General features: G+C 42.2%; 1 protein-coding gene across 3 annotated transcripts; it reads right to left on the bottom strand.

Moving 5' to 3' along the window:
* Nucleotides 1-57782: 57782 nt before the first annotated feature.
* Nucleotides 57783-122489, bottom strand: LOC148019639 (hexosyltransferase GAUT11-like). 3 transcript variants are annotated; one of them, XM_087699746.1, is made up of 2 exons: nt 121837-121970; nt 57783-59816 (listed from the first exon to the last, which is right to left on the bottom strand). In XM_087699746.1, exon 2 carries the CDS (start codon nt 59785-59787, stop codon nt 58435-58437), a length of 1353 nt encoding a protein of 450 aa, XP_087555872.1. In that variant the 5' UTR covers nt 59788-59816; nt 121837-121970; the 3' UTR covers nt 57783-58434. The 3 variants fall into 3 exon arrangements, with proteins under 3 accessions (XP_087555872.1, XP_087555870.1, XP_087555871.1); XM_087699744.1 differs by having other exon boundaries at nt 57784-59904; nt 121837-122489; XM_087699745.1 differs by having other exon boundaries at nt 57784-59889; nt 121837-122489.
* Between the last annotated feature and the right edge of the window lie 21690 nt (nt 122490-144179).

Below are 144179 nucleotides of genomic sequence, written 5' to 3'. Positions count from 1 at the left end.
TTTGAAGAACTCATTCATCTTCTGAATTTTGTATGCAGGTGGGATGTATTTTCCCTGCACTGCTTCCTTTAAGTTATCTTCAGAGATTGCTTGGTCCTTACATCATTGCTTTCACTAGAGCCTAGCTTCTTTGGTAAGTTTGATCTTGGCAATCATGAATCATGGCCTGGTTCATAGGTGTTGTTTTTTATGCACTAAAGTAATCTTCCATGGATTCAATCCATACTTTGGCATCAACTTCAACAATCTTCCCCTTTCCAATGAATTCTAGTGGTTTAATCTATTTGAGAAGAAACTTCTTCTCTTATGCCTCCGCTAGGCTTAGTGTGGACACAAGACTCTGGTTCTGCACTTGAGGTTGTATATGATTTTACATTAAAACCTTCTTGTTAAGATAACATTTACATTTCTCTACACCTCTTGAATCAATGTGCAAAATTATTTTTCATCGATACTATACAACAATTCAAATGAACATAAAATTCTTATTTATTCATAAAGAAGCATAAGCCTCAAGTACAATTATTCGGGAATAGATAGACATTGGCTGGGATGATTTTGTTTTCAATAAATACGTCAATGCAAAGTTAATAGTTCCCTATTGGATTTAGCTATAGGGATAGAATAGTAATGTGGATTGGGAGAATGGATTCTCAAGAAGCGATAAGTCATGGGAAGTATAGAAAGTCCCTGTTTTTGATAGCCATGATGATCGTTTTGCCTCATTACTTTAAATATGCTAGCTAGCAAGACTTTGACAATTTCATCATAGATATAGTGATTTTGTTCTACTTGCCAACATTCGATGTGTAGAATCAAATTTACACGAGCCTCATGGAAGGTGAACAGCTTGATGACCTTCAATTCCTCCAACCATTTTAGCCTCTTCAAATTGTTTTGAAGATAAGCGAGTTGGTTGGCATCTATATAGCAGTATCCCGTGCTCCAAGTCCAATGCCTTTCCAGATACAATGGTGAAGGGTTATAGAGCCGATCAGGGATCCCCATTATGTCGGATCATCGGTGATAACTTTAAGAGTTCATAGCCATCTTGAACATGATGTGAAATATGAGAAACCTACTCCATGCCTCGTAAGCCTTGAAGCGGCAACAAACCATGAATAAGTAACATAAAAATGATTTTCCTAGTGAAAAACATCACTTCTTCCTTCCCAATTTATTGTGTCTTGGTTGTTTTATTCATTGGTTGGCTCTGATACCAATTGTAATGTGCCCACCTAACGACTATCCAAGTACGTTTTTAGCGGTCCAACGAGGAACGAATCTAAGTGTCGCTGCACGGTGCTCCCTTGGAATATTTTGGGTTTTGTTGCCTAGGTTTCCTCGGGTCCGCTTCGCAAATTTGGGTTCCTAGAGACCAAGGTCTCCTAACAGCATTCTAGCGTTGGATCCTGGACATCCTACTTTATGCAAAGATACCCAAACTGAAGCAGTCCCAAGTCGTACTTGGTTCAAAGAGAATGGAAAATGAGAAGGATGCACCGCTCAACCTCTTTGCCCATAAGGCATAGTCCCATTCTGGTCCAAAAGTCGTACTTGGTTCAAAGAGAATGGAAAATGAGAAGGATGCACCGCTCAACCTCTTTGCCCATAAGGCATAGTCCCATTCTGGTCCCCTGAAATGGCATGAATCAGGTTCTAATCTAATATTACCTAAAAGTCATACGTCTATAGAACCTTGTGAGAAGCCTCTCAGTCCTTTGGGACCACCCTACCGTAGGACGGATCTATCAGGGGTTCTGCCCACCTGCTTCCCTCAATGGCATTCTTTAATTATTTAATTAGGTCCTATCACATTTATATATGACATTTAAAAATAGCTTCCTTAATTAAGCCTTTTACGAAAGAGGGTTTGTTTGCGTAACTTATAGCACTGACACAAAAATAGTTCAGACAAGTTCTTTAGAAGTGAGCTTTATATTATCCTTTTAACTGAAATACAAGTCTTGTCCAAAAAGAAAGAATTCCATCATCCGTGAGGTTGCATCTTATTTCCTCCAAGATTCCACCCTTGTACTAGTAACAGGGCCTCGAGAATCTATCCCGAGTCACGTAGATTATTTGAGTAGGACTCGAAGGCAGGGAATTTATAGCCAAAGCCCCCCTAGCATCCAAGCATCCTCCTACATTCAAACTAACCCACGGAGAGAGCTCTCATGGTGGGTTCGGTCCACGTTCCCGTCACGGTTATTTGGAACCCCCTTGGCTAGGGTTGGTGGCCAACCGGGGGTAGCTTGGCACGCCCTCCTTGAATTCAACCTAATTCATTATTCAAATTTTTGTTGTGATCTTGGGTCATACATTCCTTTCACAAACATTGAATCTAGATTTACATGCACAAACAACAATGAAGGTGAGTGCTCGGGACATCTGCTAAGGTAGAGTCCTCATCATTGACACTGGCATCACTTTTTTTGGTATTTCCTGCCTTGGCATCATTTTCCATTATCTTCCAAGGGATGGAGAATACCCTCCTTCTCACCTCTTTTCCATGTAATATAGGTGAGCAATTACTCTTTGGCTACAGATGATAGCTTCCTTAGGTTCTTACCTTAAGATCTCGGTCTAGGATCTTACTTGGTCAGTGGGAAACCATTTTTCCCATCTTTAGAATTTAATCGAGGTTCTAAATTTTCCCTAGTGTTCACTCCTCTCATAAGTCAAGTGTAAACTAAGCCTATTTACAATTCTGAAATAGTTGCGAATATCGAATGTAATGTGGTAGATAGTCGCTCTTCTTATGGATACGATATTCAAGTTTCTTGTGTTAGCTTGAGATATATCATATTTTGGAATTGATATTTTCAAGAGTGTTTTGGGATCCTTCGCAGCTAGTTATTGGGGTCGAGACCAAAGAGCATGTTGACTCTAATTAAAAATATGGATGTATGGGCAACTTATCCTATTTGCAGTTAGAACCCTAGTTAAGTAGAATTAAATCTTAGCCTCACTCTTCATATAACGTTTCATTCACTAGACTGACCCTTGCAATTAAGTTTAACACTTGACATGCGCATCTTAAATCTACCTTTTTAGGTGCATTTCCTATTTTATGGTGCAATTGAGGCTATTCATGATGCCATGCAAATCTAGATGCGGGTCTTCCATGAGTTGTCAATGCGTTGCGAGATCCCCATTCATAAAAATCCCTTCTAGTGCATTTATGCAACTCATACGGCATGACTTAATTATTCAAATGCAAGTGAACATGCATTTATTGTAAATGTGATTTAGTTCACTTTGATGGTCTACTAGATGCAATTGACCTATACAGAATATTTATGTACCCCAAAAATCTATGATGCATTTGCAAAAGTTTGATCCTAACACTTGACTTAATTTCCGCAATAACCCGTAGATGCTTAGTCTATTCTTGAAAATTCATGGGTATTAAATCCTTATCAACTACCTTTCAAAATATGCAAGTTACTCGATGCGAGGTATGACTTCTTCCTAATGATGCCCTTGCCTAAGTATTCGATTTCAATTACTTAGCAGTACCTAATTTGGAGTGTCGAGTTAGCGTTCACGCCTAATAGCCCATTTGTATTGATGGTGGCATCTTTGCCCGATCCTTCTCCCATAGTCGCGGCTTTTCCAGTTACTTGGGAGAGTTCATGCTTTGGGGCCATCTTGGAACTAGAATGCGACCTTCACTTCTTCTAAAGGACTCTTTAGTGCTGGAGTTCCCCACTCCTTGTCTTGACTTTTTCGGTATCCTTGTCAATTAGAGGCAGTCGATGGAGTAGCTATGGGACTTGTGGTGGAAAGAGGCAGTACTCGAACCTTTGCCCAATAAGGGAATTTTTCTTGAACCACTTCTCTCCCTCTCTTACTCTTCTTTACTCTAGATTTCCTTTCCATGTCCCTCTATTTCTCGTTCTCTCCCTTACTACCTCTCCTTCTCATTCTCTTTCTCACAATTTTGGCAACAAAGGGGGTAGAAGAGTAGCAATACTGCTCAAATGAAAGGGGGGGGGGGGGGGGGGGGGGGGGGCGGTTAGAAGGGTGGGGTGGTAAAAAATGGGGAGAATGCTATGATAGAGGGTCCTTAACTACACAGGACCCCCAGATCTCCTACCGTCATGCAGTCTGTCAAGGGGGGGAGGTTGGAGGTGGCACACATGTGCCCCTCCCCCATCAAAGTTATCGTTGGCCTCGTGTTCTTCAGTGGTTCTTTTGCCCACCACTCCAACTCCTGTTCTTGGCTCTGATCTCCTCCTACCCCATCGAGTGCCAGGTGTCACTTGCCTTCACCTCCGTTTTCTCCTAGTTTAACTCCCCCTCCCTCTGCCATCCAACGACGTTGACAGGGGGGAGAGGAGAGGCATAATTAACAAAAAGATAATTCATTTTTATTTCAAAAATAGAAGGGGGAGGAAATTGGTGACGACAGCAGGATAAAAAGGGGGGGTCTTTATAATGGTGGTGGCAATGACGGGATGTTACACTATGGCTGAAAAATCACAAATTTTTCAAACCAATATTTAGAAGGATAGCTATGGGAGGATGTCGTGTCCTCTATTGCCTGTGGTGACCCTCAAAGACAAGACTCCATGGAGAAGAACAGTGCTCATAATGATGTAGCCAATGACATAGTTAACGAGCAACATCCCATCCTCTCTATAGTGCTTTCAATAGTCCCTTTACTGTTCTTGACCTTGACCTCTCTTCAAGATGGACGGTATTTGTACAATTCTTGTCTCTTTCTTTCTTGATAACTTGATAAGGTAGTTGCTTTGTCCAGTTGCTCAACATTTCTTCATTGAGATTCCTATTGCAATATTTTTTGAATGATGCTACAGCTTATGGATTCACTAGCAATGCCATGGGCGCAAACACAACTATCAACATGAAACATTAGTGCTAACACACCTAGAGATATCTCCCCACATCACATGCAATTTAGCTTCAATCAAAAGAAACCTTCCTCTCCATACCATTGATACCTATCCACGAGTTTGCCCTTTTTCTATCATCTAAGTATCAAGAGTATCTCTTATCTTGACTCCATGACTTACCTTGACTCCATGATAGCTTCTTTGATGACAATGGTTCCATGTGCTTGCTAAAAAAACTATTGCAAGTTTTATGTTGCAATGCTTCTTCACTTGATGTTACTGGCCTCTCCATAGTCCTCACAAGATTTCAACTCCCTCAAAATGCAACCATAATGATAATAAGTGAGCAAGATTTTTTTAAAGCAAGGATGACTAAGGCATAATAAGCATGAATCTAACAAAAGAACATAAAAACACCATAATCACAAGCCCTAACCATGGCTCTAATACCATGTTGACAATTTCAATATAGGGTTAATCATGGCATGTACAAAATGATTTTGCACATAATTATGGTGGATTATAATAGACTAAGAAAGACATGGTTACAAAACAAATTGCACACTCAATAATGAGAATTGATACTTCACACAATGCAACAATACAAAGCTTCTTTTATAGCTCGTGTTGGTGATCATTGGCTTGAGCATGAAGAATAACATTTCCCAAGAGTGTCAACTTATGTTGATGGTATATTGGTAGTCCATGTGGAGCCCCGAGAGGAACACCAAGGAAAAGGGAATTCTCTTGCAAGAAAATCTATCTTGTAACATCAACAAGCTTGTTTATCATATTTCATATTATCACAATGAAGAAAAGAACACCAGGCACAACAAATCTTCATGCAGCATCATGTAAATCTCCCACGGTTTTTAATAGAATCAACCATATTCTTCAACATCTTCACAAAATCCATCAATAGAACAAAGAAATCAAATAAATACACCATCCTTGAATGGAAATACATCACATAGTATTCATCTTCAATATCTTCATAGTCTTCTCTCTCAATCTCTCATATACAATCACTCTGTTTCAGTAGAATTGGCTATCTCTGACTCTCTCTCTCTCTCTCCATCAATAATACATCATATCCTCACTACAATCTCCCAAAATTACTCTCAATAATCACTCTTAGGTCGTGGATACCCCTCCCAAGAGGTATGTCTGATATGAAGAGTCACCAGAGCCACTACAGTGTCTCTTCACAGCTCACTACTGTCACTTCACTCTAGTCTTCTCTTGAGTCTTCAACAGCTACTTCTTCCACTTCCTTCAGCTCTTTTGCACTTGTATTCACCTCTTTCCAAGGCTAGAAAACTTTCCCAAAGTCACACATACATTCCACAGAACACTTACATAAGCATACAGAACAGTCTACAGAACAGTACCAGAACAGTTACAGTACAGAACAGAACAGAAGCTCTACAGAAGACCTACAGAAGGTTACAGAAGGTCATCAAAACCACATAACTCACTCTCAAACCATTTCAAACTCTCACAAACCATTCAATAAACTTTCACAATATCTCATTCTTCATCAATCAATACTCCATCCCTCCTTACAGAAGATAATCAGAACAAAACAAACCAAAACAGAGCAAAACAGAAGGTATACAGAACCATTCAGAACCTATCAGAACATCACAGAACCACCAACAAACATCATGATCTTCCAAAACACAATCAATATCATCCAAAACACTCTCAAACCACTTCCAAATCAACCAATCATCCCATAAAATCAACCATTCAGCTCTCAAAAACAACAAAAATCATCCAAAAAACAAGTCATTTCAACACTCAACATATCCCCACACTTAATAAGGAAGCGTCCTCGCGACCTAGGAAAAAGGGAATACAAGTTCATAGAAAAGCTCAACTTTGATCTTCATTATCTTTTCAAAAAGAATCCATCCAACACGACCCCATCTTATAACCTGTTTCTGATATAAAAATACAAAGAAAGGAAAACTCTATTGAAATTAACACCTCTTATCAAACTAAAAATCACAACAAATTTGTAAAGGATATAAGAGTTTCTTCTTCATCAGCATCAGCTTCAACTCTCCAACCACGACCCCATCTCTACAAATCTCCAAAATATGGCTCGTACACAAGATCCAATAGGAAACCACCACGTTCGTTTGACATAAATGAACTCACAACACAAACACTAATACACAACACAACCATCTGAATGACTTCCTCAAAAAGAAGAGTTTGGCATTAAAAAGCTTGCACCATACATTGGAAAGGTATCAATGAAGATGATCCCTCTTAAAAGATTGATGTTGTCGGAATCGATCCATAGATAAGGATTCATCTACAAAGTTTTTAGGAGGATTTTGAAAAAATTGGAGACAGCACATCCTTTCCAACAGGACCAAGTATCTGCTAGGCAAACAGAGGGCATGAAAATACAGTATCTCCAGCTGTTGAGAATCAATGCTAACATTGACATTCATGCACAACTTTGGGATAGGCTTTGAATCAATATGAGAGTGCCTATGCATATACGCCAGGTACCAAGCAAAGTGAGCAGTTAATCTCACTGAGGGATCTGCAGACTGTGAATATTGTTGGGCAAAATGAACATAGTTTTGATAAGCTTGACTTGAAGCTGTCCATTCCCCTGGAATTACTGGCCAATTAATCTGCGGTCCTGTAAGGCAATCATCCGAACTCCATCCCCTTCTTCTAGAAATCTGAGTATCAAAACCGTCACAGTCACTAACCAACTGAGGTGGTTGAGATATGGAAGTGTTAGGAGAGGGTAATGGAATAAGAGAAAGTGGATGTAGGGAAGGATAGGAAAAATCATAAAAGGAAGAAAAGGTTAAAGAAGGAGTGGCAGAAATTTGTAAGGAATCACTAAGGAACGGTGTTAACTGATAAATAGGAAATGTGGATGGTACATTAATGAGGGGTGAAGGACAGGGTGGAGAAGGGGAAAATACCCTATCCTCAATAAAGGAACAGTAAGTGAAAATGGGAATTTGAGGGAAAGATGAAGGTTGGAAAAGAAGGGGTAAAATTACTGTGGAATTTGTTTGACAAAGGGAAAAATATATAGCATAGCGGTGAGCCAATTGTTGATAATAGAGGAGGGTAGGAACAGAAGGTCCTAAGAGAGATCGTCTATGATAGGCATCAAAGAAAGTAGCATCAAATGGATTATGTTTGGAAAGATAGGTTAAGAGATCCATCCTCAGTTGGTTAGTACTCTGTACAAAGGTAGGAGCTGTGTTTTGTCTTTGATTGAGGACCACTGAATCAATCATGGGATGCCACGAATTATCCTGACAATCAGCCACTTTGGAGGAATAACTCTGAAACATATCAGCTATGCGCAACTCCAAATGATTGACATATAGAACAGCCTGTAAAACCACATCCCCCACATACCATGCCATATCTACCTCATCTGGAATTAACGAATCTCCTCGGAGATACATGTATGACATCAACATGGTGTCTGGCATGACAGAATCTTCAAAGACCATTCTAACTACCTCTGTCAACAACTCAGCAGACCAAGCCCCACTCCAGCCATCCTCTGGAAAAGGTAAATCCATCGTGGAAAGCTTCATATAGAAGACCAACTTCTGTAAGTGGTAGTGGACAAAGAAAGAATGGTCTGGTAAGACACATTCCTGAAATTGTTCAAAGGTAGACCATAACAAGTCCATTCTGGACTGCAATCTTTCCACTTTATCTTGGAATAGAGGGCACAAAGTAGCCTGTCTCTGTAGTGCAGCCAAATCCTGCTGTGAAAGAGAGGGAATTAATGGAACAGGAGGGCTTGGAGAAACAGAACGGGACTTTGCAAGCTGATCTTGCAACTGCTGGATTTGGGAAGCTTGGTTGGCCACTGTGTCATTAGCAGTTTGTAAAGCTGAAAGCTTGTCATCTAAAAGAACTTGGAATTCTTTCGCTTCACTGGACATCCTCTCCTTCTCCGCTGAAAGGCTAGTAACCTGTGACTGAGCCTCGAATAACTGGGTCTTCAATGAAGAAATCTCATCGCTTTGAATGGCAACCAGTTGGGTTTGCTGTTCCATTTGCTTAAATAGATCTGCTAGGGTATCCTTAGCAGAAGCTAACTCAGATGTTGCCTTATGCAACTGGTCTTTGGACTGCATGAGCTCCTCATAGAAAGATGCGTACAGCTGTTGAACACAGGCTGTCACTGACAACTCAATGGAACTTTGAATATCCTTGCAGAGGAAAGGAATGGCATCTCCTAAGACGAGACTGTTCAGGGAGGGAACTGAGATCTCCAAGGATCCGTCTCTATGTGCTCGGAACAGATTATTGCAAGTGAGATACCCAGGGAGTTCACTGCCAGAAGTAGCAGGGATAGGCACTGAGGGAAGTACAGCAGGGGCTTTGTCCGCTACCCTCTTCAAGCGTTTGCGCTGTATGACCAAGGGAGGCGGAGAATCATCATCCTCTATGTCAATAGGTGCTGACTCTTCTGAAGGTGGAGGCAGAGGTACTGGATCTGATGGAGGAGGTGGAGGCACAGTCTTCTGTAAACCCGAATAGGTCAAGAAGGCAGACAAATATGATCCATAGGTAACATTGGTAACATTACCCCTGGTGACTTTAACAAAATGCGGATCCATTTTAGTAAGGAGGTATGTGCTCCAATCAATAGCAACTCCTTTTAGCACCATCCTGGAAGCTGTGAAAAGCTCTTTGGACAAATAGTGGGATGGCGTTTTGGCAGGCATGAACCTGTCCTGAAGGAACTGACACATCGTCTTCCATACGGGATCAGTGATCATAGAAAACGAAACTCCTGAAGAGTTTATCACCTTCTTAACATCAAGGACTTCCCTTGTCTGCTTTTGCAACAGCTTCAGAATGTCTTCATTAGAGAAGAGCTGACGAGTGGTCACAAAAGGTTCTCCTTTGGAAGGTAAAGATAGAGCCTTCCCTAAGCCTCGAGACGTCAATGTCATAGACGTTCCTTGGACTACGCCTGTCTTCTTGCTGTAAGAGGCCAGGAACTCATCACATAAGGACGGATCCTCTGGAAGTAATGGAAAAGGAGTGGCCACAAAAGCAGCAAGTCCTGCCTTCGTGAGGGGCTCAAAAGTAAGTAGGGACGAGTAATCCCTACTAACTAGTGGGACGTACTGGATAGGGGGAGGAGCATGAGAAGGCGCCATTCAGATGGTTACACACACACCACAAACACAGACAATCAAAGAGAATGCCTGCAAAGCAACATACAAAAAGCCAAGGATAAGAGAATTACCAATAAAACATGACTCGACCTACTAACCCCAAGCAAACCACATCCTAGAAAAATTTTGACATGACCATGAGACAAATGCGACCGAAAGCTTCATGCGATGCATCAGACAAACACCCTGAACCCCGTATCAGGCAAAAAAAACTGCATACCGTACCCGTAATCGTAACTAAGACAGGAAACCAAAACCTTACCATATCCAACACATATCAATATGACATCTGTGATAGACCAAGACTGGACCATGGAAAATAACACTAATGACTGCGTATACCCATCCCACGAAACGGTTCATTAAAAAGGGGATTAAGTGCAGTGAGGGGGGAATTAATTTAATGAAGGGTTGATTTTAATCAATTATTAAAAATGGGTGAAGTTTTATTAGGTGATAAACCTTAATAAGAAAACGGCGGTTCCTTATTATAAATTTAATTACCAATTATTAGGTTAAACGGTGCAGTTATTCGATTCCCGGACTTTGATTCCCGACTGGGTCTCTAAATGCAATTCATTGATTATAAATTAAGGTGATGTGGAGCGCTTTTTTGCCAGCGCGTGCTCATGTGACGGCTGGTTCATTTTAATTAAAAAATTTAAAGTGCCTCTTTAGCACACGTAGCGCGTGCTAAGTGAACGGCTGGTTGATTTTAATTTAAAAAAGATGTGTGTGTTTAGCGCAAATGCGCGTGGAAACTGTGGGTGAATGAAAGGGTTTATTTTAATAATTAATTGTGATTAAGGGGGAAAATAAATAAAGCACATAAAATAAATACCTGGAAGGGGTGTGTATGTAATGCAGGAATGCGCACGGAAGAATTCCAGTAAAGGAAAAGTAAAGAGCACTGGGGAAACAACAATGACAACACCTTAGCAGATGTGTTAATTTGGTTTACGTGGGTTTGTTATTTTAATTTTATTTTTTTTTATTTTTAGTTGTAATTTTTTATGGTGGAATAAATGGAAAATGAGCAAGGGAGGTGAGGGAAATTTTTTAGAAGGTTTTTAGAATTTTTTAGAATTTTTTACAAATTTTAAAATGAATTTTCTATATTTATTGGCAATTTAGGGGTAAATTTAGGAAATATGGAATTTTCAGAAATTATAGGGTAGGCAATTTCCAGCAGACAAATTTCCAAAAATTGGCAAATGGCAAAAGGAATTTCTAGAAATTTTTCTGAAATTTTTTTATGGAAAAATTAATGTAGTGATTAATTAAGTCACCTAAATCACATTAATCACATAAGTCAATTAGGCATAAGTCAATTAAGTCAGGTTAGTGGGGGTAAGTCAGGTTAGTCTACCTAAGTCTAGTCAGGTAAGTCTACCTAAGTCTAGTCAGGTAAGTCTACCTAAGTCTAGTTAAGTTAGTCAAGGTTGATTAGGTTAGTGTTTAATCTAACTGAGTGTAGTGATTAATTAAACTAAGGTTAGAGGTTAATTAAACTAAGGTTAGAATCTAACCTTAGGATGGGTTAGGCAGAGCAGGAGGAGGAGGAGGTGGGGGTGGTGGAGGAGAAGGACCGGCGGCGACCAGGCGGGGCGGCGGCGTGTCGGCGGCGACGAGCGGCGAGGAGGCGGCGTGTCGGCAATGACGACCAGGCCGCCAGCGACGGTGGCGACGAGCGGCGAGGAGGCGGAGCGGGCAGACGGACGGGGAGGAAGAAGAGGAGGGAGAGCGGACTGGGGAGGGAGAAAGGAGGAGGAAGGGCGACTGGAGGAAGAGAGGGAGAAGGGAGGAGGGAGGGCGTCCTGGGGGAAGGGAGGGAGAAGGGAGGACGGGGGGAAAGGAGGAGGTCGCTGCGGAAGGTGGTAGAGGGGGAGGAAGCGCGCGGGCGGGGCGCTGTGGAGGCGAAGGTGGAGGAGGGAGCCCGCTGGGAGGGAGGGTGGAGGCGTCGCGGGGAGGGAGGAAAGGGCGCTGTGGAGGCGAGGGTGGAGGAGGGAGGAGACGGCAGACTGGGGGGAGGAGGAGGAGTAAGGGGAGGAGAAGGAGTAGGGGAGGGGAGAAGGAGTAGGGGAGGGGAAGGAGGAGAAGGCGTGGAGGGAAGGAGAAGGCGTGGAGGGAAGGAGGCGGCTGTGGGGGGCGCAGGGAGGAGAAGGCGTGGGGGGAAGGCAAGAAGAGAGAGAGAGAGAGAGAGCGCACAAAGAGAGAGAGAGAGAGAACAGAACGGGAGAAGAGAGAGAAGAGGACGGTTGGGGGGAAGGGGTGGGCAGTTAGGGGGGGAGAGGTGGGGGGGGGGAAGAGGTGGGGGGGGGCCCATTGGGGGGGCCATGGGATGGGGACAAAGGCGCGTACCCCCGTCCCGCGCTCGTGCGCGGGGCGGGGTAAAAAAATTTGCCGTGACGGGATTGAAATGGCGCGGGGAAGATGGTACGGGTTTCGCGGACACGACTGGGGCGCGTGGAGACGCGTTAAATCGAAAAAGGGCGCGTTCACGCGCAAAACGAGCGCAAGAAAAAACGAAAAAATAAAGAAAAATTAATAACTCCCAATCCGGATGTCAAAACGAAATAACGTAAAAACGAAAAGTGGGCAGGACGACAGGGGGGAAACAGGAAAAATACGGGACGGGGGTTCCGGGAGGGGTAAAGGGCGGTCACGTGCAAAAAACACAAAAAACGAACCAAAAACGCAATTTAAAAATTAATATCGAAAAAATCCGTGCATCGGAATAAAGTGTGGAAAAAAGGAAAACTGTGCAGAAAGATGTGCCCGACAATCCTATTACGTCAAAACATAATTCCGACTGAGATAAGATGCGTTCACATGGGAAAAACCCAAAAAACAAACCCGAAAATGGAATCGGAAATTAATATCGGACGAACCGTTTACCGGAATGACATGCAGTAAGAAGGAAAAATGTCTGCAGGAAGGAGTGTCACAAGGTTATCACGTTAAAACGCAATTCCGGCGGAAATAGGAGGGGTTCACATGTGAAAAACTCCAAAAAAAACTCCCGAAAACTCATTTAAAAATTTAATAAGTAAAAATCCAGAAGTCGAAAAAGGGTGGAGGAAAAAGGAAAAAGGTAGGGGAAGGCATGGGGGACACGGCTGTCAAATCAAATTGGAATTCCGATGCAAATAGGGCAAGTTCACATGGAAAAATGTCAAAAATACGCACGAAAATGGCGCGAAAAACCCAGAAAATTAATAACGGACAAACCGTGTATCGGAATGATGTGGAATAAAAAGGAAAAATGTCAGGGGAAAAGCGTTGGTCAGGGCTATGACATCAGATCATGGTTCCGAAGCAAGAAAAGCGCGTTCTCATGGAAAACCAGCTAAATTGTGTAAAATGCTTCAAAAATTAATAACTCGAAAACCGTGCACCGGAACAGGGGTAGGTAAAAAGGAAAAATGGTCAATTCAAAGGGAGGAACAAGGCTATAAGGTTGGATTGGGACGTTGGTGAACGTAGGAGGCATTCACATGGCAGGACCTCAAAATCAGGGAATGAAGGAAAACTGCAAGGAAATAGCCCCAAGGGTGGGTGGAACATAACCGGGTGAATGGGAAGGGACCCCATTAGGGTAAAAGCAAGTCATGGTATACATGCATGAGCAAGATAAGGCATATGCAAAGGGGTAAGCAATATAGACGCGCAGGGACGCGTCCCCACACTTAAGACCTTAACGGATAGGGTTAACCGAACAACAGGGACCTAGGACCATGCCACAGACCATCCACTAACTTCCCCACACTTAAAACATGACCGGCACGAAGAAACCAAAGTGTAGGGTTAGAAAAACTTGGCCCGTTTCGTCCAGAATCAAGGTTGAGTGTCGATGGCACGTCCAATGTTGTTGTCGATGCTGGAGGGACCAAGGCATCTTCTCGGCACACGACCGTCATGGCAGGGACCATGCGGCAGCACCCAGGGAGGTAGCTGATGGAAGGAATCGCAGGAAATTCGTCGATGATGAGGGATACTACACTCAACTCACAATCACTCAATTGGAATGAAAGATCAGTCATTCACCCCATGACTAATATCACTCGAGGAAAAAGGATTGAAACCCGTATCTCATACCCGGTTGAGGAATCAACAAGGGGGAATGGTGCAGAAGGAGTATGCCAGGGTGCACGGTTGATGGTGCATTAGTGCGTCCAACCCGTCTGGCATAGGTGCAAGGAGGAAGGCAAGGGAGCCTTACAGTGCCGTGGACAGAACAGGGTGATGTGTCTTGTGTTGACGGTAAAGACCCATCCCGTGGGTGCATAGGGAAACGGGAACATACCTGACTCCAAGTGTCGTAACGTCCCTCAATCTCACCTCTCGGTAAGTGATTGAAGAAACTCCTGTCACACTCAACCCACCCTCTGTCTCACGCTCGGTGGATAGATACAGGAGGGCAGCCTTTTCTTGAAACCCATTGATGTAATCCTCACAGTCGCTTGTGCAAAGGGTGTATGCCTTGTGCGCATTTGATGGTGCAACAGTGCATCCCGCCCTGTGTCGGCATACGGTGCGAGAAGGAAGGCCAGGGAGCCTTATGGTGCAGTGCACAGGGACAAATTGTGCTTTGTGCTTTGAGAGGCCCATCCCGTGCGTGCAACACTTCATTCACACTTCTTACCTCTCATTCAATTTGAAGGAAAAAGACTGGTCTCTCGCCCCACCCCCTGTCTCACTCGTTGTTGATAGATACAGAGGGCAACCGTACTCACTTCCCCATCAGGTTAGGATGAAAGCTCACATCACTCGATTGTTTGTCGATGAAGATCGCGTCATCAGTTGTTGAAGAGGCATACCCAGGGAGGTAGCCATCAAATCGAATATTGTGTTGAATAGGACATGTTATCTGCTAGAGGACAGTTAGTCACTTTGCAAAGAGACCCAGGACACAGCGTACCAAGGGAGGCAGCGTCGGAATTAGATCCTAGGGATATCAATTAATGAATCCACTTTCTGGACTGCTGGGTGTTACCACCTTTTCCACAGCCAGCTTCTCGCCCAAGGGTGTTTACCACCTTTTCTTGGAACGAGGCCTGCTATGACAGGGAATTGCTTCCTTTTCTCTCATAACAGATTTGTTTTGTTTTTTTTCTTTCTTTCTTTCTTCTGTTTTTTTTTCTTTTTTTTCCCTATTCCCGAGGGTGTTTCCACCTTTTCTCAAAGGATAGGTCGGCATGACAGGGACCTAAGTCCTTTTCTCCCATAACCGATATATTTTGTTTTTTTTTTCTCTCTCTTATCTTTCTTTTTTTTTTCCTTCATATTGAACAAGGAAATGGTAGAAAAACCATGTGTCAAGACCCACCTCGCCACTGTCGCTAGTGGAAAATAGAGGATAAGAAATCAAGGTTGGAAGGGGGTTTTGAGGGGACAGAGGATTGCGTCCACTTCATCAGGAGTGACTGAAGAACGGCTATCAGAAGTAGCATCATAAGAAGTACAGTGCCGCGCCAATGAGGGAAAGGATCAAGTGGCCGTAATTGTCAAGATCCCCAAGGAGGGAAGTACTTCTTCAGGCGATATCCATTAATCAGAAAGGGATCATCAGAGGCATCCAGGGTCTGTACTTGAACAGAACCATTAGGGTTGACTGCAAGTACCTTATAGGGGCCCATCCACCGCTGTTGGAGCTTGCCAGGAAACTTGCCAAAGCGTGAATCATAGGCTAGGACCAAATCACCTTCTTTGAACTCCTTGTGCTTGATGAAGCTATCATGGTAAGCCTTGCATCGAGCTTGCGTGGCTTCCATGCACTGTAGAGCCATCCGACGAATTTCATCCAAACATTCCAAGTGCAGAAGACGGTGTTGCAGTGAATCATCATCCCCCAAACGCTCTTTGACAGCCACTCTCAAAGAGGGTAGTTCCAGTTCAACAGGAAAAACTGCTTCTGTACCATACACCAACTGGAAAGGTGTCTGTCCCGTTGCTGCTTTATGGGAGGTTCTGTACGCCAAGAGGGCCTCTGTAAGTCGATCGTCCCAATCACGACGATGTGCAGCAATTGTTCTTGTCAGAATCGAGCAGAGGATGTGATTCGTGACTTCGACTTGGCCGTTGGCTCTGGGGTAATAAGGAGTGGACTTGCGATGGCGGATCTTATACAACTCTGTCAACTCTTCCATGACTTTGTTAAGGAAATGAGTGCCTCTGTCACTTACCAGCTCTAAGGGACTGCCAAAACGGGTGATGATATTCTCGTACATGAACAGGGCCACGCTGTTACCATCGTCCCGCTTTAGGGCTTTAGCTTCACACCACTTTGTAACATAATCCGTACATACGAGGATGTATCTGTTCTGTTTACTTCTGGTAGGAGGATCGATTGGACCTACGAAGTCAATGCCCCACTTCTCGAACGGCTTCAACGGAAGGATAGGTTGCAATGGCATGGCACTTGTCTTGGTGGGTTTCCCCATTCTTTGACAAGCATCACATCTTTTACAGTAATCATAGGAATCTTTATGAATGGTAGGCCACCAATATCCTGCTAGCAGAGCCTTCCTGGCTGTAGCTTCTCCTGCAAAATGACCTCCACATGGCTCGTCGTGGCAAGCCTTCAAAACAATCCCAATCTCTTTTCCTGCAACACATCTTCTGAGTACTTCATCTTTGCCCTTCTTGTACAGTGCACCGCCGAGCAGGGTGTAGGGGGCTGATTCTAGCATGAGCTTCTTCCTTTCCCGACTAGAAATACCAGGAGGGTACTGTTGGGTTGCCAGCAGATTGGCAATGTCTGCATACCAGGGAGTTACAGTCTCTACCAAGAATAGGGAAGCATCAGGGAGGTCTGGATCATCCTGCTCCTCGTCTGCAGTTTGTGGGATACGCGACAGATGATCAGCCAGAACATGGGAACGACCAGGCTTAGTAATCACCTCAAAATCGAACTCCTGGAATAAAAGGAGCCATCTCATCATTCGTCCTTTCACATCTGCTTTGTTCATCAAGAAGGACAGGGCCTCATGATCCACATAAAATTTAAAGTGGGTAGATAGGAGGTAATGGCGAAACTTCTCCAAGGCAAACCCCATTGCCAAGCACTCCAGCTCGGTCACTGTATAGTTCCGTTCCCTATCAGTGACTTTTCGGCTTGCATAATAGATCGGTTGATCCAGCTTCGAGGAGCCCTTCTGGCAGAGGACTGCGCCTAAGCCTTCAATTGATGCATCAGTGTGTACGTGGAACTCTTTCGTCCAATCAGGAGGTTGCAGAATGGGTGCCTCAATCAGACACTGCTTCAGAGTGTGGAAGGCTTTGTCACATTCTTCTGTCCAGGTAAACTCTGCATCTTTCCTCAGGAGCTTGTGCAAGGAGGTTGCCTTTGTCGCAAAATGGGCTATGAACCTTCTGTAGTAACCCACATGGCCTAGGAATCCCCTCAACTGTTTGAGGTTGGTGGGTGCTGCCAGAGCTGCAATCTTTTCAATCTTTGCAAGGTCTGTTGATATCCCTTGTGCAGAGACAATGTGGCCCAACAGAACTCCAGAAGAGACCCCAAAGATGCATTTGTCGGGGTTGAGGGAAATCCCATACTCCCGGCATCGGTCAAAGCATTGTTCCAGGTGGTCCCAGTGTTCACTGATCAAACTGTAGACACAGAAGTCATCCAAATATACCTCAATAAAGTCATGTAGATGATTTTGAAATGCGGCCATCATGACTCGTTGGAAAGTAGCAGGGGCATTGCAGAGCCCAAATGGCATCACTCGGTAAGCGTAGGTCCCCCATTCTGTGGGGAAGGTTGTTTTGGATTGGTCTTCTTCCGCAATTTGGACTTGGTTGTATCCGCTGAATCCATCCAGAAGAGAATAAAGTTCATGTCCTGCCACTGTGTCCAACAGTTGGTCTGTGAAAGGAATTGGAAAGTGATCCTTCTTTGTTTTGGAATTAAGTTTTCGGAAATCCACACATATTCGCAATTTGCCATTCTTCTTGGGTACAACCACGATGGGTGAAACCCATTCACTATTTGCCACTGGATAAATGAACTCGGCTTCCAAAAGCTTCAGCAGCTCCGCTTTCACCAATGTGGAATAATTCGGGTTCATTCGCCTCTGTCGTTGCCGTACTGGCTTGGCATCAGGCTCCAAGTCAATATGATGTTGACATATTGTGGGATCAATCCCCTTTAGGTCTTTGTAAGACCATGCAAACACATCCAAATTTTCTTTCAACAAGTTGTACAAGGTTGACAACTCCTCTTCTGGGAGACTGCTACCCACCTTCAAGTGGCGTTCAGTGCCTTCTGAATCCACAAAGGTTAACTGCCTTTCACCTTCTACTTCACGAATGAAGGTCCCGCGGACTGCTTCTGGATACAGATCCGACTCCTTCAAGGGAATAGTATCCTCTTCTGATGTCCCACTAGAACCAACTTCTTCTTTTGGTGGAGACTTAGGTTGCTCCTTAAGACGTTGGAATGGGATAAGAGCTGTTTCGGGTTTGGTTTCAAGATTAATTACCTCTTGGCTTGAGGACTCATCTTCTGATAATGACACATCCAGGAACGTCACATAACAGGGACCCTCTGATGCTTGTTGGGTTGGTGGGACTGGTGCTTGTTGGCACGGTGCATCATCATCATCTTTCTTTGGCAAGGATAGGTTAGGACGGCAGGAGCCACACTTAAAAGACGGCTTGCTCTTCTTAATCCATTTCTTATAAAGGTTTTGCATATAAGAAGATCCATTTGCCAGACCAAATGGTATCATCACCATTCTGTCCCATAGCATGAGCTCATCGGCTTCTGATGCTTCTGGAACTTCGTCCCCAATTGTATCCTCTTCAGGTGGGATAGACTCTTCTGGCTCACTTTCATCACCTTCTTCGTCCATATCATATTCATCCTCTTCTGTCTCTGTCTCTGCTTCTGCGTCTGCTTCTGTCTCTGCTTCTGCTTCTGCTTCTGCTTCTGTAGGAGCTCTGTAACAGAAGAACAGATTCTCTGTTTCCTCTCCTGCCTCTGTCTCTGCTTCTGCTTCTGCTTCTGCTTCTGCTTCTGCTTCTGTAGGAGCTCTGTAACAGAAGAACAGATTCTCTGTTTCCTCTCCTGCCTCTGTCTCTGGCTCTGCTGTGGCCATATAACAGGGAGAGCAGTACATCCATGCTTCTATCTCACTGTCAGAAGTGATTTCCGAAGTCATTTCTGGTTCAGGCAGGAAGTATTCGCCCATTGATAATGGCTTTGCATCTTTTGGAAGTCGGCTTACAGTATCCACTGTTAAAGAATGTGCCACTGTTTTCTTGGGAAGGATCTGTTTGACAGCATCTTCGTCTGCTGATGTTCCATCTGTAGCCTCATTAGGGGAGTCAGAAAATAATTCCAAGGAGGTGGATCCATGTCCTTTTTGAGAACCATACAGTTTCAGCACCACTTTGTTGGGTCCTCTACCCAAGGTCAAAGTTCCGTTAAACCAATCCGTCCTTGCTCGGGCTTCAAAAAGCCATGGTCTACCCAGTAACAGAGGATAGGATGTACCATAAGAGTTTGGCTTCACCACCAGATAGGTTAGCCAATAATCTTTTCCAGCCACTGTAGTCTTCACATATGGGAGAATGCCCAAAGGCTTGATTCTACTCTGATCCGCCAGTCTGATGAGCCATTGGGTGGGTTGCACACCTTGTAAGCCTAGATCCTTCATTGTGACATCCGTCATAATGTTCACTGATGAACCTCCATCAATCAGTGCATTTGCAATGAAGCAGCCTTCTATCCACACACCAGTCTCTGGAGTACCCGGATCTAGAAAAGCATTAGCCACGTCCACTTCTTTTACAGGCTCTGGAGCCTTGTTGGACTTTGTTGCTGTTGGGGGAGCAATCCTTAAACCACGTCTTTTTGTCAGTATACTTTTGAACCTTTTCCGGCAACTGGGGGACAACATCAATAATTGTCGGAATGTGAGGTTTGGTTTAAAGGTATCTAGATCTCTAACTAGATCGTATTCCTTAATAGGATCCACTGGCTTTTCTAATCGGTTAGGGAATGGGGCAACACCCATTTTCATTTTTCCTCTTTCTTCCAACAGAGGCATCATGGGAACGTCTTCTGCTTCTTGTGGCACTTCCTCCTCTTCTGTCTCCTGGACCTCTGGTCTTGTCTCTGTAACTGTCTCTGTAACTCTCTATGGCACTGTAGGGCTCTGTACGGCACTGTTAGGCTCTGTTCTGTTATGTTCTTCTGGTGGAAGATTGAACTTCACTGTTCTGGCAGGAGGGTTATTTTCTTTCTGGATAGGTGGTTCCTTCTGCTTTGCACGCGTGATGGCAGCAACTTCCAATTCCACCAAATTGGAGGTAGGCTCTTGGGCCTTGGACGAACTATCAGTAGCATTGTTTTTCACTGGGGCTGGGCTTGGACAGTCTTTTGCAGTGTGGCCTTCTCCTTTGCATCGACTGCATAAGGGCTTGTAATCCACTGACCTTCGAGGATTTGGACAATTTGGTGAGATGTGCCCCTTTTCTCCACATCTGTAACGTTCCACTTCTGATCTCTGACCACCGCCAAACTGTCTTCCTCTGTAACTTTGAGAAGGAAATCTTCTGGGTCCGAAATTAGGACCAAACTCTCTAGGCTTGGGTCCAATATCTTGTGTTGTCATTTTGGATTCTAGCAAGTTAAATCTTGCGTCTTCTTCCTTTCTTCTCCTATCATGCATCTCCTTCAGAGAGCAAATGTCCTCTGTATGATTCTTCCGCAAACAGTAGGAACAGAAGGCTCCAGGGATGGTTGGTTTCCGTGTACATTCAGTGGCTAAATGGCCTGCTTGATGACACTTACCACACCAAGTATTTGACCGCATCACATCTCTTCCTGCTCCCGCAACATTGGATATGCTTGCGGTATTCACTTTCAACGTCTGTAGTTGTTCTGTAATCACATCCATCAACTCCTTTTTAATGTTTGCAACTGAGTTGGATAAATAATCCTTCAAGCTTTCTCCTCCTGACGTACTGGCAGGAGGGTTTTGAGGAGTCTCTGTAATCACTGCATAAACGGGTTGAGCTGGTACAGAGGGGTCTCTGTTCTGGTTCTGATTCAGAGCTCCTGTTTGAACTGTTGGCTGTTGGCTCCAGTTGGTAGGATTCCACTGTTGCTGCTGATTTGGCATTGAGGAAATTGGTTGGGACCATTGTTGTTGTGGTTGGGCCATCATTTGAGGCATGGATTGTGGCCACTGTGGATTTGGTGCACTGTACTATGATACCGGGGGCATCTGTTGGTAGGAGTAGGGAACAGTCCCTGGGACTGCATTTGGTGGGTACATCATTCCTGGCACCAGAGGAGGTAGGACTCCTCTTCCTGTATTCATTGCTAATCTAGCTTCCACTTCATCGTACAGTCTTGCACCTTCTGTTGCAGCTTGCAGGGTAGCTGGTCTTTGTAGCTCCACAAACTTACGGACTTCTGGTTGTAATCCTCTGAGAAATACCCCCTTTTGAATGCCATCATCTAGATTATGGTTAGTCCATCTCTTCAGGATGGATTCCATTCTTGAGACATAAGCTTCTACTCTTTCTCCAGAGGACTGACTTAGGTTCATAAATTCCTCTCTCATCCGCTCTTCAAAACCTTCACGCCTGAATTTAGTGAGGAAGGCCAACTTTAGGTCGTCCCATGTGCCAAAAGTTCCTGCTGCTTGTCTCTCATACCACTGAAACGCCGCGCCCTTGAAAGTGGCGGGGAATATTGCTAACCAATGCTCAGGGGTTCTGGCATTGTTAGCCACACACGCTACCATAAACTCTGCTACATAAAGATCGGGGTCTTCATTGTACTCTCCCTTAAAAACTGGCAATGGGACTACATTCGCTGGTCTGTCATCAATATTTCCAGGACGGATCTGGCTTGGAAGTGGACCTCCAGCAGGAGGAGGAAGGGCTTGATGTGCCATTGGGACTTCTGTAAAGAGTTCCGCAAGGGCGTCAAAGGCGGCTTCTGCTGCGAGCTCGCTCTCGGCTCGGATTCTTGCTTTCTCTCTTTTCACGTACCTCTGGACTCGTTCTAATGCTTGCCTTTTTATTGCGTCATTCATCAGGGGGTTGACTCCACTATGTTGTTAGTGCTCCACAGAGGGTTAACAGAAGGCCTCAGTCTCTGTAGGACTCTCTTGCCAACATTTCTTCTACTTCTTTCTTTTCAACGTCCCTGAATTCTGCTTTCATGCCACTGCACAGAGGAAGGTATTCGGTTCTGAAGGTGTCAAAATGCATACCTCTGAGCATTGTGGTGGTGCCATCATCATAGTAATGCCAACTTCTGATGGTTTCAATAGTGTATGTTGTGAAAAACACTCTGTCTACCAACTTCCAGTGGGTTGCTAATTGAACAAACAGAAGATTATCAGTACACCAAGCATCCCATGTATCTTGCTGTTGAGCATCCACGAACAAATTCCAACTCTTTTCCTTCTTGTCTTTGTGAACCTCTACAGACCAAGACTCCTGAAGCTTCTTCACAATCTCCCACTTGATGTTGTCTGGAAACTTTTCAATGAATGCCAAATCTTCCATGGATGGTCATTCTCTCTGTTTCTGCCCTTCAGTTCGTTCCCAAACAGTTTGCCACCCAGATGCAAGTTTCTGCTGCTTCAATAGGAAGAGGAAACTGTCCACCACATAGAGCATGCATCATGATGGTGATGTGTTTCCGCCATTGTGGGATGAACTTCTTGTGGAAAGTGGCTTTGATTATGAGAAATTCCAACTCTTCATTGGAAGAAGGAACTTTACAAACATCCATTGAATTCTTCTCTTCTTGGCAATGCCATTTCCTTCATTTTCAGCCTCTTTTGGTGCTTGTTGATGGCAAGTTTCCCCGGCTGCGCACCAAAAACATGGAGCCCCGAGAGGAACACCAAGGAAAAGGGAATTCTCTTGCAAGAAAATCTATCTTGTAACATCAACAAGCTTGTTTATCATATTTCATATTATCACAATGAAGAAAAGAACACCAGGCACAACAAATCTTCATGCAGCATCATGTAAATCTCCCACGGTTTTTAATAGAATCAACCATATTCTTCAACATCTTCACAAAATCCATCAATAGAACAAAGAAATCAAAGAAATACACCATCCTTGAATGGAAATACATCACATAGTATTCATCTTCAATATCTTCATAGTCTTCTCTCTCAATCTCTCATATACAATCACTCTGTTTCAGTAGAATTGGCTATCTCTGACTCTCTCTCTCTCTCTCCATCAATAATACATCATATCCTCACTACAATCTCCCAAAATTACTCTCAATAATCACTCTTAGGTCGTGGATACCCCTCCCAAGAGGTATGTTTGATATGAAGAGTCACCAGAGCCACTATTGTGTCTCTTCACAGCTCACTACTGTCACTTCACTCTAGTCTTCTCTTGAGTCTTCAACAGCTACTTCTTCCACTTCCTTCAGCTCTTTTGCACTTGTATTCACCTCTTTCCAAGGCTAGAAAAATTTCCCAAAGTCACACATACATTCCACAGAACACTTACATAAGCATACAGAACAGTCTACAGAACAGTACCAGAACAGTTACAGTACAGAACAGAACAGAAGCTCTACAGAAGACCTACAGAAGGTTACAGAAGGTCATCAAAACCACATAACTCACTCTCAAACCATTTCAAACTCTCACAAACCATTCAATAAACTTTCACAATATCTCATTCTTCATCAATCAATACTCCATCCCTCCTTACAGAAGATAATCAGAACAAAACAAACCAAAACAGAGCAAAACAGAAGGTATACAGAACCATTCAGAACCTATCAGAACATCACAGAACCACCAACAAACATCATGATCTTCCAAAACACAATCAATATCATCCAAAACACTTCAAACCACTTCCAAATCAACCAATCATCCCATAAAATCAACCATTCAGCTCTCAAAAACAACAAAAATCATCCAAAAAACAAGTCATTTCAACACTCAACACCATGCCATTGTGGATATAGGATATTCCATTAAGATTATGAGCTTGGAATTGATGGAGATGCTAGGATTAGAGATCCAAAAATGTGCCTCCACAATTCTAAGGATGGATGATGATAGTTTGATACAACTAGAAGGTTGTATGACCAAAGTCCATATAACCATTGCTAACATTAAATGTGTCCTAGAATTTAGGGTCATTAGGTTTGCAAAGCAGCCAAGCTACCAAGTGCTATTAGGAAGACCATGGAACTTGCAATCCAACTATCAATTCAACATACTGGCTCGTCCTTTGATCTTTGGTAGAGGTACAAGATTAGTTATAATTGATGCTTATCTAAAATCACCTCAAAGCAAGAGAGCACCCATATGAACAAAATTGGATGCGTTAGAGAGGGGCATTCTAGTAGTGAGACTTCATCAAGTGATGAAAGAATAGAGGAGTCTACTATGGAATATATTTAGCTGGTAATTCTAAACAAGCCTATAGAACCTCGGGATAGAATCAGATATCATAGATGTGATAGAGATAGACATTCGTTCATTGAATGATTCGCAATCAATCAAATTAGGGTCTATGCTCAATATCAAAGAAAGGGAGGACTATGTGTCCTTAATCCAAGAATTTCACGGTATGTTAGCTTAGAGTTATGATGAGTTAAGGAGTGTGTTCCCCCTAGTTTAGATGTGCATACTATTCCTTTGAAAAGAGGGAAGTTGACATGACCGCCAGAAAGTGAGATGCATATCTTTTGAGTTAAGGGATGGGTTATTCGAAGAGTTATAGAAATTACATAAGGTTGGCATAATATTTCCCATGCAACACATAGAGTGGTGTTTGCCGATGGCTCTCAAGAAGAATAAAATCAATCAAATCTAGCTTTGTGTTGATTTTAGAGAGCTCAATAAACAAATAGGTAAAGACTATTATTTATTGCCATTTATTGATCGAATTTTAGATCGGTTAGCAAGTAGGGATATATATTTATTTATGTACTATTTGTTATTAACTCCTTCATGTGTGATATGAATGCACCAAGCAAGGTTCCTTTTTCATAGTCAAGACCAAAAATCCTATCTTTAAGTATATTTTGGTGTTCTATTCTTCCGCACCATACAATCTAGTGAGTTCTTCCCACTTATCTTTGGTAGTTGAGAGTTCATCGATATGATGAATCAATGTTTTATCCAAGTGCAATGTAAATATTGATTGGGCTCATTAGTCATCTTTAAAATCCTTACAATTGGATAAATTAATGATACGTGTACTAGTGATGACAGGCCAAAGACCTCTTAACATCATTTTATACTTTACTAGGACTTGCCAAGTATGAAAGCCTTCACCAATAAATTTTTCAATTTTCATATTCTCCTTAGAAATTTCCATAGAGAGGCCTTACCAACATTTATAGACATGCCTACCAATGTCTACCTCTTTACAAATTGGCAAGTAATATAAAAGTTATATTGTATTTTCATGAGGCCATTGGTTGGTTGAAAGATCAAATATTCTCTTTTCCTTTTTGGGATAGAAAAAAATAATAACCTTCCCTTTATAAGGCTTTTCTAATATTTTTTATTTAAAAAATAAAAAACTAGTAGATAAGATGTATACTTATCTGATAGTCAACTGGCAAGAGCATATGGTGGAGATGCCACTTCTCATTCTTCTCCTATTTGGTCAAGATAGCTTCTAGCCTTTAGTCTCCAACTCCCTTATTATCACCTTCCTCTCAAGTGAGTCCACTCAGGCCATGATGTATATACCATCCCTACATACACTTTCTTGGAAGCAAGTGCTTTCCCAATTTCTCAGAGTGCAAACATGACCAACTGCACCTTCACGATAGGGATAGAGGTGTGTGATAGTCATCTTAATTTGGAGTTTTTTCTACTACTAGCTCCTAGCTAGCCAACCTAAACAACTGCTTCATGGCTTAGTATAGTGAATTGAACCAGCACTACATTCTATTGTTGCTATTGTAGCCACTATTGAGCCTACTGGGGTTGATGGTACATCGAGCCACCACTACAAAATGTTGTTGTAGCATCTGCTCTCAAGCTTGATGGGGCTGATATTGCTAGCACTAACGGCCCAACTAGAAGGGTGGGCAAGATGCACCAAGTAGCCCAGAAAAATGGGGATGGTGACAACCAAAGGTAGGTATTGATGATGTAGTTCATAGTTAGTGTATAGCTATGGATGAGGAATTGTGGAAGTCAACTGCTATACAAAGCACTTGAACAATGAAGGCAACCCATTGGAAAAAATGAGAGCCCATTAATATAGTAATGGCTATCCAATAATCATACAACCAAAAACTTCTCTCTCTCTCTCTCTCTCTCTCTCTCTCTCTCTCTCTCTCTCTCTCTCTCTCTCTCTCTCTCTCTCTCTCTCTCTCTCTCTCTCTCTCTCTCTCTCTCTCATAACTGCAGCATACATCAACTTATACACATATTCACAGTATGATAGAAAATGAGAGCAGCAAGGAGAGGAATGCATAGAAAACCTTATATGTACTCACAATATGATAGAGAACAAGAGTAGCAAGGAGAGATATGCATATAAAATACAAACCTTCTATCCACTTAACCTTGTAAGAAAAGCCTCATACATTCAATTGGAATGCTCATGGTGAGTAAACTTGCTAATGCACCTTGTCACATTATACACTCAACAAAATGCTATGATGATTAATGGGAAATCACATATAGGATAATCACTCTGATACCATGTAGCAATTTGATGAGTGTCCTTAAGGATACAAGAAAGCAAACCAATTTGACAAGCTTAAGAATAACTAATCATGCTAGAGACCAATGAAGAACATACACTCCCAATAAAGACTCAAAGAGAGGCTATATAGAAGGAATATGCTCCTTGCTTTGACCTATTAAGTTGTTCAAATACAACCAAGCCATCTCCACATATCTCTATCTGTGAGAGTGACTCTTGGGTCCTTTATAAAGGAAAGGAGGAAGGCTTAGATTGCCTTCACACATGACCTTAAGAATAGGATTGCACCTACATATCCTCTCTCATCCACAAGCCTAGATAAAGGTGGTTTCTATGGCCATTTTCAACAATCCTTTCCATCCCCCTTCTCTCCCAACTTTCCTTGTCTAGATATCTATTTCTCATTGCATTCTCATGGCACCCTTTATTAAGGTGCTTGTCAAAATATCTATTCCTTGTTGCATTCTCATGGCACCCTTTATCAATGCTCTTGTCCTAGCTAACCTTCCTCAAGACCCTTGCACCTGCTCTAAAGTCAAACTTTTCACATGTCTCATATTTCCATATCAAAAAGTAAGCCTATCTTCCTAGAGAAATCATCAATGAAAGATCATGTACTTCCCTTTGAGTACAAAAGAACGTAACAAGATGCTTCAACAAGAGGAAGGCATAGTAAAAGGCATACTTGAGGAGGATCCTAATACCTTTGTGCACTTAAAATATTCAAAAAGTTTTGAATGTTGAAAAGTTTACTAATTAGAGCTCATGCTTTTTTTACATAAAGCATTCAATACTCTTTTTAAATAATTTTATTTAAATCATCAATATATTTTATTCCTTTTCTTTTTGGGCCCTCCACATGCACTAGGTGGGATACAGAGTGTTAAAAACATGTTATCACTAATTTCCTCCCGTTTTTTTGCCGTGCCCTAAAACTAGGTGGAAAGGGGCTCTAAGCATAGTTGCAAAGTGCTGAGGTGGCAAGAGACTATAATTTTACTAAAATAAGAATGCTACAAAGAAGTGCAAGACTTTTGACAATGGGAAATAGTCATATTGTCCACATGAAAAAGATATGTTTGCGCACATGTGTAGGATAATGTGAGTGGTAAAATCACCATAGAGTAACTTTATGTTAGTATGAGAGAATTTAGATGGAAATATGAGCTGTGATTTAGTATGGAAGTTTCATTTTGTGTTTGTATCTAAAGAAGGTGTAATGTGAATTTCATTAGATCCATAGACTAAGTAGTGTCTATGTGGTGTTGAAGGCATGAAATGCAGTGAATGAGTGCATGAAAGAGGATCAAGGACCAATAGAGAGAGAGAGAGTGTGTGTGTGTGTGTGTGTGTGCGTGCGTGCGTGCGTGCGTGCGTGCGTGCGTGCGTGCGTGCGTGTGTGTGTGTGTGTGTGTGTGTGTGTGTGTGTGTGTGTGTGTGACCTCAAGAGTGTGAGTAGACTGCTAGATAGTCCTATTGTCCACATGAAAAAGATGTGTTTGTGCACATGTGTAGGATAATGTGAGTGGTAAAATTACCATAGAGTAACTTTATGTTAGTATGAGAGAATTTAGATGGAAATATGAGTTGTGATTTAGTATGGAAGTTTCATTTTGTGTTTGTATCTAAAGAAGGTGTAATGTGAATGTCATTAGATCCATAGACTAAGTAGTGTCTATGTGGTGTTGAAGGCATGAAATGCACTGAATGAGTGCATGAAAGAGGATCAAGGACCAGGAGAGAGAGAGAGAGAGAGAGAGAGAGAGAGAAAGAAAGAGAGAGAGAGAGAGAGAGAGAGATTGTGCGTGCGTGCATGCGTGCGTGCGTGCGTGTGTGTGTGTGTGTGTCTGTGTGTCTGTGTGTGTGTGACCTCAAGAGTGTGAGTAGACTGCTAGAATATGTGCAAAGAGTATCATGCTATGAGAGGGCTTGATTGTGCTAGTTCCAATGCTAAAGTAATGACTAAATACTAAACAAAGATATGAAATGAGAGAGTGAGTGAGTGAGTGAATCATAGAGATGTACAAAGACATTGAATAATATTCGAGCTCATACAAAACTGATATTAAATAGAAGGTAAAAGATGTTACAACTCAATTATAGCAAAAGTTAGCAAGACCTTAAGCATCGAAAGCTTTACAATGCTACCGTGATGCTCACTTTATACACACTAAGATATGTCACTACACATTCTTATCTACTAAGAGGGACTAGTCAAGTGGGTCAATGCTCTATTGCTCCAAATATCCACCTAGGAGTAACCACTTCTATGGTATAGCCCTCCCATGAGTGTAATTGATGTTGCTACACTCCATTGGAGTTACATTCAGTTAGGGTTGATCCATGTGACTTCTGAGCTAGACATGTAAGTAATATTATAGTATCGCATGACTTGCAATTGTGCACTTACACATACATCAAGAATCAATAAAATGGGTAAAGAGGGTGGATATTCTCAATGTCTATCCTAGCTATAGGAATATTATATAGCAGTACAAGGATGGGTGAGGTGTGATACATGAGGAGGGGAATTAGAGCCTGAGGGAAGCTCATGATCTAGTCAAATGGAGAGGTTATTGCTAAGACTATTACCACACATATAGTTTCTACTTGCATTTCAAAGTAAAGATGACTATAAATTAAGTAAGAAATAAAAAATTCATCTCACACCACACAACCTTGACTTATTTCACATCTAAAAGGTATAGTGGTTCTGCACATGACCTACTCTAAAAACAAGAAGAAGTTGAAGATGTGAGAATCTCAGTATTCCCTATTTATTGATTGGATAGAGGCAGAGAAGTAAAAAGTGAGGAAGAGGTGGGGAAACAAGGAAAAAGTAGAAAAGAGAGGTAGAGATTGAGATGGAGCTACACCTTTGCAAGGGTGGCTTTGGGCGGAGGGATAAAGATAGATGAAACTTGGGGAAGATGGGAAGAGAGAGGAAGAAGAGCTAGTTTGTGCACATTTATGTGAATGTTGCTAAAGAATGTGCCTCATGAAGAGACATGCATGATTGTGGTTGTTAGTGAGGAGGGTCCAGAAAGTGTAGAGGGGGGGTAAGGTTGACTCAATTAGGGTTGAGATCCAATGGGATAAGGTTGAGTAAATAACTAAACTTAAGTGGCCATGAGATGAGGACATGGAAAAATGTTGAAGGGAAGGAAATCTTTAAAAAGAATATATTGAACAGTGAATATAAACTATTTTTGCACATGAAATAAATCCAAAATAAATTGAAAGACTCATTACATAGAAGAGCTAGAGTGCTCTAACATGATAGATGATACACTATAGACCTCAAACGTTGGTACCCAGTACAATATTTCTTTATCATTATTCAAAGCTTACACAAATTACAAGTGACCTACTATCACAAATGAGCACTCTCATGCCAATGATTCCCATGTGTCTTGCTCTGGAATCATCTCCAATTGGTCTTCAATATGGTATCCTTATTTGTTGTCACCAACTTTGACCAAATGTGCAAATATTTGTCCATTCACACTCTAACAAGTTTAGTGCATATGAATACATATCATCTTAAACCTATTTATCCTTCAACTGTGACATCATCAGTAAAAACTTGGCCCCACATGGTTATGTTCTAAACTAAACAAAATACACGTGGATATAACATAGATGACCCAAAGCAACATGTCCACTATTGCTTCCATAAACAAGTCCTTAAATCTAACCACAGTTGTCTAAAAGTACAATACTCAATGCTTAAGAAAGCATCCATATCCAACTGTATCAAAACATAGTGAATAATGCATGGATCATAGTAGGTCCCAAAGTAGATATATTTTCAATGAACAATACCTTAGATAAACATAAATACATCAAACAACCACTTGATATATTGTAAAGAAGCTAATTCCCACAAGAAGCCATTTAACTAAAAATATAAGAAATAGACTATTTAACCAAGAAACCATAGCCAAGGTGGCTAGGCATGAAATGATATTACCATTGTTGGTTGAGAATCAAATGATGAGAGGGTGCAACATGGCATACACCCCAAGCTATGGTGGCCAAGAGTATTCACCCTCTTAGATGTTGGGAGGTTGAGACCTCAAACATGTAATGTTGTAAAATGGAAAAAAGAGGCTAGTCTAGTGACAAATTAACCTTTTATACTTAACCCTAGTAGCCTAAATATTGGCTAAGGCATTTAGGCACTTTTACTCTATTACAAGCCATCCTGGCCTAGAAGAGCTTTGTCCTCAAATCTGAATTTGGGAACAAGATACTAGGATGAGTACATTAATAGCTTTGCTTGCTTGCAACAAACCTTGATTCATATGTATTAAGCCTTCATTCAAAGTCTTCAAACCCTTAGAAATGTCTTCATTGACATGTCCCAACTCTTTTGGTGATAAAAGGTAATCATTCACTACATGCACTTCCTGTATGTCATCTCATCTCCTTGGGGTGTGCTATAAGCAATCCAAATGCTTAAATCTTTATCCATTTGTTCAACATTGTGGATACATTAATTTTTATCCTTTTGAAAGTCCCTGACAGCATCATTCAATGCTTCAGTAATGAGGTCTTTCTTTTTATTCCTGGCCATTTTGAGATAGTGTTGTAGTAGTAGACAATTTGTCAATTAATCCCCTATTTCTCTCATAATATAGCACCAATCCCAATTCTTAATAGATCTATGGGAATCTTATTATATTTTGATATAGCATATTTCAAAAGATATGGACTTGGGTTGGATACTTTGGGTGAAACAATGTCAAACAATGTCCCCCCACATGCTGTCTAGATATTGTCTCACTATGCCTAGTATCAAAAAATCAGCAATAACTTAAGCTTCCAATATTGCATTGCAAAAATTTTAATTCAAATCAAAGCTTAGGATCCCCTGTTCAAATCTAGCTATCAAGTTCTCAATCTGAATCAGGATAAAGTTTTCTATAATTGAATCTTCAGGTCTAAATAGAAGTTTCCTACACCCTGTCCACCACCTGTAAATACCCTATTTGACCCTGTGGGAGTACCCTGAGTGGAGAAATCTCTTGTAAACTAGTGTAGCAACTAGAAGAGGGTTATGGGGCACTTTTAGGGCTCAAGAATAACCTATAGATTGGTAGGTATCTATTGTAAGACCTATAAAAACTCTGTCCACCACCTGTAAGTATCCTAAAAATAGGAGATGCCCTGTATCTCTTTCAATCTTGTTCCAATGGAACCTTCAACCACCTACGGTACCCTAAATAAGGCTCATCACTGCTATACTACTGCCAAATTCTAACAATGGAAAATGTACCTGCACCTAAATTTGAAAATTGCATGGGATCCAAGAGACAAGAGGGGTGTGCAAAGGTCCTCCTCAAGCCGGGGGTTGTGCACCCCTTCAAGGTCATTGGATTCTCTTGAACTTTGAAGAGTATAGATTCTTGTCAAAATCTAGGATTTTAAGAATTTTCAGACATTGCCATGTTCAAGAGGCTGAAAATGCCTTCAATCCTGAAGAAATTCTTCAATGCAAGCCTAATCTTTATAGATTACCTTCAATTAAACCTTCTCGAGGTTGTAGACAAAAAAAGCCCCATGAATTGAAGCCTCATGGAAGAATTTTTTTATGAAGAGTGATGGCTACCCTATTTTTCCCCTATCTAAGATGAGGAAAATGCTTCAATCTTTCTTGGAAGCTCCAATCTTTGCCCAATGTCGATTGTAGATGCTTGCTTTCCACTTATTGAAGCTAAAAGACACTAGGATTGACTCAAAACTTGAAGAAATTATTGAAATCTTCATGGTTCCCATTTTCAGCCATAGCTAGGGTTATGAAGGAAGCTTCAAGGCTAAAGGAGAGTGAAAGATCAGGCAATAGAGTGTAGGTACTTCATGTCAAGGCTACCAATGATCCAACAAATGAAGGAGAAGCTCAATGATGAAGAAGATTGCTAAATAACCAAGTAGGGATGAGCACAAAAAATTGGCGCAAACTATCCAAGCCCTTCTACTGCTCCACATGATGATAAACTTGATGAAGATCTATCAAATAGATAGTAAATAGGTTTCCTAGGGTATCATGAATCATCTCTAGTAGGTGGCTCGAAGAGAAATGATCATGGCAGAGAGAAATGAGAAGAGATCTCCATGGTAGTTTTTAGCAAGAAACTTGGAAATAGGAAAGATAAGCTTGCTTCAAAAGTAACCATGATTTAACTCTTCTAAACCTTGTTTAAGCTTCAGTTAAGTCCATGATCCTTCAAAATGGTCCCAAATTGACCATGAACCACCAAAATGACCATGAATCCACCATTATTTCTTCAGATATTCTTCAAGACTATCAAATTTAGTCACGACTTACTGCAGAGACCTTAACTAGTCAAGGTTTTAATCGAGTCAAATCCTTTAATTAATTATTGTCCTCCAGTTACTCTATGCCTAAAATTGTAACCAGATTCGCCATGAAAATGACCTTCCCATTGGATCAAAGATATGCTCTGAAACCAATGTAAATAAGTTGATTCCTACAAGAAGCCATTAAACTGAAAATACAAGAAATAGACTATTTAACCAAGAAACCACAGCCAAGGTAGCTAGGCACGAAATGATATTACCATTGTTAACTGAGAATCAAATGATGAAAGGCTACAGCATGGTATGCACCCCAAGCTATGGTGGCTAAGAGTATTCACCCTCTAAGCTAAGGCATTTAGGTAGTTTTACTCTATTACATATCTAATATACTACAAGAGCAATAGTGCTACCCCCTCCCCTTCCCCACCTTGAACCATTAAGAAATGTTTCATATCTATGCTCTAATGATCCTGATTGAGCCAAAACCAAGGTTGACTCTAAATCTTTCCAGTTGCAAATGTATGAAAAGGATCTTCACTTGGCACCTTTCATACAACAATAGTTCCCAGCTCATTATAAGGACATCTTATGATGTTTTTTAATATGATTTTGAAAGGAAGACCTATGGTGTGGTATCATGGCTTGGAAGTGGAAACAGTAACTATGATAGATATATTTTATGTAGCATTTTGATGAAGAGATTTTTCCCCTAAGAGCCGGGGTCAATATTGGCTGCATATTTGAAATGTAACACATCAATATTCTCATCAGAATGCTCTAGCTTATGCTAAGAAATTGAAAGAGGGTTTCTATAAATTGCAAGCCTCTATTCTCATTCCATCTACCACCCAATTGCAATACTTTCTACATGGGCTGGATTTTAACATTCAAGTGCAATTGAGCATTGTTCCTCTCAGTAATATAGATAATGCCATTACATGAGCAAAGGAGATAGAGTCACAATTACAAGTAGCCTATGCATCTAATTCAAATCTCCATTCAAGTCTAGGTCCTAGCAATAATTTGGCATTACCTATACCTAGTGGAGGCTAAGATGCAATAAGTACACCCATGATCAACCCTAATGTAAGAGGAGGTGTGTTGCAAAATCTAACTATGTTGCTAGCTCCTCCTAATGTTGCTATGCAAATGCCTGGCCAAATAGCTTCATTAAATAGTGTAAGCCAAATGAAGAATCCCAATGTAATGCCAACTAATCAGCCAGTGATAGCTAACCAGGTGGTTAGGCTATTAGAATGCCAAACGGATGATTATGGTTACGTATCCAGTGCATTGAATGTTCATGGTGGCAAAGTTAAGAACATGATGAAGCATTACACTAATGTGATATATGGACAATACATACAAATATTTGTAGACATAAACTTCATGAAGAGGCAACAAAACTTGATAGGAAGTTGTGTTGAGATATGCGAGCTTAATCTACCTACCACCCTGCCGACTCTATCTAGCAATAGATTAACTGGATTACATGTATGTGAAATAGAGTTAGTGAGACTTAGTTGGTACAGTTACACTAAGTCTCTTTACACTACTTGACTTAGGTTGTAGTACATTGTACTTTGTGCTACTTAGTTAGAGAAAGTGTGATGAATAATGAAGAAGAAGAACATTGAGAACTATCTGCTCTCTATTGCTCCTATCTCTCTCTCATCTTTCTAACATGGTATCAGAGCCATGAACCCCCATGAATCCATGAAGCCTGAGAAACATGGGAGATCGGCATTGGTATTGTGGGAGCTAGATTCTGAAGTCAAGAGTTAGAATGAAGAGATCTAAAGTGGTCTATAGGGAAAAAGAGAGCTGTCCTGAAATGTCATGCAACAATGGTAGCCATAGCTTCGTTCATTGGTACATATCTTGTGCTTGAGATGCCTACAACTTGTTGACGCTTTTCAAGAGGGTTCTTTTGCCACTTGAATGAGCTCTATTCCATGAGCATTCAATGGAAGAATAGCAACAAACCCAAAAACGTGGACAGATCTACATCTGCTCCAAAATGGGTAAATGGGCAGCTTGAAGGGTTGCGACAATGAAGGTTATGTAGCTCAGTAAGGAGCTAATCAAAGCAAGCATTATTGGCAGCGCTAGTCACAATAGGAGTAGCCCCCATTTCAACTTGAAAACCATTGTAAAGAGGCTGAAACTGTGCTTATACATGCCTAGAATTGTGAGAAGTATTCAACCTTGAAATGCTTATGTTGGGCACAGACAAGCCCATGATATGTTTGGCAATGTATATGCCTTGGACTTTGTGCATTTGGTATGATTAAAAGGGGCTGAGAAATCACTTTTAAAATGCTTTACAAATCTGAAATTGCAAGCTGAAATCATTGAATATGTGAGAGCTTACACTTGACGTTTTGGAGCATCCTGGCACCTATTTGGTAGTCGTAAATGCTTGGATCTTGGTCCATGAATGTAAGATGTTTTGTGGATGTAAATGAGCATTAAATGCTCTTATTTGGATTGAAATATTTCTGGTTATAATAGTGGACTGGCTATAAATAGCCTCTGGGAAGAATATTTGGCATTGTTACTTGCATATGGTGCAAGCATTGATGCTTGCATGATCATGTATTGAATCCCTTATGTAAAGGGACATTTCTATGATGTCTTGAGGATGTGTTGGGCTGAGAATACCTTAGTTTGCATACGAAATCGACTATTGGCCATTACAGACTACTTGTCTATCTACTGTTACATAGCTTGGTTGCATACAAGATATGAAGGAGATGAATTCTATGTGAATATGATATCATGTCTAGATATTTTACCAATGCCATAGAATGTTTTGAGCTTATTTGATATTGATCTATGCTCATTTGACTGCATTTTTTGTTGCTACTTACTCACAACTTGTTCCTAAAATAGCACAAAAACTGTCTTGGAACTGCAAGAAAACTATTCGTGAAAGTGCATGAAAATTGCCATGAAACTGCAAGGAGTTTGATCCTAAAATTGCAAGGAGTCTGATCCTAAAACTACAAGGAGTCTAATCTTGAGCTACAAGGAGTTAAGCTTTTAGAGATTGTATATTGCATTGAATACATAGAGTTGCAATGATGGCAAAACATAACTCAAATAGTGGGTGACAAATTAAACAACAACAACTATGCTATCTGAAAGTTCAGGATGGAGAACTTTCTCATTGGTAAGGGCTACTGGGACTTGGTTATAGGTGCAGAGGCTAAGCCCAAACTCCTCAATAGGAATGCAACTTCTGATCATCCTAGGGCACATTGAGCATGGACTAAGAGAGCTTGTAGGGTACCATTCAAGACTATGTGACAGAGCGAAAGACTATTGCGGATTAGCATTAATTGGGACTGGGGTAGATGATGAGGATTTGGTGGTTGTGACCTTGAATGGTCTAGGGCCTAAATACAAGTCCTTTGATACGTCAATTTTAGCCAATGCTAAAATTCCTAACTTTAATGAACCTGTACCCTTGCTTATCCATGAAATTGGGTTTGGCTATGAGCTCGAGTAGCTCTAAAAGAAAAGATGCAGCTTTTTACTCTAACCAGAGAGGTGGTGGTTATCATGGCAAAGGTTCTAGCCACAGCACAGGGGAACTCAGAAGCATGCATCTCAGCATGGACAAAGTCAGCAAGGATTTGCTGGTAGAGATAGTGGATACTCCTGTGCAAGGGGGAGATCTCAGTCTAGGGGTAGAGGATCTTGGTATATTTAGTCTACTCATGAAAATCCTAATAAGGATAAAGATTTCCATTACTCTGGCAAGCATGGCCACATTGCAAAGGAGTGTTGGAAGAAGCAGACTGATCATAAGGATAGATAGCAAGGTCACTATGCATCTTCTAGTCATGTAGACCATGAGACTGGTGAAAGACTCTTTGCTATGACTCATGTATGCAACAAGGGCCAATAGTAAGGAGTGCCTCAAACCACATGACACCACATGGCAAGTGGTTTGTTGAGCTGAAATCAGGTGCTAATGGCTATGTATGTATTGGAGATGATTCTCAACATGGCATAGCACACACAGGGATTGTTCCTTTGGTTATGCTTGATGGTAGGAAAAAGCACTTGCATGATGTATTGTTTGTACCGTCAATTACCAAGAATATGTTATCTGTAGGTCAAATGGTTGAGCAAAACTTGCAAGTACAATTTAATAGAGATCGTTGCTTCATAGAGGAGTATGTCCAAGGATATAGATTGGTTGCTAAAGGCCAAAGCCATGGCAGGATGTTTGCACTAGATGCAAACATACATGAGTTGAATGCTGCTATGTTTGCGCATGATAAGACAAGTATGCGAGACATTGATATATGGCATAAATATATTGGACATATAAATGTTCAAAAACTAAAATATATATAACATAAGGAGCTTGTTACAGGGCTATCAAACTTTAAGTATGTTGATTTAGGACATGTATGCTCATCATTTTAGTTTGGGAAACAAACCAGGTTTCCATTTTCCAAGAATATATGGAATAGCAACAGGTATTTGCATCTTGTGCACTCACATGTTTAGAAACATGCACATAATCCATCACTTGGTGGGTCTCAATACTATGTGACTTTTATGGATGACTATAGCAGGTACACCTGAATATACAACTTAAAGTATAAATATGAGGTGTTGGACAGCTTTATGGATTTTAAAGCTTATGCTAACCATTATGTCTCGTGCTTACGATCTGACGGTGGTGGAGAGTATGTCTCAAAGAAGTTTGACAAATACTTAGCAAAGCATGGGATTAGGAGGCAATTGACTTGTAGCTATACTCCACAACAAAATAGAGTTGTTGAAATAAAGAACAGGGTGCTTATGGAGGCAACCATGGCAATGTTAAATCAGAAGGATATGCCTTTGTCTTATTGGGCTAAAACAACGACTGTCTGTTATGAATAGAACACCTACTACAGGAATACATGAAAAGACACCTTATGAGCAATTATATGGCTACAAGCCTGACATGAAACATTTAAAAGTATTTGGTAGTATTGCCTATGTTCATGTTCCCAATGAAAAATGGAAGAAACTTGACCCTCAAGTAGTGAAGTGTATTTTCATTGGATACTCACAGGAAAGAAAGGCATATAAGTGCATTGTTCCAACTACACAAGAGATATTCCTCATCCATGATGTTGTATTTGATGAGTTATCATCTTGATATGGTGCTAAGCAAGTTGTAGTATATGATGACACTTTCACAGGGCACGTATTCTAAAAATGGACCTCAAGGCACTTCTTCTATGAATGGACTATTCAGGATGCATCTGGCAGTGTAAGTCCTTGGATAGGCAAGCTACGTAGCCATGGGTCTCCAACCACTGACATAGATATCTTAGTGAGGGGAGAGATACCAAAAAATAGAAGGTTTCTAATGTTGTTATAGGTCCATTGACTTTAGGATATGACTCTAGTGAGAGTCTTGATAATGAGTTTGGCATACTTATAGTGGTTACACTTGGAGTTAAGTAGAGATATGTACCGCCTCCTCATGAGAGATTGGAATCTAATTCACCTCTATTGCAAAGATTGTAGAGAGAAAAGAAGCATGTGAATAGACTTATCTACAGTGGATACTCAATGAGACATTATGCATACATGATAGAAGTGCTGAAATACAAAGAGTCTACATCTTTTGTAGAAGCAGTTAAGGATGAGAACTGGTGCAAGTCTATGGACAATGAATATGAGGCTTTGCTAAAAAATAGAACATGGGATTTGGTTGAGTTGCTTGAGGGAAAATTTCCTATTGGATGCAAGTGGGTCTATAAAGTAAAATGTAAGTCTCATGGCTCACTAGAGAGATACAAAGCCAAATTGGTAGTGGCAGAATATGCCTACAGTATGGGCTAGATTATGAGGAAACCTTTAGTCTGGTTGCTAAGATGACAATTATACATATTGTTATAGAATTGGCTACATCCAAAGGCTAGAATCTTTATCAGATGAACGTTAAGAATGCTTTCTCAAATGGTGATTTGGAAGAAGAAGTTTATATGGATCACAGCCAAAGGGCTATGTGCATCTCAACTATCCGTCGCATGTATGCAGATTGAAGAAAGCATTGTATGGCTTAAAGCAAGTTCCGTGAGCCTGGAATGCTAGGATTACTTCCTACTTGTAGAACTTGCATTTTAGCTAGGCAAAGCTAATCACATCCTATTTACTAGGAAAATAGAGACAGGATATGTGATTTTGATGCTCTATATAGATGATTTGGTGATCACGAGTGATGACATATAGGGCATTGATGACATAAAAGTCATGTTTCAAAAAGAATTTCAAATTATAGACCTCGAAAAATTGAAATTTTTCATAGGCATTGAAGTTATGTGTACACGTCATGGGATATGGATGATACAAAAACAATATGCATAGAATATATTGGAGAAGTATGGCATGCTCGAATGCAAACCCATGGACACACCACCAGAGAAAAATGTAAAGTTGATTGTTGATACAGGAAATGTGATAGAGAACGTGACTATGTATAGATAGACAATTGGTAGTCGGATCTATCTCACTATCACTAGACCGGACTTGAGTTATGCAGTTGGTTTGATAAGACAATTTATGCAGCAACAAAGGAAACCTCACCTAGATGCTATGAGGAAGATTTTGAGATATGTGAAGGGTACATTGTCTTATGGACTATTCTATGAGAATGGTAAGCTTGTTGAGCTTACAAGTTATTGTGATGTAGATTGAGCTCATTGTATGCATAACAGGAGATCTCAACCAGTGGATATGCATTTGGTCTTGGAAGCAGCATAGTTAGTTGGAGTAGTAAAAACAACCTTCTCTAGCTCTCTCAAGTATAGAAGTGGAATACAAGGGTGCAACATTGGCTACGTGTGAGGCTACTTGGCTAGTTAATTTGATGGATGACTTGGGGATTTGTGTAGATGAACCAATCAAGCTATATTGTGACAACATGAGCAACGTGCTTCTTCTTGCAAGGAATCTAGTTTATCATGCCAAGTCAAAGTACATAGAGGTACATTACCATTTCATAAGAGAAATGGTGCTTAGAGGCAGGATAGACCTCATACATGTGAAGACCGAAGACCAAGCAGCAGATATCTTTACTAAATATCTTGGTAAAGATAATTTCACTCATTTTAGATCATTTATTGGGATATTTGAAATGACTTGAGCTTGAGGGGAAGGGCTTGAGATATGCAAGCTTAGTCTACCTACCACTTGCCAACTCAACCCAGCAGTAGATTAACTAAATGACATGTGTGTGTAATAAAGTTGATTCGACTTAGCTGGTATAGTTAGACTAAGTCTCTTTACACTGCTTGACTTAGGTTGTAGTACATGGTACTTTGTGTTACTCAAATAGAGAATGTGTGATGAATAATGAAGAAGAAGAATATTGAGAGATGTAAGGCTCTATTGCCCCTATCTCTATCTCATATTTCTAACAAGTCGATGCCTTCGTAAATGGTGTGGTGGTCAATACTTCCCTTTAAATTTTCCCAATATTAAATGTGATACGTAGATTAGCTCCCTTCAACAAGGAAGTAGACTGCTAGGTTCTATGAATCATCGAGGACAAGGAAACAATATTTAGCATGATGAGGGACTAAAGCAAATTTTGCAAAGAGAAAAGACTGTTGTGGAAGAACTACCTAGTGCCAATGGTAGAAGTCTGATACAAGTAGTGCGTGTTAATGGCACTGATGCTTCTAATTTATGAATAATTACGAGAGGTTAGAAGGCCAAAGATAGAGATGAAGATAAGGTAAAACCTATAGAGGAAACCCCTAAAAATGATAATAAGGGCAAGCAAATACGTAGCCCTAATGTATAAGGTGGTCCTTTGAAGGCTACTAATGATAGAGCAAATCTAAATAAGGAGCAGACGAAGAAGAAAGTGAAGGCTAAGAAAGAGGTATCTAAGCCTATAAAGCAACCAAGAGAGTAGATTATTTGGCGAGAGAAAATGACTATTTCTAACTTTTAGAAATTTGATCTAGCAAGTTTTCTTTGTGAAATCAAACCTAATTTTAACCTCTTCCATCTAATTAAACTATCCCTGGGAGTGTGTAAGGAGTTTAAGAAGATCCTTTGCATCAGATATATTGTTAAACCCTTGGGTATAGCTAATATTTTGGTGACAACTAGCTTGAGCATGCCAAAAAACATTGCCCAAGGGTGTCAACTTATGTTGACAGTATATTGGTAGACCATGCCATTATGGATACAAGATCTCTTATTAACATTATGAGCTTGGAATTGATGGAAAGGCTAGGATTAGAGATCTAGAAAGATGCCTCCATAGTTCTAAGGATAGTTCATAATAATTTGAGACAACCGGAAGGTTGTATGACAAAAGTCCATGTAACCATTACTAACGTTGTCGCAACACGTAGGGTTGAAGGTTACCACAGGGGTTTGGCAAGAAAATTGGACAAGATAGACGGAGATGTGTCTTAAAGAGATAAGTAGATTACAATGAATGTTCAAAGGTTCAAGAGGTACTTCACAATCAATCAAAGGGGTTTGAGAGAGAAGAATGTATGGGGGTTCAAGAGCTTAAACTCCGAATATGGTAGAGATAAGAGAAGGGTTGAAGGTTTCAAGCCAAGTTCTTTTTGAAGATGTTGATAGAGCTTCCAACTGCATGTTCTTAGCAAAGATCACAAGAATATTATCTCATAAGTTCTAACTCAAATCAAGCTTGTTTTCTTGACTATAATTGCAATCAAAAAATCAAGTACAATATGCTATCATGTATCATAAACAACTCTACATCCCATCATTCATACATGATGCCATAGCATGAATCAACTTTGCATGATTACATTCAATGTAGATTGTTGGGGACAAAAGCTTATGATTCAATTACAAGGCTTGTAGGGCAAAGAGACTTGCTTCAGGAGAGCTTCAAATTGAGTTCCTGATAAGGAGAAGTTACCATAGCCAAGAAATAGGAGAAAAAACTTCTCTTAATTCAACTCAAAGCATCTATGAATGATCTACAAACATTGCCCTGCCATAGAGGCACATAATACTTGCATATTTTGACAAGATGTCTTCTATAGAGTAAGAAATAAATTAAAAGAATAATGATGTAGCGAATTATCTGAATATGGCTGAAGACATCAGTCCCAAATCAACCCAAATATCTTTCGGAATTCACCTTTGATGATAGCATAAACTTTCCCTAACACAGTGTCGATGCGCTTGGTGTTGAGAGTTCACCACGAGGGTAAGAGACAACAAGGTGAAGGTAGATTCACGGAGAGGAGTAGGCAAAAGAGAAGGGGCTTGAAGAAATAGAAGACGTAGAAAAATACTCCCAGAAAGAAATAGAAAATGAAGAAGAATACTAACAGAGATGAAGCTTATTAGTTTATTTCAGCATTATGAGAAGATAAAACTCTAATTGACAAAAACGTGTATAAAATAATACCTTCCTCTATGCTGCTTAGATCGCCAATCTGATGCTTCCATTGGCTTTGAAAGGGGGGTAAAATACCAACACACCTGGCCAGAATTCTACTAGATCACTCATTCTTCATCTCCCCCTTCGGAGTGCTATTCACTACCTGAAAACAGTGATCGTGGGTCGCGCAATTTCATTAGTCTCTCTTTTTACATAAAATACTCTCAAATTGGCTGAAAGCTACATGATTTCTTTTACATGTCATCCTAATCTAGAATTTTTCTACAATTTTATAGATTTTTACAAGAGATAATATCTAAAATATCAAAAATAGGATAAAACTTGTCCAAAAATCTAATATTTTTGAACCATGGACACTAACACTAATGTCTAAAATGGCATTGGCTCTCTAAATCTATAAGAAAGTCGCACTCTAGAGTTTTTCACATGATGTGCACGTAGCAGCACGACATCCACCCCCTCCTAACCTGCACATCCTCTGGCACGTCCCAAAGTCTTACAGATCTGCAATGTTAGAAGAAGTATCTTCTGCCATGTCAATGTCTTCATCTTCTGCCTCTTCTTCTTTCTCTATGTCTTCATGCCCTTGAATTATATCCAAGTCTTCTAACTCATATGTTGAAATTTCTCTTTGTTTGAAGAGCTTGATTCTTTTTCTGGCTATGGGTATCTTCATGCTTGTTCCATCCAATTTAGCCAATGAATATGTGGCATTGTCATGAACGACCTTTACCACATACGGGCCAAACTAACACTTTAGCATCTTCCTAGAAGCACTGTATTGATTATCTAGGTTGCTGCCATAGACAAGCACCCAATCATTTTCTTGAATTGCTCTTGGCCGAAGTCGATGTCTCTTATCAAATCTTCTTTTGTTCTTTAGTCTTGTTGTCTTTAGCTTCTCAATAGCTGCTTGAATATTCTCGAGCCTTTTTTCTAGCTGCCATATGCGCAAAGTCAGCAACTCTTCTCTATTGATGCCTTCCTCCCAAGGTTGAAGACTCCATGTGAGAATAGATTCTTCAATTGGGATAATTGGTTATTGTCCATGCATAAGTTCAGCTGGCATATAGCCAATCACTGTACTCTGAGTAGTCCGGTCAGCCCATAATGCAAAAGGTAGCATTTTAGGCCATTCTGTGATCTTTTCTCTACAAGACTTTGCTAGAGCTTTGAGAATAGGCTAGTGCCCTCTCTCACTTTTCCCATTGCCTTCAGGGTTTTAGGCTGATGTTAAAGCCAACTTAATACCCAATTGAGCAAAGAAGTTGTGTGCCTCATCAGCATCCAACTCTCCTCTATCTAGAGTTACTTTATCCACACAACCATATCTACAAAACACTTCTCAAGCAAAAAGCGACAAATAGCTTGAGTGGTCTTAGTTGTTAAAGCTTTACCTTCAACTTGATTGGTTAGATCTTCTCTTGCAAGCACTAAATACCGCATATTCCATATCCCAGTAGGCATGGTTACAAGATCAATAACCCATCTATAATGTATAGACAAGGGATAAGTCAGTTGTAACCCATCTCAATGCTTGACCATAGAATACATTTGGCACACATAACAGGTTTCAACAAAATGTGCTATGTCTCAATACATGTTTTTCCACCAATATTTTTCTTTGACTTTACTAAAAGTTTCCCATATGCCTCTAGGGCTAGCCCACCGGCTTTCATGAAATTCCTTCATTACCTATTGTTGCAATCTTTTGTTACCTAAAACTCAGACATGTACTCATTTCTTCTTCTTTGCGTGCTTCCATAGATGTCCTTTGTTAAGAAAAAAGCCATAATCTTTCCTCTTAATATGCTTTAACTCTTCATCAGTCCAAGACTCCTCCTTCTTCATTGTGCTCAAATATTGGCCGATCTTTCTTCATAATCTTCTTCAAGGAAATGAACTAGAACTTGAGCAATGCAATGAGCATGCTGGCTTATAGTTGGCCACCCTTCTTCCATAGATAAATCTTTGATCTTTGTTGCTATATACTGATTTACAATAGTATCTTTTCATGTTCTTACTATACTTAATACTATACCATTAAAAAGATGAGCTTCACCTGCAAGATTCAGCTTTGGGTTTGTATATGCAGCAACTGAAAATGTACTTTCAGTAGCCATGGAATAAAATTCAGCAGGTATAGATTATTTAGCTTCATCTTCTTCCATAAGCTCTTCTTCATTGTCATATCTTGCACGTAATAGCATGTCAACAACTAGATTCACCTTTCTTGCAATATGCTTTAATTCGGGGTTGAGAGATTTAATATATGCAATTCATCTTAGCATAGCAATGTTGGGTGTAGAGCAATTGGTAATCATACCCAAGAGTGGAAGACAATCAGTTTCTGCCACTACGATCACACTTTAATGCTATTACAACTCCCCACAATTCCCTTTTTACTTGTGCATATCTTCTTTGACGTTCATTGAGAATCTTTTCTCCAAAATGAATTGCATACATGTTACCTTCAAGGTCTTCTTGGCCAACATCCCATCCTATCCCAATGGGACTTGTATCCACAGTAAGGATGATGGGTTGACCATTTGAATAATCAGCCCTTTTGAGAGTGGGGGTTGAAATTAACAACTTCTTTAGTTTGCGTACAGTGAGAGTATGCTCTTTCCCCCAAGAAAATATTTGGTCTTTTCTTAATAATTGATAAATATTTTCAACAACATGAGCAAAATGTGGTATCCATATGAGATAGAATACACATGTGCCAAGAAATCTTCTCACCTTTGAGATATTTTTGCGTTTTTCTTGCATTCTGCTGATGGCATCTATCTTGATTGGTGAAGGTTTACATTTGTAGGGGCCACACAGATGTCCAACCACTAGGACTTCTTCTACTTCAAAAAATCGACTTAGCTCCAGAAAGAGTAAGATATACCTCTTCTAACCTTATCAAAATCATGTCACAATCATAAATATGGTTAACTACAAATGTCATGCAGCCATCTTCATCAAGCTCCTCATTCTTTTCATTGACTTCACATCCCTTGATAGGTACATCATCAAGAAATGGAAGAGTAAGTTGTGGAATAAAGTCCCTTAAGACTTTGTGCATGGCATTCATCATATGGGCTACGGAGTTTGTTGCACCTTGTGGTAGAGTGCACATGCGGACCAATCCAAGAGGTATCTTCATTGTGGTAATGTCTCGGCTTTCTAATGAAAGCTGAAATTGGTCATATCCTAAATATAGGTCACCCATAGAATAAATTGCTATACCTACAAAAGCTTCAGCAAACTCGTCAACAATTGGACCCGAACCAACATTTCGGATTGTGACACGATTAACAGGCTGTAGATCTTGGATGAGTCGTAAAGATCCATTTTTCTTGGGTACGGTAAACCATCGATTTGAGTAAGGTGCTAAAGAAGGTTCTAAAATCTCCATTCTGTTCTTTTCATTTAGAAGTTCCAGTAATTTGGGAAAATGTGCCCTTGGAACAAGAATAGGCTTGAGGTTCCCAGGCACATGTGGGATCGTAAAATGACCATAGGAGCAATAATATTTGGATCCACATAGCCTGTTTCACTTGGCTGAAATACAAAATCTTTTCCATATTTCATTAGTATTTGCATAAAAGAGTGTTTTTCAACCGATGAAAGGAAATAATTTTCACCTATTTTAAGCTCTTTTATACTTTCAGATGTGAACTTGTGACAATGTTAGAAGGATCACGAAGACTTGGCTAATTTGCTGCCCTATCAGCCAGCCCTTCACTTTCAGGAAGCAACAGGCTTGACTTTCTTATCCACCGTATTGTATTTTGTCTCCACTTGCGCTTCAGCCTTATTGAGTAAAACCAATGTCTTCTTGCTCAACAAATTCTTGAATTGTTTGATAAAAATCCAATGTACATACTTCTATGGACTGATTTTCAACTTGATTTTTTGTATAAGCAGCTGCATATATTTCAACCAATGTGTCAATAGTAATCAGTCTTAAAAAAATACCCGAAATATCTTCATTTTCAGCCATCATGCCATAAGTTTTCAGCACCCTTTTTACATGACATAAATATTTTCTTTCAGCTTTAGTCATGGCTGGAAGAGACTTATAGCAGCCCATATTATTAGCTCTATATACATACAGATTTTCTAGAGACACAATTTGTCTAGCATAACGAGGTTCAATCTTTTTATATGACACACTGCCATAGCCTCCTTTTATAGCAATGCAGTCCGAAAACCCTTGAATTCTCGGGCATTAGGAGGCACAGGATAATCATGTAGTCGATCTATGTTTCGATGATGGTTAACACACACAGTAAGAAATTGGACAGCTCATTCATTATCCTTGCTTCGGATTCGAGCATAGGAAGAACCATCATCAAGAGCTTTTGTTTCCAAGTGGGCTTCAGAAATGTAAGGTCGCCCAAGAATGATAGGGTAACTACAAGAGTCTTAAACAAAAAAGTGAAAATTGTCTTTTTTGTCTCCAATAGTTACTTGCACATTAGGACATGCAGCATATAACTCTCCAAAAGAGTTATTTGCAGCTCTCATTTGCCAACCTGGATCAACATCTATGGGCCATTCGCCGCTTTCATAGAGAATCCTTGCCATGACGTTTATCTCCAAGCCATGGTCTAAGAGTGCAATATATGGTGTTTCTTTTTCTCCAATTTTGACAACTGTCTCCGCTGTTGCTCTTGCCCAATGCATACAAGAGTAGTGACTACTTGGAATGAACCGAGTCTCTTCCTCCTCATGCATGTGCTATAGATGGCCTTATTTTTGAGAGGTGGGCTGCCCAACTAGTTTGGACCAGTCGACCATTACATTTTTAGCTTTCACTTCTTTAATTTTTACATTCGTGCTTTCTTTATCTTCAGCTTCAATTGTTGCAATTAATTCTTTAACTGCTTCAAGATTAATTCCTTATGAAGTCATCTTCTCTTCATCTTGCACAAAAACTTGAAGAACTTACAAAAAAGCATGCACTGTTTCTTCAGCTTCATCACCAACATATTGTCTTTTCCTTTTGATTACATTAATAATTACATCATGGAATTCATATTTGTCAATTCCAAGAATTTTTCCTAAGGTGAATTCAATTTTTCTTCCAAGATTTCGTTCTTCTAGGACCCGTTTGAGATTGGTTGCAGATTATATGTCAGATTGCAATTTGTAGCATGGCTGCTTACCTTTCTTCTTTCCTTCGGTCTTCTTTGTTTGTGGTGCATCTTCCATCTCTTGATCCGGGGTTATATTTTCAACAAGGTGTGGTTGTTCAGGCGTTCTTCTAGTTACCCGTTTTGGAGGGCTAGAAGAGGAAGGCCCCGGTTCATCTTCTGTTTTCTTCAATCAAGACTTCTTTATGATTGACGTCAGCCAAATGTGAAAAGACGAAAAAAGAATTTACCGATTATTTCCAACCAGTTATTCCTCGAATGCATTGACTGGCGTTAGCCAAATCTTCTTTTCCTGCTTTACCACGTTCCATTTGATCTAGTGCCAGCATCCATACTTTAGATTGCACATTAGCTTTACATGCTTTCAAACTTGATTTAGTTGGCTCAATTTGCAGCCCATAGGTAGCTACATCAATTGCTGCATAGGTATTCTTTACAGTTAAATCTTCTAATCTTTTCTTCATTCCACCATTGCCAAAATTTGGCTCCAGTGGAAAACCAATTTCAGCTGCATGAATTTTTCTGTATTTCCAAAAGACGAGCTTCTGTGTTTCAGCCTCATGGAAGGCAGAACACTCACTCTTGTCATGTTGTTGGCTGTCACACCAAATACAGCGCCTCTTAAAGCCTTCTCTTATGGGTCTTTAAGTTGATGAATGTCCTCGTTCTTCAACTTTGACATCCAGCTTCTCCACCTTGAAACTAATTTCTGTAAGATTCACATGAAGGTCACATATGCTTGTAATGAGTTCATCCATTACATCATTTTTAGAAGTAACAGAAGAAGAAAGAGTTGGTTGTTTAGTCAAAGGAATAGGGGATTTTGAAGGTGGAACAAGCTCCATCAATGGATTTGTTGAAGTTGAAGTAGAATCCAATCTTAGTCGCATCCGCTCTCTTCGAGCAATCATGTTAACTACATTAGTAACATCTGTCCATGCAGTCTTGACTCCTGATTCAGAGGTAGCATCTTGTAGGCGATCAACAAGCTTCTCTTGCAAAATGGGATCTGTAGTCTTAAGGAGTAATTCAATCTTCTAACCTTCCATACTTTGTTGGTTTTCAACATCAAGTTGCCCAAATTTACTTTCAAACTCATGGTATAAAGTTGTTGTAGCTAAACCTTTGTTGGGTTTCTCAACCCAATCAGTGAAACTTTTCTTCATCATTAGACCAGAGTCTTCTAAGAAGAATTCTTCATGTAGGGCTTTTTTGAATGCAACCCAATCCGCATCTCACTGAAGAAGACCATGGATTCTTTCTTGAAGACCATGCTTGGCTAGTCTGGCAAAATAGCGACTCCATGCATGTTGCGGTATACCAAAGAAGAGCGTTTTCTCGACATACAAGTGAATAAAAACAGAGACATTTTGACCATTAAATTGTTTTAATTCCCACCCAACTTCCTCTACAGCCTTGATAATTATGGAATCAATCTTCTCTTCGTCTTGCCTTTGTTGTTGTAACATTTGGATTTGTTGTTGTTGAGTCTGTTGTAGTATGCGCACCAATTGTTGTAGAGTATCTCCTAAAGAATCCCCATCTTGGAGTCCTCTTACACCGATCTTCACGTCGGGTTCACCAATGTCGTAACGTGTAGGGATGAAGGTCACCACAGGGGTTTGGCAAGAAAACTAGACAAGATAGATGAAGATGTCTCTTCAAGAGATAAGTAGATTACAGTGAATGTTTAAAGATTCGAGAGGTACTTCACGGTCAATCATAGGGATTTGAGAGAAAAGAATGTACGGGGGGTTCAAGAGCTTAAACTCTGAAGATGGTAGAGATAAGAGAAGGGTTGAAGGTTTCAAGCCAAGTTCTTGAAGATGTTGATAGAGCTTCCAAGTGCATGTTCTTAGCAAAGATCATAAGAGTATTATCTCATAAGTTCTAACTCAAATCAAGCTTTTTTTCTTGACTATAAGAGCAATCAAAAAATCAAGTACAATATGATGTCATGTATCATAAACAACTCTACATCCCATCATTCATACATGATGCCATAGCATGAATCAACTTTGCATGATTACATTCAATGTAGACTGTTAGGAACAAAAGCTTATGAGTCAATTACAAGGCTTGTGGGGCAAAGAGACTTGCTTCAAGAGAGCTTCAAATTGATTTCTTGATAAAGAGAAGTTACCATAGCCAAGAAATAAGAGAAAAAACTCCTCTTAATTCAACTCAAAGCATCTATGAATGATCTACAAACATTGTCTTACCATAGGGGCACATAATACTTGCATATTTTGATAAGATGTCTTCTGTAGAGTAAGAAATGAATTAAAAGAACAATGTTGTAGCTAATTCTCTGAATATGGCTAAAGATATCAGCCCAAATATCTTTTGAAATTTACCTCTGATGATAGCACAAACTTCCCCTAACACGGTGTCGATGCGTTTGGTGTTGAGAGTCCACCACGAGGGTAAGAGACAACAGGGTGAAGGTGGATTCACAGAGACGAGTAGATGGAAGAGAAGGGACTTTAAGAAATAGAAGACGTAGAAGAATACTCCCTGAAAGAAATAGAATGGTGTCGAGAGTCCACGAGGGTAAGAGACATCAGGGTGAAGGTAGATTCACAGAGAGGAGTAGAGGGAAGAGAAGGGGCTTGAAGAAATAGAAGGCGTAGAAAAATACTCCCAGAAAGAAATAGAAAATGAAGAAGAATACTAACAGAGATGAAGCCTATCTGTTTATTTCAGCATCATGAGAAGATAAAACTCTAATTGACAAAAATGTGTATAAAATAATACCTTCATCTATGCTTCTCAAATTGCCAATGTGATGCTTCCATTGGCTCCGAAAGGGGGTAGAATACCAACACACCTGGCCAGAATTCTACCAAATCACTTTTTCATCTCCCCCTTCGGAGTGCTATTCACTGCCTGAAAACAGCGATCGCATGCCGTGCGATTTCATCAATCTCTCTTTTTACATAAAATCCTCTCAAATTGGTTGAAAGCTATATGCTTTCTTTTACATGTCATCCTAATCTAGAAGTTATCTACATTTTTATGGATTTTTACAAGAGATAATATCTAAAATATCAAAAATGGGCTAAAACTTGTCCAAAAATCTAATATTTTTGAACCTTGGATACTAACAGTAATTTCTAAAATGGCATTGGCTCTCTAAATCTATAAGGAAGCCGCACTCTAGAGTTTTTCACACGATGTGTGCGTAGCGGCACAACAACGTGGAATATATCCTAGACTTTAGGGTCATTACGTTTGTTGGGTGGCCAAGCTACCAAGTGCTATTAGGAAGTACGTGGATCTTGTAATCCAACTATCAAGTTGACATATTGGCTAGTCAAATTTTGATCTTTGGCAGCGGTTGGATGTGCTAGAGGGGCATTCTAGTAGTGATACTTCATCAAAAAGTGATGAATCAAGAGAGGAGTCTACTATGAAAGATGTTTACCAGGTAACTCTAAACGAACCTATAGAAGCTCAAGATAAAATCAAAGATGTAAATGTGATAGAGATAGACCTTGGCTCATTGAATGATTTGTGATCGATCAAATTATAGTTTATGCTTAGCATCAAAGAAAAGGAGGATTATGTGTCCTTAATCTAGGAATTGAATGGTATATTTGCTTGGAGTTATGATGAATTGAGGATTATTCCCCCCTAATTTAGCTTTGCATACTATTACCTTGGTTCATTGAATGATTCGCGATCGATTAAGCTAGGGTCTACACTTAGCATTGAAGAAAGGGAAGACTGTGTGTCCTTAATCTAGGAATTTCTAGTATATTTGCTTGGAGTTATGATGAATTGAGGAGTATTCCCCCTAGTTTGGTTATGCATACTATTACCTTGAAAGAGGGAAGTTGAATTGACCGACAAAAAGTGAGATGCATACCTTTTGAGTTAAGAGACGTGCTATTCAAAGATTTACAGAAATTACATAAGGTCGGCATAATATTTCATGTGTTTGTAACACATGGAGTGGTGTTCACCATTAGTTCTTAGACAGAAGAAGAACAATCGAATCTAGCTCTGTGTTGATTTTAGAGAGCTCAATAAATAGATAGTTAACAACTATTATCCATTGTCATTTATTGATCAAATTTTAGATCAATTAGCATGTAGGCATATATATTTCTTTATGGACTATTTTTCCTGCTATGATCAAATGGCCATTGCAAAGGAAGACAAGCTAAAGATGACATTCATAATTGTGTTTGGAATCTTTGTGTATCATGTCATAGCCTTCAAATTATGTAATGCACCAAGTTCTTGGTAGCACACAGCCAATAAAACCTTCAATGACATTTTCCTAGAAGAGATAAAACTTATTATCGATGATCTGGGGACAACTACCACTAAGGAGAGACTATTATTAATTTTAAGAAAGTGTTTTGAGCGCTACGAGTAGTTTTGTATTGCTCTAAATCCAAGGAAATGTGTCTTTGTGATGCCCTATACGGATTACTATTGGGCCATGTGGTTAGTTTACTTGGAATTGCAACTCATCCGAAAAAGATTAGTCATTGACACCATCCGCCTATCAAGAAACCCCAAGGAAGTACCTAGTTTCCTATCATCAATCGAATATTACCAAACAACGATTCATCAATGCACTAGCTAAAAGGACGTTGCGATTAATAAATTTATTATCCTTCAACCATTTGTTTAGTTCGAGTGATATGTGCAAAATATCCTTTGAGGATGTGAAGCAAGAATTGGCTAAAGTGCCAATCTTGAAAGTACCTAAAAGAGGTGAGACGTATTATTTGTCTTCGTTTTTTTACGATGTATAGTATCAACTAATGTCGAAGCTCAAATATGGGATGAGAAATGGTGCCACTTGATTACGTTTGCTACTCACCACAAATTGGATATGTGTGAAATTAATTATATGTATGTGAAAATTTATACCTTGGAAAGGCCTTTGCCATGAAGATATTGAGACACTATATCCTATACATGAAGGTGGTATTTTGTACAGAGGCAAAGACTGAAGGACTAAGGTTATTATTGAACAGTGGCTTGATCGCTTAGCAAAGTAGTTAATCACTTTGAAAGAATTAGATTACAAGATTAAGAGTAATCCATCGAGATTGCAAGGTATCGTAGAACGTCTTGTAGATTTTAGGGTGCCGAAAGAGGTATTGGCTAAAGTGAACGACCTTGAAGGTCTCTTGAAAAAGGCATGGCCTCCATTCCATCCTAATATGTTGCAGTAATACATTATCTATCCATAGGAGAGACTAGAGCCTCTTTGTCTAAGGCTAGGAAAAAGAAAATGAACTCCTTCCCAATTATGGGGATGGAGGGGATATTAGCAAGAGATGGATTTAATGGACATTGAAATTTCTTCTTGGCCCTTTTCCACAAGATTACCAACCTTCAAAGTAACTATGTCAAGCTCACTTGACATTTTTTCCTCTTGCTCAATAGACAAGACCTAAACGTTCTTCACAATCACTTTGTCTACTTATTGAAGTGTTGTCACATGCTTCCAAAACTTCACATGGTTCAACTATGTTTTGAACATCCTTGCTTAGCTTCTTCTAACATATCTCCACATAGAGATTGAAGTTAAATTCTATAGGAAATTGATAATTGCTCTCTATTTTTGCGTGCTAATTGTCTCATGAAATAAAAATTCTTGAAGTAAATATATGTTTTTTTTAATTCTTCGCTTGAAACCCTCGTCTTTTGGTGCTTAATTATCAATGATTTTGAAATATCTTTGCCTAAACCTAAAACTAGTTGATATTAGTGAGGCTTTCAATTTTTCCAGTTAATCCTTTTGTAATTTATTTTTCTATTTTAGCTTCTCCATTTCCTCCTCCATTATTTTTAACTTTCTATCTACCTCAACCAATTTATTCACTTGCTGTCTATACTTTGCCTCCCACAAACACTAGTTATGATAATGTAATTGCCTCAAATTGTGAACCTCACTTACAAGTTGAGACTCCAAACGATTATAATACCACCCAAATAAACCATCCTTTCCATCTCAAATAAACCAGATTATATCATGAAGGGTTTGAAATCTACTTGGTTGACCTATTAATGGATTTGTTATATATGAGCCTCCATTTATCTATAGATCAATGTACTTCTTGCCTTTATCTCTCAATCTTTTGACCTCAACTTCATCGCAAAGCACTTTATGGTTCTTTTTTCTCCATGTGAAATATTCTTCTTCCACACTAATATGACTATGACTCCTCTTTTTCATTAGAGATTTATCCATGTTTCTCAAAAGCAAAAGAGAGGGAAACACATGCAACATTGAAAGGCATGGTTACAAGTGACTTCTTAAACTAATGTAAGTGCAACCACAAATAGAAAATACTTTAACATTCCAATTACCTCAACAAATTCCTTGTTTTTATCCATTAACACACTAAGCCTTTTTCCAATAGAGCATAAAAATACATGAAAAGTAAAAGAGCAATATAGAAAATATGCAGGGTAATAGTAAGTAAGAATGAAGGTAAGGAGAAAGGTCCATCACATGAAAATGACTTTTAAAAACCATTAAAATCTTTACATTCCAATTACCTTTGTCAACCTTTTTTCTTAATCCAATAGGACATACAAAATGATATCTCAAGCTTTTTCCAATGGCATGGGCAAACACAGAGAAAAAGAATTCCAATGAGAGGAGGAAGAAAAGGAAATAGTAAACAAAGCAACAAAACAATATGTACAATCCAAAAAGAGCTTGGAAAAGTGAAAGAATTAGAAAATTTTTAGTCAACAAACAAAATGTAATTGAAACTCAAAAAATGGGTATCTAGAGGTCGTTATCAAATGTCTTGGGAGATGTGGCATGACTATCAAGGTCTTAGCCAAAATCTTTGGGAATAAGGTTATTAAACACAAAAACACAAGAAAAATGAAAAAAAAAGTTTCCACATTTATCTAATGCTAATTTATCCCTAAAATTAGAGAAAACAAGCAATTAATACATTTTCCTTCTTCCCCTATTTTTATATAGTTGGAATGTGATTAAGAATTAGTCCAATTCCTTACAAGGCCCTTTTGGCCCTAAAATTGGCCCTAATGAAGAGTGTCAAATATTACAAATACATTTCTTTCTTCAAAGGTTTCTTCTACAATAAATGGCTTCAAAAGTCATTATCATCAACACATTTGTGTATAAGAGTGCCATGATAAAACTAGAATGACTTGTCATATGCGTTGCCATTGATGTGTCTTTTTTCTTTGATTGTTTGGTAGCAATATGGAATTGGCTTGAATGGCAATGGTTCTATTCCAATTGGTCACAATTGTGACATAGTCTATGATCCACAGGTTATGAACTCTCATCAGAAGCTCAAATTGTTGTAGCTAGACAAGAATAACGAAGGATTCATTTATAAATCACCATATATTGGAACAAATCAATGCATGTTGATATTGCTTGCATTTATGAGCAAGCATTCACATCTTCAACCTCCCACTTGCTACTTTTCCACTTGGTTTCTTTCTTACTCCTCCAAGATTGGCTCATGCTGACAATTAGGTTCATTAGCTATAAGTATGATGTTTTTCTTTTGCAATCTTGAGTAAACTAGCATATCAACCTAATGCGACTATGTCTAAAGGACAAGTACATGAAGGCCAATATGATGTACACACACATCATGATTACACCTATATATCACTTGAGCTTCAAGCTAATCCCTATTTCTACCTATTCTTACACCTATTAAGACAACATATTTATTAGCTTTTGTGACTATTTGAAACAATGTTTGTGTCATTTTCTTATCAATATTTTCTTTAGATGACAAAGACAAGTGTATAACTAGCATAACAATAACATTTGATGCTTCATATGAATAAAAAAGCATTGCCATTAGTCCATGGTCCTATGAGATTTTGTCAAGTACAATCTAATAACCATAATATATATCCTCACTTCTAACTTTTTATATCCTTACAAACAAAAATTGTCAATTAAGCAAACCCTTGAGATTAAGTCACATTGTTTTTCCATTAACCAATTTTTATTATACTTCAACAAATTTAGAAAGAAGAGCAACATTTTTAATTTATGTACTTATCAATGAATGCTAATCATTTGAGCAAAAGTTATTGTAAAATAGTCCAACTATTTTAAAATTATCTATATAAAGGCATGCCTTTTGATAAGATTTAGCTTATCACTTATTTTTTGTTGGCATGTAGAACAAGTCTCTTGGTTGTCATGTTCAAAGTATTAGAGCTTTTATCAATATAGAACTAGCCACAACATACTAGCAATAAAATATTTGTAGGAATAACTAATGCCATAAAGTTGTAAATCACATTTAATGTAAAACTTCTAGGCCATTTAAGCTCATGTACACCTATGTAATCACATCTTTTGAGTCATTAAAAGTTTTTGTTATAAAGGGCTCATGCTAGAAGAGTAAACTAGAGCCAAGTTTGGATTTGAATATATAGTCATTCCTCACTGAAATCCAAATCATAACATTATAAGTGTCAAAATTCCTACCATCACTTTCAAAAAGGATCAACTTGAGCCAATACTAAAAGAGTTTATTGAATCACAATGTATGACTAACATATTAAGCCACCGTCACAAGTGGCAACTCAAATGGGCTTTTATAATGATATTTGTTACATGCTTAACATTATGACCCAAGTAGAGCACTCCAATATAAGAGGCAAAAGACTATGTTACCTTATGGCAAGGAAGAACCTTTGGGCTCCACTAGTCCATCCACACCTAGAACTAGAACCAAGGTAAAATCATTAATATATATATGGTAACCAAAACTTTAATTCCTAAGAGTATATATGAGCAAAACCATCAATATATGGGTAAATCCATCAATATATAGGTACCCAAAGCTTTAATTCTTCATTGAAAAATTACCCCTTAGTGACTCATTTTTACACTTGCTAAGAGCTGATTTAGTTTACTTTAAGTTCACTTTTGTTTTGGGAAGTGATGCATGTACATAGAGGCTTCGCTGAACAGAGCACAGCCTTGGGGATGCCATTCCAAAGCAACAGTGCTATTGATCCTAGGGCATAGTATAATGTTATTGATCCTAGAAAACAGTTTGCATTCCGCTATCTATAGATCCCAAGGGTATCATTGTTTTACTTCTTCAGACAACTTCAATGCGATCATGGTTTTGGAACTTAATCGGAATCTGATTGCTCCTCAATCGGTCAGTAGATTCTATTGCAAACAGATAGTTTGACTGCTCTAGAAACTATCTGCACATCATCGTTTTTTATCTTTATTAGAGCCTGCAATCAATAGTTGCCATCCATGCCATAGCCTCGAGCAACAGTTGCAACTTTGAGGACAGAAAGAGCCCTTCGGTCAGCAGTCAATATCAGTCTGTTGAGCTCCATCGTGAGATGGTCTGTTTGCAGTAGCAGACTCCATAATCCTAAGGATTGAGAAGTACCCATTGCAAGCATTCTATACTTGAGCTTGATTTGCACCACAAGGATTTAGGGATCCTTCATGCAAACCCAAATCCATACTTCGTAGATCCTGCGACAAGACATACCCTTTTCATTGATAGAAACTAAGAGCTTGTGGGTCTCCTCGACAGCTACAGGAGCCATCAGAACCTTTCTAACTTTGCCCTCGTTTCGATTCTAGTAATGGTATATTCAATTCTTTGATGACCCTCCATTCCCTCTGTCCAAGTAATATCACGGTTGCCAACGGGGTAGAAAAACAGTGAAAGGCTGAATTGACCCAATTATTGACACCATTTAAGACCCATGCATTCTGGGCGAACATGTCTCTAAAAGCAGACTGCACTGATGATGCAAAACTAGTTTCCTACAATGCATCCCATAAGCAAATGAAGGTTTTTTGTTGCATCGATGGTGTATTTAAGGAAATGCAGATGTGAGTGCCAGTGGGTACTGCTTAAACATTTAAGCAATCAGTTGCCAGTGCTTCAAGTGGATTCCCCAGTAACATGAATCGTTGAAAAGCAAACAAATTGTTTTTTCACCTGTGTTCCTTTCACCCTCCCCACAATACAGAAATAAACTCATATTAAGAAAATGCCTCAAACACAAACATTTCGCTTGACCCCTTGAAGAAAATGATCAAATCCAACATTTTGGTTCTTCAAATCATGCAAATCCAATCTCAGATAATAAATCTTGCTCGAGTTACACAGGTACTTGTTTTGTTGAATCTTATGGTTTTCCAAATAAGAAGCAGATTTGGAGACAAATATTACAAGCAGCAATGAATAATCCAGTGATGCACCGACTTTAATTGGACTGTCCAAGTTAATATCAATTTCACCCCAAGAACACAGTTGATTTTGGTTTTAAAAAATATACTAGTGTTCAATGGCAGTTCAATGTGTGAACTGATGGCCACTGCATTATTGCTATATCGTGTAATTAAAAAAATCTAGTCAAAGTCTAGCAAGGGCCAGTATACATCTCTCTCTGTGAGACTCATCAAAGACCCAATGTTTGAATACCATATGGGTCTCCATGACAAACTGCATGCATGTAGTAAACAGAATGAAAATGTTGAGGCTTCAAAGTATGCATGACTGCAATGGCTGTGAAGTTCTGAATGTTGCCATCGCACATGATGAGCTCAGTAAATCATGAAGTTTGCGCAGTCAACCTCCTCTAATGCCTAAAATAGTTCTTTTTGAGGTCATCTTTGCAACATAAAATACAATGGCAGCCACTGCAGGAAAAATAGCAGCACTTCTCTGCCGGTGCTAGCTCCAGAAAGCCCTAGTATGTGCTTACAGGTCCCTTGCAACCTCCAAAGAGCAGCCAGTGGTCTAATGAACATTGCATTGTTGAATCAGAGGATGAGAATAATTTACATACTTCTCCCAGATGGGCTTGTACCTACTCATAGCCAGTTTTAGCCATGGCTTCATATTTCCATTGTAGTGCACAACTGCCCCTCCTTCAATCACAAGTGGATCAACATTGGCATCATAACCTAAACCTAGCACATGCCATCCACGGTCCAAAGGTTCAGTCAAGCCATAGAACGTCAGAAGACCTGGGGGCAATGTCCCAAGCTTCCATAGGGTTCGGTCCACATTTTGTTCTTGCCAGTAATGATATCGATTGGTCACATTTGCTTTCCTCCAAGCTACAAGATCAAATACATTCATCCCAAAGGCCCAGCCACATGCATCTGGATCAAAATTTTCACGGATTTTTGGGTGAGAAAAGTTGAGGTATTTATGGTATCTATGGAAAGTCTCCAGGCAAGTCTCAACAGCACCATTCACATTCCCATTTAGATTGATAGAAAACAGCTCGGTTATGTCTCTTTGGACCACCACATCATCATCAAGGAAGACCACCTTTTTCAACTCAGGATAGACTTCAGGAATGTAAAAACGCAAGTGATTGAGCATAGACAAGTACTTGGGGTTACGGAACTTTAGTGCACTTTTATCTTGTGCCCCTTTGAAATAGTAGCTTTGAGTGTCTGCATCCTGCAGCTGCTTGAGAACAGGCACATAAGAGGCATTTAGCCATGTAAAGCTATCAATATTTTGCACCTCCACACTTGCACCCTTGAAATCAGTCATTCCAAACCAGGCTTGCATTGCTCCAAAATTCACTTGGTCAGTGACAAGATGAAATACCAGCTGATCTGGATGGTCTGCATTACAAACGGTGGAATTTACCACCACAGATGTTGCGAGCACATTATCAGAGAAAATACAGAAATGATACAAATTGTTGTCTGTAAGCTTGGCAGAGTGTCTTTGCCTTGAGACCCGATTCCGAAGGTCTGGATCTGTTGCCCATTCCATTGTCAGTCTATTTCCTAGGCAGTACAAACCTTTTGGAAGAGCCTCAGCAGCAAGCTGACCAAATGTGGTGCTCTGCAATGTAGCTGCATTGACCTTCTCTTCTAAAGCCTGAATCTGAGCTTTGAGCTTCATAATCATCGTTGCACTGTCATAGTGGAGTTCTTTAGCCTGGTATATAAGCAGTGAAAGCTTCCGCATTATGGGTTCAGCTTCCTCCAACGTCAAAGGGAAACCTCGAGTCGCCGACTTGGAGAGAAGTTCTTGACAAGCTCGAATTTGTGCACTCAACTCCCATGCAAATTCTAGGTTATTATTCTCCTTTGCCATCACCACATATGCCTTTGCTAAAGTCATTTGATCCCCAAGTTGCCTAGTTACAGAACCTGCACTAAGCATCTCTTCTGTTAAATTCAAAGTTTCAGCACTGCCTTGGCCACCAGATTTCGCAGTAAGAATCTGCATGGACAATGCCTGGAAATATTTATTAATCTGATATTGGCAAACCAAATAACTTTTCAGAAGCATCCCTCTATGAAAGCTGTCCAAGCAGGCACACGTACATGCCGAATATTTGACTAGCAGTTCTACCAAACCTTCCCTTATATGAAGTGAAATAGATCCTGTTCTAAGACATATGACGAGCCTGGTGTAAAGCTGAAAATATCCACCCAAAAGCAAACAGGTAAGCAAACTAGTGACAGCATTAACAACTGAAGGAACGAACTTCTCAGTACCTTTAACGGGATAGACATGGCAATCAAAATATGATAGCAAGTCTGTGATGCTAAGAGTCAATTGTAAGGCTTCATGTAGCTCGTGCTTTTGTAAGCATGGGCAAATAATCAAAGACATGGTGGTTCTCTTTGGATCACCTCAGCATGTCCAAAACTGTTAATTTTCCTCATATATGGAGCTTCAAGTAGAAAGTTGGTACACTAAGCTTCCCCAAACATGCTGCTTCTTGCTCTTAGTCAGACACCAAGGATTTAGCAAACCGCTAAACCTACACATTGACTGTAGGAAAACATGCTTACTGTTTGCAGCTTTTCACGAGTACTTACCTCTTTCTATGCATTGCATGAACTTTTCTTGCCTAGGGGGAAGGTTAGGGATCATTACAAAGCCAGGCAATGTTAGTACTGTACATATCAGGTAGAGATTGTGAGATAGATATAGAGCAACAGAAGCAAAACAGAGAAGCTGTTGTGTACACAATGGATTGAACAGAAAGACAAGAACAGATATAGAGCAACAGAAGCAAAACTATTATATACGCAATGAATTGAACAGAAAGACAAGGAGAGATGAACTTGGAGACAATCCGGAAAAAGAATTGGAAAGATGATTTCACAATATGATTTACCTGGAACCGGGCCTATTACAAAAGCATCCAACTCAATGTACTAAGCTTGTCCAAACAAATTCTCATCACACCCATCATATGTACAGCATTAACACCCTCTCTCATATCATGAGAGACAAGTAAAATCGCATATACAATGATGAAAAGACCCACCATAATACAACAATGACAATCAAAGAGGACAATGGATACCCCAAGCATTGGGTGACAAGCCTAATCAGAAAGAGTAAAAATAGATGAATCTCAACGCCTGTCAGGAACCAGCTGTGTGGAAAGCATATCATGACCATGGATTCCTCCCCTTTGGCCAAACCACCTGTAAAAATCAATCATAATTGCACGACTTAACACAAGATGAGAGAACCTAAAAAGGCAAAGTGACAGTTCATGGGAATTTACACAAGTATCTGCTTCAAGAGCCCAAGCATGTACCAGCATCATCACTTCAATTCCTCGAAGCTACCTCACAATCTGAACCAGGACAGCTTTTCACTAGACACTCATCCTTGATCATTGTTAAGCTGCAGCCTGCCACAAACACTCTGCATCACCAATCTCACAAACACTCCCATTCATCGGCTAGACTTCTCTTCACTGCTCCTCGTAGTAGGCACAAACAGGAGGAGAAGAAGATTGTGTTCGCTGATCACGATGGTCTAATCCGTGATGATGATTTCAGGCACCAAAAGTCTGTTCCTATTCCAACTTCAAAAACATGCAGCTGACTAGGTTTTTTCTTGTCGCAATTGAGCTCAACACTTTGTTTCATCACTTTTAATAAATAAAACTGTCTGACTTGATAAATGCCACAATCATAAAATGTTTTCTGTAAAAATGTAATGTTTTTGTGTCATTTCAACACGAATTACTGCCCGATCCTGCATGGCATCACCACTAGCCGTCTCGCCATGTTTCACTGGTGCTACACACACAACCCACCTCTCATGCAATCCTTTTCCCACATGGCTCTCTTGCCACATCATCCACCCCCACCCGTCCCATCGCCTACCTGACTTATGAGCATGTCATTTCTCTTTATGAGCTGCCACGATTCAGTCCTTGTACATGTTCAAAGAATCTTTATGAGCACATTGTTTCTCCTTATGAGCTGCCATGATTCAGTCCTTATGCATGTCCTTGTACATGATTCAGCCCTATTTTCTGGAATTTTTTTACGTCCAAGGCATTTTCCAGTTTTTGTGAATGGAAGGTGTTTGGGAAGAAATAGACTACCTTTAAGCAGTCAAGGGATTGGAGCCGACTTTGGAGGCAAGTTCCATTCCAAAGAGTTGGATAGACTTCGCAGGCAACATGGGATAAAGATGGAGCTCTCTCATACAAGCATATCATCTGAGAATGGTGGACTAAAGCAACAAATTTGAACCATGTTGAGATGGCATGTTCGATTTTGAAGCATCAAGGACTTTCTCATACCTTTGGGCTAAGGCAATTATTGGAATTGGCTATAGAGGAGAGAGAAATGAGAAACAATGAGTAGCGATAGTGAGAGCAGGTGTATTCACTACAGTGAAACAATTGAATGAAAGTACAACTAATGTCTAAGGTTGACCTAACCAACCTTCCACACACTAACCAAAGTTATTTTAACTAACTCTAGGACCTAGTGTCACCACATTAAAGTCCCAAGAGACAAGGTGTCCACACCACACTTTGCCGCTTAAATAAGTGTCCCCACACCACACGAATTACGTCGAGCAATACCCAAAATTGGCAATTTCTAATACCCCCCTACAATGCCAATGTGACGAAGTACAAGGATCATCAATCACCAAAGGGTAACAAGTTCAAGGACTTTTAGAAAGCCTCAAACTTCTCACATGGCAAAGCCTTGGTGAAAATGTTTGCAATATTTTCCAGTGTGGAACATACATCAAGCTAATCTCTCCTACATAAGATCTCTTTCTGATGTAATGGTAATGAATCTCAATGTGTTTCATGCGAGCATGAAACATAGGATTTCGTGCCTACAATAGTACTATTACACTCCGAGAGAATGGGTGTAGGACCCTCTAATAACATCTGTAGATCAGCTAACAATTTGTGCAACCATATACATTCTATTGTTGCTATGAAGGTTGCACTATACTCAACCTCACAAGACGAGGTAGCCTCTATAGGTTGTTTCTTGTTAAGCCATGAAATGCATGAACAGCCCAAAAAGAAACAATATCTGGCATGGCCAAAATTTGGGCCTAGACATGTATTTTCCAATTTTAACTCATTAATCTTGGCTAGAAATTAAGTCTAGATGTTTGCATAGGCAAGTTTGATGCTTGGCAATTGGCTAGCTTTGGGTGCCATGCAAGTCTATGTGAGACTTACTTTGGGATAGATCAAAGGGTGGGGATTGTAGTTATGGGTAGAGAGAGAGCTGTTGTAGCACCATGACAGCAAGGCAACCTCTCTTGAGGGTGATTTTAGAGCCTAAGGCAACTAAGTAACCCGATTTTCAACATCAAGAGAGGTTGGTACAGCAAGCAACAAGTACAAAGGATCAATTTGGAGTAGACGACAACTGGCATGTTGGTAGGTGAATGGGGTGGTCGACCTCTATCAACTCCCAAGACAACACCACAAGACAAGCCAAGAATCTCTCTTAACAAAAGTTTTGGAATCAGCACTGCAGAAGGCAAAACAAGGTTCCCTACATCACTTTCTTTCCATCCAAAGCTCACTCCAACCTTATAACAACTCAAATATTTTAATTTACAAGTCTCCTTATTTTTAGGAGTGGCCTACTACAAGTACTCCCGTTGCAAGAACCGCTTCTTCAACTAGTGCAGACTACTATAGGGACTACAAAGCTGCAAGCGACAAATTGCCTCTTTTAGTTCTACACATGTATTCCAATGTTAAAAACATATATTCCAGCATATTTTCCCCTGATAGAATACTACAAAGTTTCAAGATCCACTACAAGCACTACCATTGCAAGGACTATAGGTACCAAATTGCTTTTTATTCGAGGTTTGTATACCACCGTGAAAAAGCATGTATTTCAATATGCTCTTCTCTCATAAAGCACTACAAAGCTCTCAAGACCCATAGAACTTCAAGAGCTGCAAAATTCAGATTATCCGAGCATGAGACATAGCCACATGAAAACATCTTTCCTTTCCTAAAGAGACCTACAATTTTATTACTTCTGCTGCTGTAAATCCTTCGAACTTTCCACTAACTCAAGTCATATATTCAACCTTCGACAGTATTACACTATTCTCAACATACCAACCCTTCAATCACCAAAACTCTCATTCCCCTTCTCTAACTCGTGATAAACCTCTGATGCATGACATACACCAACAACACAGAGCGAAACAATCCTCTTACTGTCTCTCTCGCCGATAACACCACCTCCAACAAAGGACTGCACTCACCGTGCTTCCTACAACAGGAGAAAGGGAAAGAGATGCTAAGAGTGAACCCTTGATGTCATAGTCAGAGAATAGAGGAATTGCAATAGCAAACTTCATCCCACAATTCCATTCTTTAGCACATATCCATCAGCTCTCAAAACCACGCAAGCTTCAATCACCTATTTTAGGTCTCTTCTCTCACGTTGTACTTATTTTTTCACTTTTTAAACATCTCCCGCATTTTCCCTCTTTTCTAAGGTTCCTCCCCAATGCAAGGTGGCAAATATTCCGTGACACAGAAAAATTTCACTCAAGATCCAATTACCGCATCGGAACTATAAATCCTGTCAACAGGACTTCATTTCCTGCGGCAAGAACATCTTTCAAAACTAAGTGACCGAAATATGTGGCAAACATGCGAGTTACCACTTGAGACTCCCATTTGTTTTTGTTTTTGTTTTCTGAGCCAAGTTACCACTTGAGACTCGCATGTTTACCAGCTCCCATACTAACAACTTTTCTTCCATCCAAGCCTTTTCTATTGCTCCAATTGATCTGCTTATGTAAAACACAAGTCGCATCTAAGACATTCCCTTCTATTTTTGCATTAAAATAGCTCCAATAGCATTCTTTCTAATGCTGATGCTAATGAAAAAAGGTTCATCCCAATTTGGGGACATAAGAACCGGCAAAGTACTCAACTTCTCCTTTATCTGTAGAAATATATCTTCTTTAGTTCATATCCAAACTAAAGGATCTTTTTGAATTGCTTTCTATAAAGATGATATATAATCAGCTAGCATATGAAAAGACCTTGATAGATACCTTAGTTTTTGAACAAAGCTCGTTAATTCCTTTACATTGTTTTGTGAATCCATAAGAAGTAAACCCTCAACTTTATTAGGTTCAAGTGAAATGCCATTAGGAGATATTTCATGACCCAAGAGTATCACTTTACCCGTTGCTATCTTGCATTTGTAAAGATTTAATTGTCCTCCATCTTGATCCAGTTTGTAAACAACCTCATCAAGATTTTCAGCATGCAAAGAGTTTAGAGCTATATATGCAAAAGTCATCCATAAACACTCGCAAGGATTTACCATGAAAGGAGCAAGCACCAATTAACCCATCTTTGAAAGCTGCATATAAATTCATCAAACCAAAATGCATTACCCTATAGCAAAAACATCTCCGGGGAGTAGTGAATGCTCTCTTTTTCTTATCCCCTCTGCTATTTTGATTTGGAAGTATCCAAAATACCCATCACATATACTATAAAGCTCATGACCTGCTACTTGATCCAAAATCAAATCTTGCAATAGAAAAGGATAGTAATCCCTTTTGGTCGCAACATTAAGAGGCTTAAAATCAATGCATACTCTCCATTTTTCATTCTTCTTTTGTCTAATTACAACAAGAGATACCCATTCTGCATCGTCAATATGGTAAATAAACCCTGCATGCAATAATTTTTAAACTTCAGCCCTAAGTACACTTTCTAGAATGGTACCAAGTCTTCTTAGCTTCTCAGCTCTTGGTTTATTTCATTCTTTCAATTTGATGTGATACACAATGCTACTAGTACCTCTCAACTGAAAATATTCAGCAACAAATAGCTTTGGGTATTTTTAACAGACGGTCGAATATTTAGCTATTACACCATCAGTCAAATCATTTCCCAACATGTTTATCAACTTAGATAACCCAGCCATCATTTCCTACTACTAGTTACACATTTCCTTCTATGGGTCATTCATTTCCTACTGCACATTATGCACGTCCTACGCAAGATTTACTATTTTCTTCTTTTTTTTTGGACTCTAAATTGACAGCCCAAAAAGGTCAACATTGTTTAAAAAATGACAAAAGAGACCAAAGAGACAATAGGTTGCGAGGAGAAATACAAAGTGTGTACGGCAAACATTGAGAGAGAAGAGAAACTCAAAAAAACAAGAAGAACACAGTGATGATGCACTAAATCATGCTATGGGAGATAAGCTCATACAAGAGAGCCAAAGCTCAAAAAGATAACTGCATTATCCTGTCTGAATCAGATGGCAACACCCATGGGGAATCTACACAGTGAAGGGAGCGAAACGCAATCCTCCAAGCAGTGGCCTATTGAAGTAATCATTAAAAGGTAAAGGAAGGCTATTGAGGGAGCAAACCACTATCCTATGATGCCATTGGAGATGAAGAGGATGACCATCAGCTATCAAGGGAGTGAACCGCAATCCTCAAATGCCAAGGAGTAGCCTCAATAGCAAAACGCAATTCCTAGAGTGTGTTCAAGCTGTCAAACACAGGGAGAGCAGCCCAATCTAAAAACTCATGGATGACGGACTCCGAATCATCTAATGACGAAGGAAGTGCCGCCGATCATGCCAAAGAAGGTATCCGGGGTGTCGAAGATGGCGAAGAACTCCTACAGGTGGCCTCTCAAACTTAAGTAGTTGAGAACAGGGAAAGGTAAGGCTCAAGCTAAGCCAAGGGTGGGCAACAATCATTGTCTCTTAATGGACCAAACTGCAAAGTCTAATAATGGAAAGTGTCGAACAGCTACTATCCCGAGAAAGCGCAAATTGCCGAGGGAATGGTATCCAATAATCATTGTCTCTCAGTTCAGCAAGGAGTGGGGGGGGGTAGGCCAATGTAGAAACACTGTCTCGCAATGGATCAAACTATGAAGTCAAAGTAATGGAAGGTGTCAAACATCCACTATCTTGCAAAGAAGCGAACTATCGAGGGGACGATATCCAACAATCACTGTCTCTTAGTGGAGCGAGGACTGTAGAACCACGGGTTATCAAGGTGGCATTCCAATGATGCTGAAAGAGGAGCACTCAATGGTCTATCCATCTATCTATGGAAAAGTCATAGCATCAGAGTGTCAACATGTAAAAGGAAGGCTGGGTGGGAGAGGAAAAGAAGGGTATCTCTATCTCCTAGTGATGAAGCGAAAATGAAGGGGAAAATCAATACAAGATGCCAAATTTGCAACCTGTCTTTGCCATCTCTAATGTAGAGGATCTTCGTGGCTCACTAAGCCCTCTAGCTCTGATATCATGTCAAAAAAAATGACAAAGAGACCAAAGAGACATTAGGGTTTGCGAGAGGAGAAACATAGTGTGTGTATGGCAAACAGTGAGAGAAAAAAGAAACTCAAAAACGCAAGAACACAATGATGATACACTAAATCATGCTATGAGAAGAAAAGCTAATATGACAAAGCAGAAGCTTTGAAGATAACTACATTGTCCTATTTGAATCACGCGGCAGCACCATGAGTGCCTGGCAGTAGATGCATATACTTCGGCAGTGTAGGGAGTAAAGATCCATGTCACCAAACATCCGTGGGGGCTCCAATGATGCCAGAAGAGGAGCACCCAATGGTTTTTCCATTTGCCTATGGAGAAGTCATAGCATCGGAGTGTCAACCTATAAAAGGAAGGGTGGATAGGAGAGGAAGAGAAGGGTATCTTTGTCTCCTAGTGATGCAGCAGAAATGAGGGGGGAAATCAATACATAATGCCAAATCTGCAACCTGTCTTTGCCTTCTCTAATGCAAATGATATTCGTGGCTCATTAAGCTCCTCTAGCTCTAATATCATGTCAAAAAAATGACGAAGAGACCAGAGAGGCAGTAGGGTTTGTGGGGAGAAACACAAAGTGTATATGACAAACACTAAGAGAGAAAAGAGACTCAGAAACCCAAGAAGAACACAGTGATGATGTGTTGAATCATGCTATGAGAAGAAAAGCTAATACAACGAAGCCATAACTACAATGTCTTGTCTAAATCAGGTAGCAACACTTGTGGGAAATCTACACAATGAAGGGAGCAAAACACAATCCTTCGAGTAGTGGGCTATCGAAGCAATTACTAGAAGGGTTATGAGTAGGTTCGTCCAAATAGAGTTCCAATTGGCCTCTATATCAATCTTGTCTTGATCTCATACCAATCAACCATGGTTGTCCCAAAATGAGAGGATATGCCTCTAACTTCACAAGCATATCATGAGAGTCCAAGCATACCCTCTAACCTCCAATATTAATCTCCAAGTTTTCAATAACTCCCAAATACTTTACCTTTGAGCTATTAGCCATTTTAATCTTAAACATTGACTTCCCTGTCATTTTAAGCTGCATTTGTAGCATTGTCTCTTCAATGATTATATAGACTTGTGTGCCACCATCTACATAAACTTGATCAACTTTCCTTTCATATATCCATGCATTCATAACATATATACTACCTTTCACATTTGACAAGCATACAATCCCCACATGCTCAGCTCTGGTCCTCCCTTTTCTTATACTAACTAGCCCATGCCATTGTCTCCTTAAATAAACTCATTTGCAACAATTAACTATATGTAACATCAACCTTTTTACTTTTTAAATCCTCAAGTAGGTTAAGAAACCTGATTGACTCCCAAAGCAAAATCCCCTTTGAATTTTCCTTCTTTGTCTAGTCTTCTTGCTAGTCTCTAACTCATCTCCAACTTGTTTGTTTTCCTTTCTTAATTCTTGTTGTCCATTGAGCTTCAATTTCAGTATCTCTCTCTCTAGCTCTCTTGTTACTAGAATATCCGCATTTTTCCCATCATCAAACATGCTACTTTCAGTTAGATTCATGCCAGATGAACCTTCATCAAGTCTTCTTTCCAACTCTTGCTTAGCAAGTTTAGGTTGTCGTTGTTCCTATTGTGGTCTAACACCTTGCTTAACATTCTGTTATGGCATGGGATACATCTCCCCTCCTATTCATCTTGGATATGGACAATCAAGGGCAATATATCCTCTTTCCCTGCAATTGAAGCATTCAAAGTTCCCCCACCTGTTCCTTGGAGGTTCTCTAAATCCTAGTCATAGTGAAAGTTGCCTTGCTTGCAACATATTCGTGTTTAAATTCAAATTTGCCAATTGCTCCTGCAATTTCTGAATTACATAATCATCAAGCTTCCTATAACCTTGTATACCATTTTTAGGTCTTTCAAATACCCTAGGAAGATTTATGGCTTTCTGTCATGCATTTTCTACAGCACTATCAACCATGTTGAGCGTTTAAATTGCACTTGCAAGAATACTTCTCGATTGTTTCAACCTTATCTACAACTTCCTCGGCTTGTCCTTAGCTATTTTAGTTGCACCTTCAAATGAGTAAAGGTCTTTTATTAAGATCTTTTCTCTAATTTTAAGTTTGAGCAAAGAAACAAATTTATCATTTTTTAGGAACATGACTAGAGTATGCTCCATACCCCCTGTAGCCTCTATCCATCTCTCTTCAAACCTAGCAACAAATTTAGATACTTCCTCATTCTCATCTTGAAACATTCTTTCCAAATATTTTCATAGACTTTTAAGAGATTTCCTTGCTGCAAACTTGGTAATAAACCCAATTCTAACTTCATTCCAATTTGCCTTTGTTTTCTCATTCAATGAATCCCACCACAATCTTGCAAAACCTTCAACATGTCAAAGCTTATCGATATTAGTGTCTCTACGATCCTTGTAGGCCATCCATCCCAATTTCCTAATAAATTTATTTGCATACTCATTTTCAGTGCTTGAGTTTGTGTACAAGTTAGTTTCCAAACATTACACTTCCCAACTGATATGATCAACAAGAGATCCTCAATGGGGGCACCAATCTATGGTAGGTTAATTGGGTTGTCAACCTCTATCGACTCCCAGACAACACCACGAGACAAAAGCCAAGAATCTCTCTTAACAAAAAATTTTGAATCAATACCGTAGAAGGCAAAACAAGGTTCCCTACATCACTTTCTTTCCATACAAAGCTCAATCCAACCTTATAACAACATAAATATTACAAAGCCACAGCCAACAAATTGTCTCTTTAGTTCTACACTTGTATTTTAGCATAGAAAACATATATTTCAACATACTTCCCCTGATAAAACACTACAAAGTTTCAAGATCCAATGCAGGTACTGGCGTTGCAAGGACTACGGGTACTAAATTGCTTTTTATTCCACATCTGTATACCACCGTGAAAAAGCATGCATTTCAATATACTCTTCTCTAATAGAGCACAACAAAGCTCGCAAGATCCATAGAACTTCAAAAGCTACAAAATTCAAAGTATGCGAGCATGAGCCATAGCTATCAGAGTGAAGCAATGCAGAAGCGAATGACCAAGACAAAGAGTGAACAAAGAGAGAAGAGAGATAGAAAAAGAGGCAGTGAAACGCAGAAAATCTACAGTGAAGAATGTTGTATAAAAATGCACAATTATACACAGGTGCAAAGAGAATATCTGTGTATGTCTCCACCTCGAAGATCTCGTCTCCGTCAACCCCAAGGGTAGTCTCCACGGTCTGCAGCTTGAAATCTGTGGGACACAACTAATTGAGTCTGCTAGAGACAATGTTGAGATAAAGGTCCTTTATTTACGTCCATGTATTATACATGTGTATTATTTAGTTTTACAATTGAATGCACCCTTATGTGCCCTAAGTATAAATACATTTTATTCTTTGTGTACCAACACATTGTTTGTACACCCAAATCATATCGTACTCTCTCTCTCCTTCAGCTACAGCACACTCAACAATTAGTATTAGAGCTTACGGTACAAGAACGACAGGTCGTGCAGACAACTCGCGAACATGTCGAGACGGGTAAATAGAAGGCCTATTCAGCACAAGTCGTGCTGAAGACACTCACAGGCTCTCAGCCCAAACAACACGCAGGCAGCATGTGGCAAGTCTAGCGAGTGACCAGCGTGGAGGTGCTGTCCATGGTGATAGGGTGTGAAGGCGCCGTCCAAAACCAAGTGACCTGACGACGGGTCCAATGGGGAACTAGCGTGCGTGGCAACTGGGCAGCAAGATCCAGCAAACGCAACGAAACCAAGCGGCGACCAACATGACGGTCGATGAGGTGGGCAGCTGACCAGATGCACATTCGTGTTAGAAATTGAAGACATTGTGTGTGTTGACCTTAGTTAAATCGGGGATTTTGCCAAATTTGTCGGAGTTTTGCTCACCTGAGTAAAATTTATTGACATTGGACCCGAAAAAATTGGGGCTTTTCATGTATTGATGAAGTTTTGCTCAGCTGGGTCAGATTGGCTGACATTTATGCACTGTTGGACCTGGAATTTTTGGATTTTGCGCAGATTTTGGTAAATTTCTACAACATTTGCCCATGTGGTGGCTGGTTTATGTAAAAACAACAAAGATTTATTTCTGTTTGGGTAAGAACAGCAGTGTATTTGCTGGTTCAGCTTGTGCTCTTACATGTCAATGCATTTACTCTTGTGTTCATGGTAAAAATGGCTGCAACTTCTTCCAATTCTGACATTAAGAGTTTGATGGAAATCAAACATTTGATGGTCAAGGCTTTGACCTTTGGAAAGACCGTATGCACGGCATATTATTCTTAAAGGATTATGAGGATGCTTTGCAGAAAGATAAACCCGCACAAATGTCTAATGCAGATTAGGCCAAAGTCAACAAAAAGGTTGTGGCTTATATAAAGATGGGTGTCACTGATGACATTTTGACAGACATTAAGGGCTTAGATACTAGTTATGCAATATGGGAGAAGTTGAAAACTACCTATGAGATCACCACACCTGTTAATCGGTGCATTTAATGCGCAAGCTAGTGACTATGCGACTGGATGAGTCCAAGCCTACAACTGAGCACTTGAGTGCATTTACTAGTATTTTAAATCAGTTCAAGGATGCTAATTTGGATTTTGATTATAAGTTGAGGGCGATCTTTCTGATCATGACATTGCCTGATTCTTGGGAGACCTTGGTGGTTTCTCTCAGTAATAACCCTGATCTCTCATATGATGGTGTGAGGGGTTCAATCTTGAATGAAGAAATTAGACCTAAGTCTAGTGAAGAAGGCACAACTCAACTTATAATATTGGAGGTAGGGCTGAAAAGAAAAATGCAAATGATGGACAGAGAAGCAGAAGCAAGAGCAAAGGAAAGGAAAAAAGTGATATTACTTGCTATCAGTGTGGTCGGAAGGGCCACAAGAAGCCTGACTGCAGATACTACAAGAAGGAACAAGAGAGAAAGAAGAATGCAGGAGACAAAAAGATGAAAGAGAATAAGACAAATGCATCTAAGGCAGCCAAAGGCAAGGAAAAGACTAATGTGGCCTCCAGTGTAGTTACAGAGGAGCTCTCAAATGCAGAGGCTAATGTATTATGTGCAGTTGATTATGATGCCCTTGTATGTCACATGCAGGATATGTAGATTACCAAGGCTGATGTGATTGATGCACTTTTGTCAATTGATGATGGTGTCACTCAGACTTGGATTGTAGACTCTGGTGCCTCTTTCCATGTCACTCCTTGCTTGGAGTGTTTTGCTATGTTCAATGCACGCAATTATGGAAAAGTGTATCTTGGAAATAACCATACTTGGAGCATTGATGGGATAGGCATTGTACACTTGTCTTTAGATAATGGACAAGAGCTTTTATTGAAAGATATCAGATATGTGCCTGGCATCAAGAAGAGTTTACTGTCTGTTGGTCAGCTTGACTTGCATGGTTACACTACACTGTTTGGTGGTGGTTTGTGAAAATTGAAAAAGGGTTCCATGCTGATTGCAAAAGGAACCAAGAAGGGCACTTTGTATTGTCTACACTGTAAAGCTTTGAATGGCAAGTTTCTTGCAATTGCTGAAATTGGTTGTCAGTAGGAGTTGTAGCACAAGAGCTTAGGCCATATGAGCCAGAAAGAACTTGATGTTCTTACCTAGAGGATTGATGGAAAAGGCTCTAAACTTGACTTTTGTAATAACTGTCAATTTGGAAAGCAAATGAAAATTTCATTTTACTCAGGTGTCTCCCGAAAGTCCAATGTCTTGGACTTAGTGCATTCTAATGTATGTAGTATGCCCGTGAAATCGTTGGGTCACGGGTGGTGCTACATATTTTGTCTCTTTTATTGATGATTGTTCCAAGAAGATTTGGGTTTATCTATTGAAAAAGAAAAGTGGAGTGTTTGCTTTTTTTAAAACTTTTCGTGCATTTGTAACCACTCACACAGGTAAAAAGCTGAAATGCTTGAGTACTGATAATGGGGGTGAGTTCACATCTACTGAGTTTAAGTCTTTTTGTGACTTGCATGGAATCAAGAGGGAGCTTACAGCTCCTTACAATCCTTCTTCAAATGGAGTGGCTAAAAGATACAATAGGACTTTATGTGAAAGAGTGCGGTGCATGCTATCCACTGCTAATCTCCCTCGTGAATTTTGGGAAGAGGCACTTAAAACTACGGTTCATATTTGCAACCACTCTCCAAACAGGTCCTTAAATAATGGCATCCCCGAGGAGGTTTGGTCTAGCAAATCCGCCTCATATGACCATTTACGAATATTTATTTGTTATGCTTTTGTGCATGTTAGAGATGAGCTGAGAAATAAACTTGACCCAAAATCCACCAAAGGCATTTTCATGGGCTACGATGATGAGGGTGAATTTGGCTATAGAGTGTGGTTACCACAATCCAAGAAGATTGTTCGCAACCGTAATGTTGTGTTTAATGAGGCAAAGTTGCTGAAAAGTACTTTGGCTTCTAATAAAGACATGAAAAAGGTCAAATTTCAGAATTTGCAGCCGCCTATCACTTCAAATGATAAGCCTCATGATGCTGTACCACAGGCTCAAACTGATGATCAGCCGGTTATTTTTGAGCCAGATGATGATGGACAGCAAATAGAAGCACCAGAAGGTCATGGACAGCACGATAGACTTGCTGATTATGAAAATGCAGGTGCTAGAAATGAAAATGAAGGCGCTGTACAGCATGAACAACATACTGAAAATGGCTTACAGCAGCCAATAAATGCTGAAAATAACATACCTCCAGATGTAGATCCAATTCCTAAAAATGTAGATCATTGGGTACACAAGTCTACACGCTTAAGAAGGCAGCCACATAGGTATGACCCCTCTTTGCACTATATGATGCTTACAGATGAGGGTGAGCCTCTTACATATAAAGAGGCCAAGTCATGCAAATTCAACAATAAGTGGGACCTGGCTTTGCAAGAAGAGATTAAATCTCTATATGCTAATGATACTTGGGATCTTGTACCATTGCCCAAAGGAAGAAAGCCTCTTCCAAACAAATGGGTTTACAAAGTAAAGACAATTGAGGAGAAACCCAAGTACAAAGCAAGACTGGTTGCCAAAGGGTATGCACAGAAGAAAGGGATTGACTTCCAAGAGGTCTTCTCACCTGTTGTGAAGATGACCACTCTACATGTTCTTTTTGCTCTCACTATTGTATTGGATTTAGAGCTATACCAAATGGATGTGAAAACACCTTTTCTGCACGGTGGCATTGATGAGGAAATCTACATGAAACAGCCCGAGGGCTTTGTAGTTCCTAGAAAAGAGTAGTTGGTGTGTAAACTAAAACACGGCTTATATGGCCTAAAGCAAGCACCACGGCATTCATACAAAAAGTTTGATACTTTCATGCTTTTTCATGGGTTTACACACAGCCATGCAAATCATTGTTTGTACATGAAAAAGGATACAGATGGCAACTCCGCCATACTTGTTTTGTATGTGGATGATATGTTGCTAGCTGGGAAAAGAAAGACTAGCTTGGATGCTCTCAAAGATCAACTGAAATCAGCTTTCTCCATGAAAGATTTGGAAAATGCAGAGCATATATTGGGCATGAGGATTCGCACGAATAGAATGCAAAAATTGTTGTTCTTATCTCGAGAAAAGTACATTGAAAAGATACTGGACAAATGTTGTGTATCTGGCTAAGAATGCCATGTATCATTCACGGACAAAGCATATAGATGTGCGATATCACTTTATCAGACAGATCTAATCACCTTAATTAAGATCAAAACATAGGGCAACCTTGCAGATGTTCTCACAAAAAATCTAAGCAAGGCTCAACATGAGCATTGCATACGGCTAGTGGGAGTTGGTTAGAGGTTCACTTTGAACCTTTAAGTGGGAGGTGGTTGGGATAAAGGTCCTTTATTTACCTCCGTGTATTGTACACGTGTATTATTTAGTTATACATGTGAATGCACCCTTACGTGCCCCAAGTATAAATACATTTTATTCTTTGTGTACCAACACATTGTTGGTACACCCAAATCATATCGTTCTGTCTCTCTCTCTCTCTACCTCTCTCTCACCTGCTCACTCCTTCAACTGCCAACATACTCTCAACAAGCAAAGCCTATAAATAGGCTGAAAATAATGGCCAAAAGAATATAGGTTGGTTGCAATTAATGCAGCCCACTGCTGCAATCCAACTACAAGCCACGTGGCACCTAGCTGATTGCCTGCCACATGGCGCCTGCCTGTTCGAGAAATGACTCGCTAACACCCCCTCTCCGATCCTCGAAACGACAGAAGGCTAAGGAATCTAGAGTGTTATCGAGTAAATCTTGGGGGAGCGCCTTGGTAAACAAATCTGCAAGATTGTCCTTTGTCTTGCAATAGACGAGGGTAATGGTCGCATCCAAAAGCTTCTCCATCAAAACATAGGGCAACCTTGCAGATGTTCTCACAAAAAGTCTAAGCAAGGCTCAACATGAGCATTGCATACAACTAGTGGGAGTTGGTTAGAGGTTCACTTCGGACCTTTAAGTGGGAGGTGGTTGGGATAAAGGTCCTTTATTTACCTCCGTGTATTGTACACGTGTATTATTTAGTTATACATGTGAATGCACCCTTATGTGCCCCAAGTATAAATACATTTAATTCTTTGTGTACCAACACATTGTTGGTACACCCAAATCATATCGTTCTCTTTTCTTTTGCGTAAAAGATAATTGTATTAATTATGAAAAAAATACAAGATTACTTGATTACAAGATACATGATGACACTAAGCCATCATGTTAAGAGGTTCTAGTACTACGAGTTACAAAGTCATGGCAAAGACGCGGAGGAAATTGCCATATGCCAGGGACGTAAGTGTGAGAAATGCAGAATCTAGAGCATGGCAGTGAGTTATGGTGGATGAAAGGAGAAGTGTGGACTCATGATAAAGAAGATAAAGACATTGTTTGTTACACAAGTGAATTAGGTTCCAAGATTGAGACTTGGACTCATAAACACAATCTTGTGTATGTGGACAATGACATTGACACTTCACTGAAAAGAAAAGAGTACTCTCATTGCATTAAGAAAAGGAAGCAAGTACAATGCTTTATAGGAAAGGAGGAAACTGCAGTAGGCACCATTGTGCATATGGGATAGGTTAGCCTGCATGTCCTTGGCCCTGAAGCTCCATACAAAGAGGCTGTTTAGTGAGTGTGATTGCTGAATCTCAACACCCCTCCTCAATCACAACTAGAAAGGCACAAAGTGTGTAGAGGCTGTAATGAGAACCACCTGCAAAGTGTGGACACACCACAAACATGGTAGACACCAGAGGCTGTTGCAGAAAAGGCTAAGTGTGGACATCAAAACATGATGGACATCCAGAGGCTGTAACAGGGGCCTCACAAAGTGTACAGGGACTGTAATGCCAAGTTACATAAGGAGTTTACAAAGCTTATGGCAGGAAGCATTAGGGCAAGGAAGTACAAGGCTTTTAAAACAGTCTATCAGAGTTATGAGAGTAGAAGGACTGATGAGTCTTGTCCTTCCGATCCTGGTGGTCTTCATCTTCATCTTCTTCTTCCTTTGCTCCATTTTCTTCTTCTTCTTTGACTGTGACTAGATAGGCCTTTTGGAATCTCTTTCTTGCGTGGCAGAACTTCTCGGTGTGTCCGGTCCTTTTGCAGAAGTCACAGAAGAGCTGATCCTTCTTGCCTTTGTACCTGTTGCCAACATATAATGCATGCTCATCTCTAGAGGTACTTGCTTCTTCCTTAGTTTTTAGCTTTTTTTCCTCTTCTAACAGTGATGCCTGGATATCAACAAGTTCAGGATTTGGCATGTTGATTAAAGTTGTTGATACATTATTATATTCAGGAGGCAAACTCTTAAGTAGAACACCGATGCAAATATCTTCATTCATTTTAATGTTGATTCCTGCAAGTTGGGTTAGAAGTCCTTCCATGTAATTGAGATGTGTGGCAAGTGATGTGCTGGACTTCATTTCAAGCCTGAAGAACTCAATCAGGAGACCATACTTTGATGATTTAGACTGTGCACCGAACAAGGTGTCAAGTCTTTTCCATGTATCCTGTGAGGTCTCACAGTTATCCACATGGTGGATATAACTATCGTCTAGCTCCAGTTTGATAATGGCTTGGGCTCTATCATCATTCTTTTGCCAAGTAGTTGCAAGGTCCGTGTCCCGAGGTTTCTTCTCTTTGCCATTTGTGATGGCCCAGAGACCCTTTTTCATCAAGATGAGCTTAATACAGGTTTGCTAGGTGTGAAACCCGACTCCTTTGAATCGAGCATTTGGAGAGTCTTTTCCCATGTTGAGGTTGCAAGATCAGCAGCAAATCAACACCAGAATTCTGAGATTTTATCAATAGAAGAGCAGAATGCAGTGTGTCAAGAGACACAGTTAGTGACAGTGTGAAAACACACTATGTCAGTGTTGATGTTGAGCTTGATTCTTCTTGTTCGGGATCGTTTGGTCGTTCTTCAATCTTCTCAGGTCCTTCCCCTCCTTGATTTGATGCTAGGTCAATGGATTAGAGTGACAGAGGCTTGGGTTGAGTGTCAGGAGAGAGAAAATGAAAGAAAAATGAGTTTTAGGAGATTTTGGCTATGGTGGAATTAGGGTTTCTGAGACAGGGGTCTGGTTTTTCTCAAATTGCAAGAGCTATACTTGATCATTTTCAAAAAATTTTACATGTCTAGGAAGCTTACTTCATGGGCTATCAAAGCCCCATGATAATCGATTAGATTGCAGGCAGTACGGCGCGCGCAGACAGCTCGATCAGACACGGCATGATTCAGGACAGCAATGACGAATTTCCGTAATGCCAGGGTCAGGGCGCAGCAATGTGGTCGATTGATGTGCCAAGGTGAAGCGCCTTAAGTAGGAGAACAATCCCCTAGAAGGAATCAGGAGCTGAAGTGGCCTGGTTGAGAAGTTATGGAAGCTCCAAGTGAGGTAGGTCTTGTCTGGCTATGGCAGACACAAAGCAGAGATTGAGAATTTTCACAATGCTGAGCTTCAGATAGCCAAATGTCATGGATTGATGTGATACAGGGAAGCTTTGTGAGTTGGGGAATACTTTTCTAGAAGGAAGCTCCAAGAGATTTGACTTGTGGAGTGAGATATAAGCAGCTCAATCTGACAGGGTGCTGCTGGCTATGGCTGCCATGGAAGCTTCAGTGTGGATAGAGTTGGGAGATGAAGTCATGGGATGGAACTAAGCTGACCAGAGATTAACATGAGCTGAGAGAGAGCAGAGGAGAGCTAAGCTGAGCTGAGCCATGCCCGACTGGGCTCTGATACCATGTGAGAAATGCGGAATCTAGAGCATGGCAGTGAGTTATGGTGGATGAAAGGAGAAGTGTGGACTCATGATGAAGAAGATAAAGACACTCTTTGTTACACAAGTGAATTAGGTTCCAAGATTGAGACTTGGACTCATAAACACAATCTTGTGTATGTGGACAATGACATTGACACTTCACTGAAAAGAAAAGAGTACTCTCATTGCATTAAGAAAAGGAAGCAAGTACAATGCTTTATAGGAAAGTAGGAAACTGCAGTAGGCACCATTGTGCATATGGGATAGGTTAGCCTGCATGTCCTTGGCCCTGAAGCTCCATACAAAGAGGCTGTTTAGTGAGTGTGATTGCTGAATCTCAACAGTAAGTCCTCCCTAGAGAGCATATTAGAATGCTGGAGAAGATCTAGCTGCCAATACAAGAGGCCCTTAAGCCTAGCAATATGCCGTTGAACATTATAGGCAGAATCAAAAAGAAAAGCATTCCGAATGGTCCAGTTATGCCAACAGCCCCAATATCGAAGAAAGTGATACACGAGCTTCATATGTGGCTGTGCCGGAGTGGGGTATTTGGGCTGCCCAAAAACCCAATCAAAGGGGCGTAGCGAGAAACCAACCACCGCTCGCCAAACGGCTGACAATAATAACCAGACTTTTTTAGCGATGGGGCAAGAAATAAATCGGTTCCGAGCAGATTCCACAGTAGTGGGCAAAAGAAACAGTTGCCGTTGGAGATTCGTCGCTTGGAAAGAGCTAAAGCAAGCGGAAGACCACCAATCATCACTCTCCAAAGAAAGACCTTATATTTGAAGGGTGTCTTGTTCAACCAGCCCTCCATCACAGTTGCCCTCCACCAGGACCGGGATTTACACAATCCCCATAGAGTATTCGCTTTAGTAACCAGCCATTGATGATCTTTAATCAGAAGATGATACACCAAGTTAGCAGAAGCTTTGCTTAAATTCAGCCGGCCTTTGAAGTCCCAATCCTGCCAGGGATGATCCGAAGCAAGGGTAGGAAAGGGTTGTCTGCTCTGGAGCACCATCAAAAGTTGTTCCCATAAATGCCTATATCCACGAGGGATCCTGAAAAGCCTCCTAGCTGTACGAAACGATATTAGCACATTGCGACTAGCAAGGGTGGCATCCGTGACTGAAGATAAGCCCAAACATGCCATCAGGTTGAATTGTGGTCTAAGCTCGTGTTTACCTTCCCATGAAAGTAACCGTGAGACTACCAGCAATTCCAATTGAAAAGAATTAGTAGCTAAGCGATCCTCCGCTGGATGCCACTGAGCCTTCTGGAGGACCAGTTTCCAAGAACATACCAAATGAGTAAGCAGCAATGAAGAAGAGCTGGAGAACCGCAAATCAGCATTAAGAACATACCACCAAGAACTCCGGATTTGGGTATTGCCATGCAGAAGCCCATGATCCTCAAGGAAATAACGGGCTATAACGACCCACGGATGATGATCCGAGCACATGGCGCGGAAAAGAGACCAACGGAGTGCCAGCATGTGACTTTGGGCATCTAAAATGGCCCCTCCACCCATGCGTTTGGGGGTACACGCATGCGACCAAGAAATCCAAGAAATACCTACATGCAAGGAATCTTCTTCCATAGCATGAAACGAATAGACTGAGTAAAAGCATTCAGAGTCGTAGTAGTCCAGGGCAGCAATGGCAAGAAATATGTGAGCATTGGCAACATAATTGTCTAGGCTACTTTGAGGCGAACATGTAAGGGCCAAGCCTGAGACTTCCAATACAGAAACTTAGCCGCCACTTTCTGAGAAATCCACTGCAGAGGCTGCTTTGGGGGAACATCAACACCCAAAGGGTACCCAAGATGCCTGACAATGGAGCCACGAGGAACAACCATACCCTGCCAATCCAAGGACTGCAAATCCGACTCTGTGTAGCTAAGAATGGCTGATTTGAACGCATTGATGCGAAGGCCGGACGCCTGACCAAAGAGAGCCCAAACATCCAATGCTTTTCAAAGGTTATCCTTGTCCGCACACAAAATCATAAAGCTGTCATCAGCCAAGGATTGACTAATGAAGTGTTGTCCAGAAGGAAGCGACAATCCAACCAACGGAGTAGAAGCTGCCATATGAGATAACATCGAAAGAACTGGATGAGTTGCAAGGGCAAAGAAGAGAGGGCTCAAAGGGCACCCCTGTCTAACAGAGCGGGCAAGGACAAATGGCTCAGTAACACCTCCATTCAGCATGACTCGCGAAGACGCCGCAACACTGATGGTGTAGATTAGACGAGACATCCGAGCACCAAAGCCCATAGCAGACATAAGTTCAGCAACGAAAGACCAATCCAGATAGTCAAAAGCCTTTTCCAGGTCCAATTGAATCAGTACGACCTCCTGATTAGAATGCCTTGCATAATCAATCGCCAGTTGTGCATTTAATACATTGTGCGGAATCTTTCGGCCCTTAATGAAACCATATTGGAGAGGGTGCACAATGGCAGGGAGATGCTTATGGAGCCGATTCGCCATTACTTTGGAAAAAGACTTCATACATAGAACCCATCAAAGAAATCGGGCGCCAATGTTTTAACATAGACGGCGAAGAAACCTTTGGAAGCGGTTTAATAAGTCCTTTCCATGCGGAAGGCATAATCCCCGTTTCCCACACCTGCTGAAACAAAGCCTTCAATGGTTTCGCCAGTTGGGTAGCAAAAGCCTCGAAGAACTCATTGGTGAGACCATCCCAACCCGGACTTTTATCCTTGGGCAAGTGTAACAAAACGTCCATAACCTCTGCCTCACAAATATCTGACTCCATAGTAGCTTGCATGTCCTGTGGAACCTGATTGCAGACCAGGTCATAAAAAACCGAACGGGCCTGAGTAGTTTGGGCTGAAGGTGGAGAAGTAGAACCAAGAAGGTCGAGGAAATAATTCCTAAACATATGCACAATAGTCTGCGGATCAAGGACCAGGTGGCCTTCTGCATCCTCGAGTCTGGTCATATTCTCTCGAGCAAGAGAAGCATGGAGAGCTCGAAAGAACTTATGAGTCTGACAAGCACTATCTTGCAAAGTCTCCGTCAGATGTTGCAATTTGGCCTGCTGATACGATTTCAACTGAAACTCTTTAATAAGATCAGCCACCCGTATTGCCAGTGCTAGCAGAAATGCATCATCCGAAGTGTCCACCAGCAGAGAACGGACCAAAGCCAGCAGGTCCGTTGCTTGTCGACGCCGCCGACAAAGAGAGACATGATGGATCCCATACTGCCGAGGAACCCGCTGCACATTAGAGAGCAATCTTTCAAATGAAGCAGTGCCCTGAGAGGAGAAGTCCAATAAGGATCTATCAATCAATTGCTGCATATAGCCTGAAAGATTGCATGCTTCAAGTAAGACGAGTTGAAACGCAAAGGGAGTCTCTCCAGAAATTGCTTGAAAGGTGTAATGGATTGTGCAATCAGCTCAAGCTCTGCAGAGGAAAATGGTCCGACAAGGCATATTGCTGCAACACTTTCATTTCGAGCATCTCAGGAAGAAAATCATCATTTTGCATGATGTATATACGGTCCAACTGCGACCATGTTGTTGCATACTGGGCAGAATGGAAAGTAAACCATGTAGAAGACGGGTGGAGCCAGGACCAGAGATCTTGCTTAAGAACAGCAAGAGCCAACTCATGCCACATACGACTTTCCGACACGTCCATTACCAAATGCTCCGATGTGGACTGGGAAGAATCAACACACACATTGAAATCCCCCATCAAGAAGCCCCGTCTGCCAAGTGACAAAGAAGTCTGCAAAGTCTGCCAAAGCTTCCGGCGAGATAAAGGATCATTCAGAGCATAGAGGCCAAGTAACCATAAGATCTCCTCTTCGAATAAAATTTCAATCACCAGAAAGCGGCCATGTACATCATTTTTAATAAGAACAGGCTCATATTTTTCATGTACAATCATGAGCACACCCGAATAATGCATGGCCTATGTCCCTGCATAGAACAAACGAAAGCCATGGCAATCCACAACTTTTCCGGCTTCTCCATGACTCTTGTGCTCAATAGCACACGGGACATCCCACTGATTCTCATGCAATACAGTCCACATGGCATGTTGCTTGTGGCGAGAACAAATTCCTCGCACATTCCACGTGGCTATTTTCATGTGTATTCAAAACAAAATCAGGTACGAGGCACAGCTTGCCTCGATTTGACTTTTTCTGCGAGAATGTCTAGGACTCCCTCATCCAAGAAATCCGCCAACACAGCAAAAGAGTTCTGAGGACCAGATTTGGAGGTAGACGGCATATCTGCTGGCTTGGGGATGGAACGGGGATAACGACGATCCCATGGGGTAATGACATTGCCTCTGGTATCAAAAGCCAGCTTAGCAAGTGGACCCTTTGGACGATCCGAATACATTCTCCTAGTGGGCTAAGGACGGGGGGCAGAGGAAACCATAGCAAGAGCAGAGCGCTCTAAAGACAACATTTCTTTCCTGCGCATATAGGTACGCATGGAATCTCATGAGGTAGTAGGCACAGTATTCTCCATGCCAGCAACAACCCTGTTGCCTTTTTTTTGTGCGTACTTCAACCTAGTCAATGGCACGGGAATCCAGACCCGAAACCTGTTGTTTACCTTTGTCCAAAACTTTAGGTGGGTGGATAGCATCCTATGATGGAGCATCACACACCGTATCTTCCATGGGCAGCCCAACATGGCCAGCATCTGAAGTGTGTTGCTGCTCCGGGCATTCGGTCATAAAATGCCCCAATTGTCCACAGGAAAAGCAATGTCCTGCAAAATTGCCCCATTTCAAACAAAAGTGTAACGGATGCATGCCAGAGCAATTGAAACGTAACCAAGCAGGCCTTTTCCTTGCAGTGTCCCATAACATACACAACCGGTTGCGATTCACGGCCCTTAGACTTGGAGGAACCAGAACAGTGCCCATAGCGGCCATAGCGTCCTTCAACAGTGGCCAATAGACAGCCGGACAATTTTCCACTTCAACCCACACAGGGCATTCACGTTGCAGCAAACGCTGAAAATCTGCCATTGGGCGCCATGGTACAACATGGACCAACCGGCGATCAAAAAACAAAGGCAGTTTAGACAGGAGAGCAGCATGGTGCATCTCAGATTTCAACAGCACCTCAAAAAAACCTCGGGGCCCAACAAAAATCTCTTCAACACATTCCCCTTGTAGCAGACTGTGCAACCACTGGCGAATACAGGAAAGCAGTGGGATTCTACCAATGAAGAAGAGTATCACAGCGCGATCATAAAACACCGAAAAGGAGCGCAAGACAGTTTTCGGGTCCACAGTGGCTTCCAGAACATCGTCAGGTGCAGAGTCAGAAAAGACTTCCTGATTATGTTGAACATAATCGCCAAGCAGAGTGTTGGCAAATTCCAGCAAATGCTCCCACTCAACATCCTAAGAGTCCGCAGAGTCCGAAGCAACCTGAGCATAGGAACGATCCTGATGATCCATTGTCTCTTCCGAAGTATGCTTGGTGCGTTTACCCGCAGGCTGGATGTCAGGACCAGGGGGCATCTCTTCGGTGCACGGAACCATATCCTCAGGTTCCTCGGTATCAGAATCCGGACCAAGCGCTGCCACCGTTTGGTCTGTAAAATCCAGATCCAGACCAGCCATATTGTATCACTGCGTATACCGGACAGAGGCCGAGTGAAGATCTCACGGAAGGTAGAAACATGCAGGCCGCTCTCCCTCTCTCTCCCTCTCTTTCTCTCTCTCTCTGTGTACAGGCACAGATCAGCTCTCTGATCTGTGCAAGGTTGCAGTCACGTGCTGCCAAGTGATGGCTCTCTTACTCTGACTCGGCACAACAAACTGCAGAGGGCAGACACCCACGGACAGCAGGCGCAGCAAGCAGTGCTCTCAACATTGTGCCGTCTCCTTCCAAGGCTCGGGGTAGGACAGAGCGCAGCTCCTCTCTGCGCTGTATGTGAAAGGCGCCTCACAGGCCCGCAAGTATACAGTGCACCATGGACAGCATCACGTTTGACAAAAGGCAACTCTATATCATTCTCTCTCTCTCTCTCTCTCTCTCTCTCTCTCTCTCTCTCTCTCTCTCTCTCTCTCGCCTGCTCACTCCTTCAACTATCAACATACTCTCAACAAACAAAGCCTATAAATAGGCTGAAAATAATGGCCAAAAGAATATAGGTCGGTTGCAATTAATGCAGCCCACTGCTGCAATCCAACTGCAGGCCACGTGGCACCTAGCCGATTGCCTGCCACATGGCGCCTGCCTGTTCGAGAAATGACTCGCTAACACCCCCTCTCCGATCCTCGAAACAACAGAAGGCTAAGGGATCTAGAGTGCTATCGAAGTAAATCTTGGGGGAGCGCCTTAGTAAACAAATCTGCAAGATTGTCCTTTGTCTTGCAATAGACGAGGGTAATGGTCGCATCCAAAAGCTTCTCCCAAATGAAATGGTACCGGATCTCAATATGCTTCATCCGAGCATGAAACACAGGATTCCTAGCCAAGGCAATGCAACTCTCATTGCCACACTGTAGAACAGTAGAACCTATCTATGGGCATCCAAACTCCTCCAGAAGCTTGTGAAGCCACACAATCTCACATATAGTAGAAGACGCCACCCGATACTCTGCCTCAATCGAAGAGAGGGCAAGCAACCGTAGGTTGCTTCTTGCTGCTCTAGGAAACAACACTAGCACCCAAGGTAAAGTAATAACCTGCGGTGGACCTCCAATGATCCACATCACCAGCCCAATTTGAATCACTCCAACCTGTAAGGACCAAGTCTATAGCACCTGTACCAACAAGATAATAGATCCCAAAACCAAGAGTTTCCCATAGCAACCGCAAAATCCTCTAAGTAGCCTGCCAATGCATCATCTTGGGTTCACTCATGAACCTGGCCAGAACACCTACAGCATAACATAAGTCACCATGAGTATTAAGAAGCCAAATCAATGAACCAACCAACTACCTCTAACGAGTAGTATCCACCAAGGGAGAATTAGAATAAGCGGTAAATTAGAATAAGCGGTAGCCTTCCAAATCGAGTCCATAGGAGTCGTAAGAGACTTGCATGCCTCCATCTCACATGTAGCCAAGAGTTCCTGAACATACCACTGTTGGAAAATAAAGATCCCCTTGGAGTCTAATAGATCTTGTGACCTAGAAAGAAGTGAACAAGTCCCATGTCCGTCATCTCAAACTTCTCATGAAGTGCTGCCTTCGTCTGCCCGACCATCTGAATATGGTCACCTGTCACAATCAAGTCATCCACATAAAGAACAAACAACACACAACCTCCACCTAAGGTGTGTACATATAACTGGGGGTCAACTTTGGAGCATCGATACCCTAATTTCTTCTGAAGGAACGAGTCAATCTTCTCATTCCAAACACGAGGAGCCTACTTAAGGCCATAGAGAGCCTTCCGCAACCTATACACCTTACCATCAGAAAAAAACTGAAGCCTGGAGACTACTCAACATAGATCTTCTCCTCCAACTTTCCATTCAAGAAGGCAGATTTCACATCTAGTTGATAAACCGGTCATATCCTATGGCTAGCCAAGGCAAGAACTATGTGAATACTAGCCATCCTAGCTGTACGGGCAAGAGTATCATGGAAATCAATGTCTGGGTGCTGTGCAAAACCTTTAGCAACAAGGCGGGCCTTGTGCTTGTCCAATGTGCCATCACTACGGTACTTGGTCTTGATTTGACTCCAATGATCTTCTTATGAGGAGGCTTTGGCACAAGATACCAAGTGCAATTCCTCTCAATCAACTCCAGCTCCTGCTCCATAACTTTTCGCCAATTATCATATTGTAAAGCCTTCGTCATGGAAGTGGGCTCCCGATCCTGCATGATACGAGTCATTAAACAATAATTAGTGTAAACAAGCTCAATGTGGTGTGCTTGGTTCCTCTGAGAACGCCGCGGGCCATCCTACGGCTACCACTCCTCAAGAACCCCCTCAATCCCTGCATCACGAAGAGTGTCACAAGCTCAACGAGAAGGCCGGATCTCGCCTTGTCACTCTCCATCTGCTGAAGTTTCTGGAAGGTCCACCAACTACAAGGAAGCGATTGGCGAATCCGGTGGCTGGAAACCAAGTTCCTCATCCAAAGAAGAGTCCTCAAGAGGCACAAGCTCCAAAGGAACAGTCACTAGGGCCCAACTATCACCCTAATCTCCAAGAACAGGGTGTTCCTCACCCCCTTCTAAGGCTGGAACCTCCACGAACTGAACGTCACGGCTCGTGTAGACATCCCTCTTAATAGGATCATACAATCAGTAGCCTTGAGATTGCGAGCTATAGCCCACAAACACTTGTCTTTTCAAAGCCGTTTTAAATTTGTCACGTTGTGTCTTCCGGATGTGAACACAAGCATCATACCCAAAAACCCTGAAATAAGAAACATCTGGCTTGGACCCAAAGTACGCCTCATAAGGAGTCATACCAACAATAGCAAAAGTAAGGGAACAATTAAGGATGTGAATTGTCGTAGCCACAACCTCAACCCATAGATATTGAGGGGACTGACAATGCTCCATCATGATACGGGCCATCTTGATTATATTGCAATTCTTCCGCTCCAAGATGCCATTCTCCTAAGGGATGTTTGAATTGGCAAACTCCTGGTGAATACCACGGTCTGCATAAAAACGAGTAAACTCATTAGAAACAAATTCTCCGTCCTTATCCAATCATAAGGTCTTCAGCTTCCGACCCGATCGATTCTTCTCAAAGAGCAACCAATCCTTAAAGTTGGAGAAAGCCTCTGACTTCAGCTTCAAGAAGTAAGCCCAGGTCATCCTGCTGTAATCATCCACAATTAGCATGAAATACAAGCTCCCTCTAAGGAACTCCGTTCTCATCGGTCCACAAAGATCGGTAGAAACACGCTCCAAGGATGCTAAAGACCGCCTCGAAGCCTTACTAGGAACAACATCACGGGTCTACTTTCCACGGATGCAGGATACACAAGGCTGTTAGCTCACCACAATATTCGGTAATCCTCCAACAAGCTATCCCTTTGACGCCTTCCGAAGGTAATCATAATTGAGGTGGCCAAACCAAGCATGCCAAAGCTCAGACTTAGTTTGTGAGGTAAGAAGAAGAGAAGTCAAGGCAGAAGAACGCAACTTGTAGACTCCATTCTTCTCATAGCCTCAAGAACGAACCTATCTCAATCCACAATCAAGAATCCGAAAAGAATCCACATCATATTTGACCAAAAGGCCTAGGGCACAAATCTTGTGCACCGAAAGAATATTGTACCCGAAAGTTGGCACATAAAGTACCTCGGAGATATGAGCACCACCACGTCCATCATCTGGAATACGATGCATATTGCCCCGTCCCTAAATAGGAATAGACGAACCATCACCAATGAGAATCTAACCATTAGAAGGCCGCAAATGAGCAACACCTACTGAAGAAGGAGTCATGTGCCGGGAGGCACCACTGTCAACAATCCACTCCCAAGTATATGGGGCCGTCAATGCAGCATCAGAAGCCATCAGGGTCAAATCCTCAAGCACCTCCAAATGGAGGAAAGCAGCTGATGAGGGAGCAGCCACTGCTCCGGAATCCTTTGAGGATTTCTCCTTCTCCTTTTTCTCCTTGTCGAGGCAATCCTTCTTCCAGTGACCTGTTTTGCCACAAATGTGACGAGTAGACTCCTTGTCTTTGTCCTTCTTAGATTTATCATCCTCCTTCTTTTGTTCCTTTCCCTTCTTTTGAGAGGACTAACCAATCAAGGCCTCAAATTTTGAAGCATTAGTTCCTTTTAGTTGCTCCTCTTGGTCCAAGACCATAGAAACCAACTCTTCCCACCAAAGAGTCTCAAACTGCCCTAAAGCAATCAAGGCAGAATAAAAAACACTGAAGCGGGAAGGTAACTGTGAAAGAAGAGTTATCGCCATGTCTTCAGAAGTGATCACCTTTCCTACATTTTGTACCTGCATCTGAAGCTACCTCATGTTGATATGCTCCCACATAGAATATGACTTGTTGACACTCATGGTCCGCATCTGCACTTCCAAAGAAACTTGCTTCATGATGATCATCCTATTGTACATCTGATCCAACTCCAACCATATCTCCTGGGCCACCATCAAATGCTCAATATGAGAGATAACAACTGAGTACATGAGAGAAATTAAAACGAGTGAATGCGAGCATTGAGTTTGTCCCAATGTTCCTGAGCCTTTGTCAACTCCACCTTATCACTAGAAGATAGTCTAGACTCATCTTGCCAAGAAGAATGATGAATAACCCGCCATATGCGAAAATTCTCGCCATTGAGGTTTTGATTTGATGGAAGAGCCGGTAAAACGAACACCTTCCAGTCCATGATCGCCTGAAACTCTATCTCAATCTCAAAAGACATCTTCACCTACAATGCTTGCACAAAACACAAAGAGCAACCCCCTTTGACTAGGAAAATACAGCCTGCTAGGGCTATGGTTCGCTCGTCTTGCTCTTTCACCCGCCAAAGGCGATTTAAAGGTAAGATCTACACTTGAAGGCCCAAAACACAAGCTTCTTCCTTATCTAACAACAAAAAAACAGCAGCAATTTCAGCAAATCTTCTCCTTTCTCGCACACCCACGCTCACCTCAACCGTGTTCTAATGCACAGCCCACCTACTCGCACTTAAACACTGAAAACGCAGCCTTGTGTTGCACTGAAATCTCCTCTTCTAATGGGTCCAAGTGCTCTGATACCATGTCAAAGTAAAGCAACACAGCAGCGAATGACCAAGACAGAGTAAATAGAGATAGGAGAGAGAGAGAGAGAGAGAGAGAGAGAGATTCGCCTCAATTGTTCAGGCATGCATCCTTTGCATTTCCGACGGTGAAACGCAGAAAATCTGCAATGAAGAATGTTGTATAAGAATGCAAAATTATACACAGGTGTAGAGAGAATATGTGTATGTTTCCACCTCGAAGATCTTGGTCTCTATCAACCCCAAGGGTAGTCTCCACAGTCTGCAGTCTGAAATTTGTGGGACACAACTAACTGAGACTGTTGGAGACAAAGCCTATAAATAGGCTGAAAATAATGGCCAAAATAATGCAGGTCGACTACAATTAATGCAACCGACTATAGGCCACATGGCACCTGACCGATTGCCTGCCACGTGGCATGTGCCTGTCCGAGAGATGACTCGCTAATAATAGCCACATGAAAATTTATTTCCCTTCCCAAAGAGACCTGCAATTTTATTACTTCTATTGTAAATCTTTCAAACTTTCCACTAACTCAAGTCTTATATTCAACCTTCAACACTATTACCCTCTTTTTAACATACCAACCCTTCAATGACCAGAACTCTCATTTCCTTTCTCTAACTCATGTGAGAAAACCTCTGATGCATGACATACACCATCAACAATACGGAGCGAAATAGCCCTCTTACTGTCTCTCGCACCGACAACACCACCTCCAACAAAAGACTGCACTCACCATGCTTCCTATAGCAAGAGAAAGGAAAGAGAGGCTCAAAGCGACCCTTGCTATCATAGTCAAAAAATAGAGGAATCGCAACAACAGACTTCATCCCACAATTCCATTCTTCAACACATCTCCATCAGCTCTCAAAACCACACAAGCTTCAATCACATGTTTCAAGTCTCTTCTCTCACACTATGCTTTTTTCACTTCTTTAAAGATCTTCCATGTTTTTCCTCTTTCTAAGGTTCTTACCCATGCCAAGTGGCAAAAATGTCCTTAAGCATTGAAAAATTTTGTGTTCCGAGGGCCCAAGACAGTAGTTCCTTGTTACTATGGAGTTTGGGCATGAGGTTCAATCGGCTAGGCATTGTAGTGATTTTAAGCATTTTTTATTGTCAATATTTAGGGTGATTTTGGCATTTATTGCTGTCAACCAGCATTTAATATTGGCCCATCTAATCACATTTTTGGCCTATATATTCAAGCTCCCTCCTCCACAATCATTCATTCATCACTTGCAAATTTCAAAGCAGGTCTTATTGGAGAGAGGAAGCCAATGTCAGTGCCCACACAGCTAGTAACTAACTATTATACACGACTGTCTCATGTTTCGTATATGGATTCCATTTCCCAAGCATATCTCTGAGTTCTCCCTTTGTAGTGTTCTTTTGTTTTCTCTTTTCTCTCGTTTAGTGCAATCTATTACAATAGTCTTCTACACTTCAATTGTTGCACCCACTTCTGAAATATGGGTGGGTAGATTTGCATGCAACACGAATGGATTCAATTTGGGCCTCCCTAATTATGGAATCAAGGGGCAAATTGAACTTTGTGATTGCTGGTTATAAAGAACAACTTGATATTCCAAGGAGAATTGGCTCGATCAATAGAAGAGGGGATTCTTGATAGCATACCTCTCAAATCCAAGGCAAGGCTTCACTCTTCTCGAGGATTCGAGTCAAGTGTCAATTGTATAGCAAAGATTGGAATTAATATGAAAAGAAATAATGCAAAGGGCACCAATGTTTTGGGGCGAATTGAGTGTTAGCTCATCTCATTTTCTTGAGACAAGCCCATACCCAAAGTGGTAAACAATTGAATGTTTGATTTATCATTTTTAAATGAATTAATTGCTCATTGTAAATTGTTGTAAATCAATGCATTTTAGGGTTCAAACACCTATCTATAAACAAGAAGGTTGGTTTCACTAAAGACCATCAAACATAACGACATCATCTGGCTTTGAAGAATAGTAAGCTCTTGGTGAAGTGATACTCCCTCCAAGCATGTTGTCTCCACTGTTGTTCATGCTGCCTCCACTTGCATCACAAGGTCTGTGTACAAAGTATCTTCAACCAAAGCACCCATGGTCAGAAAAAGTAAATTTTGCAACCTACTATGTAGAAGAAGTGAAATTTTTTGGAATCCCCCATTCCAATCACTCCTTGCCCATAGTCAAGAGTTGGCTCTATTACTAGTAGTAAGACTCAAACCTAATTGCACAACTCAATAGAAGATCATGTTGAGCCACAAATGTTTTAACAAATAAAAACTATCTGAATTGATAAATGCCACATCATCAAACATTTTATGTGTCGTTTCAACATGATCTTTTGCCCAACCTGCACACCATCGCCATGACCTGTCTCACCATGCTTCACTAGTGCTGACACAAGATCTGTCTATCATGTAATCCTTATACTCACGTAACTCTCCTACTATTAGAGTGCAGCAAATCTGGAAGCGTATGACCAGACAAAGAGAAGAGTGAACACGGAGAGAAGAGAGAAAGAGAGAGAAAGAGACAGTAGAACGCAGAAATCTACAATGAAGAATGCTGAATAAGGAAGCAAATATATACACAGGCGCAATGCATATGTCTGTGTAACTCTCCACCTCGAAGATCTCACCACCTATGCTCCTCAAAGTCTGCAAAAAGAATATGTGTGTGCTGGCTGAGTGGCCAATAAATAGCCAAGAAAATGGGGGAAAATATGGCAGGTTGGCCAAAAGCAACATCTTGTCGTTGACCGACGTTGGTCAATATCTTTGGCCAAAACAGAATCCGTCTAGCATGTAAGAACCAAAGCCGAATCTCTAGTGCATGTTGGATAATGAATACCAAGATTGAGGGTCCCCCTCAAGAACCACAAAATCCTCATAGCAACTTGCCAATGAACTATCTTAGGTTCACTCATGAGCCCTACAAGCAAACTTATAGGAAAGCACAAATCAATCCAAGTGTTAAAAAGCCATATCAAGGACCCAATCAACTGCCTATAGTAGAAAGCATCCACCACTAGTGAATCTGCATGGGCCGTAGCCTTCCAATTCAAATCCATAGGAGTAGAAATGGCCTTGCATCCCTCCATCTCAAGCGTGGCCAAAATCTCCTACACATACCATTGTTGGGAGATGGAAATCCCCCTCGGAGTCTACCAAATCTCATGACCTTAAAAAAAATGGAGAAGACCCATATCCGTCATCTCAAACACCTCATGTAGTATCTCCTTCGTATGCTTGACCTTTTGGGCATGATCACCTACCAAAATGAGATCATCCACATAAATCATGAATAACTCATGCCCTCCAACTAAGGTGTGGACATACAACTACAAATCGAAAGAGGAACGTCAATACCCTAACTTTCCTTGGCAGAACGAGTCTATCTTCTCGTTCCAAGCACAAGGAGCCTATTTGAGGCCGTAAAGGGCCTTCTTGAACCTATACACTTATCCATCAACATCAAGTTGATAAACCATCCATCTCCTATGGCTGGCTAAGGCAAGAACGGCCCTAATGGTAGACATCTAAGCTAAAGGTACAAAGGTATCATGAAAATCCACCCATGGTCGCTATGCAAAGCCCTTTGCAACAAGCCACACCTTGTGCTTATCCAAAGTGCAATCACTATGGTATTTGGTCTTAAAGTTTCATTTGACTCTAATCACCTTCCTCTGAACGGGTAGAGACACGAGATCCCTTTCACCCCCAAAACATTTCACCCCTGAAATATGTTGTGTTTCACCCTGAAACGTTTCACCTTTGGGCAAGTCCCAAGCGGAACGCCAAATGAAATGGTTAAATAATGCATATCAGATGATTTTCTATATAAACAATGAGTTACAACTTACACACTTATACCATGTGAATCCTTTTATATCAACAAATGATGTGTTGTTAGAGATCAGATCAGATCAGGGCAGCAGGACAGGCCTGGTGCAGTCGGACTGCACAGTCGGACTGCCACGTGGCAGTCCGACCTGCAGCAGGCAGTCGGCTGCATTTAGCTGCATTTAATGCAGCCAACTGGGCATTTCTGGCGCCCTCTTTTGCCCCGTTTTTCGGCTATTTATACCCGACACTCTCAGCAGTCTGGTACACTTCTCTGCTCGCAGATTACAGACCGGTGACACGCGCAGATTCCGTCTCTGTTCGCAGATTTCAGACAGCAGACAGTGCAGACTGCAGCAGACTTCGAGGTGAACAGCAGGTTGCATCGTCGAGGTGGAGACACGCAGTCCAGCACACTGCGCCCGTGTATATATCTGCATATCTTTGTATTCAGCATTCTTTATACAGCAGATCTTCATCCTCCACTGTCTCTTTCTCTCTCTTCTTTCTCTGCGTTCTCTCTCTCTCAGTCCTACGCTTCCGCACCGCTGCACTCTGACATGATATCAGAGCAATGTTTGAGGGCTGACTGAGCGTAGAATCAACCTGAAGAGGAGTTTCCATCGCGACACAAATTTGCGTTTTTTGCGTTTAAGGGCAGATAGGAGGGCTGCCCCTTGGAACAAGGCTGAAACGAGTGTGGGCGCACAGGAAAGGAGTACAGGTGGTGGATTTGCTGCTGTTTACTGCTGTTTGACGCAAAGGAAGTTTGAGTTTTCAGCCTACAAGTGTAGGTTTTGCTTTTTCATCGCCTCCGGCAGGTGAAGAAGGTTCAAGACGCGGAAGAGCCTTAGCAGGCTGAGTTTTCCCAGTCAGAGGGGGCTGCTTTTGCATTTGTGAAGGCATTGCAGGTGAAGATGTCTACAGAGATTGACTTGGAGTTCCAGGCGATTATGGACCGGAAGGTGCCTGTCTTACCGGCTCTTCCTACAGATCAGAAGCTCGACGGCAACAACTACCGCATTTGGCGCGTCATGATGTTGGCCATTCTTGAGTCCTATGATTTGGCGGAGCTGGTACAGGAGGAGATTGACCGGCCCTCGGTAAGAGATGAGTCCAAACTCTCTTCCGATGCTTGTGCGGAGTTGGCCAAGGCCCAGTCTCATTGGGACAAACTGAATGCCAGGATTCGATCCTTTCTCTTTCTATCATGCACTACAGCCGTGATCGCTCACATCGAGCACTTGACGGTGGCTCGGGAAATATGGCTGGAGCTTGATCAGATGTACAATCGGATGACCCTAATGAAGCGGGTTTCTTTGGAGGTACAAATGCGGACCTTGTCCGTAAATAAGTCTTCTTCGCTACGGGAGCACATTAACAAGCTAAGGCACCTACAGATGCACATTCAGAATGCGGGGAAGCCGATTTCCTCCGAAGACATGGCGATCACACTATTGTCCCACTTGCCGCCACGATTCGGTACATTTTACTCTGCTCTTATTGCTTCGGGGCGAGAGTCTACTCTTCGGTGGGAAGAGTTGGTTCCTATGGTCTTGGACTAAGAGGAACAGTTAAAGGGACAGAATGCTTCCAAGTCGGAGGCGCTGACGGGTCAAGCCTCTCAGAAGAAGGGGAAGGACCAAAAGAAGAAGAAGGGGGATACCAAGTCCAAGAAGGACAAGGACAAAGATTCCACATGCCATATATGTGGAAAGACTGGCCATTGGAAGAAGGATTGCCCTAACAAAGACACGAAGGACACCAAGAAGAAGGACACCAAGGATTCTGGAGCGGTGGCTGCACCCTCATCAGCTGCATTTCTTCATCTAGCTGTCATTGAGGACGCTTCACCGAATGCTTCTGATGCTGCGATGACGGCTCCCCAGGCTCGAGAGTGGATTGTTGATAGTGGTGCCTCACGGCACATGACTCCTTCATCAGATGATGTTGCCCAGTTGCGACCCTCGCGTGGGCAGATTCTCATTGGAGACAGCTCTTCAGTATCTATTGCAGGTCGGGGTAAGATGCAGCTTATTCCCGATGGACGAGGTGGTACCCATACCTCAGAGGTTTTGCATGTACCAGGATTAGGGTACCATCTCCTTTCAGTTCATAAGATTTGCTCCCTTGGTCTTTTGGTGGAGTTTGACAATTCTACGGTGCGAGTCCTTGATCGTGGATCGCGGACGATTCTCTCATCCGGATATGAGGAGAACGGCATTTACAAACTGAAGTCTTCCACCGCCCTTACTACTCTTCTTCTTACCTCTCAATCACAGTCAGAGTTATGGCATGCTCGGTTTGGTCACCTGAACTATGACTATCTTCGAAGGGCGTCACGTGGGCAGCTTGTTCGAGGGTTGCCGGAACTAGTGGTGAGCCAGTAGCCATGTGTCTCCTGCATTTGGAGGAAGCAGCATAGGGATGCCATTCCCCACACAGCTTCGCGGCGGTCTACTTCACCGATGGAGCTAGTATCTACGGATCTATGTGGCCCTATGAGGAATGAGTCCTTGCGTGGGAGCTCTACTTCATGCTGATCGTGGATGACTACAGCAGGATGACATGGACCTACTTTTTGGCATTAAAGTCAGAAGCTTTCTCGCACTTCAAGGATTGGCTTCTCTTTGAGGAGAACCGATCGGGCCGGAAGTTGAAGACCTTGCGATCCGACAAGGGAGGTGAATTTGTTTCTAACGAGTTTGCTCGGTTTTGTGCAGATAGAGGAATTCACTAGGAGTTTGCCAATACCAACACTCCTCAAGAAAATGGTATTCTTGAACGAAAGAACCGCAGTGTGATCGAGATGGCGCGCACCATGATGGAGCACAGACAGACCCCTCAGGTTCTGTGGGCCGAGGCTGTGGCTATTGCAGTCCACATCCTTAATCGATCCCCTACTTCGACCGTGGAAGGGATGACCCCATTTGAGGCTTATTTTGGGACAAAGCCAAATGTTTCTTATTTTTGAGTCTTTGGGTGTGATGCCTATGTTCATATTCCCAAGGCTCACCGTGATAAATTTGAAGCAGCTTCCCGAAAACAGGTATTTGTTGGCTACAGCTCCCAGTCCCAAGGCTATCGACTGTATGATCCCGTCAAGCGGGATGTGTACACTAGCCGTGATGTGCGGTTTGTGGAGGTTCCGGCTACTTCAACGGGTGAGGAGCATCCCGTTCTTGGAGATCCAGGGGAGAGTTGGGCTCCTTCTACAGTTCCACTGGAGCCCGTGCCTTTTGATTATGATTCTGTTTCTAACACAGAGTCTACGGTTCCACCGAACACTTCTGACGAGTTACCACCGGTGGATATTCCAGAGTCTTCTGCTGATGGAGAAAGACGAGGGGAGGTTCGGCCTCCTCCTCGCTGGGCCCGTGACACACTCCGTGATTCAGGGATCGAGGGGATTCCTGAGGAGTGGGGACCACAGGATGGTCCGCGGCGGTCACGGAGGCACCAGGCACATTCTACAGAGCTTGTTTGCTCCAACTATTGTTTGATGACCCGTGTTATGCAGGATCGAGAGCCCACCTCCGTGAAGGAGGCTTTACAGTCCGCACCATGGAAGAAGGCTATGGAAGCCGAGTTGGAGGCTATTGAGAGGAATGGCACTTGGTCACTCGTGCCTCGCCCCCCGAAGAAGAAGGTGATTGGAGTCAAGTGGGTCTTCAAGACTAAATACCTCAGTGATGGTACTTTGGATAAGCACAAGGCTCGCCTTGTTGCTAAAGGTTTTGCACAGCACCCAAGGATTGACTGTCATGACACTTTTGCCCCCACAGCTCGTATGGCAACCATTAGAGCTGTTCTTGCTTTGGCTGGCCATAGGAGATGGCCTGTTTATCAGTTGGATGTGAAGTCGGCCTTCCTCAATGGTGATTTGAAGGAGGAGATCTATGTTGAGCAGCCTCCTGGCTTTGGATCTTCAGATGGGAAAGTCTACAGGTTGAAGAAGGCCTTGTATGGCCTCAAGCAGGCTCCGCGTGCATGGAACGAGAAGATTAATTCGTTCCTCCAATCTCAGTTGGGATATCGGCGGTCCAAGGCCGATCCGCAGCTGTATGTTCACACTTCCGAGGATGGTTGTGTGTTGTTTGTCTTATATGTTGATGATTTGATTGTCACAGGTGATGATGCACAGCAGGTCCAAGAAACGAAGTCAGCTTTACATTGGACGTTCGAGATGACGGACTTGGGTCTACTCCATTTCTTTTTGGGCCATGAGATTTATCAGTCTCAGAGGGGGATCTTTATCTCTCAACAGAGATATGTACAGGAGCTCTTGGTGTCTTTTGAGATGGAGGATTGTCGGGCTCTATCTACTCCTATGGATCCGAACTGGAAGGCCACTTCCCATTCAGCTTCTCCTTTGGCGGATACGTCCCGCTATCGTCAGTTGATTGGGTCCTTGATTTGGCTTCTCAACACGAGGGTTGATCTATGTTTTGCTGTTGGGCTCTTGGCAGGATTCATGAGTGAACCTAAGACGGTGCATTGGCAGGCTGCTCAGAGGATACTTCGGTATCTGAGGGGGACGTCTGATTTAGGGATTTATTACCCCGCAGGGACAGATGGTTCAGATCTTGTACTTGCAGGTTGGAGCGACTCGGATTGGGCCGGTGATGTGGACCACAGGCGGTCTACTACAGGTTACTGTTTTACCTTAGGTGCAGGTGTTATTTCATGGAGTAGCAAGAAGCAGCCCACGGTAGCCCTTTCGTCTACTGAGGTGGAGTATCGGGCCGCATCTTCCACCACATGCGAGGCTGTGTGGCTTCGGAGATTATTGGAGGAGCTTGGGTGCCCCCAGACTCGTCCTACATTGCTGCGATGTGACAATGAGAGTTGCATTGCCTTGGCAAGGAACCCTGTTTTTCATGCCCGGACGAAGCACATAGAGATCCAGTACCATTTCATCCGAGAAAAGCTTTTGGATGAGACCATCACTGTGGAGTACTGCACGACGGAGGACAATCTTGCGGATTTGTTTACAAAGGCACTTCCTCAGGCTCTACTTCGGAGACATTCCAGATCCCTCATGCTTCTGCCCTACCCAGGCTCTGAGAGGGGGTGTTAGAGATCAAATCAGATCAGGGCAGTAGGACAGGCCTGGTGCAGTCGGACTGCACAGTCGGACTGCCACGTGGCAGTCCAACCTGCAGTAGGCAGTCGGGTGCATTCAATGCAGCCGACTGGGCATTTCTGGCGCCCTCTTTTGCCCCGTTTTTCGGCTATTTATACCCGACACTCTCAACAGTCTGGTACACTTCTCTGCTCGCAGATTACAGACCGGTGACACGCGCGGATTCCGTCTCTGTTCGCAGATTTCAGACAGCAGACAGTGCAGACTGCAGCGGACTTCGAGATAAACAGCAGGTTGCATCGTCGAGGTGGAGACACGCAGTCCAGCGCACTGCGCCCGTGTATATATCTGCATATCTTTGTATTCAGCATTCTTTATACAGCAGATCTTCATCGTCCACTGTCTCTTTCTCTCTCTTCTTTCTCTGCGTTCTCTCTCTCTCAGTCCTACGCTTCCGCACCGCTGCACTCTGACATGTGTATCCTATATACAATGTCCAAAAATCTCAAAAGAGCTAGAGAAAATAATTTTTTTCAATTTAAAAATCATGTTTCAATCAGCCATTTCACTAAGGGCATTTCACGTTTCAATGAAATGTTTCAAGCATTTCATGTTTCAGTGCCAGCGAAACACAGCGGAAGTTACCATGTGACAAATATATTGTTAGAGACAAAGATGGATTACGCACTCAAGCTATCTGGTACCCTATATAAGGTCTCATTTTGTTGGATACGTATGATAGACGGTCTCATGATGCTCTAGAAGGTAGTACTCTTTCGCTTGCAATGCAAAATGCGGAGCTATATCACGCCCACTATGGACATATGAGTTTTTGGTAGTCTACTAACCTGTCAGTGGTGTCGGATGGTAGATGCATTGCCTCTAGTGGAGACCCCATCTCCCCATGCATGTGAGAGATGTATTTTGGGCATAATGTATAGGTTTGCTTTCAAGAAGGATGGTGTAGTGCTATATCATGCCCACTATGGACATATGAGTTTTAGTAGTCTAATAACCCTTCAGCAATGTCGGATGGCAGATGCATTGCCTCTAGTGGAGGACCCATCTCCCCATGCATGTGAGGGATGTATTTTGGGCAAAATGTATAGGTTTGCTTTCAAGAAGGATGGTGTAGTGTATGTTGTCGATGTTTGTGGTCCCATGAGGACATGTGCACTTGGGGGTCATCTTTATTTATTCACTTTTATTGATGATTACTCTTGGTATACATGGATGTATGGGCTGAAAGCAAAATCTGATGTGTTTATGCACTTTAAACATCTTGTTACAAAGCTTGAGATTGAAACTCACTTGAAGGTGCAAACACTTCACATGGATAGAGAGGGGGGGGGGGGTTACATGTCTCGTGCTTTTCAGACATTTTTGCTTGAAAATGGCATCACACATCGAGTCATTGTTAGAATGACACCTCAACAAAATTGTGTTGTTGAAAGGAAAAATTGGGCACTTATGGAAATGACTTATTGAATGCTTAAAAGCGAGGGACTACTGCATAAATTTTGGCTTGAGGCCTTCCATGTGCAAATCGTATATTAAACTATGCACAAACTAAAGCACTAACGATGATCGCATTGTTTGAAGCTTGGCATTGCAAGAAACCCAAAGTTGATTACTTTCGGGTGTTTGGATGTACAACCTATGCACATATTCTGAGAGAGCTTTGTGGAAAGCTCATTTTCACGGCATTAGTTTGAGATGCCAACCACCCATGACATTAGTGACGTCTTTGAGAGGCTTCTACCACTTTCTTTGGAGTCCGTGTGCCTGCTGTAAATGGCTGGACAGACATATTACAGCAAGCTATTGCTACACCACATGCTCCTAAATGGCAGGCACTTGATCTTGAATTGCCTCCTGCAGTGCAAGATGTAATACAACATGAAAGGGCTACTATAAATGTAGCTAAAACAGTCCCTAGATGGTTATTATGCACTCTCCAAGAGAGTAGAATGGATGCTCCCTTACCTTAGCCCACTAGAAGGACTGCTAGGCATGCAGCACATGATGCATGGGGGCACATTTGGCTGATTTCATAGAAGTAGATAATGATTGTGATGAGCATGTGTTCATGAGTTCACTGTTAGATGATGATGAGCCTACTTCCTTGCTAGGCATGCAAAACATGATGCATGGGGGCACATTTGGTTGATGTCATGGAAGTAGATGATGATTGTGATGAGCATGTGTTCATGAGTTTATTATTAGATAATGATGAGCCTACTTCCTTGGACAAAGCTCGACAAGATGTACATTGGATGCATGTCATGCAAGAAGAGTTAGACTCTATTGCCACTAACTCTACATGGGATCTTGTGGATTTACCACATGGTAAAAAGGCTATTGGCACAAAATGGGTTTTTAATAACGCAAGGCTAATTGCACTATTGAAAGGTACAAGGCACGGTTGATACCAAAAGGCTATGTATTAAAGAAGGGGATGAATTATGAAGAAACCTTTGCTCCTACATCCTGTATGAGCATAGTGAGATAGATGTGTGATTGCTATGGCTGGGAAGTACATTAGTTGGATATAAGGACAACATTTTTGAATGGGGATCTACATGAGGATGTTTTTGTTTCACCAACCTCCAGGTTTGTGGTTAAGGGAAAAGAGAATATGATTTGCAAGTTACATAAGGCTCTTTATGGTCTCAAACAAGCTCCTCATGCATAGTACTCTAAAATTGATGCTTATATAGCCAAAAAAGGGTTTAAAAATAGTCCATCCACTCCCACTCTATACATAAGAATGAAGGGGGAAACTTGCTAATTATCATTTTTTATGTGGATGACCTGCTGCTCACTAGACCTAAAGAGGATAAAATTGCAGATTTCAAGGCTGAATTGAAACATGCATTTGCCATCTCAGGTATGGACTGTCTTATTTGGGGATTCAATTCACCCAAAATCAAAACGACATTATCATGTGACAGTCACAGTATATGGACAAGCTTTTACATAGGTTTAATATGCAAGATTGTAAACCTACGTGCACTCCCATGGAGTCAAGCTTTCTATGCATGATGAAGAGATGTCTGATGTTGCAATGTATAGCCAAGTTGTTGGCTGTCTTATTTGTCTTTGCAACACATGCCCTAGCATTTAGTATGCAATATCTCAGTGAGCAAATGGCAAGCTATTACACGGATCTTCAAATATTTGAAAGGAACTCCAACACGCGCATTATTATTTCCTAAGAGAGGGCCTACAGGTTTATAGTAATTAGATTGGGTTGGTGATTCAAACACTAGTTTGTCTATAAGTGGACACAGTTTCTTTCTGGGTTGCTCGTGCATTTCATGGCTGCTAAGTAAGAAATAGCCTACAATGGCTACCTCGTCTTGTGAGGCTGAGTACAAGACAGCCTTCACAGCAATAGTGAAATGTGTATGGTTGTGTATATTGTTGGCTGATCTACGTATATCATTGGAGGATCCTACACCCATTCTTTTTGACAATTAGAGTGCTATTGCAATGGCACGAAATCCTATGTTAGAGAGAGATGCTATGCAGGAGAGATGCTTGATGACTATACCCACATAGGAAAATGTTGCAAACATTTTCACCAAATCATTACCACATGAAATGAGGCTTTTCGAATTCCTTGAACTTATTACCCCTTGGTGATTGATCATTCTTTATCACATTGGCACTGCAGGGGGGTGTTAGAATGTGTAGACACTTATTAAAGTGTCAATGTAGTGTGTGTGTGTGTGTGTGTGTGTGTGTGTGTGTACCTACTATCTTTAGACATTAAAGTGGTGATACTAGGGACTAGAGTAGGTTAACCTAAGTCTAGTTAGTTGGTGGAAGGCTGGTTAGGTCAACCTATGACCCAAATTAGTGTTGTACTTTCACTCTATCTTTGAGTTCAACAAGTAGACTGACTCTACTCTCTTGCTTCCGCTCACTCACTATCAGCATCTCTCGTTTCTCTCTCTTCCATAGCTGGAGCATTTCAAGAAACACTTTCAAAAGGCTGAGAAACCAGTTGCCCAGCCTGCACAAGCATAAAATGCAGAAAGGCAATAGCTGCACATTAAAACACAAATTTCAGGGGCAGATAATTAGGCTGATTTGCAGCAGGGACAGGTCACCTAGGCTGCAATAGACATTAAGAGGATGATCATCCAGTAGGTAGGTGTGAGGGCAGGCTGTCCACATTAGAAAACAGGACCTAGAGCATGAACATGGACGTGTGATACCATGTCAGAAGTGGGTGTGTTTTTCAATTTATGGTGGCATTTTTTACCTAAATTACACCTCAAGGAAGGTTCATATGTGTTGGTTGTTGTGCCAAATCTCGCTACACTTGGTTCACTTGATCTTCTTCTCTCTTGCCTTGTGGTTTGAACTTGTATCTCTTGCTTGAATGTTTGAACTTGTGCTTTTGGGCTTATTAACAATAAGTGCCCTAGGTATTCTCTCTAAAGCCTTTACTTATCTTCTCTTCATCTCATCTATCAATGGCTTCTTAGTGCCGTAACAATGACGACAAGCTTGAATGCTTGGAGTCTCTAACTTGGGAGTGCAATGATGAAAGCCCTGTTTGTGCAAAAGCACCCTGGTAGATTGTTATAAGCTCTACCTTGCATCCCCTACAACCCTTTCGTCGTCCATCCAATTGGGATGAAGATGAGTTTGAGAAAGTAGTCCTAGATTGGGATATAGATGAGGTCAAAGTGTACAGACGCTCCTTCGCTATATTTTGAAGAAAGCCCTATTGACAGTTACCTCTTGTGAGACATCTCGTGAAGTTTGGTTGAAGCTTTGGTCAAAGCTCCAACCCATGCACAAGGCTCCATCAACCATGCAAGTTATTACTCTTGATGGCTAATTGCAAACTATCTAGTTGAAGTCTACCAATAGGATTCAATCATTCATTTTGTCAGTGATAGATTAAGGATCAACTTCACAACATGCTCTCATCCTTGTGATGACTCTCCCCTCATCCATCTAGTTGGGATGTCAAAGCGCTCTCGAGGTTCCTTCATTGTATTTCAAATGAAGTCCTATTGGCAGATACTTCTTATGGGATATCTCTTGTTGGTTGACGCTTCAGCTCACGTACGAGGCTCCATTGACCTCACGAGCTATTACCCTCTGTGGCCAATTGTAGACTATCTGGTTTGAGTCTACTAATACTATCTAGTCATTCATACTGTGAGTGACACATTTAGGATCAACTTCACAACATGCAATTAACCATACTTGAAGCTCATTTGGTGGGGATCCTTCATAAAGTGCTCTGGAGTTTGATGGTGGAGAGAATGTCTTATGAGCTTAGACATCTATCACTCTAGCTAGATCAACACATGACCTCCATGTTATTGGTGCATGAATTTGCCTTGAGATTTAAAGGGAGGCTGCTATCATATTTTGGCAGCCATCATGAGTGAGGCTTGGCTGCTTCAAAGAGGGATAATGTGAAGAAGACAAAGAAGGGATAATGCTAGCTTTGTGGAAAGAAGAGGCACCTCCATAAGGATTGCAAGAAGCTAGCGGGAGAAGGAGAAGGAGAAGAAGACCATGGACTCTATCGACGCTTCATCATCCTTTGATTTCAATTTAGATTTTGGTCATCTAGGCTAGGTCATGGTGACAATAGAATTGGTCTTCTATCCCTAGTGCTACTGTCATCCTTCATGACCTAGTACTAGAAGGTGAGTGTAAGTGGATGGTGGAGATGGGACATGTTAGCTTCATCCATATGTAGGTGTAGTGGGCCATGAGTGTGGCTTTCTATATGCATTGATGAAGTTTAGCATGTTCAAGTCTTGGGGCTGGTTTGCCTTTGAGGTTCATGTTGGAAGGTGAGATAGAGAAGAGTCTTTGCTCCTAGTCTATTCCCATGAGGGGAGATTGGTGATGATGCATTTAGGCTCTGCCAACATACATGTGCTCTCATATGCTAGGCATGTGGTGGGACAGGTGGGCGTAGATAAGAAGGCAAGTGTTAGAGATTTAGTCATCCCTTGGACTAGCATTCTCAAGTTACAATTGGTGCAATTAGTTCTCTTGGGTGGAGTTATACATTTTTCCTATTAGTTTGGGCATCTTCCAACCAGTGCTAGTTTTTGGGCAGTTTTGTGCAACGTGGCTGCTGACAAGTCTTCACAATTATGGCAGGGCAGATTGCATTCATTTCTGTCCAGCATTTGGGCCAGATTTAGTGGGGGATGGCCAAATTTGGTAAGTCGGCCAGATTTGGCTGGCTGACCTGCCATATTTTTCCCCCATTTTCTTAACTATTTATTGGCCACTCAGTGAGCACACACACGTATTCTTTTTGCAGACTTCAAGGAGCACAGGTAATGAGTCTTTGAGGTTGAGAGATACACAGACATACACACTGCACCCGTGTACACATCTGCTTTCTTATTGAGCATTCTTCATTGCAGATTTATTCGTTCTACTCTCTCTCTCTCTCTCTCTCTCTCTCTCTCTCTCTCTCTCTCTCTCTCTGTGTGTGTGTGTGTGTGTGTGTTCACTCTTTTCTCTCAATCAGGTCATACACTTCTGCATTCGCTGCACTTTGACATAGTACTAGGGCAGTGTAGAAGGGCTGATTGATCGTGGGCAGATCTGAAGAGGAAATTTCAGGTGCATTCACAAGGCTGAGTTTTCAGTGTTTGAGGGCAAGCAGGAGGGCTCCACATTGACACAAGGCTGAAGCAAGCATGGAAGTGTAGAAAACAAGCAAAGTTGCTGATTTGCTGCAGGATTTTGCTGTTTGTGAAGGAGAAAGGCTGTGTTTTGACCCTTTTAGAGCAGATTTTTAAGTTTTCATCATGTTCAACAAGTGAAACTCTTTGAGGACGAGAGGAGGAAGCCCTAGCAAGCACTGGCACTGTGCACAGAGTCAGAGGGGGCTGCCCTTGTTTTTGTGCGGGTCATTTCATTTACAATGTTGACTAAACTTGACATGGAGTTTCAGGCTATTATGGACCATAAGGTCCCTGTGTTGCTGGCTCTTCATTCAAATTAGAAGCTTAATGGGGAGAATTACTGCGTTTGGTACGTGATGATGCTTGCCATACTGGAGTCCTATGATATGGCAAAGCTCATGACCAAGGCTATAGACCCTTCTACAGCCCATGATGCCTCCAAGCTTTTTGTAGATGAGAAAGTTGAATTGATGAAGGTACAGGCACATTGGGACAAATTGAAGGCCAGCATTCGTTCTTTCCTCTCTCTTTCTCTTGCACTCCAGCCGTCATTGCTCACATTGAGCACTTGACCATGGCTCGAGACATATGGTTGGACTTAGATCAAATGTACAATTGGATGATCGTGATGAAGTAGGTGTCTCCAAAGGTTCAGATGAGGATTGAGTCCTAATGAGTCTTCTTCTATGTGGGAGTACGTCAATAAGCTTCAATAATTGCAGGTGCAAATCCAGAACACAGGGAAGGCGATTACCTTGAAGGACATGACAGTAACTCTTTTGTCCCAATTATCATCCCGATCCAGTGCATTTTATTCTGCCTTGATTGCTTCAAGGCGGATAGAGACCCTTAACTAGAAGTAATTGATTTTGATGGTCTAGGACCAAGAGGAATAACTCAAAGGTTAGAACACTTCCAATTTGGAGGCTTTAATAGGCTAATCTTTCCAACAAAAGGGGAAGAACAATAACCAAAAGGAGAAGGATATGAAGTCCAAACAGGACAAACCCCAGGAGTCCACTTGCCACATCTATGGCAAGACAAATCATTGGAAGAATGATTGCATCAACAAGGACAAGGACACCAAGAAGAAGAAGACTACAAAGAACTTGGAAGCAGTTGTTGCTCCTTCATTGACTGCCTTTCTCCATTTGGAGTTGATAGAGGATGTTCCTCCGACAGCCACCACTGATGCTGCAATAATGGCCCCACAATCTCATGAGTGGATTGTGGATAGTTGTGCCTCTTGCCACATGACTCCTTTTTCAAATGGTATTACTTGTATGCATCCGATGCATGGGCAAATTCTCATAGGTGACAATTCTTTAGTCCCGATCAAAAGGCAAGGGTGATATGCAGCTCATTTTGGATGGGCAAGGTCATGCTCACACATCAGAGGTGCTCTATATGTCGGGTCTAGGGTATCATCCATTTTCAAAGGGCAAGATTTGTACTCTTGGTTTGACACTCCAATTTGATACTCCTTCAAAGTTCTTGATGGAGTGTCTCAACAGGTTCTTTGTGTAGGGCATGAGGAGAATGGAGTCTACAAGGTGTGGTCTTCTTCTGCCATTTCTTCTCTTCTTTTTTCACAAACTCAAACTAAGATTTGGTATGCTCAGTTTGGCTATCTCAACTATGAGTACCTTTGGAAGGCAACTTGTGGTTAGCCAGTGTGTGGATTGCTAGAGATTGGGGTGAGTCATCTACCATGTGTATCTTGCATTCATGGCAAGTAGCATAGAGATGCTAATCTAAGTAAAGCTCTCAAGAGGGCTAATGAGCCCTTGGAGCTTGTTTTGATTGACTTATGTGGACCAATGAGGATGAAGTCCCATAAGGGGAGTTTGTACTATATGCTAATTGTTGATGATTTTAGTGGGATGACATGGGTGTATTTCTTAGTGGTAAAGTCAGGAGTATTCTCACATTTTAAGAATTGGTTGATTTTTTAAGAGAACAAGTCTGACAAGAAATTCAAGTCCCTGTGTTCTGATAATGGAGGGGAGTTTGTCTCCCAAGAGCTAATTTGTTTTTGTGCAAATCATGGCATTCATTAGGAGTTTGCCAATACAAATACCCCTCAAGGGAATGGCAAATTGAAGCGGAAGAATCGCAATGTGATCGAGATGGCATGAACTATGATAAAGCATCAACATACACCTCAATGTCTATAGGCCAAAGCAATGGCCACCATTGTCCACATCCTTAATTGATCCCCTACATCAATTGTAGTTGGTATGATCCCTTTTGAGGCTTACTTTGGTCAAAAGCCGAATGTTTCTCATTTTAGGGTGTTCGAGTGTGATATCTATAGGGGAGGTACCCTACTCGAGGCTTGGCTCTCCTTGGGCGCGTCGCGGCATGGGGCCGTAGTGCGTGTCGCTTGGGCATGGTTAAGTGGCTCGGCGCTTCCCCCAAGAATAGGTGAGTGGGGATGGTGAGTGCAAACAGTGAGAGTGAGGGGGATGGGTAGTCTTTTTCATGGGGCGAGAGGTGAGTGGGATGTTGTGCTACCGTGAAGGGTTTTAGGGGTGCGTCCTTGCGTAAACACCAAGAAATATCAAGTGACATGAGGAATTCCCTGCCCGATGGGGGGAGATAACATGGTGGACTGCTAAACCGCGTCGGCGCTGGGCCGTGTCGCGTTACCGTGTCGTGTTACCTTCCGTGACGTGTTATCTTCCGTGTCGACCTCCGTGTCGCGTTGGGCTGTGCCGTGCTACGGTGCTGTGACAAGTTGGGAAAAGCGTGTTATGCTATGATATGTCGAGTTATGGTGCCATGATGAGTTCCAAGGGGCGTGATACGCCGTGTTATGCTGTGTTTTTGGTGCCGAGGCATGTTTTGATGTTTTTGGAGTTTATCACACTTGGTATCAGAGCAGGACCCCCGTGACGCATCGGAGACGTCCTGAGGCGAGGGAGGGACAAAAAAGGCAAAAATTCAAAAAAAATCCAAAAAAATCATAAAAAATTCAAAAAATTTCAAAAATTCATAAAAATTTCAAAAAATGGGAAAACGCAAGAAAAGTGGGAAAAGAGTGAAAAGTGACCAAAATGAAATGGAAAAAGCACGAAACGAAGCTGAAAAGTGTAGAATTGAGAATTTGTATGATTCAAAACACAAAATTTTGGCAAGATGGCATGATTGTGAGGATGAACGCAAGATTTTGTGGGCAATGAAGGTGAAATGGTTGAAGAGTGGATAAGGATTTTCAAAGGGGGAGGAGCAGGATTTGGAAAGAAGGTTGAATGGAGTAAAAGCTAAAAAATTTGAGCTAAAAGAAGAACTGTAGGTGCTGAACGACAAACTGGAGGAGAGGTTGAAGAGAATGGCATGATACTCGTGAGCCGCGAGGATAAAGAAACGGCCGTGTGTGGAGGACAGGATGAAGAGAATGGCAAAGTACTCGTGAGCCGCGAGGATAAACAAACGGCCGGCACAATACTGGTGAGCCGTGAGGATAAAGAAACGGCCGGGTGTGGAGAGAAGGTTGAAGGGGAAGGCATAATACTCGTGAGCCGCGAGGATAAACAAATGGCCGTGTGTGGAGAAAAGGAGGTGAAGGAAGAACTCGTGAGCCACGAGTCTAAAGAAACGGCTGTGTGTTGTATGGAAGAGGCAGACCAAACTCGTGGAGCCGCGAGTCTAAATGAATGTGCCGGATGGGTTGAGGAGAAGGTGGAAATCAGGGAGACAAGAGGGGCAAAAGAACTCGTGAGCCGCGAGTCTAAAGAAACGGCCGTATGTTGTATGGAAGAGGCAGACCAAACTCGTGGAGCCGCGAGTCTAAATGAATGTGCCGAATGGGTTGGGGAGAAGGTGGAGATCAGGGAGACAGGAGGGGCTGAGGAACTCGTGCGCCGCGAGTATAAACAAACGGCCGTGTGTTGTAATAAGTGGATGGAGGATATAGGCAGTGAGACTAGCGGGACGTGCGATGAAGGGAAGGGCTATATAGAGAAAGGGGTGAAGACAAAGGCGTGTGCTGAAGAGCAAGTTGACTACAATGCTGTGGAAAGGTCCAGGGTGGAGGGGGAGATGATAGAGTCGACCCCAGAATCGCAAAAGACTAAGTCAGTGAGAAAGGGGAATCAGGTACGCTTTAGTGAGGAGATACATGTACATTCTTACGAAACCAATGAGCAACAAGACTAGGCTACATCGGCTGATTTCGAGGGAGACAAGCCCTCACACAGCAAAGCAGATAGGGGTATTGGGGTGCCCCTTGTGTGGACAGATAGTGACGAGTGGATTCTTTGTAATGAAACTCAAGTTGTGGAGTTGCACGAAGCTGGGGACCCTGCGCTTCGGATGAGAGCGTCTTTCACGGAATCTACTCCAATCTTGAAGTCTACTTGTGCACTCAAGCCCATTCTGGTCGCAGGGCCAAAGGGCTGCAACTTGCTGGGTGACGTCATCGTAGTCGGATGGCTTCATGATCGAGCCAAACAAGTTGCGCGGAGGCTTCACCCTCCAGAGGTTCAAAGACAGATTCGGCTCAACAAAGAGCCCAACTCAGCTGCCGAGGCCAAGTGTGAAGGCTTGGTCTCAACATGGGCTCATGAGGTTTATTTCGGCGAGAAAAGGCCAACACTTACAGCCAGAGAAATGGATCTGGCTGTGAGGGCAAGACGGTATGCAGCAACCCCGCGTGTCGCCTTGTGCAAGCTATTCTGCTCTTACTTGCAATATCAGGCCATACAAGGCAACTTCGAGGTGGACACAGCGAGAGAGATGGCCCTCGTGCTGCAAGCTAGACGGTTTGATGGCCTTCATCAAGCCCTTCTAACTTACATGCACGTGACCCAGCTCAATTTGGCCAAGCAGGGCCTTCTAGTGCAAGCCGGTGCAGCATGGCAACCTTATAGCAATGGCTTCTGCATTTTTGTGCGCATCACCGAGATAGATCGGGCCAGAGAGGGCCGTCGCAAAGGGCTTCGACAAGCCTGGGCAGTTAAGTCAAATCTAGCCAAGCACGATCAAAGAAGGAGAAACCATGTGGGGACAATGGACCTCGCTAGAAGAGCACAACGGCATACAGCATCTCAGGTAAGAGCTATACATTTTGCAGGTGGACTCCCGAAGATCCGTGCCAAACAGGGCACTTCAACTAAGAGAAGGAAAACAAAGGATGGCGCGGCAAGATGGGATCGAGCTTTTCGCGCAAGACGTCACTCTGTTTTCGTGAAGAGACGATCCACGGCTGAAGAAGAGAAAAAGGCCAACGGCACATGCATACCACGCCGATCTAAGCCGCGGGGCCGAGGATTACTTCATGCCGGTGCTATGGACAGGGCAAGAAGAGCAAAGAGGTACGTGGCCTTACAGCATATCACCACAATATCATCCAGTAAAGCTTCAAAGGAAGATCCAGCCATAAAGGGCTCAACCGACGAAGAAGTTCGCGATGCCGACACCACGCTTTAGCATTGGCAAACTCAATAAGGTGGCGGCATCCCGACGGAAGCTTGTAAATACACTTGAGAGCATAACTAAGTAGGGGCATTCGTATAGTTACCTTCACTTTTTTGAATCTAGGTATGAGTGTCAGGTTTACTCCTGTAAATAACAAACTCTTAGTAGTCACTCAACTCGAAGTGGGCTTCGAGTTTTTGTAGGGGGGGTGTGTATAGGGGAGGTACCCTACTCGAGGCTTGGCTCTCCTTGGGCGCGTCGCGGCATGGGGCCGTAGTGCGTGTCGCTTGGGCATGGTTAAGTGGCTCGGGGCTTCCCCCAGGAACAGGTGAGTGGGGATGGTGAGTGCAAACAGTGAGAGTGAGGGGGATGGGTAGTCTTTTTCATGGGGCGAGAGGTGAGTGGGGTGTTGTGCTACCGTGAAGGGTTTCAGGGGTGCGTCCTTGCGTAAGCACCAAGAAATATCAAGTGACATGAGGAATTCCCTGCCTGATAGGGGGAGATAACATGGTGGACTGCTGAACCGCGTCGGCGCTGGGCCGTGTTGCGTTACCTTCCGTGATGTGTTACCTTCCATGTCGACCTCCGTGTCGCGTTGGGCTGTGCTGTGACAAGTTGGGAAAAGCGTGTTATGCTATGATATGTCGAGTTATGGTGCCATGATGAGTTCCAAGGGGCGTGATACACCGTGTTATGCTGTGTTTTTGGTGTCGGGGCATGTTTTGATGCTTTTGGAGTTTATCACAATATCTATGTTCACATCCCGAAGAAATATAAAGACAAGTTTGAGCCAGCTTCCAAGAAATAGGTGTTCATGGGATATAGCTTGCAATTCCACCAAGGATATACGCCATCAAAACCAACACCTCCCACCTAAGGGTATCTGCCCACCCTGAAGCAATCAAGGCGGAATAGAATGTACTAAATCAGGGTGGTAACTACAAAAGAAGAGTTATCGACGTGTTCTCTAAGGTAATCACCTTCCCTGCATTTGCAATTGCCCAAGCCTATTGGCATGCTCCTATATGGAAGCAAACTAATCTCTACGTCCAAAGACACCTACTTGATCACAATCATTAAATTGTACAACTGCTCTAAGTCTAGTCATATCTCCCAACAACTATCAAATACTCAATGTGAGCTATAATGATTGAAGTGCGAGAGAAAGACAAGAGCAAATGGGGGCATTCAATTTATCCCAATGTGTCTCTGCCTAGACCAACTCAACTTTCTCATCAACAGAAAGCTTGGAGGCATCACAACCTGTAGGATGGTCTATAGCCTTGATCACGAGCTCCACCAAATCATACAACTCCGAGATGGCAAGCATCATTACCCGCCAATTGCAATAGTTGTCCCTAATGAGCTTCTAATCCTAGGAAAGAGCCGATAACACGAGGACCTTATGGTCTATCATAGGAATGTGAAATTTTTGAATGCTTTGCTTATGCTAGAGACATTGATTAATTTAATAATCACATGTGCAATGTTGAGATACACATGTGATGTGCAAGCAAGTATTTCACAGTAACACGCCCAAGACCCCAAGGAAACAGTAAGAGTCAAAGGCAAATGTTGTAACAACTTATGTCACCGAGGCCTAACCGCAACAAGAATTAGGGTTTAGCATCCACGTTGGGACCTATGCCAACAATTAGAGGTATTGAAAAAGAAAATTAACAACTGAAATTGGAAGAATTGCAAGTGCTAAACTTACAAATGATAGTCCATATCCCATCATTCCCTGTAGGTGTCCTAGGAAGCTCAAAGGTAAAGTCCATAGCAATGCTCTGTCAAGGCCTATCTAGGATAGGCAAGGGCTGCAACAAACCCAGCATCTTTTGCCTATCATGCTTCACTTTCTGACATACGATACATGTCTTGACAAACTACTCTACATCATATCTCAGAGAGCTGGCCAATAAAAGAAATGCTCCATTGCTTTGATTATGGTATCAATCTATAACACTCCGTGATTACTCTAGACCTCAACTGCTTTGTGATACACATTCATCCATGCAACATCAAAAAACCATCTCTAAGCACAAAGTGCTCATGCCTCAAGCTCAGCACCGTCACGACATTCGGCGCTACCCCCCCACTCCGTCTGATCGTGCCCGCCCCCCCAGTCTAGATCACGCCCTTCGCCTCCACCTAATCACACCCACCCCTCACTCGGAATCACGCCCCTCACTCCACCTGTTCGCGCCTCCCCCCAGATCGCGGGCCTCTTTTCTCCCCCCTCCCCCCCCCCCGTTTCTGCCCCACCTAACCGTTTTTGCCCCTTGCTTGGACATCTGTCCCCTGCCTCTGGCTGCCCACGCAACTATCTATTTCGCCCTGCTTGGCACTTCCCCCTGCCTGTCCACCCAGGCATGACTGCCCCCCCCCCCCCCCGGCCAATCCACCCAGGCGAGACTTCCCCCCTCCCGCCTAGACAATTCGCTGTCCCCCCTCCCCCAAGCTACCTTCTGCTCCAGATCTCCCCCCCCCGGGCACGCTTCCCCCATCCGCAACCTCGGACCCGTCTACAGTGTATCAAAAACAGCAGTGTTTCCCCCCCCTCTCGCCATTGATCCCCCCCACCCTCCAGTTGCTCCCTCTATCTGCAACAACTCACCCCCCTCAAGTAGCATCGCGTCGTGATTGGTAGTTCTCTTAGAAGGGATGCCCAATGGAAACCTCCAGTCAAACGCCGGTGCACTCTGCGAGTGCCCCCTAGTCAAACACCTTGCGCGTAGTCCTCTCTGAGGAGCAGCTCTTAGCCGTCCGAACTAAGGAGCTGGAGCTAATGGAAACAGCGATTTATGGTCAAGTGGTAGAACATTCCCCAGCTAGGGCCCAGCTTTGGGATTGGCTTCACTCCACGCTGCGCATCGGCATAGCGCAGATTGTGGAGGCGGTCCTACTGGGCCAAGGGATCTTCATGGTCTGGCTCAATTCGACGGATGCAACTCGCGAGTTACTCGCCAATGCACCATATGCGTCCACAAATGGGATCATATACATGGTCCCTTGGTACAATGGCTGTACTGTGGAGGCATTTGCACTCCACAACAGGTTTCTTCGGCACCCGATCACCCTTCTTTTCCCCGGCCTGGCGATTGAGTATCGCCAGTTGGTGGAAGACTTTGGACAGCTCTTTGGCACTGCCCTTCCCGCGTCTTTCACGAATGCAGTGACAGTAGTAGGAGTTCCAAAGATACAGGTGGCACTAAAAGAGGTCAAGAATATCCCACAGTTCCTAGAGATTGAGACAAGTAGGCATTCCCTTACGCAGCAGGTCATTGTGACTGGGCAACCAGAGCAATGCCTGCGCTGCCATGATTTTGGGCATCAGACAGCCAACAGGTCCGCAGGTGGACGCCAACGGCTTTACTCGGGTCCAGAGACGACAAAGAGGGAGACAGCAAGGGGGGCGTATCAGCTCATTAGACCCAACCTCGTCAGTAGGGTGCAGGTGGGCGAGCGACTCCCCCTTGGCAAAGCACTCCACAACCCCCCCCCCCATCCTTCCCACCCAGCAGGACCGCAGCCCCCCACATCTTTCACCCGCGCCACAGACCGCCTCGCCTGAGTTCCCACAATCCCCTCACCCACCCACCCCCAACATCCTATGCCCCCCCCACCAACCTTGGCCCACACCCCCTCCCTCTCCAGGGCCACCACCCCCCCCCCAACACCCGCCATGCATCTCCGTCCATCCCACCATCCCTCGATCCTCTTCCCCCCCACCACCGCCCCTACCGAGCACCGGGTTCAGGTAACCGCCCCCCTCCCCACCCCCCCCCCCCCTCCTCCCACACGAGGTGATGAGCCACATACACCTACCTCCTCCGCACACCAGCAGTCTTCCCCCTCCCACACAGCCACCAGCTCATCCGCCCCTGCCACACCTTCCCGAAACAAACACAGCTCTTGCCACAGGAGTTCTTCCGCAATGGCCCATGGTCCTACCTAAGAGTTGCGGAGCACGGAGAGTTTCCACTACCTCTAGAGGTGGGGATCTTTGTGGTTCGTAAGTCAAGGAAGGGCAAGGTCCATCTACTAGCACCATCGGATGGACCAAACTACGCCTTTTTTCTTCAGTCCTCTCACTCAGGGGAGTGGACAACTACACAGATTGAGAAGTTGAAGAGTCAGGTGGCAAATCACATCTCCCAGTGGATGGGAGATGAAGAATTAGCATTGTTTGCACAACAGTGGCCTAGTTGCATGATGGACATGAACCGGTGTGCCAGTGCCGAAGTCCCACACTTGAGCATTATCTTTCGAGCCCCCCCATAGTCGAGAGCTCCAAGGGACGTGATCGAGTGGCCCCGGCACAAAGTCGCGATTCTCAGCATGGTTGATAGATGCACTGATAGTACTACCTAGAGCATCTATCACCCCTATGGTCCACCCGCCGAGGTCCACCATGGGGGATTGGAATTCACCATCCAGACCGGCGACAAAGCGCACTTGCATGCCTCACAGTCTCTCCTCATCAGCAACATCCACACTGAACAGATGCTTGCTCGATCAGTCACAGGTTTCCCCATGAGCTTACACATTGCATCCTGGAACGTGAATAGTCTCCACTACAGTGGAGCACGTGGTTCCAGGAAGTTGATTGTTCGGCAGGAGCTACAGCCTGCCTTGCTGGACGGATCGACATCCTACTTTTGCAAGAGCACAAGCTCACCCCCACCTAGGCCCAACGGGTTGGGAAGGTACTTCCGAGCAGCTCGCACACTTACTGGGAGCACACCATAGGTGCCCACGGTAGGAGTGGAGACGTATGCATCTCTATTGGCCCGAGTCTCACTGCCTTTGTACGAGACCACGAGACGATAGTGGCAAGAAGGGCTCTATGGATCAAATTGGATATTGGGGACTCGTGCATTGGAGTCCTCAATGTCTATGCCCCTACGGAGGTTAAGGCACGCAGCAGGTTCTGGGTGGAGATCGCAGATGAACTCCTAGAGTTGGACTCCTGGATCGTTGGAGGAGATTTCAACAACCTGGAGGCTTTGGAAGACCAGCAAGGTAGAGGCAGAAACTACCAGGGCATGGCTGGGAAAGAGCAAGAGGCATGAGAGATCTTTTTGCTTGTAGTCGGAGCATGTGATGCTTGGAGAGACCCTGCCTTCCACAAGAGGGAGAGGTCCTTGGACTTCTCTTGCGGATACAGGCAGCTAGGTGGAGTCCTGCTAGAGCAGCTGGATAGGTTTTATGTGGGAGAGTGGGGAGACTCTCGTGGAGGCCAGGTTGAGCAGTTGGGCAGACACCACATTATCCGATCATTGCCCGGTTCTCCTGACGCATGACCCCCCAGCATCCGCCCTAGACACACGATCTTGTCGGATCCCTCACTCGATCTATAGGAGGGAGGAGGTGACGAGACAAATAGAGCAGATTTGGACCAGAGAGTGGAACAGAAGGGACCGGATAGCAAAGGGGGTTGCAGAGGTCTTAGCCGAGTCGAGCAGAATTTGCCAAGAGGCAGCCATACACACCGGGCAGCAATGCAAGGAGGAGAGAGCACTCCGGCAGGACCTTGCAGCCACACAGAGATTACTGCAGGAGGCACCGCGGGATCCCACCCTCCACGCGCAGGAGGTGCGCGCGCAAGCAGCCATTGCTAGCCTAGAAGACAGGCGCTCGGAGTTCTCATTCCGAACCTCAGCAGCCTTCTGGGCGCGAAAGGGGAACACAATGTGCAAGGAATTCTTCCAGGTGCACCAGCCCCGCACCGCAGGAGAGCAAATACGCAGCCTTCGGGATCAGTATGGGAGGACCCGTTCTAGCCCAAACGAGGTGATGGAGATTGCCACCGAGTATTACATGCACCTTTTCTAGCAGGAGACAACTTCAGCTAGAGAACAAAGATATAGACAGCAGGTATGGGATCACATCTTGTTCCTCATCACAAAGGAGATGGGACACTCCCTCCTAGTCCCCCTTCACAAAGAAGGAACTAGAGGAGGCCATACACAGGATGGGCAAAAATGCCCGGGGGAGGATGGCCTCTCTAAGGCCTTCTTCACTACCTACTGGGAAGTGGTGAAGGACCCCCTACTTAGGGCCTTCCAAGAGATTTTCACTTCAGGACACATGCCAGGGAGTCTCTCAGCATGCCTCATCAATCTTCTCCCCAAAGGGGGAGACCGGTTGGAGCTCTCCTAGTGGAGATCGATTACCTTATTGTCAGTGGCCTATAAGGCACTGGCAAAGATGATTGGTAGGCGACTACACCCCGTGCTTCCAGACATCATCCATGACACATAAACAGGCTTTGTCCAGGATGATAGGAGCACCCTAGACAATGTATTTACCTTCTTTGAGGCAACAGAGTGGGCTCAGCACAGTGGACAGAGACTGGCCGTATTACTCTTGGATTTTGAGAAAGCTTATGGCAGGGTGGACTGGGATTTCCTAGAGGGCACCACGATGAGGTTGGGATTCCCCCAGGCTTGGATTCGTGGGGTCTCCGCCCTGTACGGATCAGCCACCAGCAGGGTTCTCATAGGCGAAAGGTGAGGGGAGAAATTTCGCTAGAGAGATCGGTTCGACAGGGTTTCCCCTTGGCCCCATACATGTTTCTACTCTTCGCAAAGGCGATGTCTCACTTCCTCAAGTCACGTGAGTGGATTACGCGGCCTCCGACTTCCAGTGAGAGAGGAGACTGAGTTACTAGACTCAAAGTACGCAGATGATACAGCCCTCAACATAGAGGACGATGAGTTGATGCTGGAGAGAGTGAGACTGGCTCTTGACGTGTTCTGCTCTGCAGTGGAAGCGAAAATCAACTGGCGAAAGCCGGTTGGTTTCCTCACAGACCCAGACTCCAGTACGGAGAGGGGTGTCCACCTGGGATTTAGATGGGTGAACAGAGGGCAGACCGTCCGGTACGTAGGGTTCCGGCCTTGACTCGACATCACTCCTGCCTAGCAATTTCTTCCTGTCCTTGATTCTATTCAGAGGAAACTGACCTACTGGAGCACGGTTCGCCTCTCACTAGCCAGACAAACCCTGGTGGTTAACCAAGTCCTCCTAGCGACGGCCTGGTACATCGCCTCATGTTGGTGCTTTTCCTCATCATGCGTAGTGGTATCAAAGTATGGCCCTCTTGGGCAAGCTAGTTGTGCGCGGTCTCACACCAGGCAAGCAGACCTGGAAGGTCTTATTGCAGGAGGGCCTTCAAGACTGTAGACCGAGGCTTGGCAGTGAGTGGAGGCCGTCCCTGAGATGGATCTTCACATCTGCCCTAATCACCCCTCCCAGATCACCTTTCCTTCGCAAGCTTACTCAGTGTGTAGCAAGGTCTCCGAAAGACCCTAATCCAGAGCCCCTCAGGCTGCCAAGAGGAAATAGACCATCAGTTGATGATCTGGAACCCCCAGGTCAAAGTTCAAGAAGGGGCATAGATAGGTGAACACCCCCACATCCAATGGGCTGGGTGGGAGGCCGGCCCGGCTCATACCATCAGGACATGGCGGGAGGTGTACAGGATGGAGGACAAGGAGGTGATACAACGAGTATCAGGCTACCAAAGAGGAGTGGAGTTGAGGAGAAGGGAGATAGACGCAGCAATATCTCCAAAGTGGCTTGCTCCCCCGATACGAGAGCCGATAGAGCTCGGGGAGGTATGAGCAGCTAGGTTTTCACTAGCAGGCATCCCCCTTCAGGTAGCAGGTAGAGTGGGTGGCACCCCGCAGGGGACTTTCTTAGTGGTTCAAGAGGGGGGACATCTGGCCCTTGATAGAGTGCAGCAGGATGAGGGGATTGCCGCCCTTTCGTGGAGAAGAATTCAATGGTGGGCCTTCAAGGGAAGACATGGCAACTGGACCCCTTTCTTTTTTGGAAGGAGCTCAGGGAGTGACACCTTTGGATTTGGGAGGGCAAACCACTTGATGAGCTAGAGTGGGATCCATGAGAGTGGCTATGGCAGACCTCTGCGGTCGCCAAGAAGCCACCCAGGTTCCTAGAGTACACTACCAGGATTGGCAGACATGTACTGATGCAGGAGGATATGGACTGGGCGTCGTCACGTAGCGGGCATTGGGTGGAGCACAGCATCACGGAGCCCTTCCGACAAACCTTCTGGCGCCGCCTATGGGATAGCTGGAGGCCGAGGAGGGTGTCGTACTTCTTATGGCTAGCGGCACATGGAGACTTGGCGGTGGAAGTTGGCTTGCCCAGATGCAGGAGGGAGATTGTAAGCAATGCACACAACAGCCTCTGGAAACCCCAAAGCACTGCCTTTGGTCATGTGAGGAGGCTCAGCTCGTGTGGAGAGGAGCATGCCACATCCTTCGCCGTATAGCACCCAGCCTTGGATGTATCTCATGGGGAGCTTTCTGTTGGCAGGCAATCAACCAAGGCTATCACCTTTTGTATGAGGCTCGGATGCAGGATACGATATTCATTATCGAGACAGGGTCGTGCGCAGTGGTCGGTTCGGAGGCTCTACCCATTCGCCAGGTACTGGATCCCACAACAAACTGCTCAAAGGTATAGGAGATCATACGAAGTCTTACTCGATGGTATATCTGGAAGGCGCGGTGTCAAGTGTCTTTCTCCGGAGAGAGACTTTCAGCACATGCGACCTTAGCATAGCTTTGGACCTCCATCATCCACTACCATTACGGCCAATGGGACAAGGTGCAGGGCAAGTCCAGGGCTCGTCAGGAGCTCCGAGGTCACTTCATGCACACTTGGGGCGGCCAGGGTCTATTCTTCGTGATGCAGGCAAGCAGCCCCAGTTTGGCAATATACCCCCCCCCATGGCTTCTTGCCCCCATCCCCCCCAAACCGCCTTAAGAGGCTTGTATACATAATGTATTGGTGACTTTGCATCAGCTCCAACTAGTCTGTTGAGCATGAGCACTCTATTGTAATCAGTTTTTTTTAGTAATATAATCAGCCACATTTTACTTGCCAAAAAAAAAAAGTGCTCATGCCTCTGGCCATTGCAAAGCTGATCATATATATTTGCAAAATCTGAATCAACAACACATTGATCCTTGATGGCATCCAACTATGTGATAAACCATGCTAACGGCTGAAATTTGACGCTTATATGACAATGTATCAGTCACAACCCATAATATTCTTTTCACCACATCAATGTGTACAATCTGAATATGAAACATAGAGAGAAAATTTGTCCATCTCATATGCTTCTCTAACAACTTTGTCTGCATCAAAAAACACCTCAACACCCGATAATCTATCTACATTGTGAAATCAACCCCTAATAAATAGTGTTTCCATGTAGACAGTGCATGAATTATAGCCAAGAGCTATTTCTCATAGACCTACAAATTCCTCTATGCACCACAGGAGAAAACAGCTCTCATAAGCCACAACTTGGCCCTCCAACATTAGAACAGCCCCAATGATAATCCCACATACATCACATTGAACCACAAATGACTTCCTTAGATCATGTAACACAAGCACAAGATCTGAAGTCAACTTTTCCTTTAACTTGTCTAATGCTGAAATTTCTAATGCTATCCATCTAAATGGTACATTCTTCTTTTGTAAAGCATGCAGTGGAGATGCAATTGCAACAAAGTTGTGCATATCCTTTCTGTAGTAAAAGCACACCTCCATGAAGCTACAAATCTCCTACACACTTCTCAAATGTGGCCATGAGTGTATTGCCTCAAACTTTGCAAGGTTTTTACGAATACAATACAATGTGCCCAAAAAGTGAATCTCATGCAAAAATAATTCACTTTTCTTGTCATTAATAACTTGTCTAAATGCAAGGTGAAAGATACTCTACAGGAGACTGGACAACAACATAGCCTGCACAAACTATAAACATAATTTTCTAATGGCCCCAAATTAGATCGCCAACAACTAGAGCCAATAGGCGACAACAATGGACAAGGCGCCAAGGGTTGTTGATGATGTGGCAGCAATCACTATTGGCTAGACAGCCAATGGAAGAAGAGCTGATGGCCAAAAACCTACAAACAAGGGATGAACTAAGTGGCTAGGTAGCCTCCTATTTATAAATGTGGATCATCCCAAAGTTTGGGTGTTTGCTTAGGGGACACGGAAACCTTGGTAAAATTTGAGTTGTGGTGTTGTTTTAATGAGCTAATGAAGATTTAATGTGTGAAGCATCTTTTTTAGCATAATGTGCAGCCATCTATTGGCACGGTCTATGAGGGAATGGATGGGATGATTGAGATACAAGGCTACATGAGCTAGTGTCAGCTGAGGATCAATAGGATGAGATCCGTAGCTTGTGTGTGAAACCATGGGGTGCCCGTTATCAATGCATCTCCTTTACATGCAGCTGAAATCATATTGGACCTAGAGTTTTAGGGTCAGGGCTAGGAGAATGACAAGGAAGTCAGCGATCACTAGAGGTGCATGGAGCACATGGTTACCAAATGCTACCACAAGGAGCACAATGAGGGATCAACCTGCAGCTTATAGATCTTTCCTTGCACATTCAGTTGTGCTGATGCACAAGTGGACAAGTTCACTAGGGGGGATACCTTGTAATGGGAGGATTTCGAATCATATGGGCTCATAAGCTTGTGCTAGTCCCAAAGATGATAGCATAGTAGTTAGCACTCGTGCTCATGCTCGTACTCGTGAGGTTGTGGATTCGAGACTCACTAGACATATCATTTGGTTGGACACCTATATTCACATGCAGTGTTCATGTAAGTGGCTCTTACCCACTAAAGCACTCAATTGGTCCTTGTAGAGTAACCAATGAAATCAAGCTCTATCACGTGTGGCTCACGAGCTATCCTACCTATGTACCTATGCATTGGAAAATGCCAATGTCCCTCTTGCCCACTCTTTGAGCTCTCGGCTAATCATTGGAGACAAGGCAAACCTCCCACTCCCCAAGTGTGTGAGTCTTATCTCAGAGATAAATAATAAGGAAACAGGCTGAAATATTTGGTGTTCTAAGATCTTTACCTGCCTTCCCTGAATCAATCTATGCTGTTAAATCTATTCTTAAACAGAAAGTTTCATTGAGCATAGTCCTACCTGATGGCTTGCTGTGCCCATTGTTAGTATTATGTAAGACCAAACACAGCTAGAAAGCTGGAATACCAGCTCAAAGAAGTGTTACCATATCAGGTACATATGCATAGACCTACCTGTTAGCTTGCTGTGCCCATCTTTAGTATCACATAAAACAAAATAATGCTACAAAGCTGGAATGCCAGCTCAAAGAAGCACCATCATGCCAGATAAATGGTTGCATTTTAAAGCTGTGGAAAATTTTAGTTGAGCAGGAAGGATCAACACTAACATGCTCTTTACCTAGAAAGTTTTGTTTCGGTTGACAAGTAAACATATGAAGGCCCCTCCTAAACACCCGCGTTCAACTAGACATAAGATAAAAGCAAACATCTACACAAAGGATACAACATCAATGCAGATCTCCATGATCGACAAATTGCCGGGGGGGGGGGGGGGGGGGGGGGGGGGGGGGGAACCTGCTCATGCGATACAGATGCGGAAGGCCGCTGCTGGTGTGCAAAGAAGGCGAGAAGCAACAGTGCGACGAGGCCCAAGAAAAGAACGACGACAGCCCGAGAGAAGCGCCTACGCTGCTGACGTCTGGGATCTGTACGGCGCCGCATCTCGGGATCGCAATGCAGCTCAAAACCAGCTAAGTGCTTCCAGCATTTGCACTTGAGGATCAAGATAGGGCTCCGGAAAGGAGCTAACGCAGGTTCTCTGTGCTTGGAATGGCGCAGCACAACCGATAGCAGGGGCTTGGCAAGATGTGAACTGAAGCGCACTGATATACTGGTGAATCAATGGCAAGCTTTGAATTGTGATTACTGTTATAGTGCTGAAGCAATGGCAAGGGGTCTGTGATCGTGCAACCAGACGGCCATGCCCGAGCTCCTGGGATCTTCAAAAGGCTGCCTCAGCTTGAGATCACGACCGATCCATTGCCTGCTTCTTTTTGTGTGTGTGTGTGTGTAGGTGGGTAGGAGAGAGGGGGTTGGGGGGGAAGAGAGAGTCAGAGTCGGCCTTCAAAAACCAATCCTTAACGTCTCCTCCCCCCACGTACTTCCGCCATGCCGGCTCGACGGGCCTCCCTCGCGCGTGACCGCCTATTAACTCCCCTCCAAAACACTCATTCACATGCCATTGGCTTTGGACAAGGGCCAATGTTAAATGAAAAACTAGCACATGCAAAAACCTTTAAAGCTTTTAGAGAGACTTTTGAATCAAATTACATGTCTTCATTGCTTTTACAACTAAAAGTTCAATCGAGTTGACGGATTTAAAGCACTTTTTTTATATTTTAAAATGTCTTTTTTTTTAATTGTAGTTTATTTTACATTAAATCAATGTCTTTTACTTTCGCAATTCATTTTACATTAAATCTTAGTTTTTTGTTAACACTAACAAGGTCAAAATGGTACATGTGTTTTCACTTACCGTTTTATAATTTTGCCATGTTTTTTGACATGAAATGATACCATATGAGTTGGATGTTCTGAGTTTGCATCACTGATCTATGAAGAGGTGTTGCCTACCATCCTCGACAACCAACTCAGCCTTCGTTGCCCTTTTACAATGTCAAACCTATGGCAACCAACCAAGGAGAGTTGCATATATACACTTCCATGTCAATTTCCTAAATGGTGACTCATCACTATCCATAAGATGATATCCTTGACCTTAGGTTCAAAACACAAATTTTCTTCCACTTGATCTGAGAACTCTTAAAGGTATCCCACTTTAGCTAGCAAATATTAATGGCATCCCACGCTTAGCAAGTCTTAGCAACATGTGATCATTTTTTCATGACCAAATTGGGTGAGGCCACCCATACTAATCTTAGCAAGGTCAAATGCCACACACATGATCCATGCAAAAGTGAACCATCATAGGTTTCAAAAGCAAAGGGTGTTAAGCTTATTATTGTATTCTCTACACACAATCTTGGAGTCAACAAGTGTAACTATTAGCTACCATGAAACAAACATGGGGCAATGCACACATGCGCAATGTGTGCATGTGTAACGTACTCTTTCAACACAAAAATGCCTCCTATCCTTATTCTATGTCAATTACTAACAAATTATATTATCATAATATTGTTTGTTAACATGGCTTCTCAATGTGGTAGTAGACGTAAGAATCCCTTTTTTGTAATATCAATTCCCTTGATGGGGAGGTAATGGTCAATTACAAAATTGGAAATATTCCTCATTTAATCAATTTTTCCTTACTGTAGAAACCATTGTGATCATCATCCACATGGGCTATCATTAGAGTTTGAGGTTGGATGGGTTTAGCTAATGCAATGGTGGCACTCGAGGGCAAGATCCAAATGGTCATTTCCTTCTCTCTTCTCTCTCCTAGATTTGTACCTCAATCATTCTCTTTCATCCCATTTCCTCTTTCTTGATATTTTTGAAACATTATCTCTCTTCTTTTTTTGATCATTTAATCTATATTTTTGGGCCCTTTGTGGGCCTATTGCCACTCATCACCATCCCTCCCATGAATAGAACATAAGATTATAAAAAGCAATGAGAGATAACCTGTATGTTTTTCACCATAAGCATAATTGATTAAGCATTACAAAGCATATGAGCTTGATGTTTCTAACTCCAAACCTATAGAGAAGTGAAATGAGAGATGGTGTGTCAAAATACAAGTTGTATGAAAGACTAGGTGGGACAAGAGAGAAGATGGGAGTACAAGCTTCACATTTAGGTTAAGAGCTAGGCCCAATCAAATCAAGCTTGCATTTCCAATAGTACAAAACATATGGAACTATTGTATCATTCTCTCTCAAGGATAAGACATGCTATATGAGCCATTGTAACAACTTTGCATCTTGTCCAAACATTGATTCCCTTTTCTCTATTCACAATAACTAATTTATTCTTACATCTTATAAAAGCTTGGATTTGTTTGCACTTCATATCATAAATACTTAGGTTTCCTGTGCTTGTCTATCTTAGCCATCTAGATATGTTTGGGATGTCAGTTAGATATTGTTTAGATTTGCCTACATCATGCAAAACATGTGCATGTGATGGCTCATCAATGTGAGATACTACTTTTTAAAAGAGTGAGGTGAAGATCTTTTTGTAATTTTGATTATATCAATCCATGTTTCTTTTCTTTCCTCCAAGTTCTTTTTGCTTTTGATATTAATGAACTTACATTTTGCACACATTATGAGATGTAACCTAGAACATGTTTTGCGTATTGATTTGTGGTTTCTATAATAGAACGACATAAAGTATACACCTATCATCTTATTATTGTAACCCAAGCATGGTGCGATTCTTTGTGTTGGTTCTCATGGGAATAAAGTGCCTACAAGTTAAACATGGAATTGAGATAGGTCTAGGTGCACCTTGAAAGTTAGAACCATTTGCTCCAACGTGCTCAAAGTAGGACATAAGGGATGTACATCATTATTGGACACTATGATTTGCAATTGCACTTTATCATGGGTTGTTTAACATATTTGGAGCATATATATTACACAATCTCATCTAGTTCGTTTTCTAACACTCAAGCACATTAAACTACTCAAACAAAACCTCTATCAAAGTTATATCTTTTAAGAATATTGATTTGGGAAAACCAAACCCAAAAAATTTTAGGTTTATCCTTTATGACAATAGATTAATGATCTCCAAGTAGTGAATTCTTAAAATTTGAAACCCCCTAGAAAAAGTGTTCAACAAAAAGTTTTGCTTCCATACTTTGATGCCTCCTCTCCTTAGATTATACTTGGATACAATTAAAAGTGGTGCCACACCCTTGCACTTGACTAGAATTTCACTTTACTATTGACCCTGCTATAAAGTCTAGTGAAAGCTAGGTGTGAAACGATAAATAGTACTTCAATTCATCGTGCAAGTCATTGTACTAAATAGGACCCATGGTCAAGAATTATAAAGCAAAGAAATAAGGACATGCAAGATCTTTTTAATGCCTATGGTACGCACGTGCTATAGATGAAGGCACTGCTATAAATGAAGGCAAGATAAAGTGTGTATGAGCATGAGGCTTCTCGAACAATTTCTTTACATGAATTACCAAACGAATCATTTGTAGTTTGTAATAATTAATGGGGAATTAGGAATCATCCAAAGTACAAGATGTCAAACACACAATGCCTTAATGTTGAAGTAGAACAAGTTATGCTAAGGTAGTTCTTTTATGAAATAAATACAAAGTCCTTTCTAGCACGCTAATGATATTAAGTCATTCCAATTAGTTTGCATTTATTAAGGACCTTCAAAACATAACACATTGATATACATTAATCATAACTCACTTGACCAAGCAAATAAAAAATGGCTCCATAAGCCACATGGATGTGCATAATTGTGAACCCATGCATAAGTCAATATGCATGTGCTTATAAAAGCATAACCATGTGTGGATGAATTTGAGTAAGCTTCAAATGTGTTGGTTAAATGGGAATTAGGTGAGGAGTGAAGGTAGATTGTTAAAGCCTATCTTTTATCATCATCGCATTAGATAGGAAATAATGAAGGTCTATAGAAACGTTTGAATTTGAGTTGAAGCACTCAATAGGATTGGTTTTATCCCTAGTTCTTGCACACATATGTTAGGGTCAATTGAAGTATGCACAAACACCTACACTTTCATTTGATGCATTGGCAATGGGGTCCCTTCTCCTTCTTTCAATCTACTTCCATGCTATGGGGGAATATATGCATCCTTGCACCATCGATGAGCACTCCATGACATGAGGCCCATTGGGCTAATGCATAGATATATGTGCAATCAACACCTTTAAATGAGCATGCATGCTCTATCGCTCACATTGGGATTTTGTTGCACATGTTAGGGCTTCATAGTGTGTAGAGTCATATGAGGATGGGTGAATTTATCGCATTTTACCTACATTGGGTGGTAGCAAGGAGTTGGGTTACATTTCAATCCATCATGAGCAAGTTAGAAATCATGGGTGATAAGAGTGGACAATTCATTTCCCCATTTGGATTGAGAGGATAGAAGTATGCTAAAGGATGGAACCTAATAAAGGAACATATGTGTTTGCATTTGTATAGAGCACATGCACTTCTAGTAAGTCTAGGCATCGCTAGTTTACTTATGTACAACATGTGATCATTAATGCACATATCAAATTGGATTGATCTAGAGCAGAAGGCATCAAAAGCAAGGTGCATCGTAAATTATTACAAAATATACCTCTTTGTTAGGTGTACTTGAGGGTCATGAGGATTTTCCTACTATATGTACTTTTGTAAGGTTTGGGGTTTATCTTCGAAGTAGCCATCATGTTGCAAGTAAGGATCGTTGACAATTGCATAAAAGACAAAGATATCTCCTTATTGTGGTAGACACTCAATGACATGCATTTTTGTCTCCTAGATAACACAAATAGTGATGGAGCCAAACTAGCTAATTGTCGCTTATGTGACAACCAAAATTATGGTCACCAAGAGACTAGAGATTACATCAATTTCACAACATGATTGCAAAATAATCTCATGGGTTACTATTGTTGCATTTACAACACATGTTGCATTGGTGATAGCAAAGTCATGTGTGTTAACCCTGATGCAAAGAAAGCAAAAGAAAATCAAAAAGATGTAGGACAAAGTGAAAAAATGCAGCCCAATGGAAAAATAGGAGGAAAAGGGCCAAAAGCACAAGAAGCAAACTTAAAAGTCCAACACAAGTGCAAAAGGGGAACGTCACATTTTAAATATAAAAGCGAACCCTAAATCCTTGTAAAAGAGTTCCAAGCTCCCTCCTGTGCAATTTGTAAATGTAGATGGGCATGGGTGAAAGAACAATGTAAATAGGAAGAGAATAGGGGAACATGACCTAATCTAAAATGGCTGATCATATAAAAAAGGGACAAGCGCCCAAAGCGGAGTAGAGCATGTATAAAAAGGTAAAAAGTGAATGAAGAAGTCCATTCTTGTATGTGGCCAAAACTAGCTCTCTTCTTCTTCTTCTTCTTCTTATTCTTGCTTATGCTTGTGCTCGAGGGAGGGAGTGTGAGGGAGGAGTGTGTGAGGGTAAGGGACTGTGGGGGAGAAGCTCTCCATCTTCTTCTCTCTTTTTCTTTTTCTTCTCTTCTCTTCTCTTGCCTTGTGCACAGCAATGGAGCTTGGAGGTTGGAGCTTGAGGATCGAGCTTGCACCTGAATCGTGGAGCTACCAGAGAGCCTGTGGGAGGAGGCAACTCAATCGGGCATGAAGATAAGCTCACTACACTTCTAGGTGCGAGAGTGCGCACGGCTATGCGAGAGGTAGCCATTACACTTGGCTTGAAATGCTTGAAACAATAAATGGTTCGTGGGTCTTGCCGGTTGAGTGAAAGCTCCCACAATTTGGTTCCATTGCCGGGACCAATGGATTCAAGCTTTGAGTGCTTGCATGCTCCAAATCGAGCATTGAAGTAGGGTGTGCCTCGAAGTGGTGCTTGAGATAGGTAAGAAGCAAGGGAGTTGGAGGGCATTTGATCTCTTTTGCAAGTAAGTTTTCTAGGCTTTAAGGTTTAGGCAAGTAGGTTGGACTAGCTTAAGTGTTTGTTTGTGATGCCTACCCTTTCTGGGCGTCGATGCAAGTGTGAACGTGGGTGGTACCATTTTATCCACACGAGTATTAACATCTTCGTGAATTAATTATTGTATGGAATTCCAAATTAATTGATTTATGTGGCTAGCTACAATGATTCAGTTGATTATTATTCTAATATGATTTTCTGAATTTTTGGCAGCTGATGTGTAGAGCAAGGAGAATTGGAAAGGCGCGCCACGCGCAAGCATTCTAAAGATTATTTCCTCAAGAATTAATTAGGCAATTATTGGATTATTATATTAGACGCACCACTATTTCTTATAAAGCGTGCGCATAGCCTCTATGTAAATATTTATTAGCAAAATAGATATTTAGAAGATATGTCCAATAAAATATTAATGGTTCTAAAGAGTTGTGGGATGCACAATTGCTAGCATCCATTAATTCAAATTACTCTATCTCTTTTCCAGTTCACTCAAGCTCTTTATGCAAAGAGTGATTGTAAAGGGCCTCAATCTTGGGCAAATAAGATTTCATAATATTATTATAAATACGGCATGAAGGGAGCTGCCCACTTCATGTTGGGGGGAGATTGAACCCAATCTTGAGTCGCTTCATCTTACTTTACATTCTCTTTTAGTCTATTTTTAATTTCTCATGAGTCGTATGCAATTTTATGAGTAAAAGAGAGAAAGAGGGAGCTTCTTCCATTCGCTACGCGCAAACCATGCATACGTTGCTCGCAATAGCGGTATCAGAGCCCAGCCTACCTCTTGGGCTTCCAATTGCCTACCCTCTGGCGTGAAGGCGAACCCTCTGCTACAAACGGGCTCTACGGTCCGTCTCATCGCGAATTGACTACACGGTTGGATTCCCAACCTTCAAAACCCCAAACCCCTCTATCACAGTCAAGAAATTCTGTTGTTTTTCCAGACATTGAAGAAGACCCACTCCTACATCATGGCGCTATATTTCGTGATGAATTGGAGCTTACAGGTAATTAGTAAGCTTAGTTAAAGCTTAATTAAAAGCTTTGTTTAAGCTTAAGCTTTATTTTGATTTCGTGGGGGGGGGGGGGGGGGGGGCATTTTTTGACACCACAGCAGCATCCACAACATCTTCTTGTCCAAAAATGTCAAGTTTTTTTAAAGGCTTAAAGCCTTATTAAGCAAGTTACATTACTAACTTGCTTAATCAACTTCAACCTCTCTTACTTTGTGTCATACATAGACTCTGTAAATCTTCACAAGTCATAGCTGACTATCTCTTCCATAGAGGCAGTTCTCATGTAGTTATTTTTAGCTTCATAAATTTCACAAAATTCCCATAAAAAATTCCCGCCTATCTTGTCTACTTCCATCCATAATTTCTTGTCAAAAAACCATTTAAAATTTTGGTCTTACACGCCAAAATTCTTCAACGACAAGCAAGGCGTCTTTTCATTTGCAAGGCATCCTAAATCTCCGGATTTCTCCATCAAGCAATCATGGCCAATTTCGACTTTGCATCACCACTTCCTGAGCCAACCTTGGAGCAGCGTATGGATTTAATATCCATGCAACTTGAAGAAGAGCGTCAACACCGCGTACAATTGGAGCAAGAACTGAAGTCCCTCAAGCGTCCTGCCACTGAAATTTCTACCAACGACGACAACCTAGTTCGTGCCATCAACGCTACTCTGGATGTTCATGTTAGTCGAAAGGAGTCCAAGATAAGCAAGCATACATTCAAATTTATTTATTTTGATGGTCTTAAATATGGTCGCAAAATTCTGTCATGGTTAAGTCAGTTTGAAGCTTATTTTGACAATGAGAAATACTCAGAAAGTGATAAAACTAAATGTGCATCTCATTACTTTATTGAGAAAGCTGCATTATGGTGGGATGTCACGTGTAAAAGCATTGATCATCCTCTCACATGGAATGACTTTCGCAAGAAGGTTATTGCAAATGTTCTCCCTGCACAATTCGAGCTCCGCGTGCAACAACAATGGGACCTATTCATGCAACGGGAACATGAGTATATCCCTCAATACACAAAAAGATATTGGAGCACTCTCTTGCAGTTCCAAATGGTAGAGCCAGTGGCCGAATCTACCTTCAAGAGAAAGTATATGTCTGGCTTAATTCCATCCATCCAAGCCGAAGTCAACATGTTCAAGCCCAATAACCTGGATGAAGCCATATCCCTAGCTCATGATGCTAAAAAGAAGCAATCTAAAGACCGAAGGCAATTTCCATCATCCAATGGTAACAACATGGGTAATAACTTTTGTTTTAATTCTTTCCATAACTTCAACTCTCAATATGGAAAGAATCGTTTTAAATGACGGCCATGGATGCAAAATGTTCTTAATAATCATGGTCAATCAGTTTCCAATTCTAAACCTCCCAATCTACCTTCAAATTTACCTAAATCTAGTGAACCTAAAAATGTTAATCCAAGTGTCTCCAATGCCATTTCCAAAAATGTAATTTGTTATAATTGTAAGCATCTTGGTCATATTGCGAGTCGTTGTCCCATAGGCAACACCCGTGATTGGAAGAAACCCACGGCACATCTGAATTTTCTTGGAGCCGAAGAATCCAACGAAGACTTTGAAGCAATGCATGACTTCGATGAGGCTACACTTATCGGCGAAAATTCTAACGAACTTGAAGACCTTGCTGGTAAAATTTCTATGCATGCCTTATTAAATATGCGATGTAAAATCAATAATAATGATATGACTTTTTTGCATGACGATGGTAGTACTCATGATTTTGTTTCAGAAAAAGTAGTTAGAAACTTACAACTTACAACTTAAAACTATTCCATCTGCCTATAAAATTAAGGCTGCATTTCTAGGACAACGATATAATGGTACTAAAGAAGTTCATAATTTAGAAATTTGTATTGGATCTTATAAGGAAAAGCGAATTTTTTTTAGTAGCACCTTTGCAATCTGTTGATGTAATTCTAAGAATGCCATGGCGTCACCAATTCAACCCCAATATAGATTACAACACACACTCAATGCACATTGAGCACAAAGGTAAACAAATTTTACTCGAAGGATTAACAAAAACCAAATTATTTCCAATTATTAGTCATACATAGGCGAAGCGAGCTTTGTGTAAACAATCAAAAGCTTTCTTAGTATGGATTAATGAAGTTGATGTTGCAAAAACTGAACTAACTCCAAAGCAACATCATTTTATTGCTAAATTTTCTTATTGCTTTTCTAATGATTTACCTTTACAACTTCCTCCATCATGACCCGAAGGCCACCAAATTGATTTACTTTCCGGTAGTCAACCACCGTGCAAAGCTCCCTATCGCCATAACCAATTAGAACAGAAAGAGATTCAGAAGCAAATTGAAGAACTTCTAAGTAGAAAATTGATTCATCCAAGTAGTTCACCTTTTGGAGCTCCTGTATTATTAGTTAAAAAGAAAAATCAAACTTACCGCATGTGTATAGATTATAGAGAGCTTAATAAAATAATGATTTAAAATAGGTATCCAATACCTAGAATAGATGATCTTCTAGATAAATTACAAGGAGCAACAGTGTTTAGTAAAATTGATTTAATATTAGGATATCACCAAGTTCTTATGTCTACTTCTGACATTTTTAAGACAGCTTTTCGTACATAATTTGGACATTATGAATTCTTGGTAATGCCCTTTGGACTTACCAACGCACCAGCTACATTTAGTAGAATGATGAATATAATATTTTTGCATTTTCAGCATTGTGTAATAGTTTTTTTTAATGACATTCTTGGTTTTAGCAAAACTGAAAAAGAACACGAAGAACATTTATCTTTAGTGTTTAGTTTATTAAAACAAAATCATCTATATGTTATCCCTGACAAAAGTTATTTATTTCAATCTAAAATAGAATATTTAGGTCATACCGTGTCTACCAAAGGCATACACGTAGATCCACGTAAAATTGAAGCAATTAAGTATTGGCCAACACCTAAAAATGTACATGAAGTTCGTTCATTTCTAGGACTAGCTAGCTTTTATCGAAAATTTGTTAGAAATTTTTCATTACTTGTTTTACCATTAACTCTTTTGTTAAAGAAAGATCTTGTTTATCATTGGGGTGACTTACTTTACCTTCTCTTTTAGTCTATTTTTAATTTCTCATGAGTCGTATGCAATTTTATGAGTAAAAGAGAGAAAGAGAGAGCTTCTTCCATTCGCTACGCGCAAACCACGCATCCGTTGCTCGCAACAGTTACAGGGCATCAGGGAGGCAAGGAGAGATTTGATTTGTTTGAATAGATGCATTCATAGGCTATAGGTGAGTTGTTTTGATTGTTAACCCCTTGTTGTTTGATCTTGGAACTTGACAAAGACTAGGAGGAAGCATTATGAGTGTTATGTCAGATTTTTGTCAAGTCTGCATCCATCTTCGTCATCGTAGTCGAACTATCCGATTCTTAGAATCAGACCATCCGACTACCAAAAGTCGTCCGATTTTCATAACTCGACACAATAGATCATCCAATCAAACAACACTTGACCAGACAGCTTTGACCATTCGATTCGAACAAATCGGATACAGAAAGTAGATGCAGGAATTGGACAACCTTGAATCAGACATTCAATTTTGGGAACCAGATTGAAATTTGCAAATCAAACAAGAGACCAGATCATCAATTTTTGGCAGGTTGTCTGACCTTCCCATACCCTGTAGGGGCAAAACCCTAGTTGTAGGACATCCTAGTGGGTCCCCATGTGAGTAGATAGGGCAATAGAGCTTATTAACTCAAGGGTGAAGACCCAACTATCTAGGATCTATTGCGGTCACTAACCATACCCTAATAGAGGTCCAAACTAACAACGTGAACTTGCTATCCTTCAAACCATGATGCAATCATGCAATAAGGACCTAGAGTGGACCAAAACAAAATGGATGCCACTTCTATAGGAGAGCTAGCACTAGCCAAGACTAATTAAAGAGAGTGTAATTTGCATTGATTGTGATTAAATTCACACACTTCATCACATAACCACTTGAAGTGTACAAGGAAAGATAGAAAGCTTGATTTGGCACAAGTCCACTCCACCACTCATGTGGCTAGTTCATGTTACATTGCAAACTGATTTGTATAACAGGGAACACGCTAACGAGGTCTAAGTAAGGAACGAACCCACTAATAAGAGCAAACCCTAAGAAGCCATATACAACTTGAGAAGTAGAACCTGAAATGAACAATTGCGAATTGTCAAGTGACGGAGAAGGGAGAGAGAACTGTTCCAATTAGGGACACAACGTTACTAGTTGCTTAGGAAACTGCTAACATGTCGAGAGCCAGCACTAGCCTTGTAGATAATGAGCTCAACTTGAGAGAATTCCTAGTCGACATTCAGCAAAAGTGGGAAACTAGTACAACCTGCGAACCAAAGTGGTGCATCATGGTAGACTAGCCAAGGACATCATAGCCAATCTTGAGAAAGAGAGAAAGTTGGCAAGGAAAGCACTTCAAAGCATAGCTACCTAGAACCAAGAGTAATGAGCTCAGAAATTGAGACAAGACATAGAAATGCATGAGGTCTAGCACATCTTAGGTCTCGCCAATAGAACTAGGGTAGGAAGAGAGAAAGTTAGCAAGGAAAGCGCTGCAAAACATAGCCACCTACAACCAAGAGCAATGAGCTTAGAAATTGAGACAAGACATAGAAATGCACAAGGTTCATCACATCTTAGGTATTGCCAATAGAACTAGGGTAGGACCAAATGTTGAGAGGGAGAGAGCGCTAGAGGCTGTGAGAGAGCTTCTCATGAAGCAACTCTTAGACAATACAGTTGCAAAGTAGAGTAGAGCAACCCTAGTGAGTATGTTGCTAGCAAGACTAGGAATCATGCCAAAATCTAAGAGCCAAACCAAAATGCATGCATTTGCTAAGCAACTCGACAAGTATCAACCCAACAATGACCCATACAACTTTGAGGAGCAATTCGAGGAAGTATGTGAGGTGAACAACCTCACAGGCCTTGCTCAACAAGCATAAGCTTTGAGACTTTGCCTAGGAGACAAAGGACAGACGTGGTTTACTAGCCTAATAATTTTAATAACCTCAAGTGTCTCTTTATCAAGTGATTCTCTGAAGCGGGATACTCTGACAACCTCATCGTCAGGTTGATGAATGTTAGCCAAAAGGATAAGGAGGATATCTGAGATTATGTTACCTATGTATGGAGTCTCTTTAAGAGAATCTTAGTGACAGCACCACCTAACAAACGAGCAGTCTCCACTGTATTTATAGACAAAATCCGAAGTGAAGAGCTCTACAAGGCCTTGATGAGCAATTCGAACCTGCAAAGGGATGTGCTAGCTAGGGTCTTTGAAGAAGCCATACATGTGGATGACTTGCTCAAGGAGAGAAGCTCTAAAACCATAACCTAAGATGGCACTACCTCTAGATTCTCAGAGAAAGCTACAACCATTGGCAAGAGATCTAGCCAGAGCACACAAGACAAGGGAAAGGGTGTCAACTAGAGCTAGGAGTTGGCAGACATGAAGCTTGAATTGACTAAGCCCCAAAAGATGATGAGAAGGCCCACACAATCTCATGTGCAATGTATGCATTGTGGAGAAAATCACCTCCTAGCCGAGTGCTTGGATCCTAGGTTAAGACTATATGCTAATTGTGATAGGTTTGGCCACGACATGATGCATTGTATATTGCCAAGATGATTTCCATACCCGCAACTGTATAATCAGCCTTATTACCTAGGATGGAGATCAATCCTACAAGGATGCCTAGACCACCTCGACCCATTGTGACCTATCCTTCAAGCGACACTCTGATACATTATGTAGAGGAGCCAAATGAGGATGAAGTATATGAGAACCCTTAAATCTCATATGACGAAGAGGGTAACCCCAACTTGATGGATTTCAGACCAACGCTAGTAACGGCATTAGGTAGGGGAAGAGGTAGAGGTCTAAGAGGATAGAACCAAGAACCCATCGCCTAATGGACTTGCAGTCACCTAGGGGCATATCTCATCTCGTTGCCTCGAAAGGGAGCAAGCCAATCAAGGAAAATCTGACCTGAGATGTCTGAAGTATGGGATCACACACTTACACATCGAGTGCCTTAGGCAAAAACCTTCCACTAGTTCAGCAATCATGCCATCTGTACCCCTAGGGTTGTTCGAGGTCGAGACACTTGATGGTGAGGCCACACCAATTCCATTGAACATCATGACCTGAGCACAAATGAAGCAAATTATCTCATTACTCAAAACCTAGCAACCTTGGCGCAGCTTCAATAGGGAAGAAGAGCCATAGGAGAAGGAGAAAGAGGGTTGAGATGAGGCAATACTTAAGACAGATAGTACCACCACATTACTCAAGGGAAAACAAGTCACAGACATAGAAGCGGAAACATCTGCTCCTAAGATGGCAGAAAAGGAAAGTGCCAAGATTGGGGAGTATCTCGATCTGAGGCACCAATTGGAAGTAGTGGATGAGGTCAAGGAGTGGGTGAGAGAATCCCAAGAGTACCTCAAATATATTGAACCTATCCTAGAAGATGAGATTGATGAGCTCTTTAGCATGAGCACACTAGTCTCACCAACACAGTTAAGATTGAGAGGCACATCCACACCCCATGTAGCACCGCATAGGCAAAGCCTAGACACCACGTGCAGGTAGACCAGTTGAGATCATTGGAAAAAGGGCATAGAACCTAATGGAAAGCAAGTGGTTGGCCACTTGCTCATGATGTTGATATCAATCCCTATGACTCTACCTCTAGGAGAGCTGCTTAGGTAGAACCCAACACTATGGCAAGTCTTGAAGTAGTGGGTAGAAAGACCTAATGAGCTTGGAGTGACTGACTTGCCCGCCGACCACAATGCAATAGTGCACATACCCAACTTGACCCTCAACTCAGTGCTTCAGTCTTTGCATGTAAATGCTTTTAGGGAGGGCATAGAGATGCACATAGTCTTACCTATCAACAAATTAGGAGATGCTACAAGAGGAAGGGAATTGTAGATAAATGAGTAGGAGTGAGTGTGCTCAACCATTCAGTCCTGCAAACTTGGGGTAAACGACCTATAGAGACCACTAGGTCTAATGTCACGTTGGCTAATGGAATGAAGGTTAGACCATTTGGAGTACTAAAAGACTGGCTCTTGAAGATAGCTAAAGTCCAATTCTTAGTGAATTTCATGGTCATGAAGGGAGTGGACTACAACATCCTACTAGGTTGATCTGGATACGAAGCGCACAAGTGATAGAAGACTCAGGCAATGATTTTATATTCTTAGGCAATAGATTGGAAGCTATAAGAGTCAAGATGGACACCTGAAAGACCACATCGATCAACTTAGATTCCATCTCCACTATCTTGAAAGGAGACTCACAAGTCAACAATTCCTATGGGCCACTAACAAAGTATATCCCTTGCCCTAATGAGGGATGAGTAGGATTGGATACATGTGCTAGCCACCATTATTCTACCATTCTCAAATGAAGAGGATGATTATAAGCAAGTTGCCAAGGCAGCTGGTGAGTCCCACGAAGTCACACCATCTTAGTTGCTGAAGAGTAGGATTCCACCATCAATACCACTCTACATGATGGCCAGGAGCTCTAGTGGTTGACCAACACTTGTCCCCTACCACATCCCATCCAACAAACTCAAACTACATGGGATTCTTGAATACTTGATGAGAGAGCTAGTTGGTAACAACTTAGTTGCTAATCTCAAACCCCTCAAGGACCTCATGGACGAGTCAAAGTGGCAATGGAACAAAGTGCACAACTTGAATCTATTGTACAATTAGGCATTAATCACGGATGGAAAGAAGGCTAAGAGTAGAAGCCTAGGAGATGATGAGTAGTCATAATATGACGATTTGGATGATGAGTGTGAGGACTGCCACTCTATGGATGAGGAAAGTGGGGAAGAGGCCGATACAATAGACTACGATACGGATGGCCAAGTGATTGAACAGATGTAAGTAGACTCCAAGCCAGAGAAAGCCAATGTCTTTAGGATTGAAAGAGGAGTCATCAGGACAAAATGTGACCATTGGACCACCTAGGTGTAGTAAACTATGAGCAAGCTGGATTACTTCAACCAAGTACTGCACCACTCCTTAGAATTGAATTGGTCTCAGAGTTGCGACCACCAAGGGAAACTCCTTCTTCTAGCGAGGGTCGTGAGTTTAACTCGAAATTGGAAGTGAGCTCTCAGAGTGATCCAGAGATACTCCGACCACACCTAAGACCAAATGCACCAAAGGGGGCTTGCCAATCCACCTAAGGCATAGGCGGTTAAGGGAGAAAAAGAGGAGACAATCAAAGGGGTCAGAAGTCGAAGAGAAAAGGAAGCCCCAAGATTTACTGAAGCACTTTATGAAGTTCAAAAAAGGTGACATGATGGTGCTCTTACTAGGAGCTAAGAGGCAAGGACAGGTAAGCGAATTGATAGAAGGGCCCTCTAAAGTTAGGGAGGTCAACTTAGTAGGGGGAAGGTGAAAAGCCTTGACCCATATTCATAGCCGAGGACCTAACTAAGCAAGAGGAGGTTGATCTCGTCACTCTCCTACGAGAGTACATAGATGTGTTTGCTTGGTGAACTAAAGGGAGTAGATTCAAGGATTGTGACTTATAACATCCATATGACTTTTGATACAATTCCAATTAAGCAACGACCATACATGATGAATCTGAAGCATGCACATGCCATTGAGGATGAGATAGATAAGTTGTTGAAGGTCGAATTCATCTATGAAATTGAATATACAGACTGGTGTCACCTATAGTGATTGTTTTGAAGAAGAATGAGAAGATTCAAGTGTGTGTGGATTATAAAAAGGTCAATGCTATGGCCAAGAGGGACAACTATCCACTACCCTACATAGAGCACATGTGTGGATTATAAAAAGGTCAATGTTGTGACCAAGAGGGACAACTATCCACTACCCTACATAGAGCACATGCTCAAAAGAGTAGTGGGAAAGGAAGCCTACAATTTCCTGCATGGCTTCTCAGGCTACAACTAAGTGCAGGTACACCTTGACAACAAACATAAGACAACATTTGCGATCGAATGGGGCATATTTGCCTACATAGTCATGCCATTTGGGCAATGCACCAGGTACCTTTCAGCACCTCATGTGTGCCATCCTCAAAGACATGCTTAGGCAAGAATAAGAGGCATTCATTGACTATCTATGCGTCCGCTCTAGTTGAAGGGAATATCCAGATAAACTTTGCATGTCTAGGCTGTATAATCTCTTAATCTCTCCTTGAACCCCTTGAAGTGCCAATTCTAGGTAAAGTATGGATGTATCCTAGGGCACGTGATGTCTAAGAATGGCATTGCCATCAACTTCTCCAAAGGCAAGGTTATTGTTAATTTACCACCACCCACGAACTACAAGGGAGTCCAATGCTTCCTAGGACGCACAAGGTATTATTAGCTATTCGTACTGTGCATTGATTGCTAGACCCCTTTATAATTTGCTGATTGTATTTGAGTGGACCGAGGAATGCCAACGTGTCTACAAGGAACTAAAGAAGGCTCTTAAAATCGCCCCAATCCTATGAGCCTCAGATTGGAACATAACATTCCATGTGTACATTGGTGCATCAAAGTTCACCGTGGGAGTTTTGTGCCAACTTGGTAAATGTAATCTTGATTATTCTGTGGGCTTTGCTAGCGAACAACTCACACATGCAAAGATGAAATACTCCACGATGGAGAGGGAAGGTTTAGCTATCATGTTTGCTATGAAGAAGTCCTGTCATTATCTTTTCATTGTGCCCTTCACCTTCTTTATTGACCATTAGGCTCTGCTTTATTTAGTAAACAAACCTTATGCTACAGGATGCATAACTAGATGGTTACTTCTACTTCTAGAGTTTGACTTCTCCATGGTTGTACACAAGGGTAAGTAGCACTACATGGCAGACCATATGTCCTGCATACCCGTAGGAGAAGATGCTGACCAAGACATCATAGACAATCTACCAGGTGCACACCTTTTTAGCATGTCCAGTGAGAGAGACCTATTTCAAGGCTGATTTAACATCATTAGGCATATGATATAGTCCAAATCCTAGAGTATGGATTGCCTGAGAGACCTATATAGAAGGCTAGGCTAAAGTGCCTTATCCTCAAGGTTTAGCCCTATCAATTAATAGCTGACCAGCTTTATAGACTAGGACATGATGGGTTATTGCGAGGATGCGTGTGTGAGCACAAGATGCATGATGTACTTACTGAAGTGCATGGTGGAATTACTAGAGGACACTTTAGCGAAGACACTACAACATGGAAGGTGCTGTAATCTCAATTGTGGTGGGCCACCCTATTCTATGATATAGCTAAGTTTGTGAAGCGTTGCGATGAGTGCTAGAGAACCAAAGTCCCCATCCCGTAAGGACAAGATGGAGTTGACCCTAGTAATAGCACGACAACCCTTTGAAGAATGGAGAATTGACTTCATTGGGCCCATTAGTTTGGTAGCACAATACTCTAGGCAAAGTACATAATTGTGGTGATGGATTTTCTTATGAAATGGGTTGAAGCTTATGCCACCAAGAAGAATGATGCTAGGACCACAACTAAGTTCCTTTGGGAGCAGGTAATCTTGCGATTTTGGCTACCTCATCGAACTAGTTACTGATCAGGGCACACACTTTATTAATGAAGTGATTGCCCATTTGCTATCACCTTCTTGATCATCCATAGGAAATCCTCACCATATTACCCTCAAGCTAATGGTCAAGCAGAATCTACAAATAAGATCATAGTGAATGTCCTAACTAAGTTAGTCTCCACCTCGCACACTGACTGGGACAATAAGCTCATAATAGTGCTATGGGCCTATAGGACAACTTATAAGACTACCGTAGGGCAAACACCATTCAAGTTAACCTATGGGATCGAAGCAATCTTGCCAGTGGAGTCCTTTGTTCCAAGCTTAAGAGTGGTAGTACAAGAGAGATGGGATGGAAAGGAAGTATGGACGGAACACCTAGTGGAGTTAGAATGCCTCTCTGAAGCCCAACTCTTGGCAACCCATGCACTGATATGCAAAAAGGCGAGATGCAAGAGCTAGTTTGACAAACATGTCAAACAATGCGACTTAGAGTAGGGTTACCTAGTGCTCTTGTACTCTATGAAGGGCCATAAGCAAAAGATGAAGTTCAAAGGATTGGGACCTTTCAAGGTCTGCAACATTAGTCGAACCAGCAATGTAGAGCTTGAGACTCTAGAGGAGAGAGTATAGGCTTCTTTAATGGTAGTTGCCTCAAGAAGTACCACCCTCTAATTCACCCATTACACAAGCCTCCATGCTGGACCTGCTCGTGAAAGTAAGAGAAGCCACCATCACTAAGATAAAGGACGAAGACAAGGAAGCAGTGGCACCTACATACTTGTGCATATATTGGTCATTGGCCACAAGACACAGGCCTTTGATGCACTCATTTGATGAGGGAGATGACTTTAATATCCTTGGAGATGATCATTGGACCCTCATTGGTCAAACCCAATTGCAACCTACTAACACTAAACTCAACCCCCATTTGGGGGGAAGTCTTATTCACTGCTAGGAAAGTGCAAGGTAGTGCTCTCTATCAATATTTAAAGCCTACCAATGATCTTCTATGTGTTGCCTAACACCAAGGCCGTTGGTAAGGAGTCATTGCTAGGACATGCATTCAAGAAATAAGCACACTACAATATCAACTACGACTCACAGTGTATTCACCTTACCATTGGCAATGCTTAGATAGTGACTGAATTTTTAGCAAGGGCATTATGGCTCTAGCTAAGGCCATAGTGTCACCAATAGAGCAACATAGTGCCAAGCCTAAGGAGGGGGTCACGACTTATCTTGACACACCACAACAAACTTGTCACAGCCACTAACAAATGCACCCAAAACCATTGAGAAGTAGCTCAAATGTGTACCCAAATGATAATCGCAAATTTCCTTGAAGCCAACTTGCACAAACTCATAATCCGAGAAGCTAACGTCATAGGCCTAGGAGACAAAGCTGGTGTTACAAGGCCAACAAACAGTCAAGCCGCAATGGGTATCCAAAGCCTTATTGTGCACTCAAGGCTACTACAAATGCAATAATCGAATTTGGTTGCCCAAGTCCATGAGTGTGGCACACATGTCCCTCAACTTGCCTTCCAGCCCATCTCCACAAGATTGTAAGCAAGCTAGGTATGAGAAATAAACTGACCCAAAAGGGACCAAACCCATTAAGCCTCAACAAGTCTATTGATCAAAATTGCAGTTCGCTGCATTTGAATTGACTCAACCTAACACCTCTATTTTTCCAACTGCTCCATAAGTAGAAAACATCACATCAACTAGGCTGCAAGAACAACCCATTGTAGAAGTGGTTGACAGACACCCCACTGACCAGCCCATGAGGTAGGCATCAATAGCTAAGTTATTCAGTCCAACCAAAACCCCCAACCTCTAGCACGGCTTAGACCCTCCTATAAGTGGAGATCTATCCTTACTTTGGCCTTAGACCTAGCTGCAAATACGAGGGATGACTTAGTCACTTGCATCAGACACTTGGACGCCACCTTCACCATGTTTGCTAAAAGCTACAAACGATTGGATTTAGGCCTCCTCAATGAGCCATTAGCAATGAATCTATGCTGCTTGCCATGCACATGGGAGGAATATGAATTCATGTTCTTCAAGATTCCCAGATGATTGAGGACTTGATTGCCAACGAGATTTCTTGAGAGTAAGCTCTCAAACAATGGTTGCTCACCTCTTATAGCAAGAGCAAAGTCTCTGCAACAACCTAGGAACTAGAAGAGCTAAAACAATTAGCCGAATCTGGCTCTTTCTTTTTGCAAAAATGGTATGCTCTCCATCTCCAATGGGAGCAAGAGGGTTGCCAAATTATGACCAGTGCCTACTAGAGATGTGCAATCAAAGCCTCTGAGTATGATCCAACCTATGTGGTTCCTATCTCATTCAGAGTATTGGTCATTACAAGCAATTAACCTTTAGAAGAGCATGTTATGGCCCATCCCTATTTGGATCAAGGAAGAATTGCACATCGCTTATAAACTTTGGTGACTTCCTATAATCGATGTCCTGACCTAAATTACACACATATGTATTAGGCCTCAAAACATGGATCGTCATGTCCACTTAAAGTGTAACCCACAGTTCTATGCTTGGCTCATGAAGAAATAAAGCACAACAAGCAAGTGATTAACTCCCTCAACTCTTCATTATTCAATCCTAGGAAGGATCTTCATCATTCTCGTCGGGGGGGGGGGGGGGGGGGGGGGGGGAGGCGGGAGGAGACGAGGTAAGGTGGAAAAGAAAACATGACTTGAACTTCATAACTTCAAATTGAACTTCAAACACAAAGAAGGACGGATAAAGTGAACCTGTATTTTAGGAAAATTTTAAATGGAATTTGTGCTTAGAATATGTGGACTACTTAAAGTAAAATAAAAATTTCAATTCCATACTATAACATCATACAATTCCATAGTGTTTGTTCTTAATCTTTTTCTTTTTATGCAAAAGGTACTGTCAAATGAGCTAATTGTAAATTGTTATGCCATAACAAGAACTTGAGATGGCAGGATAACTTCCGTTCTTGGAGGAAGAGCACAATAGGTACTGATTGGCCACTAAGACACAAGTCTACAACCAGCTAAAATACTGCATCATTAGTAATTTGGAAGAGCTGGTGACCAAGGAAGATGTGGTGAAGCAAATAGTCTATCATTGCAATCTTCACAAAATATGTAGAGAAGGTGGCCACGACATATGCATTGAGTTCTCAAGAACTTTCGACACAAGAAAGAACAGTGATATAGTAACCATCAGGGAAGGAGTCTCACCCAAAAGGATAGAAGTTGTACTTAGCCCAGAAATAGTGGAGAAGACATTAGGGTTGGTAAACACACAGAGAAAGAGACCGAAGAGAGATGTTTACGACATGCTAAAGATGTTGAAGACAAAGGTCCATACCAATGAATGGATTAGTCTAGTAGATATCCTTGACCCTACTATCCAGTTACAAGCAAAGATGGTGCATGCCATTTTTTCTAGTCACTAATACAACACACTCATGGCCTAGATACCAATGTTGATGCTTGAAAGCATAATAGTAGGGGCCCTAGATGAAGTGACTTTGAATGCTTATGTCTATTAAATGATTGAATCATCATCCAAGACATTGTCCCCAAAGGCTTGCAAGAGGTGAGTCATCGGCCACACCACAATTGAATCAGATAGAAAAATACCTCCATCAAAAGCATCCATGATAGGGTTTGGAGGGGTCCTGATGGCCATCATCCAAGAAGCCATGGGAGAGATGGAAAGGGAGGAAGAAGTAGGGGAGTCACTAGAGAGATCTCCTATTCAAGAGCAACACCTTTCCCAAGTCACAAAAATCTTGTCAACATCTCCAAAAGTGAGAAATGTGGGAGATGAAGAAGCTAGCAGGCTACATAAAGAAAAAGCAAAGCGAGCTATAGGGAAGAAAGGAGCTCAATTTCAAGCACAATAGCAAAACAGAATGAAAGGACCATTAGTGAGTAAGGTGGGGTGGGTTCAGTCCCATTGAGCCAAGGGGAGCAATGAAAAATCATGCTGAAAATCTCGAGCAAGAAGAAAGAAACTACAATAGGAGAGGACAAAGCCTTAGCAGCCGTATTGTAGAGGAAATCAAGAAAGCTAGAGGAGAATGGAAGAAGAAGTAGGAAGAAGAGGAGGAACACCTGCTAAAGGCAAAAGAATAGTCCAGAAGGTCCGAGGAAGAATGAAGGAAGAAGCAATACGAGGAGGAGGAAAGACTAAAGAGATAAGAGGATGAGCAGATGGCCCTCGCCATTAGGCTATCAGTCGAGAAACCCTCTTGAACAAAATAGTTAGGTAGGAGTTGCCTAGAAGACGCACTTAGTACTAGCTTCGCAATGGCAAAAGCAGCTCAAGGACCTATAGTGGAAGGCAAATGAAAGGCTCCATTAGAACCACCCCAACTCGTCATGGTTGCCACCACTACCATTACACAAGAAACCATGGATGCAATAGTAAACCAAAGCATCGGGATGGCTTAGGTACATTACTAAGCCGATATAGTTCAACAGCGTGGTCCAACACCAAGTGGAGGAGCCCTAGTGCCAGGGATGAAGAGGCATGCTATTGTGGGCAGAAAATGAAGAAAAGACCTGAAGAAGGCTAGAGTAGAAGCCTCAACAATGTCCATACCCTCGGTCATGTTAGA

This window comes from Lygodium microphyllum, chromosome 19 (genome assembly GCF_053477565.2).
Source record: "Lygodium microphyllum isolate KBCC chromosome 19, Lygodium_microphyllum_v1.1.10, whole genome shotgun sequence".
In the NCBI taxonomy this organism is placed as follows: Eukaryota; Viridiplantae; Streptophyta; class Polypodiopsida; order Schizaeales; family Lygodiaceae; genus Lygodium; species Lygodium microphyllum.
This window is presented reverse-complemented; position numbering and strand designations above follow the sequence as displayed.

Excerpts from the sequence above, each read along its gene's own strand:
- LOC148019639 (XM_087699744.1), bottom strand. The coding sequence starts at position 121,983 with ATGCGGCGCCGTACAGATCCCAGACGTCAGCAGCGTAGGCGCTTCTCT. Across the intron at positions 59,905-121,836 it reads CATCTGTATCGCATGAGCAG|GCATTGTCCATGCAGATTCT; the intron begins GTTCCCCCCCCC and ends AAATATTTCCAG.